Source organism: Cornus florida, unplaced genomic scaffold (genome assembly GCF_030987335.1).
Source record: "Cornus florida cultivar Cherokee Brave unplaced genomic scaffold, ASM3098733v1 CherokeeBrave_3.0.0_Hap2_Chr07, whole genome shotgun sequence".
NCBI lineage: Eukaryota > Viridiplantae > Streptophyta > Magnoliopsida > Cornales > Cornaceae > Cornus > Cornus florida.
In genome coordinates, this window is record NW_026775577.1 from 68186618 (window position 1) to 68330796 (window position 144179).

The window sequence follows — 144179 nt, forward strand, 5'->3', positions numbered from 1 at the left end:
GTTTGAAGTCAAGTTGTGATTTTGATGGGGCTTCTTGTGGGTTCATGTAGATCGTGTTGTCCCCGACAAAACCCTTCGGTATCGTCGGATTCGGAACACTTTTTTTTAGTGGGCTTTTGAGATTTTCATCTCAAATTGAGGTAGGGGATGTTTTAGGGTTATATTAATGTCATATTGATTGTTATATGAGCATATACAACTTGTGAGCATGCCTTGTTCAAGTTATAGAATTTAGTTTAATTATTTTCTTTGTTAAAGATTTAATTCTAATGATGCTAGGCAACTTAGAATTAAATTATGGCATGCTAGAAATTTAGGCCTTGATATGGTGGTTGATATATATTAAATTGGGATTATTTGAATAAGAGTTGCAAATTTTATTTAATATTTATCTTTTGTAAAAGTTTAATTCACCTAGTTGTATCAAGCATAGAATCAACTTGTAATGTGATATTAAAGTAGGCCTTGGTGAGTTCTTTAACATATATTAAATTAAAGACATTTAGATATGTTTGAAAATCTAGAGAAAATTAATTAATTAGCTTAATTAATTTTATTTTTAAGTGTTGTAGGCACTTAAATTGATTTTGGGTATAATGTATGTGAAGACTATGCTATGTTCTTTAACATATATTAATTTGAGTTTATTTGGGATTAATATGAAATCTAGAGACTTTTCATGTTAGGTTGAAAATCCCTTTTAATGTACTGAAATTAATTACCTTGTGCGCATATTACTAATTGGATGTAGAATTAGTACTTGGGGCCTCTTAAAATGGTAATTGGACTTAGCATGATATAGAATATTATTGACTTGTAAAGCTTGCTTAAATATATCTTGTGTAGGTATATAGCTTGTTAGAATATTACAATTGTTTACCTTGAAAGCTTATTACTAAAGTGAAACTTATTTAGTACTTGTGGCTTAGGATGGTAATGTGATTCAATTGTTGTAAAATATTCTTGCGTTGTGTATAATTGCATATTGGAGACTTGACATGTCATATGCTATTTAGACTTGAATCCTAGGACATGCTTTGTGTGGATTCAACCTCATTTGTACATGGAAGATGGTTTTATGCGTTATTGATTTTGATATAAGTTTGGTCTAACTTATTGATTTTAGTATAAGTTTTGAACTTATTGATTTTAGTATAAGTTTTGAACTTATTGATTTTGGTATAAGTTTTGAACTTATTGATTTTTGGAAGCTTGTAAGGACGTATTTCACGTGATGGCTAGGGTTTGGCTCTAATACGGAGACAAGAATCTTCTAAGTCATAAGTGCGCACTAGGTAGTACCTTGTGGGTCGTAATTGCTCGGAATAACTTATGCATGTGCGCACTAGGTAGTGCCTTGTGTGTCGTAATTGCCTGAAAACACTTGATTGGTCTAGTGACCGCATGTCCTAGTCTTTCCACTATTTGATTTCGCATTTAATTTCAAGTTGTTAATTATGGATTACTTGTAGCTTGAGAATTAATGTTTGCTTTGGATATTTGAATCTGATTTAGTATACTTGAAACTGTATACTTGTTTTGTGCATTTAGATCTCATATAGTGTATTTGAACTTGTATGCTTGCTCTGTGAGTTTAGATTTCTTTTAGTATGTTTGTGCCATGTACACTTGTCTTAGGCATATCTCTCTTAGCTTAGTATACTTGTGTCAGTATACTTAATTTAAGAGATTTTCATATAAAATGCATACTTGTGTAAATATACTTAGACATTGCATGACTTTTCTTAATATGGTTTAGTATACTTGAAAATGTATGCTTGTATATTGTATAACATGTTTAACATTATTTAGTATACTTGAGCATGTATACTTGTATGCCGTTGTTCACTTTAAATTGCATGAGTAGCTTAGGATGCACCTTGAGTCTCATTTTGATATAGACGTTAGATGGCATGAGCCCCTTTGACATGTTTCACCTTAAGGTGATATAATTGTAAAATGGTAGGTCGATACATGCTCATCTCCTACGAGTAGCTTTATGTTACTCACCCACATAGTGGGGACATTTTTTAGGTACCGGGATCAAGATTCGGGATTCACATCATGCTTGGATGATTTGTAGACTTGAAGTTCTCATTTCTTGTAAAAGTTGGCTTGAAATGCCACTTGTAGCCTTATATGTCAAAATGTGTATATTTGATTCCAATTATGTAATGTTTACATAAGTACACTCTATGCAATGTATTTGACATGTATGAGATGAGGCCGGAGGCCAATGACATGTATCTTGTATTCTATGCAACTTTAACTTTATGAAATATTATGAAAATATTGAAAAATGCTACGTCATTGCTTCATAACTTTTGCATCGGGTGTGAGAATTCCATTCTTATTCTTTCATAGGGTCTTATAAATCATGTTTGAAGTGTGGCCAAGGGCCACACGGTAATTTGAAATCATTTGATAATTTTGGTTTCCAAATTTCCCTTTTCTTGTTCATTTTTGCCTTTTTGCCTATTGGGGGGTCGGATTTTGTATCGGTGGTATTTTTAAGCCATGGACCATTGTAGCACGTCCAAATAGGTAAGTTACGTTTGTGTGTATAGTTATTTCCGGGCAAACCTTCTTCTTTGGTGAAATGAGTCTCCTATGGACTCATTTTGAAATTTTGTTGCGTAATCTGATCTAAGGGCATTCTAGACCTTTCACATCAGTTTTAATTTCTTCTTTCGACATAGTTGAATAGAAAATGTGATTTTAGGGGGGGGTTTGTTCTTCATTTTTTTTTTCAGAAAATGTCGTCTTGGTACCGGAAATCCCTCGTGAAGTTTCAGCTTCCAGTTTGCATTTTAGTAGCTTTTTGGCTTTTATGACCAGATTTCATGGAGGGGCATTTTGAGCATCTTACAGTGAATTTTTTTTTGAATTCTCTCGCGAATCACGTAGAAAATTTGATTTTAAGGGGGGTTTCTTCTTCGTATTTTTCCAGAAAAACTCGTCTTGACCTCCGTTTCAAGTCTCAGTTCTAGAAAACTTGCTTTGGACCCTTGCTGTCAGCATGGGCATGCCATTGGGCGCCGGTCGCGCATGAGGCATGTCATGGCCTTTGTCGGGCCGCCACGACGTCAAAACTTCAGACACTCGTTTCTCCCTCGTCCGGACTGCAAATCGAGTGAACTTTTTTTTTAAACTTGATTAATTTTTCACTGTCTTTCCAACGGTGTGCTCAGTTGCACCTGGATCTTCCTAGATAATTACCAGTTTACCCTTTTAACCTTAAGTGCTCGTTTTTCTTCATTATGCCGTTTCTCCTTCGTCTGGACTCCAAATCATGAGATTCTTGAGTCCATCTTGATTAGTTTTTCGGTGTCCTTCCAGCGGTGTGCTCAGTGTCACCCGAGTCCACAGCTTTTAGAAATGACTATTTTGCCCCTAGGGGCTTATTTGTCATATTTTTGGTCTTTTGCTTCCGCATCAGTTCTCATTGAGCTCCACGACCTCATGGAAGGTCATTTTGACTTCTTAGAGTCTTATTTTCTATTTTTGCTTCCGCATATCGGATCCATTATCGGGTCAATCTTCGGTTCATTACAGGACACGCTGGCCTAAAAACTAGGGTTGTCACAGGTGGTATCAGAGCTCCTAGGTTCGAAAACCTTAGGACGACGGGTTTTGGGTGCATATCATACTTGTGTTGCCATGATCTATGTGTTTAGTGGCTTATTGGTAACATGTTTACGTGCTTATGTGGACGTATGTTTAGAAGTTCACTTAACTGTCTTACATGATATATATATACTTGTTGCTTTAGTATATAGTATATATTTGTGAGTCTTAGCATGTTATATGTGCTTGTTATCTGGGTACATTGTATATGCTTGTCTGTTTCAGCATGTTGATTTACGCTTGTTTGTTTAGCATGTGGGTTATGCTTATTTGTCTTGGCGTATTGCATGTGCTTGTTATTCTTAGCATGATCGTATGATGCTTACATTGACATGCCTTATGTGATTCTTTTCTACTTGTGTGAGTAAGTAGTCCATTGTTGTGTTACGTGACAACTGCTTACTTTTATGTCTTGTTTAGGCATTGTGGGTTGTTCCAGCTTGGTTGGTTGAAACTGATGCTAGGGCATCATCTCTTGGGGTTTCATGGTGACCTTGATGTGGTGACGTCATTAAGGTCTTGTTTCTAGCGTCATGGGGTAATGAGTAGGATTGACTCAAGTCCTTCCTTGGGGATTGGAAGTTTTGTCTTCGTGGGCCTCAACGGCGAGGTTCTTATGCCTTTTCTTCTGAGAATGGTGGTATTATCTTGTGTGGCTTTAGGATCCCACCTTGTGTTTGAGCCAGTCTTGGGAAAGACTTGTAGACACTTTGTTTGGGGAACCTTAGTGTTCATTCTAGGAGATAATTCACTTCCTTGCTGTGGGGGATTGGACTCATCTGGGTTTTGGGATTCACTTTAATGAGTTTGTTCTTCTGAGAGGCATTTCATCCCTTCTTGCTTGCGATTTTGCGAGATTGTTATTTGCATAGTCATTCCAACATGTTTATATGCCTTGTTGTTTTATGCATGCCTTAGAAATATGTTAGGGGATGTGACTATTTGATGGCTATGTGCTGGTATAGATGGTGTGTTTTCTATTTACTATATCTATTTGTCATGCTAGCGTCATAGGTGATGTGTAGTATGACTCTGATGCTTGACCCCTATGTGATAGGTAGCATACTTAATTGCCCTTGTACACTATGTGTTTAGTTGTTTGGTGCATGGATTTTCATTACGTTTAGTATACTTGTACCTAGTATGCTTGTACGTTGCTTATTTCATTTCGTTTTGGTTTAGTATACTTGAGCTGTATACGTGTCTACCATAGATTTAGTACTGCTTAGTATACTTTTAGAGTGTATACTTGTGCATATACATATATTGTATTTCCATTTTGATATTTCTTAGTATACTTGTGAATGTATACTTGTATAGATATATATATGTTTCATGACTAATTGCCTAATTAGTTCATTTCTTTTATTATTCCTGTACTGTACTTGAGGTTGTATAACCTTGGTTGTCGGGATTGTGTGTGTGAGCTTGATCCGATGTCTTGATTCTTAGGCGTAGCCTTGTAGTAGGTCAGCTTTAGCATGACGTGGAGGATTTTGGGTGCATTGTCTTGTTGGGAGTCATTGTCACTAAGGCGATGATGATGTTGTTTGATTTGTAAAGTCCGATCCATTGGCTTGAAGGCATAGACTTGTCATGTTTTGGATTCGTGACTGGTGTGGTTGACAATAGTGTTTTGAGACTTGGGGTTGTCAGTTTTTTCAGTATTGAGGATTTAAGGCCTTAAGCGTAGCGGTGCCTATGACATTGTTGTTAGAGTTTTGGATTGGCAAGAATGGTCCAGCCAGACATTTTGGACCATATCGTAACTCTCATAGAATGCCTGGTTCCATGGTGCTTTTAGTAATGATTGTTAGAGGTGTCTCACTGTTCGCGGTTTCGTGTCTCTTCATTGATTTTGAGACCTTCAGAGTTGCCCTTAGGTTCTTTATGATCTGTTCTTTCGTGTGACCTTATGTACGGTCCTTCTTCGGTTCTTCTGGGAATGTTCCTGATTTTGGGGACGAAATCTCTTTAAGGAGGGTAGGTTGTAATGACTCGGTCATTTCCTTCATTTTCTTTTTCCTCAGAATTTCACGGATGAATTTTTTTCGTTGAAATTTCTTGTCTGAATTCAGTTTCTCATCGCTTAGTGTCGTCTCGAGTGCTCGAAAATAGTTTTTGAGACTCTTTCCTTTGGATTGACAACTTCCTTTGAGAACCGAGTTATTTCCATATTTTTTTGTTTTTCGGCATTATTCACTTTTCATCATTTTTCCTGTTTTGTCATTTTCCCTATTTTGTCTTTTCCCCGTTTGTCACTTTGTTGGCGTAACCTCACTCCTTGTGTTTGGAGTTGGTTTTTGACTTCACGTGTCTTCATTCTAAGTGTTTTCCACAAAATACGTATCTTTATTTTTGCAAGAAAGTACTCTGGTTGCTCCTGGAGTCCATAGGGGCATGGATGCAAAGTTCTTTGGAATTATTTTCTTTTCTTGGGGTGTTTTTTGTAAGTATCTTTTGAAGATATTTTATTTCAGGGGTTTTTAAGAAAATATTTTTGGAAGATATTTTCATTCTGGGGTATTATTGCAATTAACCCTTTTTGGAGGGGTCATTTTGTAATTAATGAAAGTTATTGTAAAATACTTCATCTAGAGCCTGGATCCTCGTACGAGATTCATTTTCACTTTTCGTTGACTCGTAAATTCTTGGAATTTCCTTCTGGTCATTTTTGTTCAGTTTTAGGGTTTCTGGCCTCGGTTACCGCCGAACTTGTTCGGGGCATATCTCTCTGCTCGGAACTTGGTTTTAACGCTGTTTCTTCCGTTGTTTATATTTTCTCATTTTGAATCTTTTTTGTTCACAGGGTTTTGCCATTTGAGCGCGTTTGCTCAAATTCCACTTTTCTGGGCCCGTTCGGGGCACTTTTTGAGATTTCTTTAAAAGGGGGGGTGAAATATTTCATTTTTCATCTTCCCCACTCACCTTGCATGACCAGAGCTCCTATGGCAGCCCAAGGGAGGCTGCCACCACCTCTCTCCTCTTTTGAACTTCATTCCTTTGTTAAAAAGTTGAAGTGCCTTTACGTTTTGTGTTCGTGTTGACAACGCGCTTCTTTCACCCTTATTAGAACCTGTTTTTGGCCAAATTTTGAGTTCGGATTTGAAGTCAAGTTGTCATTTTGATGGGGGCTTCTTGTGGGTTCATGTAGATCGTGTTGTCCCCGACAAAACCCTTCGGTATCGTCGGATTCGGAGCAGCTTTTTTTCAATGGGCTTTTGAGATTTTCATCTCAAATTGAGGTAGGGGATGTTTTAGGGTTATATTAATGTTGTATTGATTGTTATATGAGCATATACAACTTGTGAGCATGCCTTGTTCAAGTTATAGAATTTAATTTAATTATTTTCTTTGTTTAAGATTTAATTCTCATGATGCTAGGTAACTTAGAATTAAATTGTGGCATGCTAGAAATTTAGGCCATGGTATGGTGGTTGATATATATTAAATTGGGATTATTTGAATAAGAATTACAAATTTTATTTAATATTTATCTTTTGTGAAAGTTTAATTTACCTAGTTGTATCAAGCATAGAATTAACTTGTAATGTGATATTAAAGTAGGCCTTGGTGAGTTCTTTAACATATATTAAATTGAAGACATTTAGATATGTTTGAAAATCTAGAGAAAATTAATTAATTAGCTTAATTAATTTTATTTTTAAGTGTTGTAGGCACTTAAATTGATTTTGGATATAATGTATGTGAAGACTATGCTATGTTCTTTAACATATATTAATTTGAGTTTATTTGGGATTAGTATGAAATCTAGAGACTTTTCATGTTAGGTTGAAAATCCCTTTTAATGTACTAAAATTAATTACCTTGTGAGCATATTACTAATTGGATGTAGAATTAGTACTTGGGGCCTCTTAAAATGGTAATTGGACTTAGCATGATATAGAATATCATTGACTTGTAAAACTTGTTTAAATATATCTTGTGTAGGTATATAGCTTGTTAGAATATTACAATTGTTTACCTTGAAAGCTTGTTACTAAATTGAAACTTATTTAGTACTTGTGGCTTAGGATGGTAATGTGATTCAATTGTTGTAAAATGTTCTTGCTTTGTGTATAATTTCATATTGAAGACTTGACATGTCATATGCTATTTAGACTTGAATCCTAGGACATGGTTTGTGTGGATTCAACCTTATTTGTGCATGGAAGATGGTTTTATGCATTATTGATTTTGATGTAAGTTTGGTCTAACTTATTGATTTTAGTATAAGTTTTGAACTTATTGATTTTGGGAAGCTTGTAAGGACGTATTTCACGTGATTGCTAGTTTTTGGCTCTTGTACAGAGACTAGAATCTTCTAAGTCATAAGTGTGCACTAGGTAGTACCTTGTGGGTCGTAATTGCCCGGAATAACTTATGCATGTGCGCACTAGGCAGTACCTTGTGGGTTGTAATTGCCCGGAAACACTTACTTGGTCTAGTGACCGCATGTCCTAGTCTTTCCACTATTTGATTTCGCATTTAATTTTAAGTTGTTAATCATGGATTACTTGTAGCTTAAGAATTAATGCTTGCTTTAGATATTTGAATCTTATTTAGTATACTTGAAACTATATACTTGTTTTGTTCATTTAGATCTCATATAGTGTATTTGAATTTGTATGCTTGCTCTGTGAGTTTAGATTTCATTTAGTATGCTTGTGCCGTGTATACTTATCTTAGGCATATCTCTCTTAGCTTAGTATACTTGTGTCAGTATACTTGATTTACGAGATTTTCAAATAAAATGCATACTTGTGTAAATATGCTTAGACATTGCATGACTTGTTTTCATGTGGTTTAGTATACTTGGAAATATATGCTTGTATGTTGTATAACATGTTTAACATTGTTTAGTATACTTGAGCATGTATACTTGTATGCCGTTGTTCACTTTAAATTGCATGAGTAGCTTAGGATGCTCCCTGAGTCTCATTTTGATATAGATGTTAGGTGGCATGAGCCCCTTTAACATGTTTCATCTTAAGGTGATATAATTGTAAAATACTAGGTCGATGCATGCTCATCTCCTACGAGTAGCTTTATGTTACTCACCTACGTAGTGGGGACATTTTTCAGGTACCGGGATCAAGATTCGGGATTCACATCATGCTTGGATGATTTGTAGACTTGAAGTTCTCATTTCTTGTAAAAGTTGGCTTGAAATGCCACTTGTAGCCTTATATGTCAAAATGTGTATATTTGATTCCAATTATGTAATGTATACATAAAGTACACTCTATGCAATGTATTTAACATATATGAGATGAGGCTGAAGGCCAATGACATGTATCTTGTATTTTATACAACGTTAACTTTATGAAATATTATGAAAATATTGAAAAATGCTACGTCATTGCTTTATAACTTTTGCATCGGGTGTGGGAATTCCATTCTTATTCTTTCATAGGGTCTTATAAATCATGTTTGAAGTGTGTCCAAGGGCCAAACAGTAATTTGAAATCATTTGATAATTTTGGTTTTCAAATTTCCCTTTTCTTGTTCATTTTTGCCTTTTTGCCCGTTGGGGGGTCGGATTTTGTATCGGTGGTATTTTTAAGCCATGGACCATTGTAGCGCGTCCAAATAGGTAAGTTACATTTGTGTGTATGGTCGTTTTCGGGCAAACCTTTTTCTTTGGTGAAATGAGTCTCCTATGGACTCATTTTGAAATTTTGTTGTATAATCTGATCTAGGGGCATTCTAGACCTTTCACATCAGTTTTAATTTCTTCTTTCGACATGGTTGAATAGAAAATGTGATTTTAGGGGGGGTTTCTTCTTCTTCTTTTTTTTTTTTTTTTTTTTTTTTTTTTTTTTTTTTTTTCCAGAAAATGTCGTCTTAGTACCGGAAATCCCTCGTGAAGTTTCAGCTTCTAGTTTGCATTTTAGCATCTTTTTGGTCTTCGTGACCAGATTTCATGGAGGGGCATTTTGCGCATTTTACAGTGAGTTGTTTTTTTAATTCTCTCGCGTGTCACGTAGAAAACTCGATTTTAGGGGGGGGGGGGGTTTCTTCTTCGTGTTTTTCCAGAAAAACTCGTCTTGACCTCCGTTGCAAGCCTCAGTTTTGGAAAACCTGCTTTGGACCTTATTGTTAGCATGCGCATGCCATTGGGCGCCGGTGCGCATGCCGGCATGGGTGCCGGGCGCGCATGGGGCATGTCATGGCCTTCGTCAGGCTACCGCGACGTCAAAACTTCAAACACTCGTTTCTCCCTCGTCCGGACTCCAAATCGAGTGAACTTTTTTTTGAACTTGATTAATTTTTCGCTGTCTTTCCAATGGTGTGCTCGGTTGCACTTATATCTTCCTAGATAATTACCAATTTACCCTTTTAACCTTAAGTGTTCATTTTTCTTCGTCATGCCGTTTCTCCTTCTTCCGGACTCCGAATCATGCGATTCTTGAGTCCATCTTGATTAATTTTTCATTGTCTTTCCAGCGGTGTGCTCGGTGGCACCCGATTCCACGGTTCTTAAAAATGACTATTTTGCCCATGGGGGCTTATTTGTCATATTTTTGGTCTTTTGCTTCCGTGTCAGTTCTCATTGAGTTCCACGACCTCATGGAAGGTCATTTTGACTTCTTAGAGTTTTGTTTTCTGTGTTCGCTTCCGCATATCGGATCCGTTATTAGGTCAATCTTCTGTTTATCACAGGACATGCTGGCCTAAAAACTATGGTTGTCATAGTACTAGAACCATGTCCTAGCCGTAGCCAAACAACGACATCCTCAAGTTTCCAAAATCAACAAGTTGGGCAACAACGTATATATCAACATGTATTTACAAGATAATCAACTATCTACCACGCACAACCAAATTTTGAAACACATACAATACATGCTCTAAGTCTACAGCTACTATGGCATGACAAATGTCGAATCTTCAGTGTGCGATTCGTTACACGCTATAACAATGTTACTCAATATTGAAAACGTAAACTCATTAATCTAAATATAACAATAATGTTATCTAATGCTCAAAATGTAACCAAGTGAATATACAACAAGTCCAAGTCCATGATTTAAACATAAAAACAACTTCCAAAACACGATTAAATCCATGGAGCAATTAGATAAAATTTAATTGAATAAAATAATTAAATTCTCTAGATTTCAAAACAATTACAAATGGCATCAATTTAATACATATTAAAGATAATATTAAGGTCATTGCAATTATCATATCAATACTTTAATTAAAGCAGTGAATAGTAAAAATAAATTAATTAAATAAAAATAATAAATTTCTTTTGATTTCAATATTCATCCAAATATTCCCAATTTAATATATATTAAAGAACATATCAAGTTCATCACTATTATCAAGTGAAGGCCTAACTAAATACCAAGTCCTTAATTAATTCCACACAATATACAACTATGTGAATTAAATTTTTAACTAATGACTAATAAAATTAAATCCTAGATTTCATGCATAAACATAGCGTAAGCATCAAAAACAATAAATCACATACCACATAAACCTATAATCATTCCCTACCTCAATTGGAATGAAAATCTCAATTACCACCGAAATGAAATCGCCCCAAATTTTTGGTCCGTAAGACAGATTTTTCAGCTTGTTACCTTCAACTTAGAAAATTCATAAAAAAATCATTTCTAATCTGAATTGTATGAATCCAAAGCCCAATGAAATCTTAAACACTGTAATTTGATAATATCAATTTAGTTTAACAAAATATTTTTCCAATTGAAACAAGTTTGACCCACAACTTCGAAACAAATTCTACCCAGAAAACACATTTTTAGCCCGTAGCTTCCAACTTTGAAAATTCATGAAAAATTTATTTGACATCCAAATTGGGCAAAATTAATTTATTTTGAAAGTAAACATATGAGAGTATAAAACTGGAAATTTAAGCCATGATCCAATGTCAAAAGGTTAGTGAAATAAATAATCTAAAAATATGTTTTCCAGCTGCAATAAAAACATGGACAATAGATAGTTTTGGATTTTTAATAAAATTTAGACATGCTCTAAAATTGTGAAATTTTTTTGAGTAGTGTAAGACCCATGGGGGAAGTTTTAGTAAATTTCTAGGCAATTGAAGCAACACAGCTCCATATAAAAATTCATTTCCGGACCAGATAAGGGAAATATTTAAATTTCTAGCAACTAGCTTGCAACTTCAAAAATTCATAACTAATTCATTTTAAATCCAAATTACATGAAACCAAACTAAATGGAAGCTAATTGATTATATTTTCATGTTCTATATTTAATTTGACAAGATTAATTTCAAGTTAAAACAGTTTAAGGGCAGAATATAAGTCATTTTCTTCTATGCATGTAAATCACTCAATAATGACATAAAAATACTTCAAAATCATGGATCAATAGGTCATCATATTCATACCTCAAAGAGAGTAAAGCCCCCTTACCTCACTAGAGAATTGAATCTCTAGATACCAAAGCAAAACTAGGAGTTAGGCTAGATCCTTCAAGGGTTTTGTAAAGGAGGATGAGAGGAAGCTTTTCTCTCCCAAGCTTAAGATCAAAGGATGAGTGGAAGGGGCAAAAAGTGAGCTCACAAGCTTAAGCATCAAACCCCTCTAATGGTGGCTAGGGTTTTTGGTGAGGGAGGAAATGAAACAATAAGATGAAGTGTGAGTGGAGGAATTAGAAATCCTTTAATCACTATGTGATCTTACACCATGGTCAACACACACAAGTTTTAGTCAATTTCACAAAAACCCCTCTTTAAAACCATAAACCCAAAGTGGCCCAAAAATAATTACAAGACTTAATTTGGAGCATACACTTTTCACTCATTCAAGCATCTATTGTGGGCTTAATCCTAAGCTTACATTTGTCAACCATCCAAGCCAACAAGTGCACCTATCCTAGGTCAACAAGTTGTTCAGTCTCCATCCTCCACATGTCATCATCCAAGGCATCAAAGTGTCTGCACACAAATGCCAATAAGTGGACCAATGAGAATGTGACACTTGTCACATTTTTTAAAAATTACAAAAAGGTCCTTTTTGAAAATATCTTCCAAATTAAATTACAAAATGGTCCCTAAGATGAAAAACAATTACTTTACATAATTACACTAAAAGCCCAAAAGTTTAAGAAAATTACCAAAAGTTATGCATCCATGCCCTTTACAAGAAAAGTAAACATTTAGCATGCTTTTATACAAAAGTAAAAATGTAGATATCGTAGAAATTAAATATCATTGATGCATGCAAAGCCGAAGTCAAATCCGAGGGCAAAAAGTGAGGTTATGCAACGAAAAAGGAAACCAGAAAAAGACAAAAACTGAATAGTGACGAAAAATGAAAAATGTGGAAATGACTTGGTCCTTAAAGGAAGTTGTCAATCCGAAGAAAAGAGTCTTAGAAACCATTTCCAAGCACTCGATATGATACTAAGTGATGGGAAACCAAACACAGAAGAGAAAAGACAACGAAAAAAATTTTTCCGTAAAATTTGAACAAAAAGAATAGGAATGAAAATGACTGGGTCATTACAACCTTCCCACCTTAAAGGGATTTCATCCCCGAAATCCAGCCCCAACAAAACAAAAGGTAAAACAAGGATAACTACGAAGTACATCTTTGAGTATCCCACATAATATGCTATGAAAGCAATACCAAAACTGGAAGACAACGTACAAGCCAATGTCATTCGCACCCACGTGCTCACGACAGGAAAACCTCTCAAAAGAAAAGTGACCTCACGACCACACAACAAGTCAAAGTCACACATAAAATCTAAGGTCAGACAAAGGAATGGAAGACAATAACCGTAACCATTCCTCCTGGTGAACCATCATACCGATCCAAAAATAACCACCATAAGAACTCCAAGATAATCACATATCAAATCAAGGTACTGAACAAGGATGATGTGGCAGTACGAATAGCGACCAGAACCCGCCCACGACGTACTCAAATGTGTGGTAGCAATGACAGTGCCTAGTGCCTGCCCACACTTACTCGTCAGTAAGGTAGCATCGACGGTAACTAAGAATCGCCCACAACACACAACTTTGTACGGTAGCATGATAGTATAAGGCACTTGTTCATAACCTGCCCCCACTAGGCCTACCCATAAAACCTCTCGATACAAATGACATCAATGCCGTGAATCATTATTACCAAAAGCACTGCGGGAACCGGGCATCTTGTGAGAGTTGGGGTAGTAAATCCCAAAACTCTGACAACAATGTCATAGGCACCGCTGCGCTTATGGCCTTAAATCCTCAATACAACCAAACTAACAACTCCAACGCCTCAAAACACTCCTATTAACAACATCAATCAAGAATCCAAAGCCCGACGAGCAAAACAACATCTCCAAAATCCCAGATATCATCCTAAAACAGATCAACTATAAGACTACTCATCGTAATCAAATATCGGATCAATATCCCTATCACAGATAACTAAATCCTCGAAAAAAAAAGTCCACCACGTGGCACACACATCAAAATCCCAACTATCAAGGTTACATAATGAATCTCCCAAAACCGTGCTTGGCATTGCCAAGTTAAATCAAAATTCCCCTATTTCAATCCAGAACCAATCACTAGAACTACGATTTCCCCAAAACTACGCCTAGCCATAACTAGGACGAGAAAACTTCACAAACAAGCCAAATCCAACAGCAATTCCGTAAAACCTTTATTAAGAGTCAATCATATCCAAGTCTCCTAAACTGAAACAAGTCTCCAAAAGACATTCTCAAAAGAGCATCGAGCTCACCTCACGAATTAAACAAATCCTCAATGATATGGACACAAGTCCCTATAAAATGAACTCACACTAATCGACTCACTCTGAGCACCACAACTTCGTTAACAATCATGGCAAAACTCCCCAAGGGAAGACACGAAAAAAATAAACCACTAGTTCTAAGAAGGACAACACCACGAATCCACCTCTGAAACAAAAGACAACAAGGTCAAAGACTTCGCCCCCTACATGGGAGTAAGTCGACCAAAATCCACCAAATCCTCACCAAGGACTTAAGACAACAACGGCAATCCTTACGGACTAACCAACCCCAAAACCGTGCACAAGGCGATGAAGAGAAAAGACTCACTCCTTGTGAAGTCCTAAATACGAACCAAGAAAAAGAGGAGAAACCCTATTCTCCCACAAGTGTCAACACGATGAGCACTAAAATGGAGCATTCTTCCCACCTTGGGGAAGTAGACAGCTAAAGGCAAAACAAATGTGAAAACTCCTCTACAAGGAATCTCACAACGAAACTGATAGGGAAAAATAACCTACCTTGACCAACCACCAGACTTCTTCGACATATTTCATTATCAGAGATAAAGATTTTCCTTGGATAAGAATGATGACATTTCTTATCCAGGATAATGAATGACGACGTGGTTCAACAGGGTAAGGATAACCTTGGCATAATTTGAGGAAGTCAAAATAGTAAATCTTATCTCGACAAATCTGGCAACAATTGATCTCGTTTGATCTTGCACAAACTGATCTCCCGCGGGATCAATCCGATTCTAATCGGTAGCCATAAATAGGGCACCAAGCCGTTAAAGAAGGTACGAAAAAAAAACCCTTAAAGAGAATACACATAATTATTATGTGATAAGATTACAAGTACTAACTTGATCGTCGGAGGGTCCTCGGCCGGCACCCCACCGGTGCCATTCGAGGTGACGTCCCTTTGTTTTGTAGGTAAACGCCATCGTTCCGAGTCGTGAGGATTTCTGCATCAACAGAAACCATTACAGAAATTGGCATACAACTACGTATGACCGAGGGAAACAAAAAGGGAAAACCAAACACAGAAGTCATGCATATGACAAGGAAGGCGACTACCAAATAAGTAAATCTACTCACATAGATAAAGTTAAGAGTACATGCAACATGTCTCCACGTAAACACAAAAGCATGTCATTAAAACACAGTAACAACATGACATCTCTAAGCATATATGTAAGGCATGCTAATGTCACATAACAAGAAGATAAATATGGATAGACCTCCACTTACTGATGCATCGTAATAACATAAATCATACTACTAACATGGTAGTAAACGAAACCGCAGAAGATAAAATGATGCAACAATGAACCTTATGGATATCGTGTCCTAGAGTGTCTAGGTAAAAGGAAAACAAGTCCTAGCTAAAATCTGACTCCAAAAACCAATGTGACAACAACCTGTCTCAAAACAAATGTGATCCCTCACCACAATGGTAAGACTCTAACAATCCATCTTCAAATCTAAAGGTGACACTATGAGTGACACCAACAATGCAATGCTCTCACCAACCCAAAACATTGATCAATCGACTCGACCACAAAAGCGTTATCATGCAAGGAGAACTCAAAGAAAATGGCAACTATAGCCATACCATCAACAACCAAATCAATCTCAAGAATCGTCCCTAAAACGACCATCAATCACTGACCAAAAGGACTACGCCTATCGAAACAAAAACTAATGTCGGTTCCATCTGAACTGCGCTTGTAGCTAGCTAGTATGGTAGCATGACAGTTCCATGCACCCGCCCACAAACTTACCCGCCCACGAAAATTACAATCTCAGAGGAACCTTTCAAAACAACCAAGGATCCTAAGAGGTCCATAACCTCATCATAGCCCAAAACCAACAAATCCAGCCTTACAACTACGTCAATGACTCAACTCATGGAGCCTAAACAAAAGGTGTCTCTCCATCTACCTCAAAACCAATGCTAGATCAACAACGACCTAAACTACAATGAAACTGTGACTACAATCACCATCAATTTTAACTCGTGCCTTAATGACTAATCCTGTGTCATGCCAAATATGCAAAACAGTTATGCATATACAAATCTAACCTAGCATACATCATATGTTATGCTCTTTACAATGGAATACAATCATTCCAAAAAAATGGCATACCACATGTAACACGTAAGCCCATAAACATGTTATCAAACCAAAATATGTTATCATAAAGCATATAAACACGTAAAATAAAGCAATAAAAATGTGATATGCACCCAAAACCCATCGTCCAAGGTATTCAAACCTAGGAGCTCCGATACCACCTGTGACAGCCCTGGTTTTTTCAAGCCAATGTGTCCTGTGATGAACCAAAGATTGAACCGATAATGGATCCGAATGCGGAAGCAAAAATAGAATATAAGACTCTAAAAAGTCAAAGTGACCTTCTGGACATCGTCCTACCATAAGCTTAAGAGTGTGTATTAAGGCGAGGGCCAAGTTTTACATTTATAAAAGCCACTACTACCTTCACTAAAAATATAGTTAGGGTGAGTAGGGATCGTCCCAAAGGATTGGAGTCGAATTTGGTTATGGAATCACTATTAGGGTTAAGAGGTCGAGTGATCAAACAAATAGTTGGTTGGTTGATTAAACTAGAGACCAAATTAAACTAAATAATTGAATGCAATAAAGAGTAAGTAAGAGAGAGATCTTGGGGTTTAGAGGTCACCACTAAGCAATACTTTTCTACACCCTTAACAAGTGACTAATGAGGGAAATGTGTGTTGCAATATTGATGTGTATGTGTGTTTGGTTGATTCAATTAGTAAGGGTGACCAATTAAGTATATATTGTCTAAGCAACATGTGAAAAGCACAATATATCTAACAATAAGTATATATTATCTAAATAGCATGTAAAAAGCACAATATATCTAGCAAGTGAATAATCCTTTCATTAAGCCAAACCAAATACACCATAAGGTTAGAGACATATGCTACTTGCATTCAAAAGTATGGAACATCAAACAACAAGTATGGATTGTCCTGCCAACTAACAACTATGCTACCACTACACTACAATTAAGCTAATGACATGAAATTAAACTAATTAAGCTAAGGGAGAGGCACAATCCATCAAGAAATGAGTATAAACCATTAAGAAAATTACAAGAGCATTCCATTAAGCACAATGTTTTGACAATCTCTAGATCTATGGCATTAATACACATAGACATGCATCAATAACATAAGAAATAGAGACAAACACATGAACATCTATTCTAGCATATATAGACATATGGATAGAATAAAATGATCAATTGGAAGCATTAAACCACATAAATTATTGAATAAACAAGATCTATATATATATAAGTGCCAAAACATGTATTACAACACTAATCCCTCAATAATACACAAAATAAAGATGTAGAAAGCATGCTTGGGGCTAACTCTAGCCTTAAGAGGATGTTTAGCCACTCATGGTAGTGCTTCTCCAACCCTCAAGGGCTAACTCCATGGTAGAGATTTGCTCCTTGGTTGATGAAGAGTCTCCAATGGTGTCTCTAGCCTCCTCCTCCTCTAAGCTTCCTCTCCAAGAGTTCTACAAGGTATGATATGATATGATGTGATATGATGCAAAAAGTAATCCTTATCCTTATATAGGTAGGTCAAATGACACCCAAAATAAGCTGGGGTCGTATAGCAAATATTCCCCAATGATTGGATAAAGGATAACTTTTTATAAGCTGGAAATTTAACTTTTTCACACTAGAGGAAGTTCGATCGATCGAACCTTGGACTTGGATCAATCGAACATGGCTGAGATCTATCGAACTGAAGTTGGATCAATCCTCAATGGCGGCGCTTTTTAGATAAAAACAAATCCGAGATATTTTGAAGATATTTTTGGGAAAAGGACAAAAGTGGTTGGTAGGGTGGTACAACTAGATAAGATTAATCATTTGGATAAGGACAAGGTAGTTCGATCGATCGAAGAATGATGTTGGATCGATCAAACTTTTGAGATCTTTGAAAATGTCATCATGGCTCTGATCCATCTTGAAGTGCTGAGATCGATCATGTTGGATCGATCAAGCTTTGATCTGAGATCGATCGAAGATGTTGATTTCCACATTTTTCTTCCTTTTACTTCCACTTGGCTCATTTCTTTGATTCATCCCAGAATTATTTCATTTCTGCTCTTAGTTGGCTAAGTTAGCTTATTTTTCGGATAAGTGCCTGAAAATGGAAATAATACAAAATCAATCTAAAATGGTAAAGTAAGATAGATAAAGTTACTAGAATGCCTAAGCTTAAGGGGTTTAAATACGCACTTTTCAGCACTCATCACACCCCTAAAATTAAATATTGCTAGTCCCTAGCAATGAACTAGAAAGTAAAGGAATGAAATGAATAATTAAACAACTATGAACTAGAAAACAATAAATGGATAATGCCACTTTCGTAGGGAACATGATTGCACTTAGCATATGCAACAAGCCTTTTAAACCCCTAGGTTACCCCTAGTGGACGAGTGAAATCTCATTAAGGTTTCCAGAAATGATACCCACAAACATTAAGCTCATTCTTTCTAAAGAGAGACTAATATTGCAAACAAGCATTGGGAGAAAACTACCTCAAGTATGCAGTTTTTCAAACATTTCTAAACAATCTCCCAAAATCTCAACATCAAGCAAGCAAGTATGGTCCTCCACACATCAAGAAAATGATCATGCAAATCAAAACAAGTCTAGAATCCTTTTGAGTGAGCTGGCATCAAATATGTTGCTATCTAAGCCAACTAAAGAATTAATCACATCCTTACCATCAAACTAGCACACAAATCTAGTACCGATCATCAAGACAAAAAGTGGACCTTTTTATTAAAGCTTTATTGTTCTAGGTGCGCTTATTCTTTTCACTCGATCAATTTTTTTATATTTTATATTTTATATTTATATTTATTTTTTTTAGGATTAAAGATGGAAGTATGGTGCAATGTGTTGATCTATTAAACTTTCTAGCGATTCATGAGGTCGAGCGTTAGGTCAATGACTTCCAAACCAGACGGCTTTAGGGCACTAGGTGTTCAAACACCCCTACAAACTTACAAGCTCAAAACAACTAGGCTACAAATCAAAACAACCTCCATCTAATCATTTCCCACTTCTTACCTTTTGGGAGAAGTCCTCACTTTTTTATTGCTTTTGCAACTTTTTCTTCTTATTCTTTATTTTTTTATTTTTTATTTTTATTTTTTTTTGTGAATATTAACCTAGAGTTTGGGCCCTCCACCTTTCGGCGTGAGAAGTTCAATGCTTGATGAGGCTAGAATCCCGGCTACTTAGTGAAAAGGGGTTGTTATCCACCTTTATTAAGAATGAAAGCTTTCAATGCACTACTAGCCCAATTGGGATATAGCCAATTCAATAATCAACAAAGCATGTACCCCATAAATGAATGCTAGTGTGCGCCTGTGCTAGTGTAGAATTCTAAAGTGAATCTCAAAACAATCACAAAATCAAGATGATGTAGACCACAAGTGCAACCAAGATATCAATCTTTCGAAAAATTTACTCCTAAATGGCATCCATAAGGCATACAAGGAGTATTGGACTCTCAGGTCAAGCAATTTTTAAATTTTAAGCAATACAGTCCTCAAAAGATCAAAATCATAGCTAGATATGGACCATTCATAGAAAATCTCTCAAATACACAAGTCATGCTCAAAATTTTGAAGTTTAAAGCTAACATTGTAAAGTACAACATTACCCCCAAACTTAAACGGCACAATGTCCTCAATGTGCAAAGAGAACAAAAGGAAAGAGTATATCGGTGCAATTAAGGCAAATAATGGTTGGGACTGAAGTATCCAAAGTAGGTGGCATGGCCCCCCTAAACTTGGGATTAACTGTGGTCTTGAAATTTGGCACTCGGATAAACTCATCAAATAACAAAAAGGGATAATCAGTGCACAGTGGACATGTAAGTGTAAATGAAATAAAACAGTGAGAGAGGTATAAGGGTGGTCCTGAAAATTATGTAGCAGTCTCTCTTACTGTAGTCACTGTGATGCACCTGATAGAGTTAAACAGATAGATATGAGAACATAATAGATGACATCCATAACAAAAACATATATAAAGAAAATAAAGTATAGAGTACATCAAAAGAGCAAAGCCGACATATCCGCGGATATCCCTAGATAAATCTCGGAGTGCAGTCATGACATTCGTGCAGAATGTAGCAAAATCAGCTCGGTAAGCTATAGTATCAGCTCGAATGGCTGCAGTATCAGCTCTGATAGCAACCACTGCATCCTTAAGAGCCTGAAGACGCTCTCCAAAGCCGGGAGTCTGACTAGGAGCCTCAGGTACGGATGAATCAGAAGAAAGATCCTGAGTCTGCTCATCCTCATGTGTTGGCGACCTAGCTGGAGAGTGCTGCTCTACATCATCTGCAGGTCGCTCTAAATTGATGTCTACGTGCTCGGCAGCTGGACCTACTGGTACATCGTTCGCTGCGGGGTCTGCTGCTGTTGCCTTTGCTGCTGCCTCTGCCGCCTCAGCCTCGAGCTCCTCTGCAGCCACTACTGCGTGGTCCTGCAGTCTGGTGATAATAGCATTGTAGCTTTTGTCCCAGTCCTTCTTCAAGAAGTGACAGGAACCTCTCTCAGGGTGCTCTTGAGGATGGAAAGGATAACGCTAATCGATCAGTATCTAGGTGATGAGGTGGCCGAATGGAAGAGACTTAGCCCTTCTGGGCTTCTCCTTGCTGATATACTCATCGAAGATCTTTTTCATCATGCTCCAGATGAGTACGGGGATACAGTGGCCTGTATAAAATGCAAAGAAAGTTGTCAGATTGTCTCCTCGTCGCTGAATCTTGTGCCCGGCCATATATATGTTCCGAAAGAGAACGGAATCAAAGAACCATAGGTCATCTGGAAGAAAAGTGCGGGTCTTGCCATCGGCATGGTGACCTGTCAAGAAAGCTGCCATGTCGGCATAAGAATGCCTGTATAGCCTCGGATATAGCTCCTGTAGCTCTAGAGGGCATCGGTGTGGACAATGGCATGATCTGGCTAGTGTGTCCATAGTAATAGTAATCTGATAGCCATCTATAATAGTGACCAACTCTGCCGTCGTACGCGAGGATGGTCGGAGGTTCTGGAAGAACATCCGTACTAGTCGCGAGTAGACTGGCTCAGTAACTGGGGCAAGAATAGCTGCAAGGCCCCTCTGGATAATATCATCATAAGCTGATCAGGTCAGCACCGATCTGGAGAAGAAATCTGCGTCGAACACTAACTCATGGTCCACTGTCATATGCGCATATCTAGGCGCGGGCCTGTCATGCTTTCGAGCTGGCTGAACTGGCTGGTGTGGTGGAGATGGTAATGGTGAATGCTCAGCCTCAGCCTCAGCCTGTGATGGAGATGGAGATGGTGTAAACGTAGGCTAAGCCTCAGAAGGAGATGGAATATGATCAGCCTCAACCTCTTGAGAAGGTGACTGAGGTGGAGTAGGCTATAATGGCTCCTTCTGTGCATAAAAGGGCTCTGCTGGCTCCTCTATCCTAGGTCTGATATGTTTCTGAGGCCCATGTTGCCTCTTGGCAACAGTCTTGCGCTTAGTTATGGCCTGAAAAATAATTTAAAAACTTACAAGGGGAGTCAGTGCTAAAATAAAGAATTGAAAGTACAAAATAGAAACATGCATGTCAAATAAGACAAAACAGATAGATGACATGAATCTATGCAAGTGACAGGATATGAAGCATGTTAAACAATGTAAGTATGAAATGCATCTAATGTGGAATATCACAGGCATTGGGCATATATGAGATAGGATGAACATAATACATGATGAATGAAGTGTGTATGAGATCTGTGAAGTTTGATCGATCACAAAAAAATGTGAGATCGATCTCAAAACTTCGATCGATCTGAGAAACTGAAAAAGATGAGTTCGATCGATCTCTTAAGATCGATCTGAGATAGAAGTTCGATTGATTGAACTGTGCGAAGACGAAAATTGAAAGGTCACAGATCTGTGACTTTAGAAGCACGGGGGCCACACGAATAGTGTCGTGGGCCCATCAACACAACAATTCCTCAATCCTACTCACTTTACAAAGCCTATACTCCCACAAAACAAATCAAAACTCAAAAATATATAACCATATATACATATATATACACATATATACAAAAAGCTTCAAGCCGGAAACAATGGAGGTAAATCATCACCATACATCCTAGATCTAATAGTAAGCAACATGTATTGAACAAGTTGAAGCTTGAAATCACAAGATGTGGCTCGGATCTTACCTCAAGTAGCGAGAGAAGATGAGAGGAAGATGGAGATGAAAATCCGAGAGGAGAGAGAGAGAATCGACGTTTGGATCTCGCCAGGAATCTCGCCGGAGAAGATGATGAAGATGGGGCACAATGGTGACGGGAATGAGGGACAAGGGTTTGGAGGGTTGGATCGATCTAATGAATCGATCTTGAGACCCTCAGGTTCTATTTTTAAAAACTTTTCCCGTTCAGTTCGATCGATCGAACTGAGATTTCAGATCGATCGAACTGTGATGATCTCTCTTCAAAGTGTTTTTGGAATTTTTGAAAATTAAAAAAAACTAAAATTAAAAATTAAAAAATTAAAATTGAAAAATAGAAAATATTTTTAGATTTTTGAAAAATAAGAATAAAAATAAAATAAAGAAAATAAAATCTTTTTGGATTTTTGGAATAAATAAAGTAAAAATCTTTCTCTTCTTCTTTTTTTTTTTTTTTGGAAAATAAAATGAAATAAAATAAAATAAAATAAATATTTTTGGATTTTTGAAAATTAAAAAGTCAAATAAAGTCAAAAAAAAGTCAAAATAGAGAATTGAAGAACAGAGATCGATCTGAACAAAATGATCGATCGATCAGACATAGAGCAAAAATATGCAGGTTTTTGGTTCAAAAATTTGGCTAAGTGTTGCAACTTGCAGATCGATCGAACTTTGAAGTTGGATCGATCGAAGAACTTCAGATCGATCTTGAAATGTTTTCGATCGATGAGACAGAGAGCTGATGTGACGACCCTGGTTTTTAGGCCAGCGTGTCCTGTGATGAACCGAAGATTGACCCGATAACGGATCCAATATGCAGAAGTGAAAATAGAAAACAAGACTCTAAGAAATCGAAGTGACCTTCCATAAGGTCGTGCAACTCAATGAGAATTAATGCGGAAACAAAAGGTCAAAAATATGACAAACAAGCCCCCAGGGGCAAAATAGTCATTTTTGAAAATATAGATTTCGGTACCACCGAGCACACCAATGGAAAGACAACGAAAAACTAACCGAGATGGACTCAAGAATCACATGATTCGGGGTCCAGATGAAGAAGAAACGGCATGACAAAGAAAAACGAGCACTTAAGGCTAAAAGGGTAAACTGGTAATTATTCAGGAAGATCTAGGTAAAACCAAGCACACTGTTGGAAAGACAACGAAAAATTAGTCAAGTTCAAGAAAAAGTTCACTCGATTTGGAGTCCGGACGAGGGAGAATGAGTGAAAACAAAGATTGACATCACGACGTCGAGACGAGCACCCCACGAGCACCCTGACAAGCCCCACGAGCATCCTGACAAGCACCATGACATGCTAGGAAGGAAAACAACTCAACCAGAATTGAGAGCAGAAACGAGGTCCGAAACGAATTTTTATAAAAAACACGAAGAAGAAACCCCCCTTAAAATCAAGTTTTCTACCCAACCTCATGAACGGAATAAAAAAAAACTCACTGTGAAATCCCCAAAATGCCCCTAGATCAGAACTGGACAAGAGGGCAAAAAGCTGCTACAGGATCTGTCTACTTCTGAGATAAAAAACGGGCAAGAAGATGAATTTTTCTGAAAAAACACAAATAATAAACCCCCCTCAAAATTGATTTTTCTACGTGACTAGCTAGAGAACTAAAAAAAAATACAATGTAGAATTCCCGAAATGCCCCTCCATGAAATCTGGTTATGGAAGTCCAAAAAGCTGCTAAATAAAAAAAACAGAAAGCTGAACTTTGAGATGGATTTCCGATACCAAGACGATGTTTTCTGGAAAAATACAAAAAAGAAACCCCCCCTAAAATCACATTTTCTATGCGACCATGTCAAAAGAATAAATTAAAACTGATGTGAAAGGTCTAGAATGCCCCTAGAACAGATTATGCAACAATAATGCAAAATGAGTCCATAGGAGGCTCATTTCACCAAAGAAGAGGGTTTGCCCAGAAACAACCATGCACGCAAACGTAACTTACCTATTTGGACGCGTTACAATGGTCCACGGCTTAAAAATACCGCCGATGCAAAATCCGAACCCCCCAATGGCTAAAAAGGCCTAAAATTGAGATAAATGGAACCAAAATGAGAAACCTAGAATGAAATGGTGTTTGGCCCTTGGCCACACCTCATACATGATCATAGAAACCCTATGAAGAAGAAAGAATGAAATTCCCACACCCAATGCAAAAGTTATGAAACAAAGACTATTAATTTTTCAAGGTTTTCACAATGACTTTAAAAGTAAAAGTGCATAAAATACATAATACATGATATTGCCCTCCGGCCTTATCTTATACATGTTGAATACAATGAAAAGAGTGTGCGTATGCACACTTTACATATATGGAATCAAAGAATACAAGTTTTGTCATGAGAAGCTACAAATCATCTAAGGCAATGAAATCTTCAAATCTTGAGTCCTGTACCTGAAAGATGCCCCAATAACGTAGGGGTGAGCAACATAAAGCTACTCGTAGGAGATGAGCATGCATCGACCTAGTGTTTTATGGTTATATCACCTTATGGTGATGCATGTCAAAGGGCTCATGCCACCTAACGTCTATGTCAAGATGAGACTCAGGGAGCATCCTAAGCTACCCTAGAGTATAAGCAACAAGAATTATGATACATAAATATGTATGAAACAAATCAAGATTGGGATAATCCAATGAATATAACCAGTAAGATACATACAACATGATAAGAAAAAAATAGAATATAAGGATCACATTATCAATGCAATTTACATGATTGGGACATACCGATTTAACACGAAAAGAAGAATACACGAAGTTAAGGATAATGCACAAAATCTATGCAATGCAGCAAGGTAGAGATATTCCATAAAGCACTACAAGAAAATTACTCAAATATAAATTAACGAGAATTACATTATCGATGCAATTAACATGATTGGTATTAAACCAATTAACACGATGAGAATTATACACGGAATCAATAAAAAGGCATAATACCTATGCAAGTTTACAAGGATGGAACATTCCATATAACATGACAATAAATATGCTCGGACATATGTTAACAAGAATTACATTATCGATGCTATTAACATGACAAGGAGTATACTTGAAATCACGAATGAGGCATAATATCTATGTAATGAAACAAGATTGGAGCATTTCACATAACACGACAAGTTTAAATTTTCAAGGAATAGCAACTTGAAATTTAAAGAGCGAAATTAACCAATGTGGAAACTCGGAAATCGCCCGGATTAAAACCGTACTCTTGAGATCACTTTAGGGCTACTAACCCATGAGTACCTTTCCCTTAGTGCGCACTATAGTTGTAGGAGGACATTCCCCCGTACTAAAACCAAGTCCTAGCCATGTCAATTTTTGATTGATATCCCAAGTCCCAAAATCAACAAGTTATGTAAGTCAAGATTGTATCAAATATAATAAATACATTAACCACGTTTCATGCACAACCAAGATTTTGGAACACGCAAGTCATGCCCCTAGTTCATTAACTATCATGGCATGTGAGATGACAAGAAATCATAGTATGCAATTATTTAGACAACATCCAAGATATATAGTACATGGAGTTCATTGAAGTAAATATACCACAAGTATAAGATACATAATTCAATTACTTTCTAAGCAACATATGAGTAATTAAATCATTCCAAGACAAGTGTGCATATTCATTAAGTACATTAATGAAACCTAGATGCAAGGGGTCATGATTAAACCGATGGAAGCATAAAAAGGAAAATTTAATCAACCTAAGGGATTAAATTATCATGATTACAAGGCAAGTCCAAATGTTCTATGAACAAGGTGTGTTAAGGATCATATCAAGGTCAAGTTCAATGTCAAGTTACAAGTCCATTTCATGCAAGACATAACTATGTGAATTAAGTTCCATACAAAGGAAGTAAATGAATATAAGTTTCAACTTATCCGATTATTCTCAATTTGATACATGTGAAGAAATTTGTCACGAAAAGCATGAATTCCAAGTTAGAAACTTAATCAAGACCAATGAGCTATTGAATGGATTTTAATTATTACACTTAATTAAAATCTCTAAGCTTTGAAATTCATCCAAATGATCTCAAATTTAAATATGTTATACAACATACCATGACATGATTTAAAAAAACAACACAAGGGAATTCCATGCAATGAATGGCCATGAGCATTAAACTTTAATACTAGAAAAATAATAAATGATAGATTTCAAAACCTAACCAAATATTCTAGATTTAATATATGTGAAACCATATAGCATGCATATCAAGAATGTCAAGTCGGAATTCCAATGGGGTGAATAGTACACCCGGAATAAATTAATTAAATATTACTAGATTTCAAAACAACTCCGATTACTCTCAAACTTACCTATGTTGAAGAGTGAATTAAAGCCTAATTATGAGCGCTGAAAAGTGCGTATTTAAACCCCTTAAGCTTAGGCATTCTAGTACCTTTATCTATCTTTCTTTACCGTTTTAGATTGATTTCGTATTATTTCCATTTTCATGCACTTATCCCAAAAATAAGCTAACTCAGCCAAATAAGAGCTTAATTGAAGCAATTCTGGGATTAAACAAAGAAAGGAGCAAAGTGGAGGAAGAAGAAAGAAAATGAAGCCAAAGGTGACAAGCAGCAAAGTTCGATCGATCCAAGATTAAGGTTCGATCGATCAAACAATGATCGATCTTAGCACTTCAAGATAGATCCAAGCCTAGACTCAAAAGCATAAAGTCCAAAAGTTCGATCGATCCAACACCATAAATCCTTATTTAAATGATTGATCCTATCCATAGCTGTACCACCCACTAACCACTTTTGTCCTTTTCCCCATAAATATCTCTCCAAAATATCTCGGATTTGTCTTTTCCCAAAAAGTTCAACCAGTTAGATTGATCCAGCCTAAGTTCGATAGATCTCAGCCAGTTCGATCAAACCAAGTCTAAGGTTCGATCGATCGAACTTCCTCCAGTGCGAAAAATTTAAAATTCCATCTCATTGAAAGTTGTCATTTATCCAATCATTAGGAAATATTGTGTGCACGACCCCAGCTCATTTTGGGTGTCATTTTGACCTACCTATATAAGGATAATGATTGCTTTTTACAAAGGGAGCCAACATTATTTTCATATCATCTCTTGGAGAGCAAGCTTAAAGGAGGAGGAGGCTAGAGACACCATTGGAGTTCTTCATCAACAAGGAGCAGATTTCAACCATGGAATTAGCCCTTGAGGGTTGGAGCAACATCACCATGAGTGGCTAGACGTCCTCTTGGGGCTAAACTTAGCCCCAAGCATGCTTTCTATATCTTAATCTTGTGTATTATTGAGGGATTAATGTTGTAATTGATGTTTTGACACTTTGATTTATATAAATCTTGTTTATTCAATGATTTATGTGGTTTAATGCTTCCAATTGATCATTTCATTCTATCCATATGTCTATGTATGCTAGAATAGATGTTCATATGCTTGTCTCTAGATTTTGTGTTATTGATGCATGTCTATGTGTATTGATGCTACAAATTTGGAGATTGTCAAAACATAGTGCTTAAAGGAATGCTTTTGTGATTCTCTTGATGGTTCATACTTATCTCTTGATGGATTATGCCTCTCCCCTAGTTTATTTTCATGCTAGTAATCTAGATGTAGTGTTAAATGGGAGGACAATTTATGCTTGTTGTTTGATGATCCAAGCTTTTGAATGCAATTAGCATATGTCTATATCCTTGTGTTGTATTTGGATTGTGAGTTTAATAAAAGGATTAATGACTTGTTTTGATTTATTGTGCCTTTCACATGTTGTTTAGACAATATATGCTTCATTGCTTAGATATATTATGCCTTTCACATGATGTTTAGACAATACATGCCACACTAGTCATCCTTACTTGTTGAATCAACCAAACACACACACACCAATATTGCAACACACCATTTGCCCTCATTAATCACTTGTCAATGATATAGAAATGCATTACTTGGTGGTGATCTCTAAACCCCAAGATCTCTCTCTCTTACTTACTCTTAATTGCATTCTTTGCCATTACTTAGTTTAATTTAGTTGCTCTTTAATCAACCAACCAACCAATTGTTTGATCACTTAACCTACTAGCCCTAATTGTGATTCCATGACATTGCTCAATCCTCATAATCCCTTGGGATGACCCCTTCTCACTCATACTACATAGTATAGGTGTTAAGCGATTTATAAATTTAAGCATGATGCCCACTTGACACTAATTTGCAAACTCAAAGTGTTGTGCATTATTTTGTGCACACATTCGGGTCACATCATAGTTTCTGGCGCCGTTGCCGGGGATTGATTGATTAGATTTGGCAACGTCAGATCGTGTCTTTACTTTAGTTCTATTTTTCTTGTTGGTTACTTGTTGTGTTGTTCTTATTTAACAAGGTGCATTGTTGGAGAGGAAGCAAGCAAAGGAGCCATCAAGCATTCAATTCAAGCAAGCAAAGAAAGTAAAAAGCTAAAAATTTTAAAAATTGCTAAGCTAAACTTTAAATTTGGAGTTGAAGTGCTAAAGGACCTTGTGAGACTTTCTTTACTCAATCCCTTAGTTAAATCATCGGCCCGCGTGGAGGCTTACTTTTAATTGTCTTGCATCATTTTTGTTAAAGCATGGGAGTATGAATTAAATGTTTGTGGAAGAAGTCTAATTGCATTGTTGTGAAGGCATAGTGTTTGTTATTCTTTGTGTTTGTTGTGTTTTGCATTGTGCATGCATGGGCGTCGTTCATTGAGACCAACTCTTGTCCCTCTTAATTTACATCTTTAATCTATCGTTAGAAATCCTAGGGGAAGAAGAAGTTCAAATAGAGCCAATCTTTCAATGGATGACCATAATGATAATCATGTTGAGGACCTTGGTCACATAGACCAACAAGGTATCCTTCATCCCAATGTGCACAATGAGAACATACAAGTACCTTTAGGCATGCCTAGGCTATTCATTCACCAACCACCACAACAACAAGGCCAGGTTCCATATGGAATGCCAAGGCCAATGTATGCTCCACAACCTCCCATCAACAATCAAGGAATTCAAAACTAAGGTGTTCATGTTGCAGCTCAAGTAGCTAATCCACCTTTTGCTTTAAGAGACCATCATGTGCCTAATGAGTATAATGCACCTACATGCATCCAATTGCCTCCATTTAAAGCACATCATTATGAAATTAAGCCATAAACCATTCAAATGCTTCCTAACTATCATGGACTTCCAAGTGAAGAACCTTATAAGCATTTGGATGAGTTTCTTGAAGTATGTTTCACCGTAAAATATACGGACATGCCGGAAGAGGTTTTAAGACTCAAACTTTTTCCATTCACCTTAAAAGACACGGCAAAGTATTGGTTTAACAATCTTAGGCCTTTTTCAATCACTTCTTGGGCAGAAATGCAACAAGAGTTCTTGATGAAGTACTATCCGGTTTCTAAGACCAATGCCATGAGAACCTCAATTCGAGAATTTTCACATAGGGATGGAGAAACGTTTCATGAGGCATGGGAATGCTTCAATGAATTGCTTAGGAAGTGTCCACATCATGACATGCCCAAATGGCAATTAGTTCAATATTTATTTGAGAGCTTATTGGACAACTATAAGGGTATGGTTGATGCTTCCATGGGTGGCTCATACATTGATAGGCATGAGGATGACGTGTGGCATCTCGATAAGAGCATGAGTGAAAATTATTTGCATAGAACACTATCATCCAAGAATGGTAGAAATTCACAAGGTAGGAAGAGTGTTGGCTTACATCAAGTCGACCATTCAAATGAAATAGCCGCTGAAAGGAAGTCTTTATCTCAAAGGTTTGATCAATTTTTAATTAACCAAAACTACCAAGTATCTTCCTTCCCTAACCATTCTCATCGTGCATCAAATGAAACATGTATGACTTGTTCTAGTGTTTTTCATTCTACTTCTCATTGTCCTCATGGACAAGTGCAAAGTGAACCTAATAAACAAGCAATACGGCTTTTGTGAACCAAGGGAACAATCTTTATGGCACTCATTATAATCCAAGTTGGAGGAATCATCTGAATTTCTCTTGGAAAAACCAAGGAGAGGGCTCAAACCTTTCCCAAGGCAGTTTCCAAGGGAAGTACATTCCACCTCCACTTCAAAACCAAGGATCCCAAGGTTATAGAGCCTATCAATCACAAGGGAATCAATTTGTTAATTCTCATTTACCAACCAATCTTATTCCCAAGGTAATACTAGAAGTCCCACCTTTGAAGAGAAAGTTTGAATGCCTTAGGCACTTTAGAGGCTAACACTCAATTGTTTCATTCTCACTCTTAATCTATTGCGAAGCTAGAAACCCAAGTAGGGCAAATAGCAAGCATTCTCAATGCAAGAGAGAAGGGAAAGATGCCTATAAATGCCCCACATAAGCAACAATGTGTTGTGGAAACCCATTCCTCATCGGAAGGCCACACCATTGAACATGTTAATGTGGTGACTACCTTGTGGAGTGGTAGGATTGTGGACAATCAAGTTGGAATGTCCAACAAAGAGAGTGAACCGGTGCAACCTCAAGTTGTCACCCTTCCTGTTTCACATCCCATTCCTCCCTCATTGCATATACATGACCTTGTAAATGAGAAAGTCTTGAAAGATGTGTTTGAAAAAGAAGTTTTGAAAAATGATGTTGAAAAGGTTTTATTGAAAAATGATTTGAAAACTTCTTGTGTTGAAGAGAGGTCAAAAGAAAATTTTGAAAAAGTATTTGAACTAAAGGTTTCATTTCCGGATGCCTTAAAAGGATCCATTTCAAAAGACAAGTAAAAGGTAAAAACCAATGAAATCATGGAAATGTTTAGGCAAGTGAAAGTTAATCTTCCACTATTGGATGCAATTAAGCAAATTCTGGCTTATGCCAAATTCTTGAAAGACTTGTGCACCCAAAAGCGGAAGAACAAGAGCCAAGCACTAAGAAAAGTGGTTTTGACCGAGCAAGTAAGCTCAATTTTGCAACATAACCCTCTTCCAAAGTTTAAGGACCCCGGTTCATCTACTACATCATGCATTATTGGTGATCATATCATTAATCGGGCGCTTCTTGACTTAAGAGCAAGTGTTAACCTTCTTCCATACTCGGTTTATGTCAAATTGGGCTTAGGTGAATTGAAACCGACGTCGGTAGTTTTGCAACTTGCCGACCGATCCATTAAGAAGCCTAGGGGTATAATTGAGATTGCTTTGATAAAGATTGACAAATTCTTCTTCCCGGTTGATTTCGTTGTCATAGACACGGAACCAGTTCCCAATCCTAAGAGCCAAATTCCCGTTATCCTTGGCTGTCCTTTCTTGGCAACCGCTAATGCCAACATCAATTGTAGGATGGGGATAATGAAGATCTAATTTGGCCACATGAAGGTAAAGTTGAATATCTTTAATCCCACACCCAATTTATTTGACAAATATGAAGGAGAGGTTAATGTTATAAATGAATGTCATGATCTTCAATGTCAAGGAAATGAGCTTTTGTGTAAAACCAAGACTTCCAAAGGATCATCTTCAACCTTGCATCCTAAAAATCTTGTTTCAAATTCTTGCTTTGAAAGGGCATGGAAGCCCAAAGGTTGTAATTGCATAGACAAGGGACCAAAGATTTCTTTTGAGCTTAATCCAACAAGTTTTTCAAAGAACCATTTGTTGGGTGGACTTTAAAGCATTTATCACCCCAACAAGGAGGGGATGCATTATAAGATCTTTAATCTGGGCTAAAAGAACCCAATGTCTTGCTAGAGACATTAAAGACTAGCAAAAGCATTCGTAGGGTGTCAAAACCCTATTCCTCTCCCATTTCTATCTTTCATTTCATTTCTTACGAAGTCTAGATACTTGTTTTTGGTTCATATGCATTTCAAGGAACTTTGGTGATGATTGCATAAGCTTTCATGTCATTATTGAGCATTCTGCATAGTTCGATCGATCTCAAACTTGAGTTCGATCGATCGAACTCCATTCTGCATCCAACACTTAGAAAAAATTTTGACCTGTAGAAACCTGCATCTAAATCACCTCTCCGTCCCATCGTTTGAAGTAACTCTTAGATCGATCAAGAGACCTTTGATCGATCCAACTTCCAAGTTCGATCGATCTCATGACTCAACACTTAGAAAAATTTTGAGCCTGCATCAACCTGCATATTTCAGCTCTTTGTCTAATCGTTCGAAACATTCCAAGATCGATCTGAAAGTTCTTCGATCGATCCAACTTCCCAGTTCGATCGATCTCATGTTCCAACAGTTAGCCAATTTTTTGAGCCAAAAACCTGCATATTTTTGCTCTCTGTCTGATCAATCGAACTCTTGTTTCGATTGATCTCAATCTTCATTTCATTATTTTGACTTTGCTTTGACTTTTCAAATTTCCAAAAATCCAAAAATATTTGCATTTGTATTTCATTTTATTTTATTTTTTAAAAAGTTTTCAAAAATTCAAAAATATTCTATTGTAATTAATTTTTAATTATTAATGTTTATTCAATTAAATCTAATTAAAAAAAAAAAACCAAAAATATTTTATTTTATTTTCCAATTTTTTAAATTTTAATCCCAATTTTTAATTTTCATTTTGCAATTTTAAAAAAAAAAAAAAAAAAAATCAAAAATCAAAAAATACTTTGAAGAGAGTTCATCAAAATCCGATCAATCACAGTTGAGTTCGATCGATTGAACTTTATCGGGAATGTTTTTAAAAATAGAACCGAGGGTTTGCAAGATCGATTACAAAGATCGATCTAACTCACCCTTATCCTTAAAACTAACCTCTCTTCGTCGCTGTCACTGTCCAATCACTTCACCATCTCCGGCGAAGCTTTCCGGCGAGTTTCCAAGCTTCACATCTCTCTCTCATCTCAGATTCCATCTTCCCCTCTTCGCATCCACTTCTCTCACTCGTTGAAGGTAAGAACCGAGATCCACTTTGGGATTTGATCTTCGATTTGATGATTTAATGATTTACATACTCGATTCAGGTTGCTTAGATGGTTGAATCTCCATTTTTAAAGCTTTGAAGCCCTGAGTTTTTATATGTATATATATGTGTATGCTTCTATGTATATATATGTGTTTTTGATCTATCTTTGGGAGTTGGGGCCTCGATTTGTGATGGATACTTGTTGATTTGATGTGTTGTTGGGCCCACGAACACGTTCGTGTGGGCCCCATGCTTCCAAAGTCACAGATCTGTGACCTTTGAGTTTTCAACATTGCACAGTTCGATAGATCGAACTAGTATCTCTGATTGATCTTGGGAGAGCGATCGAACTCATGTCTTCGATCGATCGAAGTAGTGAGATCGATCTCACTTACTTTCGATCGATCCAATTTTTTTTGATCGATCTCACTTCTTTTTATGATCGATCAAACTTCACAGATCTCACACACACACCTCATTCATTCTATCTTATGTTCATGCTATCATATCTATGCCCAATGCCCGTGATATTCCATATTGGATGTATTTCATACTTACTTTGTTTAGCATGTTCATATTCTACCACTTACATGGATTCATGTTATATTTTTTTTGCCTATTTTATTTGGCATACATGATTCTATTTCATGCTTCTAAATTTCTTATTCTGGCACTAACTCCCATTGCAAGTTTTTCTTTTTCTTTTTGCAGGCCATAGTAAAGAGGAAGACCGTTGCTAACAGGCAACACGAGCCCACCCGACATACTAGGCCATGGATAGAGGAGCCAGCAGAGCCCTCTTATGCACAGTGGGAGCCAGCACAGGCTACCCCGCCTCAGTCACCATCTCATGAGCCTAAGGATGACCACATACCATCCACTTTTGCGGCTCATCCTGTTTTTACTCCATCACCATCTCCACCACAGACTAGAGCTGAGCATTCACATATACCACCTCAGCTAGCTCAGCCTACTCAGCTAGCCCATCTGGGGTGTGATAGGCCCACGACTCGATATGCGCACATGACGCTCAACCATGAGTCAGAGTTTAACATGGCCTTCTTCTCTCGATCGGTGCTGACCCGATCCGCCTACTAGGATATTATTCAGAGGGGCCTAGCTGCTATTCTTGCCCCCATTACAGAGTCGGTCTACCTATGGCTGGTTCGGTTGTTTTACCAGAACCTCCGACCATTGCCGCGTACCACAGCCGAGATGGTCACTTCTATCGATGGCCATCCGATCACCATTACAATGGACACTTTAGCCCGCTCTTGCCGCTGTCCACACAGATGTCCCCTAAAGCTTCAGGACACATATCCGAGGCTATTCAGGCCTTCATATGCTGATGTGGCAGTTTTTCTCACAGGTCACCATGCCAGTGGTGAGATCTTCGCCGCCCGGACATTCCTTCCAGATGACCTATGGTTTATTGATTCCGTTCTCAATCAGAATATATACATGGCGGGGCACAAGATTCAAAGGAGGGGCGATTATCTGACAGCCCTTTACTCTTTCTACACCGGGCACTGGGTGTCCATTCCCGCGCTCATCTGGAGCGTGATGAGGAAGCTGTATGATGAGTACATCAGCAAGGAGACGCCCGGACGGGCTAAATCTCTTCCCTTCAGCCACCTAATCACCCAGATCCTCATTGATCAGCGCTACCCCATCCATCCTCGGGAGCACCCCGAGAGAGGTTCCTATCACTACCTCAAGAAGGACTGGAACAAGACCTACCGCTCTATTATTACTAGGTTGTAGGACCACGCGGTACTAGCTACAACGGAGTTGGAGCTGGAGAAGGCATAGGCAAAGGCAGCAGCAACACATCCCACAACGGACGACGCACCAGTTGATCCACCTGCCGAGCATTTGGACATAGACTTAGAGTGCCCTGCAGACGATGCAGAGCAGGACTCTCCAGCCAGGTCGCCCATTCATGAGTAGGAGCAGACTCAGGAGCTTTCTTCTGATTCATCTATGCCTGAGACTCCAGATATGACCCCGGCTTTGGAGTACGTCTGTAGACGCTTGAGGATGCTGTTGTTTCCATCCGAGTTGACCTCACAGCCCGCAGAGCTGATTTTGCTGCCTTCCGTACGGATGTTGCGACCATGTTCAGAGATTTATCCAGAGACATCCGCGGAGCTAGACCTGCCCGTCCTACCTCATCCTCCTGAGCTTCCAGTCTTTTCTATCTTATGATCCCTCTCTCCTTTTGATACTTTACTATTGTCACTGTACATTATTATTTTTATAGCCGGTCTGTCGGCTTTAATATTTTTGTTATACCTGCACTTTATCTGTTTTATATATATCTATTTTTGCTATGGATGTCATATGATTGTATTCTCATATCTGTATGTTTGACTCCATCAAGTGCATCATAGTGACTTCAGTGAAAGAGTGCTACCCAATTTCCAGGACCACCCATATACCTCTCTCATTTCTTTATTTGTTTATCCAATTTACACTTGCATGTCTACTGTGCACTGATTATCCCATTTTTGTTATCTGATGAATTTATCCAAGTGCCAATTTTCAGGACCACAGTTCATCCTAAGTTTGGGGGAGGGGGCCATGCTACCCACTTCGGATCCTTCAGTCCCGATCATTGTTGCTTAGTTGCACTGGTCTACTCTTTCCTTTGTTCTCTTGCACATTGAGGACATTGTGCAATTTAAGTTTTGGGGGGAATGGTGCTTTACAGTGTTAGTTTTAAATTCAAAATTTGAGCATGACTTGTGTATTTGAGGGATATTTCTATGATTGGTCCATTTCTAGCTATTATTTTGATCTTTTGAGGACTATATTACTTAAAATTTAAAAATTGCTTGACTTGAGAGTTCAATACTCCTTGTATGCCTTATGAATGCCATTTAGGAGTAAATTTTTCAAAAAATTGATATCATGCTTGCACTTGTGGTCTATATCATCTTGATTTTGTGTTTGTTTTGAGATTCACTCTAGTCTTTTACACTAGCATTCATTTCTGGGGCACATGCTTTGTTGATTGTTGAATTGGTTATATCCCAATTGAGCTAGTAATGCATTGAAAGTTTTCATTCTTGATAAAGGTGGATAACAACCCCTTTTTCACTAAGTAGCCGGGATTCTAGCCTCATCAAGTACTAAACTTCTCACGCCGAAAGGTGGAGGGCCCAAACTCTAGGTTAATAATTGAACTTGCAAAAAAAAAAAAAATAGTTGTAGCAAAAGCAATAAAAAAATGAGGACTTCTCCCAAAAGGTGAGAAGTGGGAAATGATTAGATGGAGGTTGTCTTAATTTGTAGCCTAGGTGATTTGAGCTTGTAAGTCCGTAGGGGTATTTGAATGCCTAATGCCCTAAAGTCATCTGGTTTGGGATTCATTGACCTAACGCTCGACCTCATGAATTGCTAGAAAGCTTAACAGATCAACACATTGCACCATACTTCCATCTTTGATCCTATAAAAAAAAAAAAAAATCGAGTGAAAAGAATAAGCGCATCTAGAACAATAAAGCTTTAATAAAAGGTCCACTTTTTGTCTTGATGATTGGTACTAGATTTGTGTGCTAGTTTGAGGGTAAGGATGTGATTAATTCTTTAGTTGGCTAAGATAGCAACACATTTGATGCCGGTCCACTCAAAAGGATTCTAGAGTTGTTTTGATTTGCATTATCATTTTCTTGATGTGTGGAGAACCATACTTGTTTGCTTGATGTTGAGATTTTGGGAGATTGCTTGGGAAAGGGTTAAAAAATTGCATACTTGAGGTAGTTTTCTCCCAATGCTTGTTTGCAATATTGGTGCCTTTTTTGAAAGAATGAGCTTAATGTTTGTGGGTACCATTTCTGGAAACCCTCACGAGACTTCACTTGTCCACTAGGGGTAACCTAGGGGTTTAAAAGGCTTGTTGCATATGCTAAGTGCAATCGTGTTCCCTACGAAAGTGGCGTTATCCATTTATTATTTTCTAGATTCATACTTGTATAGTTGTTTATTTTATTCCTTTACTTTCTAGTTCATTGCTAGGGACTAGCAATATTTAAGTTTGGGGGTGTGATGAGCGCTGAAAAGTGTGTATTTAAACCCCTTAAACTTAGGCAGTCTAGTACCTTTATCTATCTTACTTTACCATTTTAGATTGATTTCGTATTATTTCTATTTTCAGGCACTTATCCCGAAAATAAGCTAACTCAGCCAAATAAGAGCTTAATTGAAGCAATTCTGGGATTAAACAAAGAAAGGAGCAAAGTTGAGGAAGAAGAACGCAAATGAAGCCAAAAGTGACAAGCAGCAAAGTTCGATCGATACAAGATCAAAGTTCGATCGATCGAACAATGATCGATCTCAGCACTTCAAGATAGATCCAAGCCTAGACCCAAAAGCATAAAGTCCAAAAGTTCGATCAATCCAACACCATCCTTCGATCGATCGAACACTTTTGTCCTTATTCAAATGATTGATCCTATCCACAGCTGTACCACCCACTAACCACTTTTGTCCTTTTCCCCATAAATATCTCTCCAAAATATCTCGGACTTGTCTTTTCCCAAAAAGCTCAACTAGTTGGATCGATCCAACCTAAGTTCAATAGATCTCAGCCAGTTCGATTGATCCAAGTCTAAGGTTCGATTGATCGAACTTCCTCCAGTACGAAAAAGTTAAAATTCCATCTCATTGAAAGTTGTCCTTTATCCAATCATTAGGGAATATTGTGTGCACGACCCCAGCTCATTTTGGGTGTCATTTTGACCTACCTATATAAGGATAAGGATTGTTTTTTACAAAGGGAGCCAACATTATTTTCATATCATCTCTTGGAGAGCAAGATTAGAGGAGGCTAGAGACACCATTGGAGTTTTTCATCAACAAGGGGCAGATTTCAACCATGGAATTAGCCCTTGAGGGTTGGAGCAACATCAACATAAGTGGCTACACATCCTCTTGGGGCTAGAGTTAGCCCCAAGCATGCTTTTTATATCTTAATCTTGTGTATTATTGAGGGATTAAAGTTGTAATTGATGTTTTGACACTTTGATTTATAGAGATCTTGTTTATTCAATGATTTATGTGGTTTAATGCTTCCAATTAATCATTTCATTCTATCCATATGTCTATGTATGCTAGAATAGATGTTCATGTGCTTGTCTCTAGATTTTGTGTTATTGATGCATGTCTATGTGTATTGATGCTATAGATTTGGAGATTGTCAAAACATAGTGCTTAAAGGAATGCTTTTGTGATTCTCTTGATTGTTCATACTTATCTCTTGATGGATTGTGCCTCTCCCCTAGTTTATTTTCATGCTAGTAGTTTAGATGTAGTGTTAAATAGGAGGACAATCTATGCTTGTTGTTTGATGATCCAAGCTTTTGAATGCAATTAGCATATGTCTCTATCCTTGTGTTGTATTTGGATTGTGAGCTTAATAAAAGGATTAATGACTTGTTTTGATTTATTGTGCCTTTCACATGTTGTTTAGACAATATATGCTTCATCGCTTAGATATATTGAGCCTTTCACATGATGTTTAGACAATACATGCTTAACTAGTCATCCTTGCTTGTTGAATCAACCAAACACACACACACCAATATTGCAACACACCATTTGCCCTCATTAATCACTTGTCAATGATATAGAAATGCATTCCTTGGTGGTGATCTCTAAACCCCAAGATCTCTCTCTCTTACTTACTCTTAATTGCATTCTTTGCTATCACTTAGTTTAATTTAGTTGCTCTTTAATCAACCAACCAACCAATTGTTTGATCACTCGACCTACTAGCCCTAATTGTGATTCCATGACATTGCTCATGTGACGACCCTGATTTTTAGGCCAGCGTGTTCTGTGATGAACCAAAAATTGACCCGATAACGGATCCGATATGCGGAAGTGAAAAAAAAAAATAAGACTCTAAGAAGTCAAAGTGACCTTCCATAAGGTCGTGGAACTCAATAAGAACTGATGCGGAAGCAAAAGATCGAAAATATGACAAATAAGCCCCCAGGGGCAAAATAGTCATTTCTAAAAATTATAGATTCGGGTGCCACCGAGCACACCACTGGAAGGACAACGAAAAACTAATCAAGATGGACTCAAGAATCGCATGATTCGGAGTCCGGACGAAGGAGAAACGGCATGATGACGAAAAATGGACACTTAAAGCTTTAAGGGAAAACTGGTAATTATTCAGAAATATTCGGGTGTAACCGAGTACACCGTTAGATAGACGACGAAAAATTAATCAAGTTAAAAAAAAAATTCACTTAAATCGGAGTCCGGATGAAGGAGAAAAGCCCAAATGAAGAATTGACGTCGCGGCGGCCCGACGAGGGACCATGACAACCCCATGCCCATACCCACACGCGCGCCCATGCACGCCGCGCGTGCACTGGGTGCACCATGGCTGGCAGCAGCCCATAAAGCTGCTGTGTGGTTTTTTTTTCAGAAAATTCTAGAACAGAGGCTGAATTTGGAGGCCTAGATGATTTTTTTGCAAAAACACAAAGAAGAAACCCTCCTCAAAATTGAGTTTTCTACATGACTTGCAAGAGAATTTAAAAAAAACTCACTAGAAAATGGCCAAAATGCCCTCCCAATAAATCTGGTCAAAAGAGCTAAAAAGCTGCTAAAATGAAACTGGAAGCTGAAACTTCACGAGGGGTTTCCGGTACCAAGACGATGTTTTCTGGAAAAACACGAAGAAGAAACCCCCCCTAAAATCATGTTTTCTAAGTAACCATGTTGAAAGAAGAAAATAAAATTGATGTAAAAAGTCTATAATTCCCCTAGAACAGATTATGCAATAAAATTGAAAAATGGTTCCATAGGAAGCTCAAATCACAAAAGAAAGGGTTTTTCCCGGAAATAATCATGCACGCAGACATAAATGGTGATTTTGAGCATGCAGGAATGGTCCGCGGCTCCCGGAAATGGCCGAGTCAAAATCCGACCCCCCAACGGCCAAAAAGGCAAAAATGAACTTGAAATTGAAAATATGGAAACCAAAATTAACAAATGATTTCAAACTACCGTTTGGCCCTTGGTTATACTTCAAACATGATTAATGAGACCTTACAAAAGAATAAAAATGAAATTCCCACACCCGATGCAAAAGTTATGACACAATGTCTAAGCATTTTTCAACATTTTCATATTAAGCCTTGAAAACGAAAGTGCATTGAAAGCAAGATAGATGTCATTGGCTTTTGGCCTCATCTCATACATGTCAAATACATTGTAAGGAGTGTACTTATGTACACATTACAAAAATAGAATCAAATTTACACATTTTGACATATAAAGCTATAAATGGCATTTCAAGCCAACATTTACAAGAAATGAGAACTTCAAGTCTACAAATCATCCAAGCATGATGTGAATCCTGAATCTTGATCCCGGTACCTGAAAAATGTCCCCACTACGTGGGTGAGTAACATAAAGCTACTCGTAGGAGATGAACATGCATCGACCTAGCATTTTACAATTCTATCACCTTAAGGTGAAACATGTTAGAGGGGCTCATGCCACCTAATGTCTATGTCAAAGTGAGACTCAGGGATCATCCTAAGCTACTCATGCAATTGAAATAAACTACGACATACAAGTATACATGCTCAAGTACACTAAACCGTATTAAAACATGATACACAACATTCAAGTACACATGCTCACAAGTATACTAAATCATATTAAACGGGATAAGCAATATTTAGCATACATACACAAGTATAAGATATATGTATAGAGTACTCATAAATCAAGTATACAAAAACAAGTATACTAAGCTAAACACATACGCACAAGACAAGTATACATGGCACAAGTATACAAAAATGAAATCCGCACACACAAGACAAACATACTAAGCGTAAATACACTAGATAGAGTTTAGATACACCAACAAGGATACAAGTTCAAGTATACAGTTTCAAGTATACTAAATGAGATCAAAATACATAGGCAAGCACCAATTCTCAAGTTATAAGTAATCCATGATTAACAACTTGAAATTGAATGCGAAATCAAAGTAGAAAGACTAGGACATGTGGTCACTAGACCAAGCAAGTATTTTCGGGTAATTACGACCCATAAGGCACTACCTAGTGCGTACATGCATAAGTTATTCTGGGCAATTACGACCCACAAGGTACTACCTAGTGCGCACTTATGACTTAGAAGACTCTTGTCTCCGCACTAGAGCCAAACCTTAGCCATCACGTGAAATATGTCCTTACAAGCTTTCCAAAATTAATAAGTCCAAAACTTATACAAAAATCAATAAGTTAGACCAAACTTCTACCAAATCCACTAATGTATAAAACCATCTTCCATACACAAATAAGGTTGAATCCACACAAACCATGTCCTATAATTCAAGTCTAGATAGCATATGACTTGTCAAGCCTCCAATATGTAATTTATACACCAAAACAAGAATATTTTACAACAATTAAACCACATTACCACACTAAGCCACAAGTACTAAATAAGTCCCAATTTAGTAACTAACTTCTAAGGTAAACAATTATAATATTCTAATAAGCTATACACCTACACAAGATATATCTAAACAAGCTACGCAAGTCAATGATATTCTATATCATGCTAAGTCCAATTACCATTTCAAGTGGTCTCAAGTACTAATTCTACATTAAATTAGTAACATGCTCACAAGGTGATTAATTTCACTACATTAAAAGGGATTTTCAACCTAACATGAAAAGTCTCTAGATTTCATATTAATCCCAAATAAACTCAAATTAGTATATGTTAAGGGACATAGCATAGCCTTCACATATATTATACCCAAAGTCAATTTAAGTGCCTACAACACTTAAAAATAAAATTAATTAAGCTAATTAATTAATTTTCTTTAGATTTTCAAACATATCTAAATGTCTTCAATTTAATATATGTTAAAGAACTCACCAAGGCCTACTTTAATATCATATTACAAGTTGATTCTATGCTTGATACAACTAGGTGAATTAAATTTTCACAAAAGATAAATATTAAATAAAATTTGCAATTCTTATTAAAATAATCTCAATTTAATATATATCAACCACCATACCAAGGCCTAAATTTCTAGCATTCCACAATTTAATTCTAAGTTGTCTAGCATCATGAGAATTAATTCTTAAACAAAGAAAATAATTAAATTAAATTCTATAACTTGAACAAGGCATGCTCACAAGTTGTATATGCTCATATAGCAATCAATACAGCATTAATATAACCCTAAAACATCCCTTACCTCAATTTGAGATGAAAATCTCAAAAGCCCATCGAAAAAAAAGTGCTCCGAATCCGACGATACAGAAGGGTTTTGTCGGGGACAACATGATCTACATGAACCCATAAGAAGCCCCATCAAAATCACAACTTCACTTCAAACCCAAACTCAAAATTTGGCCAAAAACGGGATCTAATAAGGGTGAAAGAAGCACGTAGTCAACACGAACACAAAACGCAAATGCCCTACTATGTTCTGACAAAGAAATGAAGTTCAAATGAGGAGAGAGAAGGTGGCAGCCTCCCTTAGGCTGCCATGGAAACTTCAGGTCGTGCAAGAGAATGGGGAAGATGAAAAAATAAAATATCTCATCCCCCTGTTATAGAAATCTCAAAAAGTGCCCCGAACGGGCCCCGCCGTGTTCGGAAAAGTGAAATTTGAGCAGACGCGTTCAAATGATGGAACTATGTGAACGAAAAAGATTCAAAATGAGAAAATAAGAATAACAGAAGAAACGGCGTCAAAAATCAAGTTCCGAGCAGAAAGTTATGCCCTAAACAAGTTTGACGCAAATCGGGGCCAAAAACCCTGAAACTGGAAAACATCGACCAGAAGGGACTTCTAAGAGTTTACGACTCGACGAAAAGTGAAAATGAATCCCGTACGAGGATCTAGACTCAAAACTAGATAATTTGCAATAACTTTTATTAATTGCACAATGGCCCCCACAAAAAGGGCTAACTGCAAAACTGCCCCAGAATGAAAATATCTTCCAAAAGATATTTTCATTCTGGGGCAGTTTTGCAGTTAACCCTTTTTGTGGGGGCCATTGTGCAATTAATGATATTTTCTTAGATACCCCTGAATAAAATATCTTCAAAAGATATTTACGAAAAACACCCCAAGAAAAGAAATTAATTTCAAAGAATTATGCATCTAGGCTCCTATGGACACCGGGAGCAAGCAGAGTACTTTCCTGCAAATGTAAAGATACGTATTTCATGAAAACCACTTAGAATGAAGATAAGTGAAGTCAAAAACCAACTCCGACCACAAAGAGTGAGGTTACGCCAACAAAGTGACAAACGGGGAAAAGACAAAATAGGGAAAAGAACGAAATAGGAATAAGGACAAAAAAGTGAATAGTGTCGGAAAACGAAAATTGTAAAAATGACTCGGTCCTCAAAGGAAGTTGTCAATCCAGAGGAAAGAGTCTCAGAAACCATTTTCGAGCACTCGAGATGACACTAAGCGACGAGAAATTGGACTTAGAAAAGGAATTTCAACGAAAAAAATTCATCCGTAAAATTCTAAGGAAAAAGGAAAGGAAGGAAATGACCGGGTCATTACAGCTCAATCCTCATAATCCCTTAGGACGACCCCTTCTCACTCATACTATATAGTATAGGTGTTAAGCGGTTTATAAATTTAAGTATGATGCCCACTTGACACTAATTTCCAAACTCAAAGTGTTGTACATTATTTTGTACACACGTTCGGGTAGCATCGCCTAAGATAATATGCTAACACACATTGTTTTCAAGCTAGTTAAGGCCATGTGAATTAAATATTTATTCAAGATAAATATTAAATAAAATCTTTAGTACTTGTTCAAATTCTCTCAATTTAATATATGTCAATGACCATATTAAAGAGTATTACATTACCATGCTATATGTTTAAAACAAGCCATGAGCAACCGGGAAAATCAAATCCAATACAAGAAAAATAAATAATAAAATCACTAGATTTCATATTTAAGCATGTAAACAAGTTGTATAAGTATCAATAGCATGTTATATAACAAGAATTAAACCTATAACACCCCCTACCTCAATTTGAGATGAAAATCCCAAATCCCCACCGGAAGAAAAGTGTTCCGAATTTGCCGAAATTGAAGGGTTTTGTCGGGGACAACACGATTTACATGAATCCGAAGGAAGCCCCATGAAAATCACAACTTGACCTCATAACCAAACTCAAAATTTGGCCAAAAATGGATTCCAATAAGGGTGAAAGAAGCATATAGTCAACACAAACACAAAACGTAAAGGCACTTCAACTTTTTAACAAAGGAATTATGTTCAACAGAGGAGAGAGGTGGTGGCAGCCTCCCTTGGGCTGCCATGGGAGCTCTGGTTGTGCAAGGTGAGTGGGGAAGATGAAAAATAAAATATCTCCTCCCCCTTTTAAAGAAATCTCAAAAAGTGCCCTGAACGGGCCCCGCCAGGTCCGGAAAAGTGAAATTTAAACAAACGCGCCCAAATGGCAAAAATTCGTGAACAAAAAAGATTCAAAATGAGAAAATATGAATAATGGAAGAAACGGCGTTAAAAACCGAGTTCCGAGCAGAGAGTTATACCCCGAACAAGTTCGGCGGCAACCGGGTCCAGAAACTCTGAAACTGGAGAAAAATGACCAGAAGGAAATTAAGAGTAAAAAAAAAAGTGAAAATGAATCGCATACGAGGATCCAGGCCCCAAACGAGATATTTTGCAATAACTTTCGTTAATTGCACAATGGCCTCTACAAAAAGGGTTAACTGCGAAACTGCCCCAGAATGAAAATATCTTCCAAAAGATATTTTCTTAGATACCCCTGAAATAAAATATCTTAAAAAGATATTTACGAAAAAGATCCCAAGAAAAGAAAATAATTCCAAAGAATTGTGCATCCATGCCCCTCTGGACACTAGGAGTAACCAGAGTACTTTTTTGCAAAAGTAAAGATACGTATTTCGAGGAAACCACTGAAGATGAAGACAAGTGAAGTCAAAAACCAACTTCGAGCATGAAAAGTGAGGTTATGCCAAAAACTGGCAAAGGGGTAAAAGACAGAATAGGGAAAAGGACGAAATAGGGAAAAGGACAAAAGTGAATAGTGTCCTGAAAAGTGAAAATGCGGAAATGACTCGGTCCTCAAAGGAAGTTGTTAATCCACACGAAAGAGTCTCAGAAGCCAATTCTGAGCACTCGAGATGACACTAAACGACGAGAAACAAATCTCAGAAAAGAGAATTAAACGAAAAAAATTTATCCGTAAAATTTCAGGAAAAAGGAAAGGGAGTCAAATGACCAGGTCATTACAGCTGAAATATGCAGGTTGATGCAGGCTCAAAAATTTTCTAAGTGTTGGAGCACGAGATCGATCGAACTTTGAAGTTGCATCGATCTAAGGTCTTCTGATCGATCTGAGAATAAGTTCGAATGATGGGACAGAGAGGTGATTTGGATGCAGGTGGATGCAGGTCGAAAATTTTTCTAAGTGTTGGATGCAGATGGAAGTTTGATCGATCGAACTCTCGTTTGAGATCGATTGAACTTATGCAGAATGCTCAATCATAATATAAAAGTTCATGCAATCCTAATCACAGTTCCTAGCAATGTATATGAACCAAAAACAAGTATCTAGACTTCGCAAGAAATGAAATTTAAGATAGAAATGAGGGAGGAATAGGGTTTTGGCACCCTATGAAATGTTTTGCTAGTTTTTAACATCTCTAGCAAGATGTTGGGCTCTTTTAGCCCAGATCAAAGATCTTGTAATGCATCCCCTCCTTGTTGGGGTGATAGATGCTTTGAACTCCACCCAACAAATAGTTCTTTGAAGAACTTATTGAATTAAGCTCAAGAGAAACTTTTGATCCCTTGTCAATGGAATCATAATCTTTAGGCTTCCATGCCCTTTTAAGGCAAGAATTTGAAACAAGACTTTGAGAATGCAAGGTTGAAGATGATCCCTTTGAAGTTTTGGTCTTACACAAAAGCTCACTTCATTGACATTGAAAATCATGACATTTATCTATAATATTAACCTTTCCTTTATATTTGTCAAATGAATTGGGTGTGGGATTGAAGATATTCAACTTCACCTTCATGTGGCCAAATGAGATCTTCATTATCCCCGTCCTACAATTGATGTTGGCATTAGCGGTTGCCAAAAAAGGACGGCCAAGGATAACGGGAATTTGGCTTTTAGGATTGGGGACCGGTTCCGTGTCAATGACAACGAAATCAACGGGGAAGAAGAAGTTGTCAATCTTTATCAAAACATCCTCAATTATACCTCTAGGCTTCTTAATGGATCGGTCGGTAAGTTGTAAAACTATTGACATCGGTTTCAATTCACCTAGGCCCAATTTGACATAAACCGAGTATGGAAGAAGGTTAACACTTGCTCCTAAGTCAAGAAGCGCCCGATTAATGATATGATCACCAATAATGCATGAAGTAGTAGGTGAACCGGGGTCCTTAAACTTTGGTAAAGTGTTATATTATAAAATTGAGCTCACTTGCTCAATCAAAACCACTTTTCTTGGTGCTTGGCTCTTGTTTTTCCGCTTTTGGGTGCACAAGTCTTTCAAGAATTTGGCATAAGCCGGAATTGGCTTGATTACATCTAAAAGTGGAAGATTAACTTTCACTTGCCTAAACATTTCCATGATTTCATTGGTTTTTGACTTTTGCTTGTCTTTTAAAATAGATCCTTTTAAGGCATCCGGAAATGGAGCTTTTGGCTCAAACGCTTTTTCAGCATTTTCTTTTGAAAACTCCTCAACACAAGAATATTTCAAATCACTTTGTTTCATATCATTTTTCAACAAAACCTTTTCAAATTCATTTTTTGGCAAATCTTTCTTCAAATCATTTTCAAAATCATTCTTCAAATCACATTTTGAAGCTTTCTCATTCACAAGATCATGTATATGCAATGAAGGATGAATGGGATGTGAAACAAAACGGGTGACAACTTGAGGTTGTACCGATTCACTCTCTTCTTTGGACATTTCAACTTGATTGTCCACAATCCTACCACTCTGTAAGGTAGTCACCGCATTAACATGTTTAATGGTGTGGCCTTCTGATGAGGAATGGGTTTCCACAACGCATTGTTGTTTAGGTGGGGGCATTCATTGGCATCTTTCCCTTCTCTCTAGCATTAAGAGTGCTTGCTATTTGCCCTACTTGGGTTTCTAGCTTCGCAATAGATTGAGAGTGAGAATGAAGCAATTGAGTGTTAGCCTCTAAATTGCCTAGAGCATTCAAAACTTTTTCTTCAAAGGCGGGACTTCTAGCATTTCCTTGGGAATAAGATTGGTTAGGAAAATGAGAGTTAGCAAATTGATTCCCTTGTGATTGATAAGGTCTATAACCTTGGGATCCTTGGTTTTGAAGTGGAGGTGGAATGTACTTCCCTTAAAAATCGCCTTGGGAAGGGTTTGAGCCCTCTCTTTGGTTTTTCCAAGAGAAATTCGGATGATTTCTCCAACTTGGATTATAATGAGTACCATAAGTATTGTTCCCTTGGTTCACAAAAGTTGCATTGACTTGTTCATTAGGTTCATTTTGCACTTGTCTGTGAGGACAATGAGAAGTAGAATGAAGAACACTAGAACAAGTCATATATGTTTCATTTGATGCACGATGAGAATGGTTAGGGAATAGGGAAGGAAGATACTTGGTTTCTCTGAATTTTGGTTAATAAAAAATTGATCAAACCTTTGAGATAAAGACTTCATTTTGGCGGCTATTTCATTTGAATGGTCGACTTGATGTAAGCCAACACTCTTCCTACGTTGTGAATTTCTACCATTCTTGGATGATAATGTTCTATGCAAAGAATTTTCACTCATGCTCTCATAAAGACGCCACACGTCATCCTCATGCCTATCAATGTATGAGCCACCCATGGAAGCATCAACTATGCCTTTGTAATTGTCCGATAAGCTCTCAAAGAAATATTGAACTAATTGCCATTTGGGCATGTTATGATGTGGACACTTCCTAAGCAATTCATTAAAGTGTTCCCATGCCTCATGAAACGTTTCTCCATCCCCATGTGAAAATTCCCGAATTGAGGTTCTCATGGCATTGGTCTTAGAAACCGGATAGTACTTCTTCAACAACTCTTGTTGCATTTCTGCCCAAGAAGTGATTGAAAAAGGCCTAAGATTGTTAAACCAATACTTTGCCTTGTCTTTTAAGGTGAATGGAAAAATTTTAAGTCTGAAGACCTCTTCCGGCATGTCCATATATTTTACGGTGGAACATACTTCTAGAAACTAATCCAAATGCTTGTAAGGTTCTTCACTTGGAAGTCCATGATAGTTAGGAAGCTTTTAATGGTTTGTGGCTTAATTTCATAGTGATGTGCTCTAAATGGTGGCAATTGAATACATGTTGGTGCATTGTATTCATTAGGCACATAGTGATCTCTTAAAGCAAGTGGAGGATTAGCAATTTGAGGTGCAACATGGGCACCTTGATTTTGATTTCCTTGAATGATGGGAGGTTGTGGACAATACATTGGCTTTGGCATTCCAAATGGAACTTGGCCTTGTTATTGTTGTGGTTGGTGAATGAACGGCCTAGGCATGTCTAATGGTGCTTGAATGTTCTCATGATGCACATTTGGATGAAGGATACCTTGTTGGTCTATGTAACCAAGGTCCTCTATATGCTCTTCATTATGGCTTTCCATTAATGTAATGGATTGGGTAGAACTAGAACTTCCTCTTCCCCTAGGATTTCTAACTACGGATTCAAGATGCAAAATAAGAGGGACAAGAGTTGGTCTTAGTGATTTACGACCATGCATGCACAATGTAAAAACACACAAACACAATGAATGAACAAACACTTCGACTTCACAACAATTCAATGAATCTTCCTCCACAAACACTTAACCCATACTCCTATGCTTTAACAACAATGATGCAAAGAACAATTAAAAATGCCTCCACGCGGGCTCATGATTTATCTAAGAATTTAAAAACAAGCCTCAACGCGGGCCGACGATTTAACTAAGGGATTGAGTCAGAAAAAGGTCACAAAGGTCCTTTAGCACTTCAACTCCAAATTTTATAGCTTAGCTTAGCAATTTTTTTAATTTTTAGCATTTTTCCTTCCTTACTTAGCTCCTTTGCTTGCTTCCTAGCTCAATGCTCCTTGTCAAAGATGAACAAACACAATAAGTAACCAAAAGAAAAAAATAAAAACAAAGTAAAGACATGATCAAAAGAGTACTAATTCCTAATGAATTCCACAATTACGACATTGCCTAATCCCCGGCAACAGCGCTAAAAACTATGATTGTCGTCCTACCATAAGCTTAAGAGTGTGCATTAAGGCGAGGGTCAAGTTTTACATTTATAAAAGCCACTTCTACCTTCACTAAAAATATAGTTAGGGTGAGTAGGAATAGTCCCAAGGGAGTTGAATTTGGTTGTGGAATTACTATTAGGGTTAGTAGGTCGAGTGATCAAACAAATAGTTGGTTGGTTGATTAAACCAGAGAGCAAATTAAACTAAATAATTGAATGCAATAAAGAGTAAGTAAGAGAGAGATCTTGGGGTTTAGAGGTTACCACTAAACAATACTTTTCTACACCCTTAACAAGTGACTAATTAGGGAAATGTGTGTTGCAATATTGATGTGTGTGTGTGTTTGGTTGATTCAATTAGCAAGGATGACCAATTAAGTATATATTATCTAAGCAACATGTGAAAAGCACAATATATCTAACAATAAGTATATATTGTCTAAATAGCATGTGAAAAGCACAATATATCTAACAAGTCAATAATCCTTTCATTAAGCTCACAAACCAAATACACCACAAGGTTAGAGACATATGCTACTTGCATTCAAAAGTATGGAACATCAAACAACAAGCATGGATTGTCCTCCCATCTAACAACTATGCTACCACTACACTACAATTAGGCTAATTACATGAAATTAAACTAATTAAGCTAAGGGAAAGGCACAATCCATCAAGATATGAGCATAAACGATCAAGAAAATTACAAGAGCATTCCATTAAGCACAATGTTTTGACAATCTCTAGATCTATGGCATTAATACACATAGACATGTATCAATAACACAAGAAATAGAGACAAACACATGAACATCTATTCTAGCATACATAGACATATGGATAGAATGAAATGATCAATTGGAAGCATTAAATCACATAAATCATTGAATAAACAAGATCTATATATATATAAGTGCTAAAACATGTATTACAACACTAATCCCTCAATAATACACAAAATCAAGATGTAGAAAGCATGTTTGGGGCTAACTCTAGCCCCAAGAGGATGTCTAGCCACTCATGGTAGTGCTTCTCCAACCCTCAAAGGCTAACTCCATGGTAGAGATTTGCTCTTTAGTTAATGAAGAGTCTCCAATGGTGTCTCTAGCCTCCTTCTCCTCTAAGCTTCCTCTCCAAGAGTTCTACAAGGTATGATATGATATGATGTGATATGATGTAAAAAGTAATCCTTATCCTTATATAGGTAGGTTATGTAATAATCCAGTCATTTTCATTTCTTTTCCTTTCTTCAAATTTTGCGGATAAATTTTTTCCATTGTCTTTTCCTTTTCGGGTTCGATTTCCCACCTCTTGGTGTCGACTCGAGTGCTCAGAAATGGTTTCTGAGACTCTTTCCTTTGGATTGACAACTTCCTTTGAGGACCGAGTCGTTTCCACATTTTTTTGTTTTTTGACACTATTCATTTTTTTTCGTCTTTTCCTTATTTCGTCCTCTTCTTATTTTTCCCTTTTACTTGCATAACCTCATTTTTTGTGCTCGGATTTGATTCCAGTTTTGCATACGTCCATGATATTTAAATTCCATGACATCTACATTTTTACTTTTGTAGAAATCAATATTAAATGCTTACTTTCTTTGTAAAAGCCATGAAAACATGACCTTTTGTAATATTCTAAACTTAAGGGGTTTTTGTGTAATTAAATAAAGTAATTATTTTTCGTCTTAGGGACCATTTTGTAATTTAATTTGGAAGATATTTTAGAAAATGACCTTTTTGCAATTTTTGAAAAGTGTGACAAGTGTCACACTCTCATTGGTCCACTTGTTGACATTTGTGTGGAAACACTTTGATGCCTTGGATGATGACATGTGGAGGGTGGAGATTCAACCACTTATTGGCTTAGGATTGGTGCACTTGTTGGCTTGAATGGTTGACAAGTATAGGCTTGAGATTAAGCCTAGGATGGAGCCTTGGATGAGTGACAAGTGTAGGCTTGGGATTAAGTCTTGCAAATTACTTTTGGGACACTTTGGGATTATGATTTTAAGGAGGGATTTTTGTGCAATTGACCATAGTTGTGTGTGTTGACCATGGTGTAGGAACACATAGTGAGTGGAGGATTTCTATTTCCTCCACTCACCCATTTTTCACCTTATGTCATTTCTTTCTCATCACAAACCCTAGCCTCCATGGATAGAGCTTGAAGCCTTAAGCTTTGACCTTGATTTTTAAGGGCCTTCCACTCACCTTAGACCATGAAGCTTGGAACGCTTTTTGTTCTCCTCGTCCTCCTCTTCATAACCCTAGAAGGGTTTGCCATTTTGTGTTGATTTTGCCTTAGATTCTAGAGAGACACTTCTCTAGTGAGGTAGGGGATGTTATAGGGTTATATGTTTGTTATCTTGCATGTTTTTGATGCTTATATGACTTGTATGCTTGTGTTGTATTAATTTGAGAAATTATGATTAATGGTAGTTTGCTTATAACTCACTTTTGACTTGGTATATGGCATGGCCATGACGTGATCTTTGTTGTATGTTAATTTGGAATGATTTGAATAGGTTTTCAAATATAGAGATTTAATGAATTTAATTTGATTTAAATTCTAGTAAATTATGTATTGCTTGTATCCCATTTTGGACTTGATATATGGTATAACTATGACTTAGTGCTTGTTATATATTTATTTGGAATCATTTGAGTGACTTTTGAAAATTAGAGATTTAATTAATTTAGGATTAATTAAATTCTACATGATGGTATCTTGCCCATTTTGCATTTTTGATTTGATATATGTAATGACCATGATATGTCTTTTAACATATATTATTTTGAGGCCATTTGGAAATGAATTAAAATCTAGAGAGTTTAATTATTTTCATTTAATTAAACTATATCTTATTGTTCCATGGATTCAAGCATGTTTTAGAAGTTGCTTCTATATTAGGATTATGGACTTAGACTTGTTGTATATTCACTTGGTTATGTTTGGAGCATTGAGTAACATTATTGTTATATTTATATTCATAAGATCATGTTTTCTTTATGGAATATATTGTTGTCTTGTGTAATGAGTTGCACACTTTATTTTTGACATCTTCCATGCCATAATAGTGGTGGACTTAGAACATGTATTCTATGTGTTTACAAATTTGGTTATGCGTGGTTGATAGTTGATTATCTTGTATATACATGTTGATATATACGTTGTTGTACAACTTGTTGATTTTGGAAACTTGGGGATGTCGTTGTTTGGTTACGGCTAGGACGTGGTTCTAGTACGGGGGATAGTCCCTCTATGTAGTCTAGTGCGCACATAGGGCGGTTACTCGTGGGCTAGTAACCCTAAAGTAACTTTGGTGTCGGTCTGATCCGGCGTGATATCCAAGTATCCACCTTGTTTAATTTCGCATTTCAATTCCAAGTTGATAACTAGATGATGTTGTAACTTGTTGTTCCATATTTAATTTTCCATCTTAAGTTTCAAGATGTTAATTTTGAGAATTCGTGCTTTAAGCGTTGTATTGGAAGTTCCAATGTTGGTTAAATTGCATCGATATCGTGATTTGTGTTTTTATGTTCAAATGTAGCTTAGGAATGATCTTATAGACTCATTTGGAACATAAATGCTAGGTGGCATGAACCATTTTAGTTGATTCGTATTTTAGATTTCAAGTTGATGGCTTTGAGAATCTATGTCTTGTTGCCTTGTATAACATGCTTCTATGTTGTTTGAATTGCATAGACGATGTAAATTATGCTAGAAATGATCTAGGGTAGCTTAGGATGCTCTCTAAGTCTCACCCTTGACATAGACGTTAGGTAGCATGAACCCTTTAACATGGTTCACCTTAAGGTGATAAAATTGTAAAAAGTTAGGTCGATGCATGCTCATTTCCTACGAGTAGCTTTATGTTACTTACCCACATACTCATTTCCTACGAGTAGCTTTATGTTACTCACCCACGTTGTGGGGACATTTTTCAGGTACAGGCATTAAGGTTGAGTTTCTTATCATGCTTGGATGATTTGTGGACTTAAAGACTTCCATTCTTGTGAAGGTTGGCTTGAAAAGCCATTTGTAGCCTTTTATGTTAAAATGTGTATATTTGATTCAATATATGTAATGTGTACATGAGTACACTCTTTGCAATGTATTCGACATGTATAAGAGAAGGCCGGAGGCCAATGACATGTATTTCATATCCTACGAAATTTATGACTTCATGAAATATTATGAAATTATTGAAAAATGTTAAGTTATTGCCTCCCCATGTTTGCATCGGGTGTGGGAATTCCATTTTGATTCTTTCGTAGGATCTCATTAGTCATGTATGAAGTGTGGCCAAGGGCCAAACGGTTATTTGATGTTATTCGTTAATTTTGAATTCTGAGTTTTCATTACAAGTTCCATTTTTGTCATTTTGGCCGTTGGGGGGTTGGATTTTACATCGGCGGTATTTTTAAGCCGTGGATTATTGTAGTGTGTCCAAATAGATAAGTTACGTCTGTGTGCATGATCATTTTCGGGAAAAACACTTTCGTTTGCGTTTTGAGCCTCCTACAGATTCATTTCCCCTTTTTGTTGAAAAATCTTGCTTAGGGGCATTTTAGGAATTTCCTTTGGGAAATAAATTCTGTTCTTGACTCTGTCACATAGAAAATGTGATTTTAGGGGGAGTTTCCTTTTCGTGTTTTTCCTAAAAATGTCATCTTGACCTCATAAACCGCGCTCCAAGTTTATTTTGCTGCTAAAAACACTGTTCCTGCAATTTTTGAGGTTCCAGACCACCCTACTGCCCCATTTGGCGGGCCCCCGTAGTGTTCTGGCGGGTGCCCGCAACTTTCTGCCGTATTTGGCAAGCCCCTGCAGGTTTTTGGCGGGCCCCCACGGATATTGTTCCTGCACTGGACACTTTTCTTCAATAGGCCATATCTTACTCGTTTTAAGTCAAAATTGGTCCGTTCTTGAGTCTAAACTGACCGCGTTGAAATAATATTTCCAATGGTACCAATTAGAGCTTCAGATTCCAATTTTAGTTCAAGTTATTCATGTTTTAGTAGGGTACTATTAGGTTTTGGTCCAAACCGGGATAGGGTTTCCCTTCCTTCGATTTCGGGACTTGATATCTTTTCCGTCTGGACTCCGAATCAGGTGATTCTTGAGTCTAACTTCATTAATTTTTTGTTGTCTTTCTAATGGTATGCTTGGTAGCATCCATTTCTCTGTGAAATGACTATTTTGTCCCTAGGTCCATTCTTATCCGTTTTTGAAACGTCGCTTCCATATTTGTTTTCTTTGGGTTCCGTGACCTTATTGAGGGTCACATTTGTGTTTTAGGGATGTGTTGTGTCTCTTAAGACCATTATTTCATCTTTTGCTTCCACATTTTGGATCCAGTTCGGGTCATCACAGGACACATTGGGTTGAAAAATCCAGGGTCGTTACAAGTTAAATGACACCTAAAATAAGCTGGGGTCGTACAACAAATATTCCCCAATGATTGGATAAAGGATAACTTTTTGTGAGCTGGAAATTTAACTTTTTCGCACTGGAGGAAGTTCGATCGATCAAACCTTGAACTTGGATCGATCAAACATGGTTGAGATCTATCGAACTGAAATTGGATCGATCCTTAATGGCGGCGCTTTTTGGATAAAAACAAATCTGAGATATTTTGAAGATATTTTTAGGAAAAGGACAAAAGTGGTTGGTAGGGTGATACAACTAGATAAGATCAATCATTTGGATAAGGACAAGGTAGTTCGATCGACCGAAGAATGATGTTAGATTGATCGAACTTTTGAGATCTCTAAAAATGTCATCATGGCTCTGATCCATCTTGAAGTGCTGAGATCGATCATGTTGGATCGATCGAACTTTGATCTGAGATCGATCGAAGATGTTGATTTCCACCTTTTTCTTCTTTTTGCTTCCACTTGGCTCCTTTTTTTGATTCATCCCAGAATTGCTTCATTTCTGCTCTTATTTGCCTGAGTTAGCTTATTTTCGGGATAAGTGCCTAAAAATGGAAATAATACGAAATCAATCTAAAACGGTAAAGTAAGATAGATAAAGGTACTAGAATGCCTAAGCTTAAGGGGTTTAAATATGCACTTTTCAGTACTCATCACCTTCTATGAAGTCGTAGAACTCAATGAGAACTGATGCGGAAGTAAAAGATCAAAAAAATAACAATTAAGCCCCTAGGGGGCAAAATAGTCATTTTACATGGAAATGACGTCCCTAGAATGTATATCATCCCTGAAACACATCCGTGACTTTCTATGAAATCACGGAACTCAAAAGAAAGTAGCGGAAGCAGAAAACAAGAAAAACTGGGCAAAAATAACCCCAAGGGCAAAATATAACCTCTCAACGGCCGAAAGTGCATTAAAATGCAATAAATGAAACAAAAATACAAAACCTATAATAAAATGATGTTTAGCCCTTGGCCACACCTCATACATAATCATAGAAACCATATAAAAGAAAAAGAATGGAATTCCCACACCCGATGCAAACATGGTGAAGCAAGGACTTAACATTTTCCATTATTTCCATAGTAACCCTTGAAAACGAAAGTGCATAGAATACATATTTGATGCCATTGGCCTATGGCCTCTACTCATACATGTCAAATACGCTGAAAAGAGTGTACTTGTGTACACTTTACATATATGGAATCAAAGATACAAGTTTTAATATACAAGGCTACAAAATGAGATTTCATGCTAACATTTGCATAAGATAGAATTTTAAAAGCTACAAGTCATCCAAGGAATGATGAGCATCACAAACCAAGCCTTCGTACCTAAAACAAATCCCCAATAACTTCGGGGTGAGTAAGATAAAGTTATTCGTAGGAAATGAGCATGCATGGACCTAACATTTTACAATAATATCACCTTAAGGTGAAACAGGTTAAAGGGGCTCATGCCACATAACGTCTATGTCAAAGTGAGACTCAGGGAGCATCATAAGCTACCTTAGAGCATTTCTAGCATAAACTACAATATTTATGCAATTAAACGATATAGAAGCATGCTATACAACGCAACAAGACATAGATTCTCAAAGTTATCAACTTGAAATCTAGAATATGAAAACAACTAAAGTGGGTCATACCACCTAACGTCTATGTTCTAAATGAATCTATAGGATCGTTCCTAAGCCACATTGGAATAATAAAACGCAAATCGCAATATCGATGCAATTTAACCAACATTAGAACTTCCAATACAACACATAAAACATGATTGCTCAAAGTTAACATCTTGAAACTCAAAATGGGAAATCAATTAAGAGACAACAAGTTACGATATCATCTAGTTATCAACTTGAAATGAAATGCAAAATCAAGCAAAGTGGATACTTGGACGTCTCTCTAGATCAGACCGACACCATAGTTACTTTAGGGTTATTAGCCCATGGGTAACCTCCCTATGTGCGCACTAGACTATAGAGGGACAATCCCCTGTACTAGAACCATGTCCTAGTCGTAGCCAAACAACGACATCTCCAAGTTTCCAAAATTAACAAGTTATGCAACGACGTATATATCAACATGTATATACAAGTTAATCAACTATCTACCAAGCACAACCAAATTTGGAAACACATACAATACATGCTCGAAGTCTATAACTACTATGGCATGACAAATGTCGAATCTTCAGTGTACGATTCGTTACACGCTATAACAATGTTACTCAATATTGAAAACATAAACTTATTAATCTAAATATAACAACAGTGTTATCCAATGCTCAAAATGTAACCAAGTGAATGTACAACAAGTCCAAGTCCATGATTTAAACATAAAAACAACTTCCAAAACACGATTAAATCCATGGAGCAATTAGATAGAATTTAATTGAATAAAATAATTAAATTCTCTAGATTTCAAAACAATTACAAATGGCTTCAATTTAATACATATCAAAGATAATATTAAGGTCATTACAATTATCATATCAATATTTTAATTAAAGCCATGAATAGTAAAACAGAAATTAATTAAATAAAAATAATAAATTTCTCTTGATTTCAATATTCATCCAAATATTCCTAATTTAATATATATTAAAGAACATATGAAGTTCATCACTAATATCAAGTCAAGGCCTAACTAAATACCAAGTCCTTAATTAATTCTACACAATATACAACTATGTGAATTAAATTTTTAACTAATGACTAATTAAATTAAATCCTAGATTTCATGCATAAACATAGCATACGCATCAAAAATAATAAATCACATACCACGTAAACCTATAATCATCCCCTACCTCAATTGGAATGAAAATCCCAATTACCACCGAAATAAAATTGCCCCAAATTTTTGGTCCGCAAGACAGATTTTTCAGCTTGTTACCTTCAACTTGGAAAATTCATAAAAAAGTTCAATTCTAAACCAAATTATATGAATCCAAAGCCCAATGAAAGCTTAAACACTTTAATTTGATAATATCAATTTAGTTTAAAAAAATATTTTCCCAATTGAAATAGTTTTGACCCACAACTTCGAAACAAATTCTGCCCAGAAAATACATTTTCAACCTGTAGCTTCCAACTTTGAAATTCATGAAAAATTCATTTGATATCCAAATTGAGCAAACTTAATTTATTTTGGAAGTAAACATATGAGAGTGTAAAACTGGAAATTTAAGCCATTATCCAATGTCAAAAGGTTAGTGAAATAAATCATCTAAAAATATGTTTTCCAGCTACAATAAAAACATGGACAACAAATAGTTTCAAATTTTTAATAAAATTTAGACATGCTCTAAAATCGTGAAAAAATTCTGGGTAGTGTAAGACCCATGGGGGAAGCTCCAGTAAATTTCAAGGCAATTGAAGCAATACAGCTCCATATAAAAATTCATTTCCGGACCAGATAAGGGAAAGATTTAAATTTCCAGCAACTAGCTTGCAACTTCAAAAATTCATAACTAATTCATTTTAAATCCAAATTACATGAAACCAAAACTAAATGGAAGCTAATTGATTATATTTTCATGTTCTATATTTAATTTAACAAGATTAATTTCAAGTTAAAATAGTTTAAGGGCAGAATATAATTCCTTCTCGTCGATGCATGTAAATCACTCAATAATGACATAAAAATACTTCAAAATCATAAATCAATAGGTCATCATACTCATACCTCAAAGAGAGTAAAACCCCCCTACCTCACTAGAGAATTGAATCTCTAGATACTAAAGCAAAACTATGTGTTAGGCTAGATCCTTCAAGGGTTTCGTAAAGGAGGATGAAAGGAAGCTTTTCTCTCCTAAGCTTAAGATCCAAGGATGAGTGGAAGGGGCAAAAAGTGAGCTCATAAGCTTAAGCATCAAGCTCTTCTAATGGTGGCTAGGGTTTTTGGTAAGGGAGGAAATGAAACAATGAGATGAAGTGTGAGTGGAAGAATTAGAAATCCTCCACTCACTATGTGATCTTACACCATGGTCAACACACACAAGTCTTGGTCAATTGCACAAAAGCCCCTCTTTAAAACCATAATCCCAAAGTAGCCCAAAAATAGTTACAAGACTTAATTTGGAGCATACACTTGTCACTCATCCAAGCATCCATTGTGGGCTTAATCCTAAGCCTACACTTGTCAACCATCCAAGTCAACAAGTGCACCTACCTAGGTCAACAAGTGGTTCAATCACCACCCTCCACGTGTCATCATCCAAGGCATCAAAGTGTCCCCACACAAATGCCAATAAGTGGACCAAAGAGAATATGACACTTGTCACACTTTTCAGAAATTGGAAAAAGGTCCTTTTTGAAAATATATTCCAAATTAAATTGTAAAATGGTCCCTAAGATGAAAAATAATTACTTTACATAATTACAATAAAATCTCAAAAGTTTAAGAAAATTACCAAAAGCTATGCATCCATGCCCTTTACAAGAAAAGTAAACATTTAGCATGCTATTATAGAAAAGTAAAAATGTAGATATCATAAAAATTAAATATCATGGATGCATGCAAAGCTGGAATCAAATCCGAGGGCAAAATGTGAGGTTATGCAACAAAAAAGGAAACCGGGAAAAGATAAAAAGTGAATGGTGACGAAAAATGAAAAATTTGAAAATGACTCGGTCCTTAAAGGAAGTTGTCAGTCCCAAGAAAAGAGTCTGAAAAACCATTTTCGAGTACTCGATATGACACTAAGTGACAGGAAACCAAACACAGAAGAGAAAAAAATAATGGAAAAAATTGATCCGTAAAATTTGAGCAAAAAGAAAATGAATGAAAATGACCGGGTCATTACAGGTAGAGTCTCTTTTGGGCCTAAGAAGGTATACTTGAGATTGGAAGGAAGAGTTTTAAGCTCAAGAGTGGGTGGGAGATTAAAGATGGAACTGGTGGAGTGCTAGAGAGTGGAGGAAGAGGTTCTTTTGGAGCTTTCCAAGGTGGGAAGTCTAAACTTGCAATGGATTCCATCAAATTGCTTACCTCACTTATGGATTCCTCATTGCCAAACCCACAATTCCCATACATTTCTAGGAGACAAGATGCAAGAGGATCCTCGAAAAGGAGAGATTAAAAATTGTCCTCGATAGGTTTTTTTAGAATCATGGAAGGAATGGACTCCTCAACAACTTCATCCAAGACATCTACAAGACAACACTTATCTTCATCGATAGGATGTCAACTTGCGTTGAAAACTTTAAGCTTGACCATCATGTTACCAAAAAAAAAGGTCTATAATCCCAGATCTACAATTAATTGTTACATTTGCGGTGGCAAGGAATAGCCTTCCTAAGATGATTGGAATGTGATTGGTAGGGTTGGCAACTAGCTCGGTATCTATAACAACAAAATCAACCTGAAAATAGAACTTGTCAACCTTGATGAGTTTGTCCTTAACCATGCCCCTAGGCTTTTTAATGGATCTATCGGCTAATTGAAGCACCACCGAGGTTGGCTTCAAATCTCACAAACCTAGTTAGACATACACGGAGTAGGGAATCAAATTAACACTCGCTCCTAAGTCAAGAAGAGCTCTACGAACCTAATGGTTTCCAATCACACATGAAATGGTCGGAGCACCAGGATCTTTGAACTTAGGTGGAGTGTTATGTTGAATAATGGAGCTCACTTGCTCTGTGAGGCGCACCTTTTTAGGGCTTTGTCCCTTGTTCTTTCTCTTTTGTGTGCATAGGTCTTTTAGAAATTTTGTATATGGTGGAATTTGCCTAATTGCATCTAAGAGTGAAAGATTTATCTTGACATGCTTGAAAACCTCCATCATATTATGAATTTTTCCTTCTTGTCTCCCAAAAGGTGAAATCTCTCACAAAGCATATGGAATTGGAGTCTTCGATGATAGGATTTTGCTACTTGCGAGGATGATGAAGAAGATAGAGAATTCTTAGTGGAACCGTTCTCATCCAAGGAAGTAGGAATATGATCAGAAACAGGACGGGTGTGATGACCCTGTGGGCGGGTGTGCCGTGGCGGGTGCGAGAGACACTGACAGGCTACCACACTGGCGAGCTATGGGTGCACAGTCCCACATCGCCTGGGTAGAGGAAAGGTGAAGTGCTTATATGTAAGTGTGTCTTCTCCAATTGGTATGAGGCCTTTTGGGGTGAAGCCCAAGAGTAAAACCATGCGGGCTCAGGCCCAAAATGAACAATATCATACCATGTGGTGGAGTGGGTCGTTACAAATGGTATCAGAGCCTGACCCAGCCGGAAGTGTGCCGACGGGGACATTGGGCTTCCAAGGGGCGTGGATTGTGATGACTTTGTGGGTGGGTGTGCCGTGGGCAGGTGCGAGAGACACTGACAGGCTACCACACTGGCGAGCTACGGGTGCACAGTCCCACATCGCCTGGGTAGAGGAAAGGTGAAGTGCTTATATGTAAGTGTGTCATCTCCAATTAGTATAAGGCCTTTTGGGGTGAAGCCCAAGAGTAAAACCGTGCAGGCTCAGGCCCAAAGCGGACAATATCATACCATGTGGTGGAGTGGGTCGTTACAACGGGTGCTAACTTTGGGTTGCACCGGTTCACTATCTTCACTTGGTTTTTCTACCCTATTATCAATTTTTTTACCTCTTCTCAAAGTGGTAATTGCTTGCACTTGCTCTTGGGAAGGGCATCCCGATGTAGGATTTGCTTTCACCAAGTATTGGGCCTTTGGGTTTCTTTTGGGTTGGCTAGGTAGCTTACCAATTTCTCTTTCATTCAAGGAGTTAGCTATCATCCCGATTTGGGATTCAAGCTTCGATATAGATTGAGAATGAGAATGCATTAATTTAGTGTTTACTGCTAAGCTACCCAAAACCACCAAAACCTTATCTTCAAATGTGGAATCACTAGAAAGTGCTTGAGAATGATGAGAGAAAATTTGAGAATTGTAAGCTTGAGGGTGAGAAAAGTGGTTCATTCTTTGATGATGAGAAGAAGATGGAAAAAATCCTTGAGAACCTTCATTTCTTTTATGAGGAGGTATATACCGACTTTGAAAACTTTTAGTTTGATATGGACTTAAATTTTCACTGCACACGGGAACATAAGCATTATAATAAGGGTGAGCAAATGTAGCATTGACTCGTCCATATTGTGTACTTTGAGCATGTCCATGGGGAGAATTGAAAGTAGTATGTAACATACTTGAACATGTCATGCAAGGCTCACTCGAATGATGATGATGGAAAAGAGATGATTGAATTGCCGGTTTTTGACTTAAAAAAAATTGATCAAGTCTTTTGGTGAGAGTTTTGACTTCGGCTACAATCTCCATTGGACTTTCAACTTGACATACTTTAAGTTGTTCCTTCTTGCATTATAATTATGACTCACCCAAGAGGTTTGAGATTTATGCAATGAATTTTCACTCATTTTTTCAAGGAGGTACCAAATGTCATCTTTATGTTTCCCAAAATATGAACCTCCACATAAAGTATCCACTATGTTTTTGTGGGTGTCGGATAAGCTTTCATAGAAATATTGAACCACTTGCCATTTTGAAATGTCATGATGTGGACATTTCCTTAGCAAGTCATTCAATCTCTCCCAAGTCTCATATAAAAGTTCTCCCTCCCCATGAGAAAATTCTCTGATGCAACCTGAGCGGGTGCACAAAATAATGCGCAAAACTTTGAGTTTGGAAATTAGTGTCAAGTGGGCATCATATTTTAAATTTATAAACCGCTTAACACCTATACTATATAGTATGAGTGACAAAGGGATTGTCCCAAGAGATTACACGTGTTAGAATTTAATTTCAACTTTAATGTACCAAATGATTGCAAAGGAGGGTTGATTGTTTGATTACACTAAGATGCAATTAATTAAAATGCAATAAAATTAAGCTAAAGTGAGATAGGGATTTAAGAGATGAGAAGTGAGGTCTTGGGGTGCATTGGAATTGCCACCAAGCTCATTCACCAAACCACATACTTTCAACTAATTTCGGAAAAACCTTCTTGTGAACAAAATGCAACTATCAATTGCAATATTAAGCATGGACCATCAAATTTAAGTATGAATTGTCTACCTAACCAATAATTAAACTAAGTGTAGAACAACCCATCAATCCTAAGCATGACCCATCAAACACATCAATCTAGAGAATCATGAAATTTGCAATAATAAGCTATGGAATATCAAATCAAGTATAGATTGTCTATCTACCTACAAGCATGAATTAAATTGTAAAACAACCCATCAAGCATAAGCATAATCCATCAAATTAATTGATAAACCCATCTAATAAAAATCATGTCTAGCCATCACTAGATTCTCAATCAATCGCACATAGACATTCAATTAATATAGAAAAACTAGGGTAGAGAACAATTCCCAAATAATCACATAGAGAATCAATAGAAAGAATTAATCTATAAAAATCAAAGGAGAATCCAAGATTCATTAAATTCACAAGGCTAAAACACTAATCACAAGATATTATTTCCCAAAAAGTATGAAAGAGATGGAGGTTTAGACTACAAACTTGGGGCTTATCCAAGCCCCAAGGAGAAGTCTAGCCAATCATGGAGGAGGTGGGTGTGATCTTCCTTTTCTTCTTTGTTAAATTTTAGAGAAAGAGTGTGTAGATCTTGAGATGTGTTCTTGGTGTCTCCCCTCTTCCCTTTTCTTCTTACCCTAATCTCTAACTTTTCTAGAGAGAGAAACTAACTATTACAATATTAAAATAAAATAATAATTGAAGACAAAAGATCTTTTACAAAATGGTTCAATTCCCTTTAAATACAAGGTTCTTGGAGTAGTGAACAAGTCAGAAAATAAGCCTTTAAAATATCTAATCCCGCAGCTATGTGGTAGGTGGAGTTTGGGTGCGCGAAAATAAAACAGCTCGCTACCATGTATCTTCAATCGATCCAAGAAATCTTCAATCGATCGAAGATCCAAACCCACTGGTGGCAAAATTCTGCATTTTTGACCTTTTTCCGGATTTTTTTGGACTTTTGCTTGACTCCAAAAAGGCTGTAATGGACCATTGTTAGCTTGTTTGAACTTTATTGACCTAAAAATAGACAAAAACATAAATTAGTACTAAAACGGGAAAATAAATATAGAAGAATAGACTAAAATACCCTAACTTAGGTGCTAAATTGCATCACATTTGAGCACTCATCATTCTCTAATGGCGGTTCTCATTGAATTGGTCAAGCTCATGGGGTAATATTTTTTAAAAAAATTATTCTGTATTTGTATCCAAGAAGTTATTGAATTTGCCCCCAAATTATTAAACCAATGTTTCGCCTTATTTTAAGAGTGAAAGGGAAGAAAAGTAACCTAAGGACTTCTTTCGGGACATCCATGTACCTCACGGTGGAGTATACCTAAAGAAATTCATCTAAGTGCTTATATGGTTCCTCATCATCTAAGCAAAAGAAAAGTGGACACAACTGAATGGTCTCGGGCTTAATTTTATAGTGATCGGCTCCAAAATTAGGTAGCATGATGCAATTCGGTGCATAGTACCAATTGAAATTATAATGACCACGAAGGATCATTGGAGGAATTGAAGTTTGAACTTTGGAAGGAAATTGGTCAAAAGGAGGGTGTTCCATGAAATTCGGGTCTAGATAACCGAGGTTGCCCTCAAGGTTTTCCATTGAGTGATTAAGATAAAGAGTGGGCAAAGGTTTGCACAAAATTTTAACAACACACTAACAAAAACAACAAAAACAAGAACTCCTCCTCCACAACACAAATTAATCAACAACAAGCCTCCACATACAATGATGCCATACTCCCATGGTTTTTCAATAAATGCAAGAAATAAAATGCCTCCACGCGGGCCGATGATTTAACTAAGCAAGAAGAGTTAGAATAGCTCATAAAGGGTCCTTAAGCAAGTTCAAAAAAATTTTAAGCTTTTTGCTTTGCATTGCTTTTGCAAATTTTTTTTTTTTTTTTTATAGCTTTTCATGCTGTTCTTTGCTTGCTTGCTTGCCTTGATGTTCCTTTTCTTGCTTTTCTTGGCTCCAAGTACCTAGCCAATCAAGAGTGAACACAATAAGAAAACAAAATAAAAATAAAGTAAAACAAGGATTAAATAAGTACTAATTCCTAATCAATTTCGTATACGATGTTGCGAAATCCCCGGTAACGGCGCCAAAACTTGGTCACGCTTGTCGTATGCATGCCAAAATTACTTGTGTGATACTGAGTGTGATTCAAGAAATCCTTTGGTTAAGTTTAAATTTATAAAAGACCACTACCACTACTACTACTAACGTAGCAAGAGTGAATAGGGATTGTCCCAAGGGATTTGCAAGGTACTCCAGAAATAATATTGGATTAGTAAGTCGAATGATCAAATAGGGGTTTGGTTGGTTGAATTAAACTAATGATTCAATTAAAAGCACGCAAACTAAGATCAATCTAGAGATTAAGGTAAAGATAATGAGAGAAAGGTCTTGGGGTAAAGAGTTCACCACTAAGCTTCACTTCACTAAACATTAGCAATTGTAAATTTAAGGGGACTTTCATGTTGTAAATCAAATGTGTGTGTGCCATGAATTGAAATACTAAGAATGGATGGCCAATTAAGCATAAATTGTCTAATCAATCTAGTGAGTAGCACAACCTATCAAACTAAGTCATTAACCATTCAATAAAACCACAATTAATGCACATACAAAAATCTAGAAAAATGTACTACTTGCATTAATAAGCATGGATCATCGAACAACAATAATGGATTGTCAACCTATCTAGGGATTTAAAGCAACTACACTACAATTACTCTAATGACAAGGAAATTAAAATAATTAAGCTAAAGTGGTAGCATAATCCATTAAGAAATAAGCATGATCCATTAAACAAACTACAAGAGTAATCAATTAAGCACTATGCCTTAACCATCACTAGATTTATAATTTCAACCCACATAGACATGCATCAAACTCATAGAAACTTAGTCTAAACACATAACCATTCATTCTAGCATACATAGACATATGGATAGAAATAAAAGATCAATTGGAAGAATTAATCCATACAAATCATGTAAAAACTTAAGATCTATATAAATTTATGGTCAAAACATCATTTACAACTAAAATCCCCAAAAATTACAAAATACTAAGTTTAGGAAGCAATGCTAAGGGCTATCTCTATCCCCAAGAGAATGATCTAGCCACTCATGGTAGTGGTTATGGAACCCTCACGAGTTTTCTACAATGTAGGCACCATCTTTTTCCTTTTTGCTTTGCTCCAAAACCCTAGTTCTAGAGAAAGAAATATCTAAGAGCTATTTCTATAATTCGCAATAAAACTTGAACAACCTTATACAAATTTGTTCATTTAATTTAAATACATGCCTCTTTGAGTAGGCAACAAGTCAGAAATAAAGCCTTTGCTGGTGCAAACTCAAAGCTACAAAAGTTGGTGGAGTTCGGTCGCGCTTGGGAATTAAAAAAGCCCACTTCCAGCAGGGGTTCGATCGATCGAACAGGGCTTCGATCGTGTAATGATCCGGTCATTTTCCTTCCTTTCCTTTTTCTTAGATTTTACGGATTAATTTTTATTTTTTTATTTTTTATTTCTGAGTTTGGTTTCTCATTGCTTGGTGTCGTCTCGAGTGCTCGGAAATGGTTTTCGAGACTCTTTTCTTTGGATTGACAATATTAAAAGACCGAGTCATTTCCACTTTTTTTTATTTTTTCGACAGTATTCACTTTTCGTCTTTTTTCCCGTTTGTCACTTTTTTGGCACAACCTCACTTTTTGTGTTCGGAGTTGAGTTTTGACTTCATGAGTTTTCATTCTAGTAGATTTTCTCGAAACGCGTAGCTTTACTTTTGGAGAAAAGCTCGTCGGTTGTTTCTTTCTCCCATAGGGGCGTGGATAAAAGGATTCTTTAAAAACATTGATGTTTCTTGGGGTGTTTTTAATAAATATCTTTTAGAGATATTTTGATTAAGGGTTTTTAAGAAAATATCTTTTTTCATTCTGGGCAGTTTTACAGTTATCCTTTCTTGGAGGGGCCATTGTGCAATTCACTAAAGTTATTGCAAGGTGCTTCATTTTCAGCCTGGATCCTCGTACGGGATTCATTTTCACTTTTCGTCAAGTCATGTACTTTTAGAATTTCCTCCCGGTCGTTTTCCCTAGTTTTAGGGATTTCGGCCCCGGTTGCCGCTGAACTTGTTTGGGGCATATCTTCTTGCACGGGACTAGGTTTTCGACGTTGTTTCTTCTGTTTTTTATTTTTTTTTCATTTTGATTCTTTTTCATTCATGGTGTTTTACCATTTGAGCGCGTCTGCACAAATTCCACTTTTTCGGACTCGTACGGGGCACTTTTTGATATTTTCTATAAATAGGGGCTTAGGAAAAATAAATAAGATTTTTCTTCTTCTTTTTCCCAAGTTCCAGACCAGCCATGGTAGCCCGAGGGTCTACCACGTTCTGTCTCCTTTTTTCGGCCACTTCCCTATTGATTTTTGCCGTAGTGCCTTAGTGTTTATGGTAGGCCTTGGCGAGGCGCTCCTTTCTCCCTTATTAGGAGCCGGTTCCGACCATTTTTGAGTTTAGGTTTTGAGTTCAAGTTGGTATTTTGGTGTGGCCTCGTGAAGGATTGTTGTTTCCCTCGTTGTACCCGACAAAACCCCGAAGTATCGTCGGATTCAGTGTTTCCATTTCGGTGGGGATTTGTAATTTCATCACAAAATGAGGTAGGGAATGTTTTAGGTTTATATATATGTCGTATTGATTGTTTTCTAAGCATATACAACTTGTAAGCATGCCTTTGTATTAATTCTAGAATTTAATTTAATTATTATTTTTGTATAAGATTTAATTCTCATGGTTGTATATAGCTTGGAATTAAATTGTGGCATGCTATTAAATTAGTCCTTGATATGTTGATTAACATATATTAAATTGGGAGTATTTGAATAAGTATTGAAACTTTTATTTAATTATTTTCTTATATGAAAGTTTAATTCACATGGTTGTCAATTTGTATGGAATTAACTTGTAATGTGATATTAAAATTGGTAATTGGTCTTGGTATGTTCTTTAACCTATGTTAAATTGAGGGCATTTGAAGTTGTTTTAAAAATCTAGAGAAAAAATTAATTAATTAGATTAATTAATTTATTTTAAGTGTTCAATTTACTTGAAAGGTTTTTTAACTTGATATTGTTGATGAGCTTGGCATGTTCTATCATATATATTAAATTGAGAATTCTTGGATAAGTTTTTAGAACTTTAGTTATTTATTTTCTTGGCATTGAGTTTAATTTACCTAGTTGTAACTAGTGTATAATTAACTTGTAATGTGGTTTTAAATTAGGCCTTGATATGTTCATTAACATACTTCAAATTGAGAATAATTGAATTAGTCTTGAATACTTTATTTAATTATTATCTTGCATGAAACTTAATTAACCTAGTGATGCCTAATGTAGAATTAACTTATATCATGAAATTAAAATAGGCCTTGATATGACCTTTGACATATTTGTTTTATAGAATTTTTGGAGTTACTTTGTAATCTTGAGAATTTAATTATTTAAGTTAATTAAATTTCCTTTTATGCTTCCATTGAGGTAAATAGGCATTGATGTTGTATTCTTACTTAATTTGTAGTTTGGAACTTATTATAAGATTATATGATAGTATTCCATGAGTTAAAGTTATGATTTAACTTGTAAGTATCTCATTCTACTTATATGACATTTAACATGCCATTGTAACTTGAATGCTTAGGGTATGGCTTGTGTGTATTCTATGACTTAATTGTGCGTGGTAATTGATTTTGGTGCATTGTGTATATGTGATATACTTGTTGCACAACTTGATGATTTTTGAAAAGTTTGTATGGACATTGGAAATTGTTACGGCTAGGGTATGGTTCGATATGGGAGATAAGAGTTCCCTCTATTTCATATAGTGCGCATTGGTACGCTGAGGGCTAGTAACCCAACAATACCAATATAATGGTTTTATTCAGGGTTTGGTGCGCACTAGGTAGTACCTTGCAAGTTAGTAACCCATAACCACTTGCTTAGTCATTGAGACCTTATATCCTTTGTCTTTCTGCCATTGTTTGATTTCGCATTCAATTCCAAGTTGTAATCATGGATTACTCTTAACTTATGGTTGGATGCATAATACTTTATTTCTTGCTTAGTATACTTGGATTTGTATACTTGTATGTCTTGTATATAAAAAATGCCTAGTATACTTGTGAGTATATACTTGTGTATATGTTGCATTTCTATTTCAATATTGCTTAGCGTACTTGGTGTGTACACTTGTATATTGATGATTTAGTAAGGTAGATAACCTAGTATTCTTGTGGCTGGTATACTTGTCTTACGTGTAATTCAATATTGATTGTATACTTGTGTTTGCATAGTTGTATATTGAATATCTTGTTGCGTAGTACATGAATGGTGTTGTTTATGCTAGAAATGCTTTAAGGTTGCTTAGGATGCTCCTTGAGTCTCACCTTAGACATAGATGCTAGGTGGCATGGACCTTATATATTGGTTTATATCAATTAATAAACAGTAAAATGTTAGGTCTATGCATGCTCATCTCCTACGAGTAACTTTATGTTACTCACCCACGTAGTGGGGACATTTTTTAGGTCAGGAATCAAGATTCGAGATTCACATTATGCTTGGGATGATTTGAGGACTTGAGGTTTATAATTCATGCAAATGTTAGCATGAAATGTTATTTTTGATTCAAAATGTCAAAACTTGTATATTTTGTTTTAAATATGTAATGAGCACTTAAGTGAGCCATTTGAGATGTATTTGACATGTATGTAATGAGGCCATAGGTCAGGGACTTTAATTTTGTATTCTAAGTACTTTTATTTCTAAGTGATTTTATTGAAAAATAGAAAAATGGCATGTATTAACTTCACTTATGTATGAAGTATGGACAAGGGCCAAACGGTCATTTGAAACCATTTGATAAATTTTAGTTTCAAGTTTCTCTTTTAAAAGCCATTTTTGGCAAAATTTGAAGTTTAATAGGGGTGTATTTAGCGACCATTGAGGCTGTAGGCCATTAGAATGCATGTAAATATGCATATTAAATTTGCGTGAATGCTCACCTTACACAAAATATCACATTTGTGTGAAATAGATGCTTGTTGGTCTCAAGTTTTTCATTTAAGGCATTTTCTTTGCATTTTGATGTTCGGATATGTTGTATTTTGCATCTGGCATTTTTGGGAGCCGTGGACCATTCTCGCGTGCTTAAAATTACTAAATACATTTTCATGCATGATTGTTTTAGCACACAACACCATTTAGGGTCAAATGAACACTTAGTGCAAAGTTGTTTATTGTTTTTCATCGTTTTTGATCTAATCCGATCTGGGGGCATTTTGGGAATTTATTTTTAAAAATAAATTCCTGTCTTGACTTGGTCACATAGAAAACGTGATTTTAGGGGGGGTTTCTTCATAACTTTTTTTTCTAGAAAATGCCATCTCGGTCACAAAAACCCCGCGTCAAATCTAATTGTCTGTGCGCACATGTTTTTTTTTTTAGAAAGTTTGTTATAAGGACATTTTAGGGATTTCACATCAAAAACAAAATTTTCTTTTGACATGGTTAGCTTGGAAAAATTATTTGAAGGGGGGTTTCTTCTTTGTATTTTTCCAAAAAACATCATTTAGTACCTCAAAACGGCAAACGAATTTCAGCATTTTGCCCAGGTTACTACTATTCAATACTGTCAAAACACTATTCATGGCCGCGCGACTTTAAAACTTTGTTTTGACTTTTCTCTTCCATCCGGACTCCGAATCAAGTGATTCTTGAGTCTAACTTGATTAATTTTTCATTATCTTTCCAACGGTGTGCTCGGTGGTACCCAAATCTTGCTGGATATAACTATTTTGCCCTTGGGGCTAAACTTGTCCGTTTTTAAAACGCCGCTTCCGCTTATTTTCCTTTTGTTTCTATGGCTTCATGAAAATTCATGATTATGTCTTAGGGATGATGTACATTTCTAGAGATGTTGCTTCTACGTAAAAAGACTATTTTGCCTTTGGGGGTTATTTGGTCTCTTTTTATCTTCTTTTTCCGCATTAGTTCTTGTTGAGTTCCGTGGCCTCATGGAAGGTCACCTTGGTGTCTTAGGAATGTCGTATATTCTGGTGTGGTCAATATCTAGTTGCACAAAAGTGTGATAAAGTGTGGCCAAGTTTGAATTTATAGAATTCCACTGCCACTACTAACTATTAATGTAGTTGGAGTAAGTAGGGATCGTCCCAAGGGAAAGAAGTGGTATTCTTGGAATTAATTGTTGGATTAGTAGGTCGAATGATCGAAATATGGTTTGTTGGTTGAATTATACTACAATTTAAACTAGATAAATGCAATGTAAAACAACTAAAACAAATGAGGTGTAGAGAATATGATAGAGGAGTCTTGGGTCATAAAGTTCACCACTAAGCATTACCTTCCTAGACATTCAATATTTGATGGATTAGGGGGATTGTGTGTTGTAAATGAATGTGTGTGCCATTAATTGAAATATCAAACATAGATGACCAAGTAAGCATACATTATTTAGTCAATCTAGTGAATAACACAACACATCAACTTAAACCATTAATCCTTCCATAAGCCCAATTAATGCACACTTATTAAGTTAGAGAAATATACCACTTGTATTCATAAGCATGGAGCATCAAACAACAAGAATAGATTATGCACCTATCTAAGAAAGTAAGGCAATTACACTACAACTAAGTTAGTGACATGAAAATTAAACTAATTGAACTAAGGAGGTGGCCCAATCCATCAAGAAATAAGTATGAACCATCAAATAAACTACAAGAGTAACCCCTTTAAGCACCATGCTTTGATCATCAATAGATTTATACTATCAACACACATAGACATGCATCAATGTCACAAAATCTAGATATAAACACATGAACATCCATTCTAGCATACATAGACATATGAATAGAATTAAATGATCAATTGTAAGTATTAAACTACACAAATCATTATAGAAACAAGATTTATATATATAAGATGTCAAGACAAGAAATGCAACACAAATTCCCATTAATTACAAAATATCAAAGTCTAGAAGGCATGCTTAGGGCTATCTCTAGCCCCAAAAGAATGGTTTAACCACTCATTGATGTTGTCATCCAACCCCCACGGGCTATCTCCATGGTAGAATTCATCCTCCTCTTCTTGTGTTCTTGGTAGAAATCCTAGATGGGTGGAAGAACTTTCCCAAATTGTATGTTTCTCTCTCTAATCTGTAGCTAAGCCTCTCTCTAACTAACCAACCTTTTTGCCAAAATTAGCTAAATTTCTTATATAGGTAGCTCAAATGTCACACCCAATGGTTAGACCTCGTGCCAAGGACCTCCAAATGATTACACCACAAGCACACATTTAGTTGGCTTGAAATCAGCTTTTCATGTAATTTGAAGTAGTTCGATCGATCACATGGTTTCTCGGATCGATCAAACCATGGCGGCGCACTTTTTGGATAAGGATAAAGCTGAGATATTTTTTAGGAAAATGACAAAAGTGGTAGGTGAGGATAAGATTAAAAGGGTTCGATCGATCGAATAAGAAATTTTCCTAAGGATAATGACAAGGGGTTCGATCCATCATGGCAGGGTTGGAACGATCACAGTGTCATCGATCGTAGCTTAGTTCGATCGATCAGAGAAGGCTTTCTTCAACACTTTGTTTCCACTTTGCTTCTTTCTTCCACTAGGCTTGAGATTGCTTCTTTTAATGCTCTAATTCAGCTGAATTAACTTATTTTGGGGATAAGTGCCTGAAAACATGAAATTAGACTAAAATGGAAAAATAAGATAGAATAAGGTCCTATAACATTTAAGATTAAGGAGTTTAAATGCACACTTTTTAGCGCTTATCATATTCCTAGAGACTTATTTTCTATTTTTCGATTCCGCATTCGGATTCGTTATTGGGTTAAACTCTAGTTCATCACATGATGCACTGGCTTGAAAAACCAGAGCCGTTACCGGTGGTATCAGAGCTCCTAGGTTCGAATACCTTAGACGATGGGTTTTGGGTGCATATCATGCTTGTGTTGTCATACTCTTTATGTTTAATTACTTCTTGATAACATGTTTTGATTTGATAACATTTCTGTTTACTTATGTGGTAACTTGTTTAGAAGCTTACCTTAATCGCTTTAGCATATGATTTATGCTTGTTTATCTTAGCATATGGTATATGCTTGTTTATCATAGCATGTTGTATGTAATTATCTGCCTTAGCATACTGTATATGCTAATCGGTCTTAGTACATTGTACGTGCTTTTCTGAGTTACCATGTTATTTATGCTTATCTGCTTTAACATGTTATATATGCTTGCTCATCTTAGCATGATTATATACAACATATAGTCATGCTTTACATCTTTCTCCTGTATACATTAACATGTCTTACGTGATTTTTGCTACTTGTGTGAGTAGGTAGCCTGTTGCTATGCTGTATGCTAGCTGCTTACTTTTATGCCTTGTTTGACATTGCATGTTGTTCCAGCTTGGTTAGTAGAGATTAATGCCAGGGCATTGTCTCTTGGGGTCTGACGTATCCCTTGGAAGCATTCATGTCTTGCTGAGTTTCTTCCTTGGGTAGGAGAAATTAATTCTATGAGGACCCATGACGGGAACCTTTTTGTTATTTTTGTCGGTTTTGTTTTTTTGAGACCTTAGTCTGACAGTTGATGCCAGTAAGGCTCATGTGAGTGCAGAATTGTAGTCTTTATCTGGAGGAGTGAGACGTGGGCCAGGAAGGCACTGTTTCATTTCCATTTTCCTTCGAGGCTTCACGATGTGGTCGGGGAGTGTCCATGGTGTTGGTTTTATCTCTTGGGGTTTTGTGGTGACCCTGATGTGATGACGTCTTGGGGTCTTATTTCTATCGTCATGGGATGATGGGTTGAGAATGACTAGAGTCCTTCCTTGGGGATTTGGAAAGTTTGTCTACGTCAGCCTCAACCGCGAGGTTCTGGTGTCTCTTCTTTTTGAGAGGGATTTGATAGTTGCGTTGACCTAGGATCTTTCTTGTCTTGCCTTGGATAGCTCTTACGAGCTAAGGGTGTGATGTGAGTGGTTTCGTGTAATTAATTGCATTGGTGCAATTAATTACTCTCCCTTGTCATTTGAGACTTGGGGTGTTGTTTCAGGGTTTCGTTAGAATCCTGTCCAGTTCTCATTGAACTCATTGGCATCTTGAGTTAAGTTCTCTATTGATGTTTCGCAATGGCTAGTGTTGGAACTATCCATTGCATCGTTGTTTTGTCTTTTGTGGCGTTGAGATTCCATTTTGGGTTTGAGCTAGTCTTGGGAAAGACTTGTAGACTCTTTGTTTCGGGAACCTTAGTGTTCATTCTGGGAGATGATTCCTTTCCTCATGGTGAGAGATTGGACCCATCCGAGTTTTTGAGCTTTACTTTTAGTGAGTTCGTCCTTTTGAGAGGCATTTCATCCCTTTTTTGCTTTTGACTTGTGGGATTGTTAATTGCATAGTCCTTTCTTCATGTTTGTATGTGTTGTTGTTTTGAGCATGCCTTAGAAACATGTTTAGGATACGTGACTATCTGGTAGTAATGTGATGATATAGATGATGTGTTTTTCCATTTACTATATCTGTTTAGCATGCTAGCGCTGTAGGCGATGTGTAGCGTGTCTTTGATACTTGACCCCTATGTGATAGGTAACATATTTGATTGCCCTTATACACTATGTTTTTAGTTGTATGGTGTGATCTGGTTTATATGATTTGATTTTATGAGTCGTGACATGGTTACCTTATAAATGTATGTCTCATGACTGATTGTTTTATTTAGTACATTCTTTTATCATTCATGTACTGTGCCTGTGGTTGTGTGACCGTGGTTATCTAGATTGTGTGTGTGAGCTTGATCCGGTGTCTGGATTCCTTAGCGTAGCCTTTGTAGTAGGTCAGCTTTAGGATGACGTGGAGGATTTTGGGTTATTTGCCTTGTTGGGAGTCGTAGTGACTAGGGCGATGGTGATGTTGTTTGATTTCGTAAAGTCTAATCCATTGGCTTGAGGGCATAGACTTGTCAGGCTTTGGATTCATGACTGGTACTATTGACAACGGTGTTTTGAGACTTGGGGTTGTTAGTTTTCTGGTAATAGGGATTTAATAGGGGTGGCCACGGATCGGATCGGATCGGATTAGGCATCAATCCTAATCCGATCCGCACAAAACGGATTAGGGGATTTTGAATCCGCCACCGATCCGTTAGCTCACAGATCGGATCGGATCGGATCCGTCAAGTCACGGATCGGATCGGATCCAATCTGCGGATTGAATTTTCCAAATTAGTCTATTTTTAATTTTTTACCAATTTCATATCCAACTACAAAAGTGTATAATAGAACATAGATTAACCCAATTTAAATGCATAATAACAAGAATAATCAAAATGTAAAATATTGCATAACCAAAAGGATAGTAGTTATCCAAATTAAATGCCAATATTACATAACAGTAGCAAGCAAAAGCAGTGAAGTGAAATAAAAAAAGGGATAGCAGATCCATATGCCAAATATTACATAACCCTATCCAAAAGTAGCAGTGAACCAAATAGGCAAATATTACATAACCAAAGGTCCAAAAGTAGCAGTGAAGTGAAAAAAAAAAAGAAGTAGCAGACTAGCAATGAAGTGAAAAAAAAGGGGTAGCAGAACAATCTCCATGAATCTCCTCAAACCGTAGTCACATCTGCAAGAGTATAAAATTTTGATTAAATTAACTATAACTCACTAAGACAATTAATTAGTTAATTACAAACCAATTGAATAAAAATATAATAAGTTGTTACCGGACTCATATTGTTCGAGTTCCTCCATCTTTTCTTCAACTTCAATTGGTAGTGGTGAAGCCCGCAACCAATCTTGTGTACAAATTAAACATTCCACAAGCTTTGGGGTTAGAGAACTACGGAATTGATCAAGCACACGACCTCCGGTACTAAAAGCGGACTTGGAAGCAACGGTAGAGACTGGAATAGCTAGAATATCTCTTGCAATTTCAGAGAGTATTTTATACCTATTACCATTGACCTTCCACCAACTCAATATGTCAAAGGTTGAATCATCATCTTCATAAGTTTCCTCCAAATATTTATCCACTTCGGACTTGCCACACTCACTTTGTTTTTTATCCTTACGCTTTTTGTAAAGAGACTTAAAAGATGCTACTTGCTCACTTTTTCCCAAATTTGATTGATCAACTTCCATCTCATTTTCCTTTTGACTTGTTATACTAGAACTTGAAGTCAACACATGAAAATGTGTATATTCTTTAAAAAGATGGTTCAATGTATCTTTTACTTTCTTAGTAAGATGAGTGACCATTTCAGAAGAATAAAGTTGGGAATAACAAAATTCCACAAAATCCAATTTGTAACGATGATCCAAAACAACCGCAAGCACCACCACTATGTTCACTTTTTCAATACTTCCCCAATACTTGTCAAATTTAGCTTTCATTTTTATCGCCATATTACTTAACCAAACATTAGAACTCGATGACCATGTAAGTAATATCTTTTCAATTCCTAACACTTCATGAAAATAAGTATTGGAAGTAACATATAAACATCCTGAAAGTTTTTAAGTGGCCTTATAAAACTTTTCCAAAAACATGATAAAAACTCAAGCATTTTCCCAATCAACACAATTAAGAGGTTTATTATTGACTTCCACTACAAATAGCCTATCATCAGCTTCCAACCTTTCAAAAGCTTTTTGAAACTTTACGGCCGTCTCTAACATAAGGTATGTAGAGTTCCACCTAGTTGAAACATTTAGGCACAAATATGACTTAGATGTTATATTCTCCCTCACCGCACATGCTTGAAAACACTCTAATCGTTGTGGAGAACTCCTAACATACCTCGCGGCCGCATGAATTTTAGTTATTGAACCATGCAACTCACTCAAACCATCTTTCACAATCAAATTCAATATATGTGCACAACAACTCATATGAAAGAATTCACCACCTAAAATGAAAGTGTCAACATTCCTAGAAACCTTCCATTTTTTCAAGTATTCAACCGCTAGATCATTTGAACTAGCATTATCAACCTTGAGTGTGCACAATTTATCTATCCTGTAATAACCCGGTCATTTTCTTTCCTTTCCTTTTCTCAGATTTTCACGGATATTTTTGTTTTTTTTTTTTTCGTTGATCTTTTCCTTTCTGAGTTCGGTTTCTCGTCATTTAGTGTCACCTTGAGTTCTCGGGGATGGTTTCCGAGACTCTTTTCCGTGGATTGACGACTTCCTTTGAGGACCGAGTCATTTTCACATTTTCACTTTTTTGGCACTATTCACCTTTCGTCTTTTTCTCGGTTGTCACTTTGTTGGCATAACCCTACTTTTCGTGTTCGGATTTGATTCCGATTTTGCATACATCTACGATATTTAAATTCCATGCTATGTGTATTTTCACTTTTATAGAAAAGCATGCTAAGTGTTTACTTTTCTTGTAAAGCGTATAAGTGCATAACCTTTTTGTAATTTTCTAAACTTTTGGGTTTTTTGTGTAATTACTGTAAAGTAATTTTTTTCGTCTTAGGGACCATTTTGTAATTTAATTTGGAAGATATTTTCAAAAAGGACCTTTTTGCAATTTTCTGGAAAGTGTGACAAGTGTCACACTCTCATTAGTCCATTTGTTGACATGTGTGTGGAAACACTTTGAGGCCTTGGATGAGGACATGTGGAGGGTGGAGATTTAACCACTTGTTGGCTTGGATGGTTAACAAGTGTAGGTTTGAGATTAAGCCTAGGATGGAGACTTGAATTTGTGACAAGTGTAGGCTCACAATTTAGTCTTGCAAATTACTTTTGGGCCACTTTGGGATTATGGTTTTAAAGAAGGGTTTTTGAGCAATTGACCAAACTAGTATGTGTTGACCATGTTGTAAGAGCACATAGTGAGTGGAGGATTTCTATTTCCTCCACTAACACATTTTCACTTTTTATTTCATTCCTTCCTCACCAAAAACCCTAGCCTCCATGGATGGAGCTTGAAACCTTTGGCCTTGACCTTGATTTTTGATGGCCTTCCACTTACCTTATGTAATGACCCGGATTTTCACGGATATTTTTTTTCCGTTGTCTTTCCTTTCTGAGTTCAGTTCCTCTTCGCTTAGTGTCGTCTCGAGTGCTCTGGAGTGATTTCCGAGACTCTTTTCTGTGGTTTAATAACTTCCTTTGAAGACCAAGTCGTTTCCACATTTTTCGTTTTTCAACACTATTCACTTTTCGTCCTTTTTCCTATTTCGTCCTTTTCCCTATTTTGTCTTTTCCCCGTTTGACACTTTGTTGGTGTAACCACACTTCTTGTGTTCAAATTTGGTTTTTGACTTCATGTATCTCTATCTTGAGTGGTTTCCACGAAATATGTATCTTTACTTTTGTAAGAAAGTACTCTGGTTGCTCCTGGTGTCCATAGGGGCATGGATGCAAAGTTCTTTGAAATTATTTTCTTTTTTTGGGGTGTTTTTCGTAAATATATTTTAAAAATATTTTATTTCAGGGGTTTTTAAGAAAATATTTTTAGAAGATATTTTCATTTTGAGCCATTAGTGCAGTTTTCACTTTTTGGAGGGGCCATTGTGCAATTAATGAAAGTTATTGCTAAATGCTTTATTTTGAGCCTGGATCCTCGTACGGGATTAATTTTCACTTTTCGTTGAGTCGTGTACTCTTAGAAATTCCTTCTGGTCATTGTTTTCCGGTTTCATGGTTTTTGGCCCCGGTTAGTGCCAAACATGTTTGGGGCATAACTTTCTGCTCGAGACTTGGTTTTTGACGCTGTTTCTTTCATTATTCATATTTTCTCATTTTGAATCTTTTTTGTTCATAGAGTTTTGTCATTTGAGCGCGTCTGCTCAAATTTCACTTTTTCGGACCAGGCGGGGCCCGTTCGGGGCACTTTTTGATATTTCTATAAAAGGAGGGTGAAATATTTATTTTTTCATCTTCCCCACTCTCTTACAAGACCTGAAGCTTCCATGGCAGCCCAAGGGAGGCTGCCACCTTCTCTCTCCTCTTTTGAGCTTCATTCCTTCATCAGAACATAGAAGGGCCTTTGCGCTTAGTGTTCGTGTTGACTACGCGCTTCTTTCACCCTTATTAGAACCCATTTCTGACCATTCTTTGAGTTTGGGTTTGAAGTCAAGTTATGATTTTGATGGGGCTTCCTTGGAGGTTATGTGTACGGTGTAGTCCCCGACAAAACCTAGAAGTTTCGTCGGATTCAGAGCGGTTTCCATTTGGTGGCTTTTAAGATTTTCATCTCAAATTGAGGTAGGGGATGTTCTAGGCTTTTTTGTGTGTTGTATTGAGTGTTTAGCATGATTATACAAATTAATTGCATGCCTTGTATCAATTCTAGAAAATTAGTATTAATTATTTCTTTGTATGAAATTTAATTCACAAGGATGTGTATAACTTAGAATGGAATTGTGGCATGCTAGAAAACCATGTTTTAATATGTTTGTTAACATATATTAAATTGGGATTAATTGAATAAGAATTGCACTTTTTATTTAATATTTATCTTTGGTGAAAGATTAAATCCCATGGCCATACTTTTCATGAAATGAACTTGTAGTATGCTTTTAAATTAAGTCTTAGCATGTTTGTTAACATACTTTAATTTGAGAGTATTTGGACAAGTATGAAAATCTAGAGATTTTAAATTAAATGATTAATTAAAATCTATTTAATGGTTCCCTTGGCCCAATTAAGTTTTTTACTTGATAATCATGATGACTAAGACTTGTGTACTAGTATATATTAAATTGGGACCATTTGAAATTGCTTTGAAATTTAGAAGTTTAATTATCATGATATAATTGAATTCTACCTTGTTGTGCCATTGGCCTAATTGAGATTTTAGTGAATGTATGTATATACTATGCTATATTGTATAATATGCATTGATTAGGGGCCATTTGATTGATATTTGAAAGCTAGGGAATTTAATTAGTTTATTTGATTAAATTCCGTTTCTATTGCTTTAATGATTAAATCCTTAAATTTGCATTGATAGTATGTTTGAAGCATGATTTTAGACTTGTAATAGATTTATAAATTATGTTTTCAATATTGGATTATATTGTTATAGCGTGTAGCGAATCGCACACTGAAGATTCGACATGTAATGTTATTATAGCGCGTAACGAATCACGCTCTGAAGATTCGACATTGTCATCCTATAGTTGTTGTAAATTTAGAGCATGTGTTGTGTGGTTACAACCTACTTGTGCATGAAGGTAGTTTCATGTACTGTTTAATACGTATATAAGTTGTTAACTTATTTATTTTGGAGTTGCGTGGGACATTGTTAAGCCGTGATGGCTAGGGTTTGGCTCTAGTACGGGTACAAGAGTCATCTAAGTTAAAAGTTCGCACGTTGGGTAGGCTACCTGGGGGTTAATAACTCCAAATTTGCCTTGTCTCGGCAGAAATTCGAGCTGTGATGTCCAAGTCTTCCACTATTTGATTTCGCATTCAATTCCAAGTTGACAACCAATGTTTAATTGTGACTTGTGGTTTTGGTAATTGGCAATTTGATGTTGTCAAGTACATCCATACTAAATTGATATATTTAGTTGATTTCACACTTTTAGATTACTAGTTGATAACCTAGAGAATCTATGTCTTGATGTGTGGTATTAGATATTCTAATTATGCTAAATTGTTATATTTAGTTGATGTTGCATTTTAGACTTCAAGTTGATAACCTTGAGAACCACTATGTTGTTGCTTTGTGAAAGTATGCTCCTATGTTGTTGCTTTGTGTAAGCATGACCCTATGTTGTTAAAATTGCATGAATGAGGTGATTGATGCTAGAAATGATCTTAGGTAGCTAGGATGCTCCCTGAGTCTCACCTTGACATAGACGTTAGGTGGAATGAACCACAATAATTAAATCATGCAACTTATAAAACTTTAGGTCGATGCATGCTCATTTCCTACGAGTAGCTTTATGTTACTCACCCCGACAATACTGGGACATATTTCAGGTACATGATACAAGATTAGAGATTGCAATTGCTTGGGTGATTTGCTGAGTTGAGCTTCTTTAGAAGCATTCTTGTTCACATGCAAGTATTAGCATGTTCATGATTTGTCTATGAAATGTAATTTTTCTAACTTGGAGGTTTGACATGTCAAATGTTGTAAATGTATTGTAATGAGGCCATAGGCCATTTTAGCACATCTATTTTATCATATTACATACACTTGCGTGCTCACTTTGGCAAACAATACCTTCCTTGATGAAACAAAAACTCTAAGTAGCATTTTTAGGGAGTTTTACCCTATTCTGTTCCAGGAGCATTTTGGGTATTTCACAATGCGTTTTTTTCATTTTTCCTTGTGAATCACGTAGAAAACTCAATTTTGAGGGGGCTTTCTTCTTTGTGTTTTTCCATAAAACATCATCTTGGCCCTCAAAAATCAATATTTTTCCGAAAAATCCTTACTGCCAGGTTTTTCAAATTTTTAGTACAAATGTAGTTGTACTATTCATTGACTTTTTTTTGAAAATTATCACGACCGATCCGAAACTTCCGGAGGTCTTGTGGGTGCATTTTAAGATTGAATTTTCAATTTAGGCAATTTAAAAACCTCCTGATGCCCTATTTCCAAAACTTGGGCAGTAGCTCGGATTAGTTTTTTTCCTCTTGACCTGATTTTCTTGGGGGCATTCGGGGCATTTTACAATGCATTTTTTTTTTTTTTTTGTTTCTGTTCACAATTGGGGTAGGAAACTTGATTTTAGGGGGGGTTTCTTCTTTGAGTTTTTCCAAAAAAGTCTATTTGGATGCCCATTTTTACTCTGAGTTGCAGCAGTGGTGGGTTGTCCTCGTCGGGCCGCCACGACATCATTTTTGCTTTTAACCTTTCTCCCCCGTCCGGACTCCAAATTGAGTAAATTTTTTTTTGAAATTGACTAATTTTTCATTGTCTTTCCAGAGGTATGTTCGATAGCACTGATCGGTTGATCAACTAAACATCAACCTTCGCAATAGCACGAATCATTGTAAAATAGGGCTATTGGTCGGGTAAGTCGAACCACTGGGACTGCGCTAGTCTATGGCAACCTAAGTGTCTAGAATTGTTCTTAGAATGATAAGGGGTTTATAGAGGGTTTTGTTTGTTTGTCACTTAAACTTAGAACTTAGAATGCATAAAATAGTAATGTGCTAGGAAGTAAAGAGATATAATACAAGTAGAGAAGCCTAAGGAAATGAATCCGCTCCATCCCTAAACACATGCTAGATTAGACCTAAATTGGGGAAACAACATAACTATGTGACCATGGAATGCTACAACCAAAATTGCTACATTCCTTCAAGAAATTCATAAAATCAATGGCAAGTATAACCTATCAAAGATGCACATGTTTGAACTACCTAAACTAGCGTGTAGCCTTGGACATGCTTACTAAGTTAGAGATTATCAAGCCTTTAATCACATGATAGGAGCACATGAAGTCAAGAGTCAAGAATAGTCCATCAAAGGAGGGTCCTAAGCTATGGAATATCAAGATTCTCATACAACATGCCAAGAAACCCATTTCACAATCTCATTTCCAATGTCACTATAGAAATGCAAGGCATACAATCATGAGAAAATATGATCTAAGACAAGATAATACATTCATCATAATCATTTATAAGAAATTATGTTCATTACATCAAGTGTAACTCTAGATTGTGAAATAATCACATATATACATCATTTTCCCCAAAATAAACTAAGGCTAGAACATGCTTACTAGAGAGGGCTTCATCACCTCCCTAGAAGAGGGTTTAGTTACCCATGGTGGCCCTAGATTGAAGAAGAAGCTTGATCCTCATCTCCATTTTCGTGCACCCTCCTTGAAGCTTCAAGAACTCCTCCTTCTTGCTCTCTTCTCTCTCCTCTAATCTTGTAGAATTTGAAGCTTAATGTATTGTGTGGCTCTTATCCCTCTTATCTACCACCAAAAGGCCACCAACCAACATCTCCAACCACTTCATTAAAGAGGAAAACAAAATGAAGAAACCAAGGTGCAAGTGGGCTGAAATGAGCCATTTCCGAAGGGCATTCTGCCCAAAATTCGAGCACTCTAAGCAAGGCCTCGAGCACTCGAATTTAGTGTAAAAAGCTCCATGCTTCACTTGCTCCGCCCAGACCTACTTTGGTTAAACAGCCATAACTTTGCGCTCCAAACTCCGAATGATGAACCGTTTGAAGATTTAGAAAGCTAATTCAGATGTCTAAATATTTCATGTTTTGGTGGAGATCCAATTCTCAAGGATGGTTGGTCGAAAATGAAGATCAAGGCAGAATTTCATTGCTGCCAGGCAGTTCTGCGCACCTCTGGTAACAAGGCCATAACTCTCTGCTCCAAGCTCCGAATGACAAACTGTTTGAAGATTTGGAAAGCTAATTCAGAGCTCTAAATCTTTCATGCTATGAGGGAAGTCCAGTTCTCGAGTTTGGAAGGTCAAAATGGTGAGCAAAGTCCAGATTCTACTGCTGCCAGAATTCAGCATTGGCACCTTTTGTTGCTCAAGATTCCACAAGGCCTTATTCTTGTTCCATTTTGGCCACTGAACCTGAAAATGCATAAAAACATAGAAATGAAGATAATCTACATAAATTAACGTACAACGGACTTTACTAATGCAATTTAAGGCGCTTGAATATACAATATTCGGCGCTTATCACACCCCCAAACTTACATTTTGCTAGTCCCTTAGCAAAACTACAATGAAAAACTTAATGAAAAGACAACCATGGGCTTGCTACTACAAAAATATCATCCATGGTAAAATAAGATATATACATTGCTTAAAAATAACTTGAAATAGAAAAAGAGCTGGAGATGGGGTCATTGGGAAGACTACCTTGCATATATGAAGCATTGATACAAAAATTGGCTAAATACATTTCCACATACATGCATCAACATCAAAGTCTATATAAATAACTCAATTATCATCTCTTGAATGGAAATCAACTCTAGCTTCAGTGAAAGTGAATTGGATTCTCAACATGCGGCTTTTACTTTCTTTTCCAATTCCAAAGCACAAGTTTTCAAATCATTGAATTCCCCTTTAAATGAGGTCCCTAAGGCATGATTTTATTTACAAGAAAACTTTTGTTGCTTGTTGATAATTTATTGTAACTCATAAGCGAAACATAGAATGGTTGTGCAATGCTGAAGTCCCTTAAGCTTTCTAACCAACTTATGTAGCAAGCGTTAGGCCAACAACTCCCAAACCAGATGGCTTTAGGGTGTTAAGTGTAGAGACACTCCTAGGGCTTAATAGCTCAAGTTGGAAAGGCTACGAACTCCAACGAACCATGTTTATTACCAGTTTATTTTTTTGAATGACCGTGCAATGTTTAAGTCCCTTAAGCTTTCTAACCAACCCCTGTAGTAAGCGTTAGGCCAACAACTCCCAAACCAGACGGTTTTAGGGTGCTAAGTGTAGAGACACTCCTAGGGCTTAATAGCTCGAGTTGGAAAGGCTACGAACGTCAACTGGTCATTTTTTTCTTTCTTTCTCAGTTTTTTTTTTAGACAACTTAAATCATGCCAAAGATATTCATCTATCAGGTTCATCAAATCAAATTAACTAGGCCAAGGTCAAGGTCGATCAAGTGGCATGCCTCACAGTTTAGTTTCCAATGTGCATATGTGCATTGTGAAGCTTAAAAGAGTGTCAAATCCAGCAAGAATCTAATTGAGACATTTATACAGACTAATTTGAATCCACATGATCATTTCAACTTAAATTTTTCTTTATTTTCAAAAATGTCAATTGCTTCTATACACAAGGTATTAAACATATGCTTCATCTCCAACTAGTGTCAAGTTATACTATCATTGCTTAGCAAAAATGCAAAACCAAAAATGCATAAATGCACCCCCAAACTTAAATGTCACATTGTCCTCAATGTGAGAAGACAAGTAAATCAAAATAAGAGCAAAAAAGGGGGGAAAGGAACAATAATACCAAGTAGAGTGACACAGGCGAAGATGTTCAGCTATGTGAGTGCGCAACTGCGTCCCCCAAACTTGGACTTGAAGACCTATCAAAACACAACTAATGTACACAGGTAAAAATCAAAACATAAATAATAAGAAAAACAGGACTTATTTATTTATTTATATATAGATATATATATATATTTTTATAATATTATTATTATATATATATAGTATTATATATATATAGTATTATGGCATGCATGAGTTTGTGGTGAGTGAAAAGGTGAGGTTGGTGAGGGTGGATGCCGAGGGTGAAGGGGATAGAAGCCGAGGTTGGTTGGTTTGGGTAGGGTGGTTGCATGGTTGGCAAGGTTGGCGTGCATGATGGGAGGTTGATGTGCCGAGAGGGTGGCATGGGAGAGTGAGGTTGGGTTGTATGAAGTGGGTTGTTTGGTTGGAGATGAGAGAGGAGTTGAGGTAGGTGGTGAAGCTTGAGGAGGTTGGTTGGTTAGTTGTGAGAGGGAAGAATGGTAAGGTGAGGAGAATAGAAGATGGTGGAGTTGCCGAGAGGAGAGGTTTACATGGGTTGGGAGATGTGTGTGATTGGTTTAGGATGGATGCCGAGATGGGAGAGATGCATGAGGTTGTGGTTGCATGGATGTGCATGGGTTTATGGGCTTATGGGTTGCAAGGTTGTGGGTTGTATTGAGAGTGGGTTGATGGTGGGATGAAGAAGATAAGGGAAGGTTGTGAGATGGGTGTGTGGGAGCCGAGAGGGGTGAGTGAGAGAGGCTTGGTTTTAAAAGAGAGAGGGAAGCTTGGTTCGAGCACTCGAAGGGTGTCTTCGAGTGCTCGAAATTGGGGCAGTGGGCTCGGCTGTGAGGATGGTGTATTGTGCTCCACACTTCGAGCACTCGAAATGGGACTTCGAGTGCTCGAAGTCTTGGCAGTGAGTGAGGGAAATGTGGTAGTGAGGTGGTGATTGGTCGAGAGTGGTGAGTCAAGCAAGGTGGTGAGGGTGGGTTTGATGGGTTGAGGTTTGCCGAGAGAGATGAGGAAGGTTGGGGGGTTGATGGTGGTGAGTTATGGGTTGCATGCATGGTGGGATGAGATGAGGGTGGTGAAATGAGGTTGATGGTGGTTGAATGGTGTGAGGCCGAGAGGGATGGTGGTTGGTTTGGGAGGTGAGATGCGGGTTGAGGATGATGAGGTGAGGTTGATGCGTTTGAGATGAAGGTTGTGCATGCATGGTTGTGCATGCATTGGTGTGGGTTGATGTGGGTTGGTTGAGGAGTTGCCGAGAGGGAGAAGGGTGGTGTGTGGGGTTGAGGTTGAGTTGGTGGTTTGCAGGTGAGGGAGATGGGGAAGATGGTTGATGCCGAGAGCTGGTAAGGGTTATGGTTTGGTGAGGTGAGTTGTGAGAGATGAGGGATGGTTAGAAGGTGAATGTGTGCTCGAAGTGAGGGCAGTGGCCGCGGAATGGGTTGAGAAGTTTCATGGAGTTTTCGAGCACTCCAAATGGGAGATAGAGGGCTCGAAAATGAGGCAGTGAGATTGAGAGAGGTTAGTATGGGATGGAGCAAAATTCGAGCACTCCAAAGAGGAAGCTGGAGTGCTCGAGCTTGAGGCAGAGAGAATGGCCAAGATGTGGAGGGATGTCGAGCACTCGAAATGCCAATTCGAGTGCTCGAAATTGGATCAGTAAGCTCGGGAAAATGAGGAGGCTTATGAGATGAAATGCTGAGCACTCGGAATGGGTGCTAGAGCCCTCGAACTGGAGGCAGTGAGCATGCTAGGCGGATGAAATCACTGGGAAGGATTTTTGAACAATTGCAACATTATGCCAATGGAAAATTTTCCAAGCTTGATACATTGCAACATGATGCAAAATGGATGAATTTTTCAAAAATGAAATTTTCAAGCTTGGCATGCATGGGAAGAAATGGAGACTTTGTATTGGAAAATCATTGGAAACTTTGCATGCTATTCCAATCCAATGCATGGATAGAATAGTTTCACCTTGCATACATGGATAGAAAGTGAAACTTGGCATGGAAAATTATGAAACTTGGCACATTATTCTAATGCAATGCATAGATGGACTTGTGGAAAAAAAAATTTCAAAAGCTTTGCAATTGCAGGGATGGAAAAATTGCCAAGCTCTAAGCTTCAATGCAATGCATGGAAAATTTTGAAATTTTTTCAGACTGAGTAATTTTTCTCCAATGCTTGGATGAATTTAGGAGAAAAGAAAAAAAAATTGAAATTGCACATCATCTCAAATGCATGGAAATTTTTTTTTAAAACTTAGCAACTCCATTTTAATTCAATGCATGGAAAAATTTAAACTTTGCACTTCATCTCAAATGCATGGATGAAATTTGGGAAAATTTTGAGACCTTGCAACTACTCTCTACTGCATGAATGAATTTAAGAAACTTTTCAAACTTTCGCAACATCACACAAATGCATGGATGATTTTGAGGAACCATGATCCAACAATGCATTGAAGATGAGAGGCTATGCATGTGAGTGCCATGTCGAAAGTCCGAGAAAATTGTCTGATAGAGCCGGAAACTTGCGGGAATGAAAACAGGAGTTGAGAAGGTCTAATAAGCCGGTCTAAAATTGTGAAACACAATTGAAGAGCATTCCAGAAAAATCAAATTTTTGGCTTTTCGAAACCATTTCCCGAAAAATTTCAAGGCTCAGGCAATTTAAGAAGGTAGAGAAGCTTGGAACATCGAAAGAATTTATTCCCTTGCTTTGCTAAATTTAATGTCGATAGCTAGACGAAGTTAGAGCAGGTACTAATCCTCAAAAATCTCGATAGCTAGACACACCGAGATCAGGTTAGTCCTCCTTACCCTATACCATGTCTTTCAAGAGATTCAAGCTTCCCCAAATAGGATAATTCTTTTAAAAGCGAAGGAGGAAGAGCTTGAAGACAAAAGTGGAAAAGAGGTAGCGGAAAGACCTCAACCCACTCTTCATCCTCAATGAAAAACTTTGGATTATGGGGCTTATTTGGATTATAGGAAGATGGAGTAGGTGAGAGTGCACCTAGCAAAGGCTTTTGAAGGGTCATATTGAGCACGGGAATGCTCGACAACTTATCCTTCAAAATTTCAACATCCTCCTCACACTTATCCGGCGGTTCGGGCTCAACAACTTGAGACAACTCAAGTAAGGGAATGGGATAAGATGCAAGCTCCCAAGAAAGAGATACATTTGATGTTGACCAAGGAAGAGAATGAATAGGTGGATGAATATTAAGTAAAGAATTCACCTCCGAAATGGAATTGTCAACATTAAAATCCTCACAATTGAAATGAGCCAAACAAGCTTTTAGAGGATCCTCCATTGAAGGAGGTGCATCAAGCAAAGGATTATGTAGGGGCTATTTTGGAGTAGGGTAGACAATCTCTACATCATTATTTTTCCCATTTTGAGCCACAATTGCTTCATTTTGATGTGGGGCAACAATTTGATCTTCCACCACCATTTCATCATTTTCACATGTAATAACCACTTGATCATTCTCACGATCAAAGTTACTAGGAGTAATCTCATCATTCATAGAATTTTCTTTTGGATTGGCCATAAATTCAAATGAAAATGTTTCCTCCTCTTCATGATTTTTAGCATTAATCCTTTGTTAAATTTGAGATATTTGGTCATCTATCATTGCACTAACTTGGGAATGAGAATGAGTAGTGGATTGCATGCCAACAATGTCATCTAACATTTGCTTATTGGACTCCATCATTTGCGTGTGGAAAGACTCCATCATTTGTTCATTGGCAGCAATTAGCTCATCCAATGGAGACGGTGGAAAAGGAGAAGAGGGCGGGAAAGGATAATCATTGGGTTAAAAAGGTTGCATATGAGATTGTGGGGTTGAATTTCCTATGTCATGCCACAAGAAGTTTTGTTGGTCTCCCCAACCCGAGTTATAACCATTGAAGTATGGATCACTACCCGGTTCAAAGAAATTTTCATTTGGTTGCTCTAGATAGAAGTCCGAGAATTGTCTCGTTGGAAGACAATCTCTTGTATGATGTGTATTACTAGAGCAAAAAGCACAAAATGCATGTGGTGTGTAGAATTGAGTTGGAAGATAACTACCCTCCATCTAGGACTTAAATATCAACAACACACAACATAATCAACACAATAATTCTTTATCATCAACTCCACATACAATAATCCCTTTCTCCTCAATTATCAACAAGATAGGAAATAAATGGCCACGACAAGGACCGATGCTTTGCAATATAGTAAAACAAAAATAGCCTCGACAAGGGCTTCACAAGCTAAATTAAACACATACACAATATTCACAATGCGAAACTAGAAGTCACGAGACTTACCTGGGGGCCTCTAGACTTACAATTTGCTAGCGTTCCCACGGCGAGTTTCGAGTCCCTAGAATCTCACAAACACGAAGATGATAAAAAATACACAAGGAGTATTCACAAGACACAATATTCATAATCAAACTAAAATTAACCCTAGAACTTTGGTCGCTAAACCGTTTGCAGTCCCCGGCAACGGCGCCAAAAATTGATCGGTTGATCAACCAAACATCAACCTTCGCAATAGCACGAATCATTGTAAAATAGGGCTATTGGTCGAGTAAGTCGAACCACTGGGACTGCGCTAGTCTATGGCAACCTAAGTGTCTAGAATTGTTCTTAGAATGATAAGGGGTTTATAGAGGGTTTTGTTTGTTTGTCACTTAAACTTAGAACTTAGAATGCATAAAATAGTAATGTGCTAGGAAGTAAAGAGATATAATACAAGTAGAGAAGCCTAAGGAAATGAATCCGCTCCATCCCTAAACACATGCTAGATTAGACCTAAATTGGGGAAACAACATAAATATGTGACCATGGAATGCTACAACCAAAATTACTACATTCCTTCAAGAAATTCATGAAATCAATGGCAAGTATAACCTATCAAAGATGCACATGTTTGAACTACCTAAACTAGTGTGTAGCCTTGGACATGCTTACTAAGTTAGAGATTATCAAGCCTTTAATCACATGATAGGAGCACATGAAGTCAAGAGTCAAGAATAGTCCATCAAAGGAGGGTCCTAAGCTATGGAATATCAAGATTCTCATACAACATGCCAAGAAACCCATTTCACAATCTCATTTCCAATGTCACTATAGAAATGCAAGGCATACAATCATGAGAAAATATGATCTAAGACAAGATAATACATTCATCATAATCATTTATAAGAAATTATGTTTTTACATCAAGTGTAACTCTAGATTGTGAAATAATCACATATATACATCATTTTCCCCAAAATAAACTAAGGCTAGAACATGCTTACTAGAGAGGGCTTCATCACCTCCCTAGAAGAGGGTTTAGTTACCCATGGTGGCCCTAGATTGAAGAAGAAGCTTGATCCTCATCTCCATTTTCGTGCACCCTCCTTGAAGCTTCAAGAACTCCTCCTTCTTGCTCTCTTCTCTCTCCTCTAATCTTGTAGAATATGAAGCTTAATGTATTGTGTGGCTCTTATCCCTCTTATCTACCACCAAAAGGCCACCAACCAACATCTCCAACCACTTCATTAAAGAGGAAAACAAAATGAAGAAACCAAGGTGCAAGTGGGCTGAAATGAGCCATTTCCGAAGGGTATTCTGCCCAAAATTCGAGCACTCTAAGCAAGGCCTCGAGCACTCGAATTTAGTGTAAAAAGCTCCATGCTTCACTTGCTCCGCCCAGACCTACTTTGGTTAAACAGCCATAACTTTGCGCTCCGAACTCTGAATGATGAACCGTTTGAAGATTTAGAAAGATAATTCAGAGTTCTAAATATTTCATGTTTTGGTGGAGATCCAATTCTCAAGGATGGTTGGTCGAAAATGAAGATCAAGACAGAATTTCATTGCTGCCAGGCAGTTCTGCGCACCTCTGGTAACAAGGCCATAACTCTCTGTTCCAAGCTCCGAATGACAAACCGTTTGAAGATTTGGAAAGCTAATTCAGAGCTCTAAATCTTTCATGTTATGAGGGAAGTCCAGTTCTCAAGTTTGGAAGGTCAAAATGGTGAGCAAATTCCAGATTCTACTGCTGCCAGAATTCAGCATTGGCACCTTTTGTTGCTCAAGATTCCACAAGGCCTTATTCTTGTTCCATTTTGGCCAATGAACCTGAAAATGCATAAAAACATAGAAATGAAGATAATCTACATAAATTAACGTACAATGGACTTTACTAATGCAATTTAGGGCGCTTGAATATACAATATTCGGCGCTTATCAAGCACCTGAATCCACTTTTCTCAAAATGACCATTTTGCCCCTATGTTCTTTTTGTCCGTTTTTGAAACGACACTTCTACATTTGTTTCCTTTGGGTTCCGTGATCTCATTGAGGGTCACATTAGTGTCTTAGAGGCACAATGTATCTCTAGAGACCGTTGTTTCACCTTTCGCTTCCACATTTCGGATCCATTATCGAGTCATCTTTTGGTCATCACTGACGCATCGGGTTTACAAAACTTGGGCCGTCACAAGTGATATTAGAGCTCCTAGGTTTGAAAACCTTAGGACGACGGGTTTTGGGTGCATATCATGCTTTTGTTGCCATGCTCTATGTGTTTATATGCTTTATGATAACATGTTTTGGTTGATAACATGTTTATGTGTTTACGTGCTACATGTTGTATGCTGTTCGTTTAGCATTGTTTTATTCTAATGTAAAGAGCATGACATATGACGTATACTAGATTAGAATTGTATATGCATAATTACGTTGTATATTTGGCATGACATGGGATTGGTCATTGAGGCACGAGTTGAGGTTGATGGTGATTGTAGTCATAGTTTCGTGGTAGTATAAGTTGTTGTCGACCTAGTATTGGTTTTAAGGTAGGTGGATGGTCACCTTTTGTTTAAGCCCTCGTGAGATGAGTTATTTAGCGTTACCATAGTGCTGAATTTGTTAGTTTGGGGCCATTATGAGGTTATGGACCTCTTAGGATCCTTGATTGTTCAGGATGATTCCTCTAGAACTTGTGTTTTTCATGGGCGGGTACGTTGTGGGCGGGTGCATGGCACTATCATGCTATCGTACTGGCATGCTACATGTGCAGTTCGGATGGAATCAGTGTCGATTTTGTTTTGATAGGCGTTGTCCTTTTGATCGATGATGATGGTGTTTGTTTTGGGGATCAGTCGTGGTGATTGATTTGGTTGTTGTTGGCATGGCTATAGTTGCCATTTTCTTTGGAGTTCTCCTTGAGTGATGACGTTTTTGGGATCAAGTCGATTGATTGATGTTTCGGGTAGAGAGAGCATTGCATTGTTAGCGTCACTTGTAGTGTCACCTCTAGATTTGGAGTTTGATTGTTAGAGTCTTACCATTGTGGTAAGGGCTCACATTTGTTTTGAGACTGGTTGATGTCGTATTGGTTTTTGGAGACAGTTTATGGCTAAGACCGGTCCTTCCTTTTGCTTAGACACTCTAGGACACGATGTCCATAGGGTTCATTGTTGCATCATTTTGTCTTTTGCAATTTCGTTTACTACCATGTTAGTAGTATGATTTATGATGTTGTGATGCATGAGTAGATAGAGGTGTATCCACATTTACCTTCTTGTTGTGTGGCATTAGCATGGCTTCCTTATATGCTTAGAGATGCCATACTGTTATTACGTTTTAATGACATTCTTTTGTGCTTACGTGGAGACGTGTTGCATGTACCTTTGATTTTTATCTATGTGAGTAGATTTCTTTCTGGTAGTTGCATTCCTTGTCACATGCATGACTTCTAGGTTTGGGTTCCCTTTTGTTTCTCCTTAGTCGCACGTAGTGTGTATGTGGGTTTCCGTAAGAGTTTCGTTGTGAGATTCCTTGTAGAGGAGTTGTCACATTTGTTCCATCTTGAGCTATCCACTTCCCTAAGGTGGAAAGGATGCTCCATTTTCGTGTTTGTCATATAGACACTTGTAGGAGGATAGGGTTTCTTCTCTTTTCTTGGTTCGTGTTAAGGACTTTACAAGGAGTGAGTCTATTCTTTTCGTTGCGTTGTGCACAGTTCTTGGTTGGTTGGTCCGTGAGGATCACCATTGTTGTTTTGAGTCCTTGGTGAGGATTTAATGGATTTTGGTCGACTTACTTCCATGTAGGGGGTGAAGTCTTTGACCTTGTTGTCTTTCATTTCAGAGATGGGGTTGTGGTGTTATCCTTTTTAGGATTGGTGGTTCCCTTTCTTTCGTGTCTTCCTTGGGGAGTTTTTGCTGTGGTTATTGACGGAATTGTGGTGCTTGGAGTGAGTTGATTGGTGTGAGATCATTTTATAGGGACTTGTGTCCATATCATTGAGGATTTGTTTGATTGCGAGGTAATCTCGATGCTCTTTTGAGAATATCTTTTAGAGACTTGTTTCCGTTTTGGAGGTCTGGATGTGGTTAACTTTTAGGAGGAGTTTTGGAGGATTGTTGTTAGATATGGCTTGTTGTGGAGTTTCTCGTCCTAGTTATAATTAGGCGTAGTTTTGAGGAATCGTAGTTCCAGTGGTTGTTTATGGATCGATAGAAATGAGGAATTTTTAGCTTGGTGTTGCCAAGCATAGTTTTGAGAGATTCATCTTGTGACCTTAGTTGTTGGCATTTTGATGTGTGTGTCACTTGGTGGATTTGTATTTTGAGGATTTACTTATCCGTGATAGGGATGTGGATCTAATGTTTGATTACGGTGTAGTCTTGTAGTTGATCTGTTTTAGGGAGATGTGAAGGACTTTTGATGAAATGTCTTATTGTGAGGTTCGTTTTGATTTCTGTAGGTGTTGACTTGCTTGTCAGGTTTTGGATTCCTGATTAATGTTGTTAATAGGGGTATTTTGAGACATTGGAGAGGTTAGTTTTGCTGTGTTGAGGATTTGGGGCCTTAAGCATAGCGGTACCTATAGCATTGTTGTCAGAGTTTTGGGATTGGCCAGGATGGTCCGGCCGGACATCTTTGGACCATATCTCAACTCTCACAAAATGTTGGTCCCCGTAGTGCTTTTGACAATGATCATTTTTGACATTGACGTCATTTGTATCGAGAGGTTTCATGGGTAAACTTAGTGGGGGGCAGGTTATGGATTAGTGCCTTATACTGCCATGCAACCGTACAAAGTTGTGTGTTGTGGGCGAGTACTAGTTGCCATTGATGCTACCTTACTGATGAGTTAGTGTGGGCGGCACTAGGCACTGTCATTGCTACCACACATTTGAGTACGTCGTGGGCGGGTTCTGGTCGCTATTCGTGCTGCCGCATCGTCTTGTTCGGTACCCTGATATGATACGTGGTTATCTTGGAGATCTTTTGGTGGTCATTGTTGGATCGATATGATGGTTCATCTAGATGGATGTTTACGGTTGTTGTCTTCCGTTCCTTTATCTCACCTTGGGTTCTGTGTGTGAGTTCTGACTTGTTGGGTGGCCATTTAGTCACTTTCCTTTTGAGAGGTTGTCCTATCATTAGCACGTGGGTGCGAATGACATTGGTTTATGCGTTGCCTTTCAGCTTTGGGATTGCTTTTGTATCGCGTTGTGTGGGATACTCGGAGATGTACTCCATAGTTATCCTGGTTTCGCCTTTTTGTTTTGGTTGGGGCTGGATTTCAGGGACGAAATCCCTTTAAGGTGGGAAGGTTGTAATGACCCGGATTTTCACGGATATTTTTTTTCCGTTGTCTTTCCTTTCTGAGTTCAGTTCCTCTTCGCTCAGTGTCATCTCGAGTGCTCTGGAGTGATTTTCGAGACTCTTTTCTATGGATTGACAACTTCCTTTGAGGACTGAGTCGTTTCCATATTTTTCGTTTTTTGACACTATTCACTTTTCGTCATTTTCCCTATTTCGTCCTTTTCCCTGTTTTGTCTTTTCCCCGTTTGACACTTTGTTGGAGTAACCACACTTCTTGTGTTTGAAGTTGGTTTTTGACTTCATGTATCTCCATCTTGAGTGGTTTCCACGAAATACGTATCTTTACTTTTGCAAGAAAGTACTCTAGTTGCTCCCGGTGTCCATAGAGGCATGGGTGCAAAGTTCTTTGAAATTATTTTCTTTTATTGGGGTATTTTTCATAAATATCTTTTGAAGATATTTTATTTCACGGGTTTTTAAGAAAATATTTTTGGAAGATATTTTCATTCTGGGCCATTAGTGCAGTTTTCACTTTTTGGAGGGGCCATTGTGCAATTAATGAAAGTTATTGCTAAATGCCTTGTTTTGAGCTTGGATCCTCGTACGGGATTCATTTTCACTTTTTGTTGAGTCATGTACTCTTAGAAATTCCTTCTGGTCATTGTTTTCTAGTTTCAGGGTTTTTGGCCTCAGTTAGCGCCAAACATGTTTGGGGCATAACTTTATGCTCGGGACTCAGTTTTTGATGCCATTTCTTTCGTTGTTCATATTTTCTCATTTTAAATCTTTTTCGTTCATAGAGTTTTGTCTTTTGAGCCCATCTGCTCAAATTTCACTTTTTCGGACCCGGCGGGGCCCTTTCGGGGCACTTTTTGAGATTTCTATAAAAGGGGCGTGAGATATTTTATTTTTGCATCTTCCCCACTCTCTTGCACGACCTAAAGCTTCCATGGCAGCCCAAGGGAGGCTGCCACCTTCTCTCTCCTCTTTTGAGCTTCATTCCTTCGTCAGAACATAGAAGGGCCATTGCGTTTAGTGTTCGTGTTGACTACGCGCTTCTTTCACCCTTATTAGAACCCATTTCTAACCAATCTTTGAGTTTGGGTTTGAAGTCAAGTTGTGATTTTGATGGGGCTTTCATGGGGGTTATGTGCACGGTGTAGTCCCCGACAAAACTTAGAAGTTTCATCGGATTCGGAGCGGTTTCCATTTGGTGGCTTTTGAGATTTTCATCTCAAATTGAGGTAGGGGATGTTCTAGGGTTTTGTGTGTGTTGTATTGAGTGTTTAGCATGATTATACAACTTAATTGCATGCCTTGTATCAATTCTAGAAAATTAGTATTAATTATTTCTTTGTACGAAATTTAATTCACAAGGATGCGTATAACTTAGAATGGAATTGTGGCATGCTAGAAAATCATGTTTTAATATGTTTGTTAACATATATTAAATTGGGATTAATTGAATAAGAATTGCACTTTTTATTTAATATTTATCTTTGGTGAAAGATTAAATCACATGGCCATACTTTTCATGAAATGAACTTGTAGTAAGCTTTTAAATTAAGTCTTAGCATGTTTGTTAACATACTTTAATTTGAGAGTATTTGGACAAGTATGAAAATCTAGAGATTTTAAATTAAATGATTAATTAAAATCTATTTAATGGTTCACTTGGCCTAATTAAGTTTTTTACTTGATAATCATGATGACTAGGACTTGTGTACTAGTATATATTAAATTGGGACCATTTGAAGTTGCTTTGAAATTTAGAAGTTTAATTATCATGATATAATTAAATTCTACCTTGTTGTGCCATTGGACTAATTGAGATTTTAGTGAATGTATGTATATACTATGCTATATTGTATAATATGCATTGATTAGGGGCCATTTGATTGAGATTTGAAAGCTAGGAAATTTGATTAGTTTATTTGATTAAATTCCGTTTCTATTGCTTTAATGATTAAATCCTGAAATTGGCATTGATAGTATGTTTGAAGCATGATTTTAGACTTGTAATAGATTTATAAATTATGTTTTCAATATTGGATTATATTGTTATAACGTGTAGCGAATTGCACACTGAAGATTAGACATGTGATGTTATTATAGTGCGTAACGAATCGCGCTCTGAAGATTCGACATTGTCATCCTATAGTTGTTGTGGATTTAGAGCATGTGTTGTGTGGTTACAACCTACTTGTGCATGAAGGTAGTTTTGTGTACTGTTTAATCCGTATATAAGTTGTTAACTTACTTATTTTGGAGTTGCTTGGGGCATTGTTAAGCTGTGATGGCTAGGATTTGGCTCTAGTACGGGGATAATAGTCCTCGAAGTCAAAAGTTCGCGCGTTGGGTAGGCTGCCTGGGGGTTAGTAGCTCCAAATTAGCCCTATAAAGTTCGCACGTTGGGTAGGCTACCTGGGGGTTAGTAGCTCCAAATTTGCCTTGTCTCGGTGGAAATCCAAGCTGTGATGTCCAAGTCTTCCACTATTTGATTTCGCATTCAATTCCAAGTTGACAACCAATGTTTAATTGTGACTTGTGGTTTTGGTAATTGGCGATTTGATGTTGTTAAGTACATCCATACTAAATTGATATATTTAGTTGATTTTAGACTTTTAGATTGCTAGTTGATAACCTACAGAATCTATGTCTTGATGTGTGGTATTAGATATTCTAATTATGCTAAATTGTTATATTTAGTTGATGTTGCATTTTAGACTTCAAGTTGATAACCTTGAGAACCACTAAGTTGTTGCTTTGTGTAAGCATACTCCTATGTTGTTGCTTTGTGTAAGCATGACCCTATGTTGTTAAAATTGCATGAATGAAGTGATTGATGCTAGAAATGATCTTAGGTAGCTAGGATGCTCCCTGAGTCTCACCTTGACATAGACGTTAGGTGGAATGAATCACAATAATTAAATCATACAACTTGCAAAACTTTAGGTCGATGCATGCTCATTTCCTACGAGTAGCTTTATATTACTCACCCCTATGATACTAGGGTATATTTCAGGTACAGGATACAAGATTGGAGATTACAATTGCTTGGGTGATTTGCTGAGTTGAGCTTCTTTAGAAGCATTCTTGTTCACATGCAAGTGTTAGCATATTCATGATTTGTCTATGAAATGTAATTTTTCTAACTTGGAGGTTTGACATGTCAAATGTTGTAAATGTATTGTAATGAGGCCATAGGCCATTGTAGCACATCTATTTTATCATATTACATACACTTGCATGCTCACTTTGGCAAACAATACCTTCCTTGATGAAACAAAACTCTAAGTAGTATTTTTAGGAGTTTTACCCTATTCTATTCCAGGAGCATTTCAGGTATTTCACAATGCATTTTTTTTTCATTTTTCCTCTCGTGTAGCATAGAAAAATCAATTTTGAGAGGGGTTTCTTCTTTGTGTTTTTCCAGAAAACATCATCTTGACCCTCAAAAATCAATATTTTCCCGAAAAATTTTGCTACCAGGTTTTGCAAATTTTTAGTACAAATGTAGTTGGTACTATTCATCGACTTTTTTTTTAAAATCGTCACGACCGATCTGAAACTTTCGGAGGTCTTGTGCGTGCATTTTAAGATTGTATTTTTAATTTAGGTAATTTAAAAACCTCCTGAAGCCTTATTTCCAAAACTTGGGCAGTAGCTCGGATTAGTTTTTTTCCTTTTGACCTGATTTTCTTGGGGGCATTCTGGGCATTTTACAATGCATTTTTTTTGTTTCCGTCCTTGCTTGGGGTAGGAAACTTGATTTTAGGGGGGTTTTCTTCTTTGAGTTTTTCTAAAAAAGTCCATTTAGATGCCCGTTTTTACTCTCAGTTGCAGTAGTGGTGGGTTGTCCTCGTCGGGCCGCCACGACATCATTTTTGTTTTTAACCTTTCTCCCCCGTCCGGACTCCAAATTGAGGAATTTTTTTTTTAACTTGACAAATTTGTCATTGTCTTTCCAGCGGTGTGCTCGATAGCACCTGAATCCACTTTTTGCAAAATGACCATTTTGCCCCTAGGTTCTTTTTGTCCGTTTTTAAAATGACACTTCTGCATTTGTTTCCTTTGGGTTCCGTGACCTCATTGAGGGTCACATTGGTGTCTTAGAGACGCATTGTATCTCTAGAGACCATTGTTTCACCTTTCGCTTCCGCATTTCAAAACCATTATCGGGTCATCTTTTAGTCATCACTAACGCAGCAGGTTTACAAAACTTGGGCCGTCACACCTTAGACCATGAAGCTTGGAGCACTTTTTTTCCCCTCATCCTCCTCTACATAACCCTTGAAGGGTTTGCCATTTTGTGTTGATTTGCCTTGGATTCTAGAGAGACTCTTCTTTAGTGAGGTAGGGGGTGTTATCATTTATCTTCCAAGTGATTTTATTTGTTCCTATAGTGATATATAAGTTATATGTTTGTCTTGTATTAAAATGAGGAATAAATGATTAATTGTGACTTGTATGTAATTCACTTTAGGCTTGATAAATAACATGACCATGGCTTGATTCATAACTTATGTTAATTTGAGGTCATTTAGAGTTGTTTTAAAATCTAGAGGGATTAATGAATTAATTTAATTAATTTTTATTTATATGCTCGTATGACTTAAATCAAGTTTTGAAGTGATTTATATAATAACCATGACATGTACTACAACATATATTAAGTTTGGGGTATTTGGATAAGAATTGCAAATTTTATTTAATATTTATCTTTTGTGAAAGTTTAATTCACATGGTGATAGCAAGCATGAAATTATGATGTAATGTGATATTTGGATAGACCTTGGCATGTTCTCTAACATAGATTAAATTGAGGGCATTTGGAATTATTTAAAAATCTAGAGGGAATTAATTAATTAGTTTGATAAATTTTGTTTTAAGTGTTTTAAACACTTAACTTGTCATTTGATGTTATATATGTGATGACCATGATATGTCCTTCAATATATATTAAATTGAGGTTATTTGGGGTTAACTTGGAATTTAGAGAATTTAACTATTTATGTTTAATTAAATTCAACTTTATTACTCCACGGATTTAATTGCATTTTGGGAGTTGTTTTTATATTCAAATCATGGATTTGGATTTGGTGTATGTTCACTTGATTAGTTGTTACTTTTATATTCATGAGAATATATTTTTCCTTATTGAATATATTGTTGCTATGTGTAAGGAATTGCACACTTTGTATTTGACATCTTTCATGCCATAGTAGTTGTAGACTTTGAGCATGTATTGTATAAGTTTCCAAAATTGGATTGTGCTTGGTAAATAGTTGATATCTTGTATATACATGTTGATATATATACGTTGTTGCACAATTTGTTGGTTTTGGAAACTTGGGCATGTCGTTGTTAGGCTACGGCTAGGACTTGGTTCTAGTACGGGGGATTGTCCCTCTATATAGTCTAGTGCGCACATAGGGAGGTTACCCATGGGCTAGTAACCCTAAAGTAACCACATTGTCGGTTTGATCTGGCGTGACGTCCAAGTATCCACTTTGGTTTGATTTCGCATTTAAATTCCAAGTTGTTAACTTTGTGAAATTACATCTCATTGTGTTATGTTGAAAGTTCTATTGTCACTTGATAGCATGAATTAAATGGTATTGGATTGTAACTTGGTACAAAGATAAACCCATGCATTCCCTACGAGTAAACTTGTTTACTCACCCCTAAGTTACTGGGTATTTTTCAGTAAAGAAGCCATAATGTGGGATGCACAACAATCTTAGACTTGCTAGACTACTTGGAATATTTTTTTTTTGCTATGTTAGAATATGCACATGTTAGCATATCTTGTTCCATTTTGCTTACTATGTCAAAAACTTGTGTTTATTGTTCAAGTCATGTAATGTGCACTTAAGTGCACCTTTTGATACTTATTTTGAATATGTAATAAGTAGCTAAGAGCCAATTTATATTTAGATTCACCTTTATGCATTATTCATGGAAAATTGCTTTTAAAGGGGACAATTCAGAAACCTAAAATTTTTAGGTATCATTTTTGCATTGGGAGGTATTTTTAGGTTATGGTTTTCATTTAAGGTTTATTTACTTTATTCGAGGTGTGGCCAAGGGCCAAACACCTTTCCAAATTTTGCATATGCTCTTAGTCTCCATATTTTATGTTTTTAGACAAATTCTTGTGAAATGGAGGTTTAGAGGGTCATTTTTTGCATTGAGTGTTTACGGAGGCCGTGAACCATTGGCACATATCTAAATAGATATAATATGTTTGCGTGCATGCTCACTTAGGCACAATTCACACCATTTTATGAAATGCACTTCCTTTGGCCACTTTTTAACATTTTAATTTCAAATCTGATGCAAGGGCATTTTGGGAATTTTATCTTGATAAATGAATTCCATTCTTAACTCCGTCACATAGGAAATGTGATTTTAGGGGGAGTTTCCTTTTCGTGTTTTTCTGAAAAATGTCATCTTGACCTCATAAACCGCGCTTCAAGTTCACTTCGCTGCTAAAAACACTGTTCCTGAAATTTTTGAAGTTCCAGACCATCCCTCTGCCTCATTTGGCGGGCCCCCGCAGTGTTATGGTAGGCACCCGCAAAAATCTGCCGTGTTTGGTGGGCCCCCGTGGGTCTTTGGCGGGCGCCCGCGAACACTATTCTTACTCCAGACATTTTTTTTCAACGGGCCATATCTCACTCGTTTTAACTCCGAATTGGTCCATTCTTGAGTCTAAATTGACCGCGTTGAAATGAGCTTTCCAATGGTACCAATTAGAGCTTCAGATTCATCTTTTAGCTCAAGATATTCAATTTTTTGTAAGGTAGTGTCAGAATTTGGTTCGAACCGGGATAGGGTTTCCCTTCCTTCGACTTCAGAACTTGATATCTTTTCTGTCCGGACTTCGAATCAGGTGATTCTTGAGTCTAACTTCATTAATTTTTCATTTTATTTCCAATGGTACCAGTTTTAATTTTAGAACTTTCTCCTAGCTCAAGATATCCTTGTTTTAGTGAGAGGGTGTCGGATTTGGTTTGAACCGGGATAGGGTTCATCTGGGATTGCACTTCCTTTGGCCTTGGTACTTCATGTAAAGTTACCAAAGGATGTTTTAGGATATTTTAGATCTAATTTGACTTGTTGAAAGTTAAATTCCTTCCTCTTGGGGTAAAATGACCATTTTACCCCTGGCTCTTCTCTTGTTGGGTTTTGATGCCTTTCTCATCATTTTGTTTCTATTGTGTAATGACCCGGTCATTTTCTTTCCTTTCATTTTCTCAGATTTTCACGGATATATTTTTTTCCCGTTGATCTTTTCCTTTCTGAGTTCGGTTTCTCATCACTTAGTGTCATTTTAAGTGCTCGGGGATGGTTTCCGAGACTTTTTTCCTTGGATTGACGACTTCCTTTGACGATCGAGTCATTTTCACATTTTCACTTTTGTGACACTATTCACTTTCGTCTTTTTCTCGGTTGTCACTTTGTTAGCATAACCTCACTTTTCGTGTTCGGATTTGATTCCGGTTTTGCATGCATCCACGATATTTAAATTCCATACTATGTGTATTTTCACTTTTGTAAAAAAGCATGCTAAGTGCTTACTTTTCTTGTAAAGGGTATAAATGCATGACCTTTTTGTATTTTTCCTAACTTTTGGGGTTTTTGTGTAATTACTATAAAATAATTATTTTTTGTCTTAGGGACCATTTTGTAATTTAATTTATAAGATATTTTCAAAAAGGACCTTTTTGCAATTTTCAGAAAGTGTGACAAGTGTCACACTCTCATTGGTCCACTTGTTGACACGTGTGTAGAAACACTTTGAGGCCTTGGATGAGGATATGTGGATGGTGGAGATTTAACCACTTGTTGGCCTAGGATTGGTGCACTTGTTGGCTTAGATGGTTGACAAGTGTAGGCTTGAGATTTAGCCGAGGATGGAGCCTTGGATTTGTGACAAGTGTAGGCTCACAATTTGATCTTGCATTAGTGTGTGTGTGTGAGGTAGTGTAAGAGCACATAGTGAGTGGAGGATCTCTATCCCCTCCACTCATATTTCATCTTCATCATTTTTCATTTCCTCCCTCTTTTGTAAAGAAAACCCTAGCCTCCATGGATGGAGCTTAAAGCCTTAAGCTTTGACCATGATTTTGAGAGCCTTCCATTGATTTCCAAGCTTGAACTTGGGAATACATTTTGTTCTCCTCATCTTCCTCTTCATAACCCTAGAAGGGTTTGCCATTTTGTGTTAATTTTGCCTTGGATTCTAGAGAGACACTTCTCTAGTGAGGTAGGGGATGTTATAGGGTTATATTTTTTTGTTTCTTAGATGCCATTGATGCTTTAATAAGTTGTATATATGTCAGTTGCTAATTTGATAAATTAATGATTTATCATATCTTACATATAAATCATTTTAGACTTGGTAAATGGCAAGGCCATGAGTTGATCTTTGAGATGATTTAGATGAGTTTTCAAATCTGGAGATTAAATGGATTTAATTTGATTTAAATTATAGTAAATTGTGTTTTGCTTGTATCCCATTTTAGGTTTGAGATATGGTATGACCATGATTTGGTGCTTGGTATATATTAATTAGGGATCATTTGAATAACTTTTGAAATCTAGAGATTTAATTAAAATTGAATTAATTAAATTCTATATGAAGGTATCTTGCTCATTTTGTACTTTTGACTTGATATATGTAATAAGCATGCTATGTTATTTAACATAGATTAAATTGAGGTTATTTGGAATAGATTTGAAATCTAGAGAATTTAATTATTTTGTTTAATTAAATTCTATCTAATGGCTCCATGGATCTATTGGTATTTTAGAAGTTGTTTCTATATTGAAATCATGGACTTGAACTTGTTATGTATTCACTTTATTGTGTTTTGAGCATTGGACAACTTTGTTGTTATATTTATATTCATAAGAACATGTTTTCTTTATGGAATATATTGATGCCATGTGTAGTGAATTGCACACTTTGTAATTGACATTATGTATGTCATTTTAGAATTGAAACTTTAAGGCATGGATTGTGTGGTTTCAACCTACTTGTTCATAGAAGGTGTTTTCATGCATTATATAAGTTATGTATAAGTTGTGAACTTATTTGGTTTAATTTTGGAATCTTAGAACATTGTTGAGTTGAGATGGCTAGGGTTTTGGCTCTAGTACGGGGACGTGAGTCCTCTAAGTCATTGAGATAGTGCGCACTTAGGGTGGTCTTCCTTGCGGGTTAGTGCCCGGAATAACCATTAAGGTCTCGGTAGAATTCCAAGCATAGATGTCCTAGTCTTCCAATATTTTTTTTTGCATTCAATTCCAAGTTAACAATCATGTTTATATTGTAACTTGTGGTTTTGGTTAGTGGCAATTTTGATGTTGTTAAGTACATCCATGTTTATGATTTTAATGAATCATTTTGATGTTGTTAGGTACATCTATGTTTTATGATTTTTGTGAATCATTTTGATGTTGTTAAGTACATCCATACTAAATTGCTATATTTAGATTTCTAGTTGATAACCTAGAGAACCTATGTCTTGACGTGTGGTATTAGATATTCTAATTATGCTAAATTGTTATATTTAGTTGATGTTGCATTTTAAACTTCAAGTTGATTACCTTGAGAATTTATATATTGTTGCTTTGTGTAAGCATGCTCCTATGTTGTTACTTTGTGTAAGCATGACCCTATGTTGCTAAGATTGCACGAATAAGGTGATTGATGCTAGAAATAATCTTAGTAGCTAGGATGCTCCTTGAGTCTCACCTTTGACATAGACGTTAGATGGAATGAACCACAATAATTAAATCATGCAAACTTGTAAAACATAGGTCGATGCATGTTCATTTCCTACGAGTAGCTTTATGTTACTCACCCCTACGATACTAGGGCATATTTTAGGTACAGGAATTAAAGTTGAGACTCCCATTATGCTTGGATGACTTGTGGACTTGAAGACTTCCATCTTTGTGAAGGTTGGCTCGGAATGTCAATTGTAGGCTTATTTGACAAAACGTGTATATTTGATTCCATATATGTAATGTGTATATGAGTACACTCGTTACAATGTATTTGACATGTATGAGATGAGGCCGGAGACCAATGACATGTATTTGTATTCTATATAGTTTTGACTTCATGAAATATTATGAGAATATTGAAAAAATGTTAAGTTTTGTCTCATTATGTTTGCATCGGGTGTGGGAATTCCATTTTGATTCTTCCGTAGGATCTCATTAATCATGCATGAAGTGTGGCTAAGAGCCAAATGGTAATTTCCAACCATTTGCTAATTTTAGTTTTCAAAATATCCATTTCAAATTCATTTTCTCCTTTTTGGCCGTTGGGGGGTCGGATTTTGACTCGACCATTTCTGGGAGCCGCGAACCATTCCCGCACACTCAAAATCACTTATTATGTTTCTGTGCATATTCATTTCATCCTAGAAGTGCACTTGGGGTCAAAAGCATGTTTGGTGCAAACTTACATTTTTTGCCGTTTTGAGCCTAAACTGAGCATAAGGGCATTTTGGGATTTTCACATGAAAAATAAAGTTTTCTTTTGGTATGATTGGCTAGAAAACATGATTTTGAGGGTAGTTTCTTCTTTGTATTTTTATCAAAAAGGCCCAGAAAGTCCTCAAAATTGCATTTCAAGTTGGCATTTTCAGGTGCAGCTACAGTAGTTCGAGCGCTCTAAAGGGGGAGTTCGAGAGCTTTAACTTAGGGCAGAACTCTTAGGGAAATTTTTGAGTGCTCGAAGTCCTTGTTCGAGCGCTTGAGGTACTGTTCACAGGTGTGTGTGTCTTGGTTCAGCTCTGCCCCTCCGACTTCAAATCATCATATGTTCTTCGTTTTAACTCCAAATTGGTCCGTTCTTGAGTCTAAATTGATCGTGTCGAAATAAGTTTTCTAATGGTACTAATTAGAGATTTAGATTCTTCTTGTGGTTCAAGTTATTCAAGTTTTAGTAAGGTAATGTCTATTTTTGGTTCGAACCGGGATAGTGTTTCCCTTCCTTCGACTTCAGAACTTGATATTTTTGTCGTCCGGACTCTGAATCAGGTGATTCTTGTGTCTAAATTCTTTAATTTTTTGTTGTCTTTCCAATGGTGTGCACAGTGGTACCCATTTCAGTGTGGAATGACCATTTTTCCCCTAGGTTCATTCTTATCCATTTTTGAAACGTTACTTTCGCATTTTCTTCCTTTGGGTTTCGTGACCTCGTTGAGGGTCACATTGGTGTCTTAGAGGAGTGTTGTATCTCTGCAGACCATTGTTCTATCTTTTGCTTCCACATTTTGGATCCGTTTTAGATCATCACAGGACACACTGGGTTGAAAAATCTAAGGTCATCACAGGTGGTATCAGAGCTCCTAGGTTTGAATACCTTGGATGACGGGTTTTGGGTGCATATCATGCTTATGTTGCCATGCTCTATATGTTTATATGCTTCATGATAACATGTTTTGGTTTGATAACATGTTTATATGCTTATGTGCTTATGTGGTATATGCAGTATGCCATTTGTTTAAGCATGATTTTATTCTAATGTAAAGAGCATGACATGTAATGTGTGCTAGATTAGAATTGTATATGCATAGTTATGTTGCATATTTGGCAGGATTTGGGATTAGTCATTGGGCGTTTGAGTTGAAATTGAGTCGTCTGGTGAGTTTTCACTTAGTACGATGGTTGGTGAAATTGGTTTCATTTTGGCATTCTTCCTTGAGGTTGTTGGTGATTGTTCACATGGTTTTATGGTAGTATAGGTTGTTGTCGACCTAGTATTGGTTTTGAGGTAGGTAGTGAGACACCTTTTGTTTAGGCTCTCGTGAGGTGAGTCATTTGGCGTTACCGTAGTGCTAGATTAGTTGGTTTTGGGCCACAATGAGGTTATGGACATCCTAGGATCCTTGGTTATTTTGGAAGGTTCCTCTGAGATTGCAATTTTGTGGGCGGGTACGTTTGTGGGTGGGTGCATGGCACTGTCATGCTACCGTACTGGCTAGCTACAAGTGCAGTTCGGATGGAATCAATGTTGGTTTTGTTGTGATAGGCGTTGTCCTTTTGGTTGGTGATGATGTGAGTTTTGTTTTGAGCGTCTGGTGTTGAGACGGTGATTGATGGTCGTTTTGAGGACGATTTTGGAGATTGATTTGGTTGTCTGATTGTATGGCTAAAGTAGCCATTTTGTTTGAGTTCTCTTTGTGTGATGATGCTTTTGGGATCAAGTCGATTGATTGATATTTTGGGTTGGTAAGAGCATTGCATTGTTAATGTCACCCTTAGATTCGGAGTTGGATTGTTGGAGTCTTACCATTGTGGTAAAGGCTCACGTTTGTTTTGAGACAGGTTGTTGTCGCATTGGTTTTTGGGATAGTTATGACTAGGACTGGTCTTTCCTTTTTCTTAGACACTCTAGGACACGATGTCCATAGGGTTCATTGTTGTATCATTTTTTCTTCTTCAATTTCGTTTACTACCATGTTAGTAGTATGATTTATGTTATTGTGATGCATGAGTAGGTGGAGGTCTATCCACATTGGTTTCTTGTTGTGTGGCATTAGCATGCCTTATCTATAAGCTTAGAGATGCCATGTTGTTACTGTGTTTTGGCCACATGACTTTTGTGCTTACGTGGAGACGTGCTGCATGTACCATTGATTTTTATCTATGTGAGTAGATTTATTTCTTGGTAGTTGCATTTCCTTGTCATATGCATAACTTCCAGGTTTGGTTTTCCCCATTCGTTTCCCTCGGTCGCATGTAGTGTGTATGTTGGTTTCCACAAGGGTTTTGTGTTGGTTCGTGTTAGGGACTTCACAAGGAGTGAGTTTCTTCTCTTCGTTGCAGTGTGCACAGCTTTGGGATTGGCTGGTCTGTGAGGATCACCATTGTTGTTTTGAGTCCTTGGTGAGGATTTGGTTGATTCTGGTCGACTTACTTCCATGTAAGGGGTGAAGTCTTTGACATTATTGTCTTTCATTTCAGAGATAGAGTCGTGGTGTTATCCTTTTTAGGACTGGTGGTTCCCTTTCCTTTGTATCTTCCCTTGGGGAGTTTCTGCCGTAGTTGTTGACGGGTTGAGGTGCTCAAAGTGAGTTGATTGGTGTGAGATCATTTTATGGGGACTTGTGTCCATATCATTGAGGATTTATTTGACTGTGAGGTGAGCTCGATGTTCTTTTGAGGATGCCTTTTGGAGACTTGTTTCAGTTTTGGAGACCTTAATGTGGTTGACTCTTAGCAAGAGTTTTGAAGGATCGTTGTTGGATACGGTTTGTTTCTGGAGTTTTCTCGTCCTAGTTATGACTAGGCATAATTTTGAGGAATCATAGTTCTAGTGATTGTTTATGGATCGATGGAAAATTAAGGAATTTTGATTTAGCTTGGTCTAGCCAAGTACGGTTTAGAGAGACTCATTTTGTGATTTTGATTGTTGTTAGAATTTTGATATGTGTGCCACTTGGTGGACTTGTGTTTCGAGGATTTAGTTATCCATGATAGGGATGCGGATCTGATGTTTGATTACGATGTAGTCTTGTAGTTGATCTGTTTCAGGGAGATATGAAGGACTTTCGATGAAATGTCTTATTGTGAGGTTCGTTTTGATTTGGGGCCTTAAGCATAGCGGTACCTATAGCATTGTTGTCAGAGTTTTGGGATTGGCCAGGATTGTCCGGCCGGACATCTTTTTGGACCATATCTCAACTCTCACAAAATGTTGGTCCCCGTAGTGCTTTTGATAATGATCATTTTTGACATTGACGTCATTTGTATCGAGAGGTTTCATGGGTAGACCTAGAGGGGGGCAGGTTATGAACTAGTGCCTTATACTGTCATGCTACCGTACAAAGTTGTGTGTTGTGGGCAAGTACTAGTTGCCGTCGATGCTACCTTACTGACGAGTAAGTGTGGACTGGCATTAGGTACTGTCATTGCTACCACACATTTAAGTGCGTCATGGGTGGGTTTTGGTCACTATTCGTACTGCCACGTTGTGTTTGTTCTGTACCCTAAATTGATACGTGATTATTTTGGAGTCCTTTTTGGTGGATGTGTTTTGGATCCGTTTGATGGTTGTCAAGAGGGATGCTTACGGTTGTGGTCTTCCATTCCTTTATCAGACCTTGAGTTCTGTGTGTGAGTTCAGACTTGTTGTGTGGCCATGTAGTCACTTTTCCTCTGACAGGTTGTCTTGTTATGAGCACGTGGGTGCAAATGACACTAGGTTGTGGGGTTCCTTTCATCCTTGAGGTCGCTTTTGCAGTATGTTGTGTGGGATACTCGGAGATGTACTCTGTAGTTTCCTGCTTTCGCCTTTTGTTGGTTGGGGTTGGATTTCGGGGACGAAATCCCTTTAAGGTGGGAAGGTTGTAATGACCCGGTCATTTTCTTTCCTTTCATTTTCTCAGAATTTCACGGATATTTTTTTTTTCGTTGATCTTTTCCTTTCTGAGTTCAGTTTCTCATCACTTAGTGTCATCTTAAGTGCTTGGGGATGGTTTTCGAGACTCTTTTCCTTGGATTGACGACTTCATTTGAGGACCGAGTCATTTTCACATTTTCACTTTTGTGACACTATTAACTTTCGTCTATTTCTCGATTGTCACTTTGTTAGCATAACCTCACTTTTCGTGTTTGGATTTGATTCCAGTTTTGCATGCATCCACGATATTTAAATTTCATACTATGTGTATTTTCAGTTTTGTAGAAAAGCATGCTAAGTGCTTACTTTTCTTGTAAAGGATATAAATGCATGACCTTTTTGTATTTTTCCTAACTTTTATGGTTTTTGTGTAATTACTGCAAAGTAATTATTTTTCATCTTGGGGACCATTTTGTAATTTAATTTGAAAGATATTTTCAAAAATGACCTTTTTGCAATTTTTAAAAAGTGTGACAAGTGTCACACTCTCATTGGTCCACTTGTTAACATGTGTGTGGAAATACTTTGAGGCCTTGGATGAGGACATGTGGATGGTGGAGATTTAACCACTTGTTGGCCTAGGATTGGTACACTTGTTGGCTTGGATGGTTGACAAGTGTAGGCTTGAGATTTAGCCTAGGATGGAGCCTTGGATTTGTGACAAGTGTAAGCTCACAATTTGATCTTGCATTAATGTGTGTGAGAGAGGTAGTGTAAGAGCACATAGTGAGTGGAGGATCTCTATCCCCTCCACTCATATTTCATCTTCATCATTTTTCATTTCCTCCCTCTTTTGTAAAGAAAACCCTAGCCTCCATGGATGGAGCCTAAAGCCTTAAACTTTGACCAAGATTTTGAAAGCCTTCCATTGATTTCCAAGCTTGAACTTGGGAATACATTTTGTTCCCCTCATCTTCCTCTTCATAACCCTATAAGGGTTTGCCATTTTGTGTTGATTTTGCCTTGGATTCTAAAGAGACACTTCTCTAGTGAGGTAGGGAATGTTATAGGGTTATATTTTTTTTGTTTCTTGCATGCTATTGATGCTTTTATAAGTTGTATGTATGTCTTTTGCTAATTTGATAAATTAGTGATTTATCATATCTTGCATATAAATCATTTTAGACTTGGTAAATGGTAAGGCCATGAGTTGATCTTTGAGATGATTTAGATGAGTTTTCAAATCTAGAGATTAAATGGATTTATTTTGATTTAAATTCTAGTAAATTGTGTTTTGCTTGTATCCTATTTTAGATTTGAGATATGGTATGACCATGATTTGGTGCTTGGTATATATTAATTAGGGATCATTTGAATAACTTTTGAAATCTAGAGATTTAATTAAAATTGAATTAATTAAATTCTATATGAAGGTATCTTGCTCATTTTGTACTTTTGACTTGATATATGTAATGAGCATGCTATGTTGTTTAACATAGATTAAATTGAGGTTATTTGGAATAGATTTGAAATCTAGAGAATTTAATTATTTTGTTTAATTAAATTCTATCTAATGGCTCCATGGATCTATTGGTATTTTAGAAGTTGTTTCTATATTCAAATCATGGACTTGAACTTGTTATGTATTCACTTTGTTGTGTTTTGAGCATTGGACAACTTTGTTGTTATATTTATATTCATGAGAACATGATTTCTTTATGGAATTTATTGATGCCATGTGTAGTGAATTGCACACTTTGTAATTAACATTATGTATGTAATTTTAAAATTGAAACTCTAAGGCATGGATTGTGTGGTTTCAACCTATTTGTGCATGGAAGGTGTTTTCATGCATTATATAAGTTATGTATAAGTTGTAAACTTATTTGGTTTAATTTTGGAATCTTGGAACATTGTTGAGTTGAGATGGCTAGGGTTTTGGCTCTAGTACGGGGACGTGAGTCCTCTAAGTCATTGAGATAGTGCGCACTTAGGGTGGTCTTCCCTATGGGTTAGTGCCCGGAATAACCATTGAGGTCTTGGCAGAATTCCGAGCATAGATGTCCAAGTCTTCCAATATTTGTTTTTGCATTCAGTTCCAAGTTAACAATCATGTTTATATTGTAACTTGTGGTTTTGGTTATTGGCGATTTTGATGTTGTTAAGTACATCCGTGTTTATGATTTTAATGAATCATTTTGATGTTGTTAAGTACATCTATGTTTTATGATTTTTGTGAATCATTTTGATGTTGTTAAGTACATCCATACTAAATTGCTATATTTAGTTGATTTCACACTTTTAGATTTTTAGTTGATAACTCAGAGAACCTATGTCTTGACGTGTGGTATTAGATATTCTAATTATGCTAAATTGTTATATTTAGTTGATGTTGCATTTTAGACTTCAAGTTGATTACCTTAAGAATCTATATGTTGTTGTTGTGTGTAAGCATGCTCCTATGTTGTTGCTTTGTGTAAGCATGACCCTATATTGCTAAGATTGCACGAATGAGGTGATTGATGCTAGAAATGATCTTAGGTAGCTAGGATGCTCCTTCAGTCTCACCTTTGACATAGACGTTAGGTGGAATGAACCACAATAATTAAATCATACAAACTTGTAAAACGCAGGTCGATGCATGCTCATTTCCTACAAGTAGCTTTATGTTACTCACCCCAACGATACTGGGGCATATTTCAGGTACAGGAATTAAAGTTAAGACTCCCATTATGCTTGGATGACTTGTGGACTTGAAGACTTCCATCTTTGTGAAGGTTGGCTCGGAATGTCAATTGTAGTCTTATTTGACAAAACGCGTATATTTGATTCCATATATGTAATGTGTATATGAGTACACTCCTTACAATTTATTTGACATGTATAAGATGAGGCTAGAGGCCAATGACATGTATTTGTATTCTATGTAGTTTTGACTTCATGAAATATTATGAGAATATTGAAAAAATGTTAAGTTTTGTCTCACTATATTTGCATCGGGTGTGGGAATTCCTTTTTGATTCTTCCGTAGGATCTCATTAATCATGCATGAAGTGTGGCCAAGAGCCAAATGGTAATTTCCAACCATTTGCTAATTTTAGTTTTCAAAATATCCATGTCAAATTCATTTTCGCCTTTTTGGCCGTTGGGGGGTTGGATTTTAACTCGACCATTTCTGGGAGCCGCGAATCATTCCCGCGCACTCAAAATCACTTATTACATTTGCATGCGTATTTGTTTCAACCTAGAAGTGCACTTAGGGTCAAACGCATGTTTGGTGCAAACTTACATTTTTTGCCGTTTTGAGCCTAAACTGAGCATAAGGGTAGTTTCTTCTTTGTGTTTTTCTCAAAAAGGCCCAAAAAGTCCTCAAAATTGCATTTCAAGTTGGCATTTTCAGGTGCAGCTACAGTAGTTCGAGCGCTCTAAAGGGGGAGTTTGAGCACTCTAACTTCAAGCAGAACTCTTAGGGAAATTTTTGAGCACTCGAAGTCCTTGTTCGAGCGCTCGCGGTACTGTTCACGAGTGTGTGTGTCTTGGTTCAACACTGCACCTCCGACTTCAAATCATCATATCTTCTTCGTTTTAACGCCAAATTGGTCCATTCTTAAGTCTAAATTGATCGCGTCGAATAAAGTTTTCCAATGGTACAAATTAGAGCTTCAGATTATTCTTGTTGCTTAAGTTATTCAAGTTTTAGTAAGGTAGTGTCTGTATTTGGTTCGAACCGGGATAGGGTTTCCCTTCCTTTGACTTCAGAACTTGATATTTTTGTCATCCGGACTCCGAATCAGGTGATTCTTGAGTCTAAATTCATTAATTCTTCATTTTCTTTCTAATGGTGTGAATGGTGGCACCCATTTCAGTGTGGAATGACCATTTTACCCCTAGGTTCATTCTTATCCGTTTTTAAAACGTTGCTTCCGCATTTTCTTCCTTTGGGTTTCATGACCTCGTTGAGGGTCACATTGGTGTCTTAAAGGAGTGTTGTATCTCTAGAGACCATTGTTTTATCTTTTGCTTCTGCATTTTGGATCCGTTTTGGGTCATCACAGGACACACTGGGTTGAAAAATCCATGGTCGTCACACATTGAGTCTCGAAACTCTTTGAGAGTCCATTCTTGTGCCCTAGGGATGACGTACATCTCTAAGGACTTGTCTTTCTCTTGCTTCCGCACTTTATTCATTTGAATTCCGTGACTTCATAGGGAGTCATCGTGGTGCCTAGGGATGGCGTACATCTCTTGAGGCCATTTTGCTTCTTTTGCTTCCGCATCTTGGATCTGGTTCAGGTCATCACAGGACACACTGGGTTGAAAAATCCAGGGTCATCACATATCCCCCAATCAATTAAACAATTCTCAACTGCACGACCAATGTCCTCACCTTTGTGGCTAGAAATTATACAAAAGTTCAAAATTCTTTTGTGTAAGTTCCAATTCTTATCAATGAAATGAGTCATGAGACACATATAATAAAGGTTTTGTATTGATGTCCATGAATCGGTGGTGATACAAATTCTTTGATTTAATTGACTCAACAAGCTTTTTAACTTCATCTTTTCAACCCCATATAATGCCAAACAATCCCTAACCACAGTTGCACGTGACAAAAATTTAAATTTCGATTGCAACACACTAAGAAAATACCGAAAACCTTCACGCTCAACAAACTTGAAAGGCAACTCATCAATGATTTTCATTTTAGTAAGTGCATTTCTACACAACTCTTGATCAAATTTCCAAGAAACCATAGTACTGTCTCCATCATTAACAGACTGAAATGATATGAGTTTTTATTTCTTGTCAACATTATATGGATATTTGGAACATTTATTTATATGATTCTTCAGTGTAGTTGTCCCATGTGCACTCACCCATGCATAAGATGTACCACAGTAATTGCATTTCACTTCACATTTTGACTTAGTACTATTCCCTTGTATAACTTTTGTGAAATGATCCCAAACATCAGATACATAACATTTTTTCTTAGGACATACCTCCAATTGAGTGTTTGTATCATTATCATTGTTGGGGACTTCAGAGCCATCAATACCAAAATTTGTATCTTCTGGACTTGTCATCTGCAAAGAAAAGGGAAAAAAAAAAAAAATTCAGCAACAAACATTACACCAAAATAATGATTCAGCAAAATAATGATTCACCAAAATAAAGAAAAGGGAAAATAGAGAAAAAACAGAATTGAAATTTTAACATTCAGCAAGTTGTGACTGCAAACATTACACCAAAAATTCCCAATTTGATATGAAATTATTCGAATTTTTTTTAAAGAAAAAAAAGTAACAAACTTCAAAAATCAAAATTGCACATTTAAATCAAAATAAAGAGAGAGCAAAAACTTTGTGAACTCACTAGAGACAATGCAGATCCAGATGATGAAAGTGTCGTTGTTGCGGCTTACGGTGAACAAATGATGAAGGAGACGGCAGCAGCAGATCAGATTATACGTTTGTAAAAGTCCTTCAAGGATTCTCCAGGCTTCAAGAAACAATACATGAAAAATTGAAAAGACAATCAATTCAGAGACTGATAAAAAGATTTTTTTTCAAATCTAGATTCCAGATCATATCTAAAGAATAAAAGGAGTACCTAAGGCGTAAGCGACTAAGCATTCTCTGAGAATCCAGATCAACGAAGACTTGCTCTGATCTGCTCTATCTTGGCCCGTTTTGATTCGGTGAGACGGCGACGGCAGTAGAAGTATAGAACAAAGAAGGAGCTCACTGAGGCGGTCGTTCTCTCTTCTTTAGCTAGGTTTTGATTTTTTATATCAGTATGTAATATGTAATATGTAATATGGAATATGTATAATACTTACCAAAAAAAAAATTAATAAAAAAGGTCAGATATGTGGCACACGTATTGCCATATAGAGTTGCTATATATATATATATCACGAATTACCCACGAATTATCATGGATCGGATTCACGGATCGGATCGAATTTTTGACAGACTAATCCGTGATCCGATCCGTGAACTACGGATTCAATTTTTTAAAATCCGCTACCGATCCGTGGGTCTGCTAATCCTATCCGATCCGTACGGATCGGATCGGATCTGATCGGGTTCGCGGATTGGCGGATTTTTTGCCCACCCCTAGGATTTAAGGCCTTAAGCATAGTTGTACCTATGGCATTGTTGTCAGAGTTTTGGGATTGGCCAGGATGGTTAGGTTGGACATCTTTGGACCATATCTCAACTCTCACAAAATGCTTGGTTTCCGGGGTGCTTTTAGTAATGATCGTTTTTGACATTAATGTCAATTATGTCGATAGGTTTCATGGGTAAGCTTGTCGGGGGCAGGTGATGAATTAGGACTTTATACTATTATGCTACCGTACAAGTTATGTATGATGGGAGAGTGCTTGTTGCTATCGATGCTACCTTATATTACCTAGCTAGTAATGTAAGTATGGGTGGGCGCTAGATGTTATCGATGCTACTACACCTTGAGTACGTTGTGGACGGGTTCGAGTCGCTATTCATGCTGCAATGTTAGTTCCAATCGTGTTCCTAGTTTCAGCGTGTGGTTGCCTTGGTATTCTTTGGGAGGTTAACATTAAGTTGTATGTCAATTCGTTTAGTGAGGTGTTGTCTTTCGGTTCGTGGTTTCGTGTTCCTTGGTGTGACCTTGTGTTCGGTCCTGGTATGATTCTTCTGGTGATGTTCCTAATTTTGGGGATGAAATTTCCTCAAGGAGCGTAGGTTGTAATGACCCGGTCATTTTCTTTCTTTTCCTTTTTCTCAGATTTTACGGATGAATTTTTTCCATTTACTTTTCTTTTTTGAGTTTGGTTTCTCGTCACTTAGTGTCGTCTCGAGTGCTCAGAAATGGTTTCCGAGACTATTTCCTTTGAATTGACAACTTCTTTAAAAAACTGAGTCATTTTCACTTTTTTATTTTTTCGACACTATTCACTTTTCGTCTTTTTCCCCGTTTGTCACTTTGTTGGCACAACCTCACTTTTCGTGTTTGGAGTGGAGTTTTGACTTCATAAGTTTTCATTGCCGTAGATTTCCTCGAAACACGTAGCTTTACTTTTGAAGAAAAGCTCACTGGTTGTTTCTTTCTCCCGTAGGGGCGTGGATGAAATGATTCTTCAGAAACATTTATATTTCTTGGGAAGCTTTTCATAAATTTTTTTTGGAGATATTTTGATTAGGGGTTTTTAAGAAAATATCTTTTGGAAGATATTTTCATTCTGGGCCAATTTTGTAGTTATACTTTCTTGGAGGGGCCATTGTGCAATTAACGAAAGTTTTTTCAAGGTGCCTCATTTTGAGCCTGGATCCTTGTAGGGGATTCATTTTCACTTTTTGTCGAGTTGTGTACTCTTAGAATTTCCTCTCTGTCGTTTTCCTCAGTTTTAGGGATTTCGGCCCCGGTTGCCGCCGAACTTGTTCAGGGCATATCTTCCTGCACGGGACTCGGTTTTTGATACCGTTTCTTATGTTGTTCATTATTTTTTCATTTTAGTTCTTTTTTTGTTTATGGTTTTTTACCGTTTGAGCGCGTCTGCGCAAATTCCACTTTTTCGAACCTTGCGAGACCCGTTCGGGGCACTTTTTGAGAATTTCTATAAATAGGGGCTTGGGGAAAATAAATTAGATTTCTTCTCTTCTTTTCCCCATGTTCCAGACCAGCCGAAGGGCTGCCACCTTCTTTCTTCTTTTTCCGACCACTTCCCACTTTATTTTTGCCGTAGTGCCTTAGTATTTATCGTAGGCCTTAGAGAGGCGCTTCTTTTCCCCTTATTAGGAGTCGGTTCTGACCATTTTTGAGTTCGAGTTTTGAGTTCAAGTTAGGATTTTGTTGTGGCCTCGTGAAGGATTGTTGTTCCCCTCATTGTCCCTGACATAACCCCAAATTATTGTCTGATTCGGAGCGTTTCTGTTTCGGTGGGGATTTGTGATTTGATCACAAAATGAGGTAAGGGATGTTTTAGGTTTATATATATGTTGTATTGATTGTTTTTTAAGCATATACAACTTGTAAGCATGCCTTTGTGTTAATTCTAAAATTTAATTTAATTATTTTCTTTGTATAAGATTTAATTCTTATGGTTGTATATAGCTAGGAATTAAATTGTGATATGCTATTAAATTAGACCTTGATATGTTCATTAACATATATTAAATTAGGAGTATTTGAATTAGTATTGAAACTTTTATTTAATTATTTTCTTTTATGAAAGTTTAATTCACATGGTTGTAACTTGCATGGAATCAACTTGTAATGTGATATTAAAATAGGACTTAGTATGTTCTTTAACCTATGTTAAATTGAGAGCATTTGAAGTTGTTTTAAAATCTAGAGAAAAAATTAATTAATTAAATTAATTAATTTATTTTAAGTGTTCTATTCACTTGAATGGATTTTTAACTTGATATTGTTGATGAGCTTAGAATGTTCTATCATATATATTAAATTGAGAGTATTTTGAGAAGTTTTGAGAACTTTATTTATTTATTTTCTTGGCATTGAGTTTAATTTACCTAGTTATGACTATTGTATAATTAACTTGTAATGTGGTTTTAATTTAGATCTTGATATATTCATTAACATACTTTAAATTGAGAATAATTGAATGAGTCTTGAATACGTTATTTAATTATTATCTTGCATGAAATTTAATTCACCTAGTTATGCCTAGTGTATAGTTAACTTGTATCATGAAATTAAAATAGGCCTTGATATAACCTTTGACATATTTGATTTGTAGAATTTTTGGAGTAACTTTGTAATAATTAGAATTTAATTGTTTAAGTTGATTAAATTCCTTTTTATGCTTCCATTGAGGTAATTAGGCATTGATGTTGTATTCTTGCTTAATTTGTAGTTTGGAACTTATTATATGATTACATGATAGTATTCCATATGTTGAAGTTATGATTTAAGTTGTAAGTATTCACATTTTACTTATATGACATTTAATATGTCATTGTAGCTTGAATGCCAAGGTCATAACTTGTGTGTGTTCCATGACATTGTTGTGCGTGGTAATTAATTTTGGTGCATTGTGTATATGTGACATACTTGTTGCACAACTTGATAATTTTCAGAAAGCTTGTATGGACATTAGAAATTGTTATGGCTAGGGCATGGCTCTAGTATGGGGGATGAGACTTCCCTTTATTTCATATAGTGCGCATTGGGTGGTACCCTGAGGGCTAGTAATCCAAAAACACCAATATAACGGTTTTATTTCGGTTTAGTGCACACTAGGTAGTACCTTGCGGGCTAGTAACCCGGAACCACTTGCTTGGTCATTGAGACCTTATGTCCTTTGTCTTTCCGCCATTGTTTGATTTCGCATTCAATTCCTAGTTGTAATCGTGGATTACTTTTAACTTGTGCTTGGATGCATAATCCTTCATTTCTTGATTAGTATACCTGGATTTGTATACTTGTATACCTTGTATATCAAAAATGCTTAGTATACTTGTGTATATATTGCATTTCCATTTCAATATTGCTTAACGTACTTGGTGTGTACACTTGTATATTGATGATTTAGTAAGGTAAATAACCTAGTATACTTGTGGCTTGTATACTTGTCTTACGTGTAATTTAAAATTGATTGTATATTTGTGTATGCATACTTGTATATTGAATATCTTGTTGCGTAGTACCACATGCTTCTATGTTGTTTAAATTGCATGAATGATGTGGGTTATACTAGAATTGCTTTAAGGTAGCTTAGGATGCTCCTTGTGTCTCACCTTGGACATAGGCGCTAGGTGGCATGGACCTTATATACTGATTTATATCAATTTAATGGACAGTTAAATGTTAGGTCTATGCATGCTCTTCTCCTACGAGTAGTTTTATGTTACTCACCCACGTAGTGGGGACATTTTTCTGGTATAGGAATCAAGATTCAAGATTCACATTATGCTTGGGATGAGTTGAAGACTTGAAGTTTATAATTCATGCAAATGTTAGCATGAAATGTTATTTTTGATTTAAAATGTCAAAACTTGTATATTTGGTTCTAAATATGTAATGAACACTTAAGTGAGCCATTTGGGATATATTTGACATGTATGTAATGAGGCCATGGGCCAAGGATTTTCATTTTATATTCTAAGTACTTTTGTTTCTAAGTGATTTTATTAAAAAATAAAAAAGGGTTACTAGCCCGCAAGGTACTTCCTAGTGCGCACTAAACCCGGAATCAAACCATATATTAGCGTTTTAGGGTTATTAGCCCTCAGGGAACCACCCAGTGCACACTATATGTTGTAGGGGGAACTCTCATTCCCCGTACTAGAGCCATGCCCTAGCCGTAACATATTACAATGTCCTTGTAATCTTTCCTAAAATCAACAAGTTGTATATATTAGTTAACTACCATGCACACACAAATCAAATAAAACATATACTATTCATCCTATATCTTCAAGCTACAATGGCATATGAAATGACAAATATATAATATGTATATAAGCAAGTTAAACTATAACTTCTACTCATGGAATACTATAATGTAATCATACAATAAGTTCTAAATTTACAAGTTAAGCATGAAAACAACTTCAATCCCTAACTACCTTAATGGAAGCATATAATGGAATTTAATTAAACTGGACGGCTTTAGGGCATTAGATGTTAAAACAACCCTAAGGACTTACAAGCTCAAATCAACTAGGCTATAAATCAAAACTACCTTCATCTAATCATTTCCCATTTCTCACCTCTGGGGAGAAGTTCTCAAATTTTTTTTTTTTTTTTTTGGTAACCTAGAGTTTGGGCCCTCCACCTTTCGGCACGAGAAATTCAGTACTTGATGAGGCTAGAATCTCGGTTACTCAATGAAAAGGGTTTGTTATCCATCTTTATCAAGAATGAAAGCTTTCAATGCACTACTAACTCAATTGGGATATAATCAAATCAATAATCAACAAAGCATGTACCCCACAAATGAATGCTAGCGTGTGCCTGTACTAATGTAGAATCCTAGAGTGAATCTCAGAATAATCACAAAATCAAGATGATGTGGACCACAAATGCAAGCAAGATATCAATCTTTCAAAAAATTTACTCCTAAATGGCATCCACAAGACATACAAGGAGTATTGGACTTTCAAGTCAAGCAATTTTTAAATTCTAAGCAATATAGTCCTCAAAAGATAAAAATCATAGCTAACATGGACCAATAATAGAAAATCTCTCAAATACACAAGTCATGCTCAAAATCTTGAATTGAATGCAAATAACACACATTACCCCCAAACTTAAACCACACGGTGTCCTCAATATGCAAAGAGAACAAAAGATAGAGGAAAGAATATACTTGTGTGGCTATGACGATGAATGGTCGGGACACAAGTATCTGAAGTGGGTGGTATAACCCCCCTAAACTTGGGATTAACTGTGGTCCTGAAAAGATGGCACTGGAATGCACCTGATAACGGAGTCAATCATAAACAGATATATCAAAATAAGAACCTGACATCTAAAATATCAAAAATAAAGAAAGTATAATGTATATCATAGTAAACAGGCCAACAGACTAGCTGCAAAAATGGAATAGTAGTATCCAAGTAACAGTCTAAAACATGAGTATAAAGATGAGATAACGAGAGGTTAAGTAGAAGTTGACAGTCTGGTAGGGCGTGAACCCCGGATTTGACTAGATTTGTCGCGCAGCGCTGTCATGACATCTATGTGGAGGGTGGCTATATTTGCCTTGAGGGACAGGACTACATCCTGTAATGCTTGGAAACGCTCCTCTCGCATATATGACTAAGCCTGAGCGTCAGGAATGAATGGATCATCCTGACGGTGTAATCTGGAGTCATCAGAAGACTGATGCTCATCCTAGCTTTGGAAGTGGTGACTCTGCTTTGGAGAAAGGTGTGGTGATCCCACTAGAGGCTCCTGCTCCAAGTCAATACCAACTCTCGCTGCTGCTACTGCCTCAGCTATTGTTGCCGCCTCCTCCTCCTTTGCATCCACCACCGCCTGGACTGCCTCTGCCTCAAGACTCTTAATAAGAGCATTATAGCTCTTATTCTAGTCTTTTTTCCTATAATGGCATGCTCTAGGCTCGATGACCTCCTCTGGGTCAAATGGGTAGTGCTGGTCCTAGATGATTTGTGTAATCAGGTGGGCATAAGGGAGGAACTTAGGCCATTGCAAGTTACTTTTGCTGATGAAATCGTTATATAGCTTCATCATAACACTTCAGTAGAGTGTAAGAATTAAAAACCAACGCCCTGTGTCGATGGTATATAAAGCTGCAAGGAAATCTGCATGCTGCTGGGTCTTGTGCTCAGCTATATATACATTTTGGTATAAAATCGAATCAAAGAACCATATGCTGTCATGCAGGTAAGTTCGAGTGGCATAAGGTTTGGCGGAAGTAATGGTGCCGTAAAGAGGTGTGGTCATATCTGCATATGATGGCCACTGCAAAGTCGGGTAATCAATGCCTAGAGGGCAGATATGTGGGCACTGAGATGCTGTCGATAATGTCTTGACAGTAATACAGATAAGATACCCGTCAATGGTAGTTCGCAGCTCGGCCAAGTTACTCGAACTTAGCCTAAGGTTCTGGTAGAACAACCGAACAAGTCTCAGGAATATTAGATTGGCCACTGGGCTAAGATGGGAGAAATACGGTAGCGATAGATCTTGTTATATGACCACTTGGTCGTGGCCGCCAGTGAAAAGAAGTCCTTGTCAAATATAGACTCATGTGCCACTGAGAGGCGCACAAACTTTTGAGCAACCTTGTCTCGGACTATCCCGGGCTGTGCTTTGATGATAAAAAGAAGGTGAGACAAATCCCTTTAAACCTTTATTTCTTTGATGAGGAGGAATATATCGGTTTTGAAAATTTTTAGCTTAAAACGGATTTGAATGTTCACTCCATACTGGAACATAAGCATTTGAAAGAGGGTGAGCAAATGTGGCATTGACTTATTCATAGTGTTCATCAAGCACATGTCCATAGGGACAATTGAAAGTAGTATGCAATACACTTGAACAAGTCATGCATGGCTCACAAGAATGATGAAGATGATGATTAAGAAGATGAGATGATTGATTTGCCGGTTTTTGACTCAATAAAAATTGATCAAGTTTTTGAGTAAGAGTTTTGACCTCGGTAACAATCTCTATTGTACTTCCAATTGAAAATACTTTCAAATTTTTCATTCTGTTATTAGAATCATAACTCAATCGAGAAGTGTGACACTTATGCAATAAATTTTCACTCATTTTCTCAAAAAGGTGCCAAACATCATCTTCATGTTTCCCAAAATATGATCCTCCATATAAGGTATTAACTATGTCTTTGTGAACGTCGGATAGACTTTCATAGAAATATTGAACTGCTTACCATTTAGGAATGTCATGGTGTAGGCATTTCCTTAGCAAGTCATTCAATCTTTCCCAAGTCTCATGTAAAAGTTCTCATTCCCCTTGAGAAAATTCACGAATAAAAGTTTGCATAACATTGGTCAAACTTACGGGGTAAAATTTCTTTAAAAATTCATTTTGCATTTGTACCCAAGAAGTTATTAAATTTGCCCCCAAGTTGTTGAACCAATGCTTAGCCTTATTTTTAAGAGTGGAAGGGAAGACAAGTAACCTAAGAACTTCTTCCGAGACATTCATGTACCTTACGGTAGAGCATATTTCAAGAAATTCATCAAGATGTTTATATGGTTCCTCACCATCTAAGCTATACAAGAGTGGACACATTTGAATAGTCTCGGGTTAATCTCATATTGATTGGCTCCAAAATTAGGAAGCATGATACAAGTTGGTGCATGGAATTCATGAAGATTATAATGATTGTAATGACCCAGTCATTTTCATTCATTTTTCTTTCTTAGATTTTCACGGATATTTTTTTTCCGTTGATCTTTTCCTTTCTGAGTTCAGTTCCTCATCGCTTAGTGTCGTCTCGAGTGCTCTGGAGTGATTTCTGAGACTCTTTTTTTTTTGGGTTGACAACTTCCTTTGAGGGCCCAGTCATTTCCACATTTTTTGTTTTTAGACACTATTCACTTTTCGTCATTTTCCCTATTCCATCCTTTTCCCTATTTTGTCTTTTCCTTATTTGTCACTTTGTTCACATAACCATACTCTTTGTGTTTAGAGTTGGTTATTGACTTCACATATCTTCATTCCAAGTGGTTTCCACGAAATACGTATCTTTACTTTTGTAAAAAAGTACTCTAGTTGCTCCCGGTGTCCATGGGGGCATGGATGCATAGTTTTTCAGAATCTTTTTCTTTTCTTGAGGTGTTTTTCGTAAATATCTTTTGAAGATATTTTATTTTTAGAGGTTTTTAAGAAAATATTTTTGGAAGATATTTTCATTCTGGGCCATTAGTGTAGTTTTCACTTTTGGAGGGGCCATTGTGTAATTAATGAAAGTTTTTGCTAAATGCCTTATTTTGAGACTGGATCCTCATATGGGATTCATTTTCACTTTTTGTCGAGTCGTGTACTCTTAGAATTTCCTTCTGGTGGTTTTTCTCCAGTTTCAGGGTTTTTAGCCCCGATTGCCACCAAACTTGTTTGGGGCGTATCTCTCTGCTCGGGACTCAATTTTTGATGTCGTTTCTTCCGTTGTTCATCTTTTCTCATTTTAAATATTTTTTGTTCATAGAGTTTTGCCATTTGAGCGTGTCTGCTCGAATTTCACTTTTTTGGACCCAGCGGGGCCCGTTTGGGGCACTTTTTGAGATTTCTATAAAAGATGGATGAGATATTTCATTTCTCATCTTCCCCACTCTCCTTGCATGACCAGTAGCTCCCATGGCAGCCCAAGGGAGGCTGCCACCTTCTCTTTCCTCTTTTGAGCTTCATTCCTTTGTCAAAACATAGTAGGGCCTTTATGTTCATTGCTCGTCTTGGCGATACGCATCTTTTACCCTTATTAGAACCCATTTTTGGCCACATTTTGAGTTCGGGTTTGAGGTCAAGTTGGGATTTTGGTAGGTCCTCTTTGGAGTTTAAGGTTCACGGCGTTGTCCTTGACAAAACTCCAAAGTATTGTCAGATTCAAGGCCGTTCCATTTTGGTGGCTTTTTCATCTCAAATTGAGGTAGGGGATGTTTTAGGATTTTATATGTGTTGTATGGAGTGTTTTCCATAAGTCCTAAAATTTAATTTAATTAATTTCTATGGTTAGGATTTAATTCTCATGATGATGTATAACTTAGAATTAAATTATGGCATGCTAGAAAGTTTGGATTTGATATGTTTATTAACATATATTAAATTGAAATTATTTGAATAAAAATTACACTTTTTATTTAATATTTTTCTTTTGTGAAAGATTAATTCCCATGGTCGTACCTTGCATGAAATGAACTTGTAGTATGCTTTTAAATTAAGTCTTGGCGTGTTCCTTAACATACTTTAATTTGAGAGCATTTGGATAAGTATAAAAATCTAGAGATTTTAATTAAAATGATTAATTAAAATCTATTTAATGGTTCCATTTGGCCTAATTAAGTTTTTAATTTGATATTTGTGATTACTAGGACTTGTATACTAGCATATATTAATTTGAGACCATTTGATGTTGTTTTAGAGTTTAGGGATTTAATTATCATGTTTTAATTAAATTCCATCCTATTGATCCAATGACCTAAGTAAGCTTTTGACTTGATTCATGTAATGAATAAGTTATGTTGTTAACATGTGTTAATTAGGGTTCATTTGATTGAGATATGAAACTTAGACAAATTAATTAGGTTCTATAATTAATTTCTGTTTCTATTGCATTATTGATTAAATCATGTGTTTAACATTGATGTTATGTTTGAAACATGATTTTAGACTTGTAATGGATTTATGCGATTATGTTTTAATATTGAATTATATTGTTATAGCGTGTAATGAATCGCACACTAAAGATTCGACATGTGATATTATTATAGCGCGTAACAAATCACGCTCTGAAGATTCGATATTGTTATCTTATAGTAGTTGTGGTTTTAGAGCATGTATTGTGTGGTTTCAACCTACTTGTGCATGGAATGTAGTTTCATGTTGTATATATATATTTCATATATAAGTTGTTAACTTATTTATTTTGGAGTCACTTAGGACATGGTTATTATAAAATGGCTAGAGTTTGGCTCTAGTGCGGGAGGTATGAGTTCTCCCCGTCGAGATAATGCGCACTAGGGGTGGTATTACCAGCGGGTTAGTGCCCGTAATAGCCATTAAGGTCTCAGTAGAATTTCGAGCTTAGATGTCCAAGTGTTCCACTAATTGATTTCGCACTTTTAGATTTCTAGTTGATAACCTAGAGAATCTATGTCTTGATGTGTGGTATTAGAAATTCTAATTATACTAAATTGCTATATTTAGTTGATTTCGTATTTTAAATTTCAACTTGATAACTTTGAGAATCTATATCTAGTTGTTTTGTATAGCATGCATCTATGTTAGTTAAATTGCATAGATATTGTGATTTGCGTCTTGTAGTTCAAATGTAGCTTAGGAATGATCCTATAGATTCAATTGGAACATGGACGTTAGGTGGCATAACCCACTTTTGTCGTTTTTGTATATTAGATTTCAAGTTGATGACTTTGAGAATCTGTATCTTGCTAATTTGATAGCATGCTCCTATGTTGTTTGAATTGTATAAATGATATGTTTTATTCTAGAAATGATCTTAGGCAGCTTAGGATGCTCCCTGAGTCTCACCTTTGACATAGACGCTAGGTGGAATGAACCACGATGTTTAAATCATGCAAACATGTAAAATGTTAGGTCAATGCATTCTCATTTCCTACGAGTAGCTTTATGTTGCTCACCCTAAAGTTACCGGGGCATATTTCAGGTACAGGATACAAGATTGGAGATTTTCATTTGCTTTGTTGATTTGCAGAATTGAAGTTTCTTTAGAAGCATTCTTGTTCACATGCAAGTGTTAGCATGTTTAAGTTTTGCCTATGAAATATAATTTTTCTAACTTGGAGGTTTGACATGTCAAATGTTGTAAATGAATTGTAATAAGGCCATAGGCCATTTCAGCATGTTTAAAATGTTATTTTACACTTACGTGTATGTTCACATCATCACACACTTGCATACAATTCATTTTGATCATGCAATGGGGATCCATTTGAGACTTAGGAATTTCTTTTCAGTTTTGGTGTATAACAGGTTCATTCTTTGCATTTCTACCTGTTTCGGTCGACCGGTGGCCTTTGAATTTCAATTGAACAGTAAAACTCCAATTCGAGTAGCCATTTTTCACTTCGAGCCACAAACCGGTCGACCGGTTTGTCATTTCGATCGACCGAAATGAAGGCTCATTTCTCTTCTCTTCCTGGTCCATTTCGGTAGACCAAAGCTCCATTTCAGTCGACCGAAATGGAGCTGTTTTGTGGGTTTTGCTTGGTCAATTGTTTTGGCTAGTTGGCTTTATTTGTTTGTTCCAACATAACCTTGTCGATCTCATTTAAGCCATTTAATGGTGTACGTAGTCTAGTTTGAACTAAATCACATTCCTTTGGTCGTCATTGGTGCCATAGGGTATCATTTGACCTTTTTATTCTAGTTCCGCTTCTGGTTATTTCTTTGAGTTTCATGACTTCATGGAAAGTCATTTGGGTGTCTTAGGGATGATTGATATCTCTACAGGTCTTGTTTTTGGTTTTGCTTCCGCATTTTGGATCCTTTATCGGGTCAACTTTTGGTTCATCACTGACGCACCGGGTTGAAAAACTTGGGCCGTCACAATGATCACAAAGGACCATTAGAGGAAATGGAGCTTGAACTCCGGGAGGTGTAATACCCCTAGTTTAAAAAGGATAAAATTAGGATTTAAATTTCATTCTATGTGCATTTTTGTCTGTTGATTTTTGTGGCTACGTGCTTATGTGTCAAATTGGCTATTTAATTAATTGTTTGCATGTTTAATTTATTTTATTTATTTATTTGAATTAATTGTTTATGTAATTGGATTAATTTTGTATTTGCTTTAATTGGGTTAATTTAGTTTTATTATTTTTTTTTTAGTATTGTTTCTCTGTGGGTTTTATTATTGGTGAAGTGGAATTAGGGTTTAGTCTCTAATCATTTATGGGCTAGGGTTATTCTTATACCCCTATAAATATCAGTAACTGAGGTTTAGGGTTTTGAGAAAAATAAACGTGAATCCTGTAAAAATAGGACCGTGAAATATAGAGTGAAAACAGAGAGGGGTTGTAATGACAGAGCATGGTAAGGTCTGTAAAGGGAAAAATAGGGAGGATCAAGGAGGTATGGTGGTGGACTAACTAGAATCAGAGGAGGCTTGACAATGGGTTATATTGCCGGAACAAGTAAAGTCTGTACAGGCAAGTTCTTCTCTTCCTCCTTCCCTTTGGTTCGTGTTCTGTGCACCTAGATATTCTATAGGGTTTAATCAACCAGTAACTGTGATTTATATGTTTAATATATATTATATAAATGATATGTTTGCATTGAAATCAAAAATTGTTACAATTTCTGCATGGCACGTTTCAGTTTTATTTCTGTAAGTGTGTTAACTCTATTGTAATTTTAAGCTTGTTAATTGATTTCAACCACTGCAAACGGATCCTTGGGATGTTACTGGGTGTTACTGGGGTGATATAAGATCCTTAGGTTCAGTGGTAAAGAGGAACAGAGGGAGTGAAATAGAACTGGCGTTATAAATCAGTTCAGTGTTGTGTTCTAACCTGTAAGTTCTATGGCTTTGTTTAAAGCTCTGTAATTGTTCCAAATTGTGTTATCAAACCATTAGCATGCTTCTTAGTATTAATAAGACCCTTAGGACCAGGTTTAGGAATCAACTGAAGGGTAGAAACATACCGGAAAAAAAGCAGAAGGTTGGAACGGAGCAAAACAGGGACAGACGGCTCTCAAGGAGGTGAGAGCCAGCTCCACAGAAGTGGGAGCCGGCTCCCACACATGTGGATCCGGCTCCTAGGTTATTGGAGCCGGCTCTAGGTTGATTGGAGCAGGCTCCCAAAGTTCTGGAGCCGGCTCCACCCCAAAAAGTGCTTCCTGGATTTATTTTTGACGCAGTTTTGAAGCTGTGAGTGTCTGAACTGTTTTGGAAAAATTCTGGGACACTACAGAGTGCTTAAGAAGTTAATTTTGGATGTTAATAAGACTTTTAAATTGATTAAAGTTTAAAACAAAATTCATGAAGCAATCTGTTTAAAGCTTGGGCGCATTGTGTACGGTTAAGAGAGGGATGGAGATTATACGCTTAGGTTTTCCCTGGGTGTTCCAGTGGGTTCTAATATATTTATAACATTGTTCTAAATATATTTTAAGGCCATTGATGTATTAGCTTGGAGGTATACATGCTTTGGAGGTTAGTTGCTCAAGTTGATAAATCATTCCTTGCAACTATTTGGTTTACTGTTTGGATTTAAATTACTGGAACTTTATATATTTTGCTGCAATTGTTTGGATATTGGTTTGGATTGTAAATTGCTAAACTTTAATTTAGGTGTTGTAATTTACATGGTTTGGATGTCAATTGTGAAATCTTATATATTATTCTGCAATCAACTGGATTAGGGTTTTGAACTGAAATTGCTATAATATTGTATAAACGATGCTGAAATTACTTGGCTTTGGTTTTGGATTCAAATTACTTGCTTATTATATATATGTGGTAATTTAAATGGATATGGAGGATTGTATGTACCGGTACGTACCGATAGGAATCAACTGAAGGGTAGAAACATACCGGAAAAGAAGCAGAAGGTCGGAACGGAGCAAAATGGGGACAGACGGCTCTCAAGGAGGTGAGAGCCGGCTCCACAGAAGTGGGAGCCGGCTCCCACACATGTGGATCCGGCTCCTAGGTTATTGGAGCTGGCTTTAGGTTGATTGGAGCCAGCTCCCAAAGTTCTGGAGCCGGCTCCACCCCAAAAAGTGCTTCCTGGATTTATTTTTGACGCAGTTTTGAAGCTGTGAGTGTCTGAACTATTTTGGAAAAATTCTGGGACACTACAGAGTGTTTAAGAAGTTAATTTTGGATGTTAATAAGACTTTTAAATTGATTAAAGTTTAAAACAAAATTCATGAAGCAATCTGTTTAAAGCTTGGGCGCATTGTGTACGGTTAAGAGAGGGATGGAGATTATACGCTTAGGTTTTCCCTGGGTGTTCCAGTGGGTTCTAATATATTTATAACATTGTTCTAAATATATTTTAAGGCCATTGATGTATTAGCTTGGAGGTATACATGCTTTGGAGCTTAGTTGCTCAAGTTGATAAATCGTTCCCTGCAACTATTTGGTTTACTGTTTGGATTTAAATTACTGGAACTTTATATATTTTGCTGCAATTGTTTGGATATTGGTTTGGATTGTAAATTGCTAAACTTTAATTTAGGTGTTGTAATTTACATGGTTTGGATGTCAATTGTGAAATCTTATATATTATTCTGCAATCAACTGGATTAGGGTTTTGAACTGAAATTGCTATAATATTGTATAAACGATGCTGAAATTACTTGGCTTTGGTTTTAGATTCAAATTACTTGCTTATTATATATATTTGGTAATTTACATGGATATGGAGGATTGTATGTACCGGTATGTACCGATAGGAATCAACTGAAGGGTAGAAACATACCGGAAAAGAAGCAGAAGGTCGGAACGGAGCAAAACGGGGACAGACGGCTCTCAAGGAGGTGAGAGCCGGCTCCACAGAAGTGGGAGCCGGCTCCCACACATGTGGATCCGGCTCCTAGGTTATTGGAGCCAGCTCTAGGTTGATTGGAGCCGGCTCCCAAAGTTCTGGAGCCGGCTCCACCCCAAAAAGTGCTTCCTGGATTTATTTTTGACGCAGTTTTGAAGCTGTGAGTGTCTGAACTATTTTGGAAAAATTCTGGGACACTACAGAGTGTTTAAGAAGTTAATTTTGGATGTTAATAATACTTTTAAATTGATTAAAGTTTAAAAAAAAATTCATGAAGCAATCTGTTTAAAGCTTGGGCGCATTGTGTACGGTTAAGAGAGGGGTGGAAATTATACGCTTAGGTTTTCCCTGGGTGTTCCAGTGGGTTCTAATATATTTATAACATTGTTCTAAATATATTTTAAGGCCATTGATGTATTAGCTTGGAGGTATACATGCTTTGGAGGTTAGTTGCTCAAGTTGATAAATCGTTCCCTGCAACTATTTGGTTTACTGTTTGGATTTAAATTACTGGAACTTTATATATTTTGCTGCAATTGTTTGGATATTGGTTTGGACTGTAAATTGCTAAACTTTAATTTAGGTGTTGTAATTTACATGGTTTGGATGTCAATTGTGAAATCTTATATATTATTCTGCAATCAACTGGATTAGGGTTTTGAATTGAAATTGCTATAATATTGTATAAACGATGCTGAAATTACTTGGCTTTGGTTTTGGATTCAAATTACTTGCTTATTATATATATGTGGTAATTTACATGGATATGGAGGATTGTATGTACCGGTATAGGACGGTGACATACTAGGTATGGATTAGTTAAAACACTAATCCTACCTAATTTGGAATGAGTTGGATTAACCATACAAAGGTTAAGTCCTACTTAAATGGATGTATATGAACCGGTATGGGACGGTGTCATATTAGGGATGGCTTAGTTCAAAACACTAAGACCTACCTATATTGGGAATGGATTAGTTCAAAACACTAAGTCCTACCCAAATTGGATTAAGGTATGGATTAACCCTAATGGTTAAATCCATCACCTACTTATGTCATGTTAATCAAATAAATTGAATGACCTACCATGGTTTCAGGATGGATTTGTTATACATATTTCAGACCACTATACAGATGGATGATGTTTTGTATTAGGAGTATGGACTTTATATATTTATTATATGGGCCATGGTATGAGCTTGAGTCTCAGGACCATGGTTAGGGCGCGTATATCGCCTGGGATGGATAACTGGACATAGGTGTTGTTCCCTGGTAGGTCTAGGTAGTCATGCCCACCTTAGGGTGTGTATTTGCGTGATGCCTTCTATTCAGGCTGAGACAGACCTACTGGACTAGCGAGCGTCCTATAGTGTGTACTATATACATATATGGACTACTCTAGCTATTGTTAAGATATCTAGGGTGTATCTGCGTATCGGGTCACTGTATGGATTATAGTTAGATTAGAACTTGCTCGTGGGCCTGACCCACCCTTCTATTATTTTTTTTCAGGTGTTCGTTAGCTCTAGTCATAGAGCTGGATCGTGTTGAGCAGATACAGTCATTCACTCCACCGTTGGCATAGGATTGTATTTCATGTGGTAGAATTGAGTTTTATTTCCAGTTCTTTTGAATACAGTTGGGATTTGGTCCACTAGATGGATTCCCGAGTTATGTATGGTGGATCAGTTGTATCATAAAGGTTGTTTACTAATGAAATTTTATTTCGGGATTTCATTCAATGGATTATCATTTTAGTTTTCTATTCAGCAAATTTTATTTATTCTTATTTACTTTAAAATTGTACTCTGTGTTCGTTAATTGCTAATTTATTTGATATCCTCGGGTAATCAGGCGTGGGCCTGGCCAACCCGCATCCGGAAATCCGGGGGTATCACAGTTGGTATCAGAGCACTCCAGGTTCTAGTGTCCTTAGGAGTGTTTTCATTATAGGACTTCCGCGTTGCGTCTCTTAAAATTTAGAGCCATATTAGGATTGGTTGTACTCTACTTACGGTTCATTAGGAGGAAAGGATGTCAATTATATTCCATAGTTATGAAATGGTTGACACTAGGAGGAGGATGGGGTCCAGAACGAAAGTAATACGGACCTAACGGAGTAAAGGAGTATGTTGTCGAGTTCATTGCAAGAAACAGAACTTAGGATCGAAGGTTTAGTTCTAAGATTAGCATTGCTTAGAAAGTATACGCCAAGGAAGGATTAAGGTATAGGTGGTAGGTCACCGTTTATTGGGACCAACACAATTTCAGTTGTCTTCAAAGAGGAGAGAAGTGAAGAGTAGGATTCTGAAGAGGATCCTAAGGTAGGAGATTTCAGCGTATCCAAGAAAAGGGATACTGAAATTTGAGGATGACAAATCGCACAAATGTGTTTTCATTTACCAGTAGTATAGTGAATGATACTGGTAAAGTTGGTGTGAACCAATCTACATATGGATAAATTTTTGTATCATGTCTTAAGGAGTTAATTGAAGAGTACTCTTTAGGAGTTTGGGAATCGGATGGAGTTCTTGTCAGAACAAAGACGTGATTTTTTATCCCATTCTGGAGCGTACAGGAATTAGGGTGTAACGTGCTAAGTTGCTTTAATAAAGCCATGATAGACGGTTTGCGTATTAGGTGGATAAGGGTTAAGCCATTGGATATTTGCTTAAGCAAACGATTGTGCAGTTAAGTTACGGTTAATGGATCAGTTTCAGGATTGGATAATTACCAACGAAACTATGGAACTCCCTTTTGCAAACTTGAGTTCAAAGGAGGTTTTCTTCTCTGGAATGGAGGATGTATTAATTAGGAATTGTATTTTGGTTGTTTTGTTGCATTGTGTGTATCTATGTGGTTGATTTTGTTATTTTGTGTTACAATTTGTTGTTACCTGTGTTATCATTGACAGTTATGTGTTTCATTTCTGTTAATTGGCTCCGGATTTGGAATAGGATTTGGTAGGGGCACAAGTATATCAGCCAACTATTATTGTAATAACCAGGAGTAATAGCGCTATATGCGCTAGGATTTGTGGATATAGTGTCATAGGATTTGGTAGATATCTAGGAGTCTAGCCAATCTTTTGGACTTGGACATGTAACAGTATGGTATGTTACATAGGATGGGATAGTTAAACTCTCAATATGTGTCAGCTATCTTAAAATGATTAGTTTGAAATGCTTCACACTAGATAGGGATTCGTTTTTACAACACCCTAGGATTGGTGGATATCATTATGATTGTGTTCATGGGGTTGTGGTAGATAAAGACCACTATAATGCCACAATGGTTTATAAAAGGGTGTGGGAGGTGTAGAATCTCTTCAGGGAAATTTTTGAGATGATCACCAAAATGGAAGTAGAGCCGATACACAGGGACAAAGTTCACAACAGAATAAAAATGGATTTTAAAATAAATTCAAGGTTTTGTGAATTCCGAGGACGGAATTCCGTTTGTGAGGGGGGAAGAATGTAATACCCCTAGTTTAAAAAGGACAAAATTAGGATTTAAATTTCATTCTATGTGCATTTTTGTCTGTTGATTTTTGTGGCTACGTGCTTATGTGTCAAATTAGCTATTTAATTAATTGTTTGCATGTTTAATTTATTTTATTTATTTATTTGAATTAATTGTTTATGTAATTGGATTAATTTTGTATTTGCTTTAATTGGGTTAATTTAGTTTTATTATTTTTTTTTAGTATTGTTTCTCTGTGGGTTTTATTATTGGTAAAGTGCAATTAGGGTTTAGTCTCTAATCATTCATGGGCTAGGGTTATTCTTATACCCCTATAAATATCAGTAACTGAGGTTTAGGGTTTTGAGAAAAATAAACGTGAATCCTGTAAAAATAGGACCGTGAAATATAGAGTGAAAACAGAGAGGGGTTGTAATGACAGAGCATGGTAAGGTCTGTAAAGGGAAAAATAGGGAGGATCAAGGAGGTATGGTGGTGGACTAACTAGAATCAGAGGAGGCTTGACAATGGGTTATATTGCCAGAACAAGTAAAGTCTGTACAGGCAAGTTCTTCTCTTCCTCCTTCCCTTTGGTTCGTGTTCTGTGCACCTAGATATTCTGTAGGGTTTAATCAACCAGTAACTGGGATTTATATGTTTAATATATATTATATAAATGATATGTTTGCATTGAAATCAAAAATTGTTACAATTTCTGCATGGCACGTTTCAGTTTTATTTCTGTAAGTGTATTAACTCTATTGTAATTTTAAGCTTGTTAATTGATTTCAACCACTGCAAACGGATCCTTGGGATGTTACTGGGTGTTACTGGGGTGATATAAGATCCTTAGGTTCAGTGGTAAAGAGGAACAGAGGGAGTGAAATAGAACTGGCGTTGTAAATCAGTTCAGTGTTGTGTTCTAACCTGCAAGTTCTATGGCTTTGTTTAAAGCTCTGTAATTGTTCCAAATTGTGTTATCAAACCATTAGCATGCTTCTTAGTATTAATAAGACCCTTAGGACCAGGTTTAGGAATCAACTGAAGGGTAGAAACATACCAGAAAAGAAGCAGAAGGTCGGAACGGAGCAAAACGGGAACAGACGGCTCTCAAGGAGGTGAGAGCCGGCTCCACAGAAGTGGGATCCGGCTCCCACACATGTGGATCTGGCTCCTAGGTTATTGGAGCTGGCTCTAGGTTGATTGGAGCCGGCTCCCAAAGTTCTGGAGCCGGCTCCACCCCAAAAAGTGCTTCCTGGATTTATTTTTGACGCAGTTTTGAAGCTGTGAGTGTCTGAACTGTTTTGGAAATATTCTGGGACACTACAGAGTGCTTAAGAAGTTAATTTTGGATGTTAATAAGACTTTTAAATTGATTAAAGTTTAAAACAAAATTCATGAAGCAATCTGTTTAAAGCTTGGGCGCATTGTGTACGGTTAAGAGAGGGATGGAGATTATACGCATAGGTTTTCCCTGGGTGTTCCAGTGGGTTCTAATATATTTATAACATTGTTCTAAATATATTTTAAGGCCATTGATGTATTAGCTTGGAGGTATACATGCTTTGGAGCTTAGTTGCTCAAGTTGATAAATCGTTCCCTGCAACTATTTGGTTTATTGTTTGGATTTAAATTACTGGAACTTTATATGTTTTGCTGCAATTGTTTGGATATTGGTTTGGATTGTAAATTGCTAAACTTTAATTTAGGTGTTGTAATTTACATGGTTTGGATGTCAATTGTGAAATCTTATATATTATTCTGCAATCAACTGGATTAGGGTTTTGAACTGAAATTGCTATAATATTGTATAAACGATGCTGAAATTACTTGGCTTTGGTTTTGGATTCAAATTACTTGCTTATTATATATATGTGGTAATTTACATGGATATGGAGGATTGTATGTACCGGTTTGTACCGATAGGAATCAACTGAAGGGTAGAAACATACCGGAAAAGAAGCAGAAGGTCAGAACAGAGCAAAACGGGGACAGACGGCTCTCAAGGAGGTGAGAGCCGGCTCCACAGAAGTGGGAGCCAGCTCCCACACATGTGGATCCGGCTCCTAGGTTATTGGAGCCAGCTCTAAGTTGATTGGATCTGGTTCCCAAAGTTCTGGAGCCGGCTCCACCCCAAAAAGTGCTTCCTGGATTTATTTTTGACGCAGTTTTGAAGCTGTGAGTGTCCGAACTATTTTGGAAAAATTCTGGGACACTACAGATTGTTTAAGAAGTTAATTTTGGATGTTAATAAGACTTTTAAATTGATTAAAGTTTAAAACAAAATTCATGAAGCAATCTGTTTAAAGCTTGGGCGCATTGTGTACGGTTAAGAGAGGGATGGAGATTATACGCTTAGGTTTTCCCTGGGTGTTCCAGTGGGTTCTAATATATTTATAACATTGTTCTAAATATATTTTAAGGCTATTGATGTATTAGCTTGGAGGTATACATGCTTTGGAGGTTAGTTGCTCAAGTTGATAAATCGTTCCCCGCAACTATTTGGTTTACTGTTTGGATTTAAATTACTGGAACTTTATATATTTTGCTGCAATTGTTTGGATATTGGTTTGGACTGTAAATTGCTAAACTTTAATTTAGGTGTTGTAATTTACATGGTGTGGATGTCAATTGTGAAATCTTATATATTATTCTGCAATCAACTGGATTAGGGTTTTGAACTGAAATTGATATAATATTGTATAAACGATGCTGAAATTACTTGGCTTTGGTTTTGGATTCAAATTACTTGCTTATTATATATATGTGGTAATTTACATGGATATGGAGGATTGTATGTACCGGTATGGGACGGTGACATACTAGGTATGGATTAGTTAAAACACTAATCCTACCTAATTTGGAATGAGTTGGATTAACCATACAAAGGTTAAGTCCTACTTAAATGGATGTATATGAACCGGTATGGGACGGTGTCATATTAGGGATGGCTTAGTTCAAAACACTAAGTCCTACCTATATTGGGAATGGATTAGTTCAAAACACTAAGTCCTACCCAAATTGGATTAAGGTATGGATTAACCCTAATGGTTAAGTCCATCACCTACTTATGTCATGTCAATCAAATAAATTGAATGACCTACCATGGTTTCAGGATGGATTTGTTATACATATTTCAGACCACTATACAGATGGATGATGTTTTGTATTAGGAGTACGGACTTTATATATTTATTATATGGGCCATGGTATGAGCTTGAGTCTCAGGACCATGGTTAGGGCGCGTATATCGCCTGGGATGGATAACTGGACATAGGTGTTGTTCCCTGGTAGGTCTAGGTAGTCATGCCCACCTTAGGGTGCGTATTTGTGTGATGCCTTCTATTCAGGCTGAGACAGACCTACTAGACTAACGAGCGTCCTATAGTGTGTACTATATACATATATGGACTACTCTAGCTATTGTTAAGATATCTAGGGTGTATCTGTGTATCGGGTCACTGTATAGATTGTAGTTAGATTAGAACTTGCTCGTGGGCCTGACCCACCCTTCTATTATTTTTTTTCAGGTGTTCGTTAGCTCCAGTCATAGAGCTGGATCGTGCTGAGCAGATACAGTCATTCACTCCACCGTTGGCATAGGATTGTATTTCATGTGGTAGAATTGAGTTTTATTTCCAGTTCTTTTGAATACAGTTGGGATTTGAATAGGGGTCCACTAGATGGATTCCCGAGTTGTACATGGAGGATCAGTTGTATCATAAAGGTTGTTTACTAATGAAATTTTATTTCAGGATTTCATTCAATGGATTATCATTTTAGTTTTCTATTCAGCAAATTTTATTTATTCTTATTTACTTTAAAATTGTACTCTGTGTTCGTTAATTGCTAATTTTTTTGATATCCTTGGGTAATCGGGCGTGGGCCTGGCCAACCCGCATCCGGAAATCCGGGGGTATCACAGGAGGAAATTGGTTGAAATGCGGGTGTTCCATGAAATTCGAGTCTAAATAACCAAGATGACCCTCTAGATTTTCCGTTAGGATGATGAAGGGTGGGTTATGACCGCTCAAAAATCAAAACAATCACTTCGCCCCCACAATAAATCAATCAAAAAATCTCCACATACAATGATCCCATACTCCCATACTTGAACAACATGCAAAGAAAAGTAAATTGCCTCCACGCGGGCTCACGATTTATCTAAGAATTGAAAAACTTGCCACCACACGAGTCGACGATTTAACTAGAGATTGAGTTAGAAAGATCTCACAAAGGGTCCTTAAGCAACTTCAATTCATTTTCAATTTTCAAGCCTTATAATGCTTTGCAATTTTTTAGATTTTAGCTCCTTTTTGTGCTTTTGCTTAGCTTCACTTTGCTTCCTTGCTTTTAATTCTCCTTTACTCAATCCACCTAGCCAAGTAAGAACAAACACAATAAATAACTAAAAATAAAGTAAAGTAAAGACACGATCAAAAGAGTACTAATTCCTATTTGTTTCCAAAACACAGTGTTGCCAATTCAATCCCCGACAACGGCACCAAAAACTTGGTGTGCCTGTCGTGGGGTACAACCAAATTTATGCAAAATAGTGTGGCCAAGTTTTAAATTTATAAATGCACTACTTCCTCTAACTAAAAATATAGCTAGGGTGAGTAGGGATCATCCCAAGGAATTTTGGGTGCACTAGCAATGGAAACAATGTATAGGGTTACTAGGTCAAGTGATCAAAAGTGGATTGTTTGGTTGATTAGACTACAAACTAAACTAAACAAGTTTAATGTAAAATAAGCAATTTAAATGAAATTTAGATAAAACAAAAGAGTGAGGTCGTGGGGTCTAGAGGTCACTACTAAACATCACCATTCTAGACATTCAATGTATAATTAATGAGGGGAAACATGTGTTACAATTTGAGAGTGTGTGATTGATTGTTTCAACAAGCATGGATGACCAATTAAACATATATTGTCTAAGCAACCTAGTGAATAGCACAATTTATCAAACTAAGCCACTAATCCTTCCTTTAAGCTCATAATCCAAACACGTCACATGGTTAAAGGATAATACTACTTGTATTCATAAGCATGGAACATCAAACAACAAGCACGGATTGTCCTCCCATCTAACAACTAAGGTAACTACACTACAACTAAGCTAAGGGCATGAAAATTAAACTAAAGAAACTAAAGGAAAGGCACAATCCATCAAAACATGAGTATGAACCATCAAATAAACCACAATAGTATTCTATTAACCATTATGCCTTGACAATCTCTATATCCATAACATCAACACACATAGACATGCATTAATAACACAAAAACTAGAGATAAACACATGACCATCTATTCTAGCATACATAGACATATGGATAGAATGAAATGATAAATTGGAAGTATTAAACCACACAAATCATTGAATAAACAAGATTCATATATAAAATAAGTGTCAAGACAAGATTACAACACAAATCCCCTCAAAATACAAAGCATTGGAGTCTAGAAGGCATGCTTAGGGCTAACTCTAGCCCCAAGAAGATGTTTAGCCACTCATTGAAGCAGTCATCCAACCTTCAAGGGCTATCTCCATGGTAGGAATGACCTTTTTCTTGATGGAAACCCTATAAGAATGGAAGAACTCCCAAGAATGTATATCTAGCATCTCATCCTCTCTTTTCTTCCTCTTTAAGAATGTTTCTAAGTCTATCTCTTTGTATTATGAGATCATATGTAAAAATGACTCAAAATCCTTATATAGGTAGCTCAAGTGTCACACCCAATGGTCTGGACTCGTGCACAAGGGCTCCTCTCAATGATTGCACCATGAGCCAACTTTTAATGAGCTGGAACTTATTTTTTTTTAGACTTGAGGAGGTTCGATCGATCGAACTATGTTGAGATCGATCGATCTGTGTTGAGATCGATCGAACTTAGGTGAGATCCATTGAATGTTGCAGAGATCGATCATCCTTGGCTGGGCCTTTTTGAATAAAGACAAATCTTTGAGATATTTTGGGATTTTTGGGAAAGAGACAAAAGTGGTAGGTGAGGTGGTAGGTGTGGATAAGATCGAATCATCTCGATCGATCGAAGAGGAGTTGGATCGATCGAACATTGTAAAATCTTTTAGATAAGGACAAGGGCTTGGATCCATCTTGAAGTGTCCAGATCGATGTTGTTTCGATCAATCGAAGTAATGTTGCGATCGATCAAACTTGCTGATTTCCACACTTTGCTTCATTCTGCTTCCACTTTGCTCCTTTCTTCCATCTAGCTTGAGTTAGCTTCTTTAATGCTCTTATTTGGCTGAATTAACTTATTTTTGGAATAAGTGCCTGAAAAGGGCAATAACATGAAATTAGTCTAAGACGGGAAAATAAGATAGATAAAGGTCTTAGAATACCTAAGCTTAAGGGGTTTAATTGCGCACTTTTCAGCGCTCATCACCATTTAGCTCACATTTTGAGTTAAGGAGCAAATCTGGAAAGAAGTTAGAAAAATTGCTTCAGAGGAACTTCGATCGATCGAAGGAAGTCCCGATCAATCAAAGAAAGCTACAATCAATCAAAATAAAAGTGGTGCCAGCTCAGCAATCCGGATAAGGCCAAGAAGATATTTTCATGACACGTCTTCTTCGATCAATCGAAGTAAGTGTTTGATTGATCAAAAACCCTTCGATCAATCGAAATGACTACTGGCAATGTGCTGTCTAATTCTCGAGTACGCCTGGACTCTACCTTTTTTTTGTAGCTGCGAATTTCTACCAATCAGAGGTAATATTTTTGACTTGTTGCCTACTCAAAAAGGCTTGTAATAGATTAATTGAACCAATTTTTTTAGAGGTTCCTTAAGTAGATATTTTACCAATTATATAAATAGTTTCTCTCTCTAGAATGAGGGTTTGGTGAAGAAAGCAAGGATGAAGAAGATGATGCCAACCTCCAAGTTGACCCTTGAGGGTTCCATGGCCACTACAATGAGTGGCTAAAACCTTCTCTTGGGGCTAGAGATAGCCCCTAGGCTTGCTTCCTAAACCTAACTTTTTGTATATTTTTGGGGATTTTAGTTGTAATTGATGTTTTGACCACGAATAAATATAGATCTTACGATTTTTGCATGATTTTGTATGGATTAATGCTTTCAATTGATCATTTAATTCTATCCATATGTCTATGTATGCTAGAATGAATGTTCATGTGCTTTTCTCTAGATTTAATGAAATTGATGCATGTTTATGTGTGTTGATATTATAAATGTAGTGATGGTCAAGGCATGGTGCTTAATTGATTACTCTTGTAGTTTATTTGATGGTTAATACATATTTCTTAATGGATTGTGCCACCTCCTTAGTTTAATTATTTTAATTTTCAAGTCATTAGCATAGTTGTAGTGTAATTGCTTTAATTTCCTAGATAGGTGGGCAATCCATTCTTGTTATTTGATATTCCATACTTATGAGTGCAAGAAGTACATTCCTCTAGATTTTTGTGTGTGCACTAATTATGGTTTAATTGAATGGCTAATGGTCTCATTTGATAGTTTGTGCTACTCACTAGATTGATTAGATAATCTATGCTTATATACCACCCATGCTTAGTTTTCAATTGGTGACACACACACACACATTTTACAACATGAATTTCCCCATTAATTTACAATTGCTAGTGTTTGGTGAAGTGAAGCTTAGTGGTGAACTCTAAGCCCCAAGACCTTTCTCGCATATTATTTCCTCTAATTTCTAGATTGTCACTTAATTGCATTGTTTTCATTGAACCATTAGTTTAATTAATCAAATCAAACCCCTCTTTTGATCATTCAGCCTACTAATCCAACGTTGATTCTGAGATACCCTACCTTTCCCTTGGGACGATCCCTACTCACTATTGCTACATTAGTAGTTAGTAGTGGTAGTGGCATTCTATAAATTTAAACTTGGCCACACTTCATCACACTTTGAGCTTTGGTTGTCCTTGACGACAAAGTCCACACCATACTAAATAAGCTATAATTTAGTAACTAGCCTTCAAGGTAATCAATTGTAATATTCTAAACATACTATATACCTACACAAGATATATCTACTCAAATATTTGATTATATCAAAAGAACCATTTATAGACACTAAAATTTTAGTAGGCTTTGGTTTTGACAAATGGACCCATTAAATATAGGCCTAATATTTAATTAAGTTATTTAATTGGCCCAAACTTGGTCCACTTAAATTATTTAATTAACCCAGCTCAGATGATTAAATGGAAAGATAATTATTCCGAATAAAATATATTTGGAATAATTATTTTTAAGGATAATTATCATAATATAACCTGCCTGACCCAATTATGATTTTTTCCTTATCAGGAGAAGACACGTGTCATCATCCTATTAATCCAAGAAGCCTATAAATAAAGGCCTGGAGGAAGAAGGAAGGAGGTACACAAATTCAGAATTCAGAAGTCCAAAGACTCAGAAATCCAGGACTCACAAATTTAGAAATCCAAAAGGTCTAGAAATTCAGACACAAATTCAGAAATCCAGAAGGTCCAGAAATTCAGACACAAATCCAGAAAGGTCAAGAAATTCATAATTCAGAAATCTAGAATTCTAGAGAGAAATACAGAAACTTTGCCCAAAAGCGAAGAACACTAAGCACATCAAATCGTATCGCTTTTCATCAAATTTCATGGTGATCAACAACAAGCACATCAAATCGTGCCGTTCTTCATCTAAATTCCACGGTGATTCAAGATCAAGCTCGCGCAGCCCTTGAATCCAACCAACAAAGGAGATCGAATCAGAGGACCTTATTCTGTGTAAAGAATATTATTACAGAGGATTGTACTCCAAGTTTTATAAATTAATAAAATATTATTTTTACCCCTATTTTGTTCTTTATTTACAGACTACAAAATTTTTGTGTATAAATTTTTGGCACGCCCAGTGGGACATTCCTGCCTCTCATCTCTTTCTCCTACATCCAATCCTCAACAAATTCATCGTCAAATTCTATAACTTCCAATAAGATTCAGACGAATAGCAAGAATACCACCAAAGACATCACGGTCATGACGGACAACATCAATACCATCACAAAAGGTGGCAAGAAGGTTGCAACTTCGTCAAGTGGTACAAACACCTCTACAATTTCAATGATGTGGAGCATTGTTAAATCATTCGTTCCTGCCAAAAGACAACACGATGCGATGAGAGTCAATTCTGTCAAATCTGTCAAAGTAACAACTCAAACTCATTCCACCTTCATCTCACTGGGAGCAAGGAGGAAGGTTTCTACAACCTCAAAGGTTACTCCAGTCACAAGTTCAAGTTCAAGGTTGGTCCATTCAAGGCCAAAGATTTTTTCTGACTCCGTCACTATGCCAGTTATGATGACGAGTACTACCATGTACGAAGAGCAATTGACGATTATGGCATGTGCAATTAAAAGATTACAACACTCTCTCAAGGAGCAAGATCTGAAAATTGCCTCGCTGACAGAAAAGTAAAAATTGTGTGACGACAATGCTAAGTCAAGCAAAGGCCGAATTCCTCATTCTAATTCCATGCCAGAGAACACTCCAATTAATGATCAAAATGACGTGTCCGCCAATCCAACAATTGATGCTGCCTCCATCACCTCACTTTCTGTCCAACAACTTCAAGATATGATAATGAGTTGCATAAGAGAACAGTACTGTAGCGTTCCTAAAAGTGATCACATGTACTCAAAGCCTTACACAGAAAGAATTGACATCTTAAAAATGTTGGTTGGGTATCAACCTCTAAAGCTTCAACAATTTGATGGAAAAAGCAATCCCAAGCAACATGTCACACACTTTGTAGAAACTTGCGGTAATGCTGGTACAAACAGATATCTCCTTGTCAAGCAATTCATTCGTTCCCTCAAAGGGAATGCATTTGATTGGTGCACAAACCTCAAAGCTAGATGTATTGACAGTTGGGAGCAGATGGAACGAGAATTTCTCAACCATTTCTACAGCATTCGTCGTACTGTAAGTATACTGGAGCTTACAAACACAAAACAGATGAAGGGTGAACCCGTGGTTAACTACATCAACCATTGGCGAGCTCTAAGTCTTGACTGCAAGGATTAATTGTCTAAAATTTTTGCAATTGAAACATGTATGCAAGGTATGCGCTGGGAGCTTCTTTACATCCTACAAGGGATTAAGCCTCGCACATTTGAAGAGCTTGTTACTCGAGCCCACGACATAGAGCTTAGCATGGAAAATCATGGTGCTAGGGAAAATGTTCCTAATATACCCGACAACCTTCAAGAAGATGACAGAAGTGAGTCCGAAGAAGAAGCTAATATACTTCCTAACTCGGATGACGAAATAGCTTCATCTTTCATTATAAACATCATCTCAAATGAATTGCATCAAGAAACGCACCATGCTACAACAATGACTTCAATCGAATGTGCAAAATCACAGGGGGCATTAAGTCAAGGAAACCAAGAAGAAAATCCTCAAAGTGACGATGAGATAATCCGTGCCCTCCA

At 36.9% G+C, this 144179-nt stretch overlaps 1 pseudogene; it reads right to left on the reverse strand.

Annotated features, from left to right (window-relative positions):
* Nucleotides 1-30176: 30176 nt before the first annotated feature.
* On the reverse strand, nucleotides 30177-30275 carry LOC132267801 (small nucleolar RNA R71; annotated as a pseudogene).
* Nucleotides 30276-144179: the final 113904 nt, after the last annotated feature.